Source organism: Eptesicus fuscus, chromosome 22 (assembly GCF_027574615.1).
Source record: "Eptesicus fuscus isolate TK198812 chromosome 22, DD_ASM_mEF_20220401, whole genome shotgun sequence".
Classification (NCBI taxonomy): Eukaryota; Metazoa; Chordata; class Mammalia; order Chiroptera; family Vespertilionidae; genus Eptesicus; species Eptesicus fuscus.
In genome coordinates, this window is record NC_072494.1 from 39496496 (window position 1) to 39640163 (window position 143668).

Sequence of the window (143668 nt, forward strand, 5' to 3'; positions counted from 1 at the left end):
CGGATCAGGGTGGGGGTTCCCTTGGGGCGTGGGGCGGCCTGGGCGAGGGGCCTGTGGTGGTTTGCAGGCTGGCCATGCCTCCCGGCGACCCAAGTGGTGGCCCTGGTATCTGGGACTTATTTATCTTCTACAATTGAAACTTTGTAGCCTGGAGCGGAGCCAAGCCTTCTGCTCACTCCGTGGCAGCAGCCATTTCTGTTGGGATTTATTTACCTTCTATAATTGAAACTTTGTAGCCTGGCGTGGAGGCCTAGGCTGGCCAGGGCTGCAGAAGCTTGGCTTCTTCCATCGCCGGGGGCAACTAGACTCCTGCTCTCTCCAGTTCTGTGGCGGCTGCCATTTTTTTTTTTTTTTTTTTTTTTTTTTTAATATATTTTATTGACTTTTTTACAGAGAGGAAAGGAGAGGGACAGAGAGCTAGAAACATCGATGAGAGAGAAACATCGACCAGCTGCCTCTTGCACACCCCCTACCGGGGACATGCCCGCAACCAATGTACATGCCCTTGACCGGAATCGAACCTGGGACCCTCCAGTCCGCAGACCGACGCTCTATCCACTGAGCCAAACCGGTTTCGGCGAGGCCGCCATTTTTGTTGGGATTTATTTATCTTCTATCATTGAAACTTTGTAGCATTGAGTGGAGGCCTAGGCCGGCAAGGGCAGGCGGAAAGCTTGGCTTCCTCCATTGCCAGGGAAACCCAAGCCTCCCTCCTGCTCGCTTCGTGGCCGCAGCCATCTTGGTTGGGTTTATTTGCATATTTGCTTCTGATTGGCTTGTGGGCGTGGCTTGTGGGTGTGGCTTGTGGTTGTAGCAGAGGCATGGTCAATTTGCATATTATTCTTTTATTAGACAGGAAAAGGCCCTGTCACCAAATATAGTCACATGGCGGATTAAGGCTTCAACATGTGAATTTTGGGAGGGACACAGTTCAGTCTGTAACAGAAAGGTAGTCTAGGGCTTGACAGGCATCAAGATCGATTCGTAGAAAAAACTGGGCTCTGGAGAAAGTTCAGGGAAAGTATGCAGTTGGCCCTACGGAGAAGCCGGCAGCAGGAGGAATGACTGCTGAGCGAGAATATTCTCGGAACCCAGAACCGAGGGGCGGCCAGAGCACGCTGTTCAGATTGAGCTGCGGCCCCAGAGGCTTCGCGGCCCAGAGGCCTCTTCGTGCAACAGAAGCCCCGAACCCGCAACAATGCTGCCTGGGGGTGAATTCGGGATGGGGCGGGCCTGTGGCTCTGCCGCTGCCTGGCCCGGGCCTCCTCACCGGGGCACGGCCAGTGTAAATAAGTGTGTTGGACATCTGCATTGGCACACCTGTCCTGTCTGAGGCATCTCCGCAGGGAGAAACCTGAGGGCACCATGGGGAAGAGGGACCCAGTCTGTACTCAGTCCTCCCACTCGGTTGCCTCTGCGCCCTCATGGCTGCCACAGCGGGCCAGCTGATCGCATGGAGGAGGGTTATTGCAACAGCCTCTACCTGGCCGGCCTCCAGGGCGTCTTTGCTCCAGTCCACGCCGCCTCCCGTTCTCGGAGCCCAACTCTGACCCGGTCACCCTCCGCTTACATGCTGTGAGTGGTGCCCACTGACTATCAGACTGAGGCCCGACTCCCTGGGCTGATACCCAAGGCCTGTGCAGTCTGATGTGTCACCGAGCTCCCTCCTGTCGGCTGTCCTTCAGCCTCAGTGGGTGTGAGCCCGTCTTTGATCAAACCGAGGAGCTTCCCGCCGCCACGCGGGATGCCCACACTGTTCTCCGTGTCTCAGACGTTCTCTTCCGAGGGCTGTGCCTGCTGAAGTCATGAGGTCTAATGACCCGGCATCGTTTGTGGCTTCCCTCCACGTCTGATGTCACGGGTCTCGGGCATCTGTGCTGCTCACGGTGGTAGCCGTGTTGGTACTAAAGCTTCTCCTCCCTGTTCGACGATGACGTACGTCCCTTGAGAATAGAGGTGGTGTTTGGCTTTATCCCGTCAACCACTGAAACCACTGAACAGTGTTTTGCATGCAAATGTGAGGCGAACATCTGTGGCATTAACAGATGGAACCTGTTCATCGGTTGGTTGCCTCCCGACCCGGTACATGCCCTTGACCGGGAATGGGACTCGAGACCCTTCAGGGAGCAGTCCAGGGTTCTAACCACTGACTCACACCGGCCAGGGCGATCTTTGCCATTTTGTAGAGAGACGATTAAACTAGGCGTCAAGAGGGCTGGGCTCTGGTCCAGCTCCAGCCATGGGTCTGTCTAGTCCACATGTGTGATCCTGAATCAACACTCAAACCCCCTCTCCCTGCTGCGCCCCCCCCCCCCCCCCCCGCAGCCCCGCAGCCCCGCAGCTCTGCAGAGGGACTGGAGAGGCTCCTGGGGGCATCGAGACCCCACAAGTGAAACCAAACGGCAGAGGTCCCGCTGAGCTGGCCGAGGCTGAGAGGAAGTCCATTGCCCCTCGGTCCGTGCGCGGGGCCTGCAGCGGGCCAGCTGGGGAGAGAGACGCCGTCTCACTCAGTCCCGGGGTGTGTGTGTGTGGGGGGGGGGCGGGGAGTGGGGGCTGCAGCGAGGCGCCCTGCCCGGGGCCCCTGCGTGTAAGACGCGCTCTGTCCTGAGATCGTTGCCACATGTGGAAACGCCCGATTACAACATCACGTGGTGGATGCTCAGAAGCCCACGCAGCGCAGGGGGCGGGAGGAACGGAGGGATGTTCCTCCGTGCGGCCTTGAGAAATGCTTGAGCGTTCAAGGTCAGTGGGAACCGGAGGACAGAGACAGTTCCCAACCCAAAGGGGGCCTGCGGGGAGAGCAGAGCAGCTGTCCAACCCGGGAGGCATCATCTTGCCAAGGGTCCTGTGACCAGATAACACCGGCCGGGGAGCCGATCCTGCGAGGAAGGAGCGGGAATGAGACCCAGGGGAGTGGCGGCAAGAAGAAGGGAGCCTTTCTTCACGTCTTCAAGCCCGGGCGCTGCCGCCCGCCCGAGGCCCCTGCTCCTCGTCTGAGTGAACAGATGAGGAGGTGACACGGGTAAATCTGTGAGCCACTGAGAATGAGTGAGCGCCAGGCCTGGCACACGATCGCACTTGGTCCTCGCTGCCCCGTCACCTGTCTGACTCCGAGCCCTCGCTGCCCCGTCACCTGTCTGACTCCGAGCCCTCGCTGCCCCGTCACCTGGAGAGACTTGTGCAGCAGACGCTGGGCCCTCCCCTCCGCCCTGCTCACGGACTCAGAGTCCCCAGGCTTCAACCCGAACACGAGCATTTCTTAAAACACCCCAAGAAGCAACGAGTGCTTAAAGCCACCTTTGCTGCGTTTAACTCATCTGGGGTCAGAGAAGGACGCCCAGGTTGGGTCAACTGTTGCCGGCCACCCGAGCGCACCTCATTCTGCCGAGAGGCCAGGGGCGGCCGGGCTGGGAGAGGCCCTAGCGCCCTGTGCCCGCAGCCCGTGCCCCGCAGCCCGGGCCCTGCCAACAGGCAGGAACACGTGGGGCCCCGTCTGTGCTGTGGCCTCCCTCCCAGGCGCTAGCTCTGAGCCGGGCAAACAGCGTCCAGCAGCTGAAAACAACCTTTAGCGCCCGGGGGCCCTTTATGCTGTGACTTCCGTCTGAGGCCCCCAAACCCAAGCACCTGCGGGCGGAGGCGTCCGCCGGCCACCCGACGGGTGGAGTCCGAGCTCCGTCGTGTCTGAGGCCCTCCCGGTCACCCTCGGCCTGAGGACGAGTGGCCCTTGCCAGCTGTTTCATAGTGTCTTGCTCCCCACCAGCTACTTCCTCCCCACGATTCGCCGCTTCGGTTCGCACACCGGAGTGGCCAAGTCTGTGTGGACTCGTGAGCACAGGCCCTCAGCTTCCCACTGAACATCGAGAAGACGTGTCACTGCAAATCGGACCGCGCTGCAGGGTCTCGGGTTCCAACTCTGGGCAAGGGCATGTACCCGCGTGCGGAAGGCAACCCACACTGATGTCTCCCCCCTCCCCCTCCCCCTCCCCTCTCCCCCTCCCCCTCCCCCTCCCCTCTTCCCCCTCCCCTCTCTCCCTCTCTCTTCCCCTCTCCCCTTTCCCCTTTCCCCTCTCTCCTCTCCCCTCTCCCTTTACCCTTCTCCCCCCTCCTCTCTCCCATCTCCCCTGCCCTCTCCCCTCCCTGAAAAGCAATGGGAAAAATACCCTCAGGTGAGGATTAACAAAAAAAGGGCAAAGAAAAATGCTGTTAGGACTCCAGGAACCACGTGCACAGCGAGGCTTTGGAGTCTTGATCAGCTTCCTCCACGGGTGCAGCTGAAGGTGCTGTGTCCAGCTCGGCAGGGGCCCCGGCGTTAAGCCTTTAGTGGCTGAATGGGGGAGGGCAGGTGTGGGGACAGGAGGAGTGTGGGGCCCAGGCAGTCACCCTTTCCAGCCGCACCAGCCCTTCTCTCAGGGTTGCTATTGGTGGGAGCTGCCCAGTTCGCTGGGCTTCAGCCACCCATGTGAGAAGAAGCTTTGACCTCCAAGGCCCGAGGCTCCGAGGCACAGGGCAGACCTGAGTGTGTAAGACTTTGAACAAACAGACGGAAACAGCTTGAGGTTTCGCCCAGGAACAGTGACTATCAGGCTGCTCATCTCTATTGAGACACGAGAACGCTTGACCTCTTCCCTCCTCCCCAAGCACAGGACTAGTTGTACCAGCAAGGAAGCGTCCCTGTCCCGCCCGGGAGAGATCAGTGGTTTGGGGGAGAGCGGAGGGGGCTTAGAAATAAGCATTTATAAGCTCCTCACAGGCAGCCTGAGCTCTCGGTGAAACACGGCCTCCAAGGCCTTTACGGCGATGACGGGGCCCGTTTGGGGTTTTGGAGGATTTGATGAGGTTTCTCTGTAATTACCTCCCAACGTCAGGGGCTTTGCCTTTTCCCCTTCAAGGCTCCTCGGTGCTGTGACAGTGGGAGCCGACAGGGATGCAGAGTTAAGTTTGGGTACAGACGTGGATTTGAGCTGAAAACGTCCCTGACGCTTGCGGGCTAGTCACTCGGAAGGCAGGAAGGCGACCAGAAGGTCAACGTCGGAGGGGCCTCCGCAGCTGCTTCCATGTGGAACCCACTCTGGGATGCGCTCCTCTCCCCTCACTCCCTGCTCCTCCCCTTTCCGCCCAGAGCCATCTTCCTGGCGCTTGGTCCTGACTCTGCTTTCCAGGGTTCAGCCCGACCAGTGCCCATGGCCGGCCACGGCTCCCCTTCCCCTGACACTCGGTGGGAGCGCGCAGGCCTGAGCCCTGGGTAAGAGATCACTTAAAACACTGCCTGTTTGTGTATTGTTTTCTTGGCTCTTAGCCTTCTTGCCACCGGCGGTGTGGCTGCCAGGCCCTGCCGTGACCACGTGAAATGGCCGGTCTCAGGCAGTGGGAGGCTGTCCGCCCGGCTTGTACTGTACACGAAGGGCAGAGATGGCTATCGAATCGGCACGGGGTGGCACCCAGGAGCCCAGAGCACTTCGCTGCCTCTTCTCCGTCCTTCACCCCCACGCACCGTCTGGTCCTCAGTTCCTGTCCCTCAGGAGGGCAGGGACCCTCAGCTTACCCCTGGCAGGGAGCTGGGAGGAGGGCGCACGGGGCTTCCCTGCAGGCGGTGTAACCAGCAGGGTGCTGTCTGCTCTTGCTCGGGCAGCCTGGCCTCATTCTTACTCTCCGAGGAGCAAAGCGCTGAAGCCAGGAGGGCTGGGGACGCTGGAAGGAGCCTTCCCCTTAACAACTGGAGCCAGAGCTGCAGCCGGTGGTCTCCACACGCGTCCTGTCCTCCTTGGCCCAGGACCTGGCTCCTGCCTGGGCTGTGGGAGGGAGGGATGGGTGGAAATGGAAGCTGCTTCAGGAGCGAGAATCCGACCTGGCCATGGGAATCCTTCTCTATCGGGCATCCCTGCTCTGCCCGGCCTCGAACTTTAGGGTCCGGAAACCTACTTCCTACCTCATTTCCAGTGTCTCAGGCCAGCTCTGAGGCTGGCTGCTCTGTTTCTTACCTGAGTCTTCCTTGTCCTGTCCTGTCTCCCCTAAGCCCAATGGATCCTTCAGGTCTTGGAAAAGTCTTCCTCTAGCAAGCCGTTCTGCATTCTTCCCACCCGCTCCCGACTCCTAAGGCCTGTCCTGTTCTCCCCTTTTACCTGTTCCTTTCCTAGCGGATCATTCACCGCGTGTCACTGTAAACGGAGGGTCTCCCCGACATGAGAGGCACCTGGGTCTGTCTCGTCTACAGATTTATCCTCAACGCCTAGAGCTCGCCAGGCACTTCAAATATTTGAATGAAAGTGGGCTTGTATTTTCTGAAGCATTTTAGGTCATGAATTGGACCTAATTTCTTTATGTCCTGGGACAAAGAAGAATTTGGTTTTGGAGCTCTTGTAATTAAAGCATCTGTGTCTAGTACCCACACAAATATATGCATCTGAAACTCAAGTAAAAAGGTTATCTTTGGGGAAATAGATTTGGAAAAAAAATCATTAGTAAGTCCTGGAAGGAGGCCTCCTATACCCCCAGTGTGGCCACTCACATGGTCTGGATTTGGTGCGATTAAGGAGTAAAATTATAGGGGCTGGAGGACAGGGTTCTCACTCCAATTAGGTTTTCTTTCCCACAGATTTATCCATTTATCTCTCATCACAGAAATGGCCGCCCCCTTCAGCCCCCGAGAGTGTAAGCTGTCCAAACAAGAGGGGCAGAGCTACGGCTTCTTCCTGCGGATCGAGAAGGACACGGACGGCCACCTGGTGCGGGCGGTGGAGAAAGGCAGCCCCGCAGAGCGGGCGGGGCTCCGGGACGGGGACCGAGTTCTCAGGATCAACGGCGTCTTTGTGGACCAGGAGGAACACAAGCAGGTGGGCGGGACCTCTCCCTCCCCAGTCTTTGCTGAGTATTGTTTTGGGGTCGATAGAGATTTCCTGGCTGCCACTGGCGAGGCAGGGCACCCTGGTGGCTGTGCTTTCTGCCAGCGAATCAAGTCTCTCCCTCTGAACCGAGAACTGTACACATTATTCCTAGATTTCAACAATGTCAGGTCTAAAATGCATTGCACGTTGCTTAGCACAGGAACTAATTTCATATTCATTATTTTGTTAAATCCTCATCACAACCCAAGAGGTACGTATTACCATTTCACAGATGAGAAGTGGAGGCTCAGATAACTTACGTTCATGCAGTGAACATGTGGGAGTGCCTGACCTTACCCCAACTCCGCCTGCCTCCATGCTGTCTTCATCGACCGGGAGGACCTGTTGTGCTCTAAGGTGGCATTTACCCCTGGAAAGGACCGGCCCTTTTATAAAAAATATTTTCATTAATTTCAGAGAGGAAGGGAGAGGGAGAGATAGAAACATTAATGATGAGAGAGAATCATTGACTGGCTGCCTCCTGCACACCCTCTACTAGGATCGAGCCCACAACCCCGGGCATGTGCCCTTGACCGGAATCGAACCCGGGACCCTTCAGTCCGCAGGCCGATGCTCTATTCATTGAGTCAAACTAGCTAGGGCAGGACCGGTCCTTTTAAGAGTCCCCTGGGCAGGGGCGGCCACCCTCTTGATTCCTAATCTGCACAGGGCTCTCAGGAAGGCTGAGGTGGAGACGGCTGGGCATTATCTACTGACTATTTGGGTGTCAGGGATCCGCTATCAGAACCTCCAGGGCCAGGTAATGAGCCAGCAACGCCCCTTGGTGGTTACCAGGTTACTGGTTGAAGTTGTCCTTTCTCCTAGGTGGTGGATCTGGTCCGGAAGAGTGGGAATTCAGTGACTTTTCTAGTTCTGGATGGGGATTCCTATGAGAAAGCCGTGGAAGAAAAGGTAGACTTGAAAGAGTTGGGTCAGAGTCAGACGGGGCCAAGTCTGAATGATAAGAAACTGCCCCCTGTGATGAACGGAGGCACCCAGGCCTGGACCCAGCCTCGGCTCTGCTACCTGGTGAAGGAGGGGGGCAGCTTCGGCTTTTCTCTGAAGACCGTCCAAGGTGAGCTTGAGGGTGGCGCACAAACAACCGACTTTCCAGGAAAATGATGTTGGCGATGAAGGACTTCTTTGACTTACCTTTTCAGTTGCTATGGATACCCAACAGCAGCCACACTCTCTCCCTCCTCTCCAGCCCTCCCCTGGCCTTGCGCGATTGTGCAATGAGGAATCACACTGGACAGCAGCAGGGTTCGGGGTGGCACTGGGTGCTCCTGACCTGCCGAGTTTGTTAGGCTGAGCCTTTGAGGTCAGAGGGTTAGAGCATTGATGCTTCTTTGATATTCTTTTCTAGCTTCCTTAGGGTGAGGGTGGAGGGGAAAATGGGAAATAAGCAAGAAGAAGGAGGTTCTTCATAATAGCTACTTAAAACATTTTTTTAAAATTGATTTCAGAGAGGAAGGGAGCGGGAGAGATAGAAACATCAAGGATGAGAGAGAATCTTTGATTGGCTGCCTCCTGCATGCCCCCTACTGGGGATCATGCCTGCAATGAGGGCATGTGCCCTGATCAGGTGTTGAACTTCAACCTCCTGGTTCATGGGTTCACGCTCAACCACTGAGCCACACCGGCTGGGTCATAATAGCTACTTTTGAGTAAGAATATCTCTTTTCATCTCTTGGAGTACCCAGGTTGTCACTCATTTATTCAAGAAATTCTTGTTGAGGATACTGCAAAAATCCCCACCCTCCTATGACATTTAAGTAGTACCCCCTGCTGTGGCCCAGCCTCACTGAGGTGTGCCCTTGACCCCTAGCTGAGAGGTACATAGTGATTTGAAAACCCCCAACCATCAGGAAGTCCTCGAAGTTCTGTTTCTGGAGTCTCAGAGGTGCAGGCCGGCCCGTGTCCAGTTGACAATGGTTTTATCATCATGGTTTCTGTGGGATCAAGGCTGGAACCTGTGGTTCCGCCTCTAATGCTGCTCCTCCCATGTTCTGGTCCAGGAGAGGCACTGGCCGTGCCTAACTTGGTAAGTGATGAAGGGCAAATCCTAGAAAACCTGTAGCGAGAGACACAAACCAGACAGAAGAGGCGTTTCTCAAGCTTGCCTGTTACTGGGCAGCGTGGCATTTCTCGGAAGTCCGTGGTCAGTAAAATGGTAAAAAACAGGCTCTATTCATTTGGCCCTTGGACTAGTGGGCATGGCGAGTGGTTTAGATTAGCTTCACAAAGAATATGTTTTCTTCATGACAAAGATCTAAGGAGGAACAGGAGAATGGTGTTTAGGAAGGCAGAGTTTAAGTTAGTTACTGTTATTCCTTGCAAATAATGTATTTAGTCATTATAAAGCAACTCTTTACCTCGACTGAATATCAATATCTTGAGAAAATTGACAGAATTACTTGTAGACCTCACACCACCTGCGAATCTGATGGCAGGCACGTATGCGCCCCTCCCTCCCTCCCGCGCCTCTGTCCCCTTCCGCCTGCGTCCGTGACATTAACGGGCTGCACTGGTCTGCATGGGTGGTGACAGTGCTGATTAGAGGACAGAATGGAGTGGGTGTCTTCCAATTCCCCAAATGCACAGAGAGGGGGTATGAGTCAGTGAGGCAGCACGGGTGGGGTTTGGTTCTTTCTGGTTCAAGAGGCAAGTGCCACCTGAGATTCCTTCTTTGTATTTAGTTGGGCTCAGAAATTCTGTTCGGATCAACAGAGACCAATTGAGTCATGGCTGTGGCAAGCTTTGCTAGGAGCTGTAGTTATAAAGCTAACTCGGAAGCTGAAGGCTATTGGAGTGAGCTCTAAAATGGGACCTTCTAATATTCCATTTTTGGGAGAAAACCCGTTAAGGGTTGTACTTCCTGTAACATCAGTCCTCCCCTACTCTCCTTCAGGCACAAAGGGGGTGTACATGACGGACATAACGCCGCAAGGCGTGGCTATGAAAGCGGGGGTCCTGGCCGACGATCACTTGATCGAAGTGAACGGAGAGAATGTGGAAGACGCCACTCACGAGGAAGTGGTTGAAAAGGTACTTTTCTTGCCTCCTCTTTCACTCGCTCTCCTTGGAGGTGACAGGGAGACAGGAGTGGCAGCTTCTCTGGGAGGAACGTAGCGATGGGAAGCTGCCCTTTTGTATGAAGAGCAAACAGACTCGCTGGTGGCTTGAGCAGGGTTTAGGATTTGAGAATAAGGCCTTTGCGAGATTCATGTTATTTTGAAGATAATTGGTTTAACTTTATCTTTTAAACCTTATTGTACCTGGTTGGGAGCACCCTCTGAATTTATAGTAAATTTAATGTTGACCCCATGTTACTAAACTACTTTAATACAAGCTGCAAGATAGCCAACGTGACGAGGAATATAGAGCTACAGCTGGGGCGTTCTGGAAGGCAGCTCCCCCAAATCTTAGGTCCCAGCACAGTCCTATGACACATGGAAAACAGTCCGGGGTTTTCCTTTAAGATCCTCTGGAACCTTCTCCTGGTAGAATAATCCTTCACAATCGAACTTGACTTTTTCTTCTTTTCCAAACTCCTTTTTCGGCTCTCACCTACGTTCCTCTCTGGGATGTCTGAATTCCAGCTCTTCCTGGGGTTCAGTTAGCATCTGTGAGGGAGGTCATCCTTAACAAAGGCAAAAACAACAGCTGTGGGTGTGGAGGTAGATAAACACCAGCGAGGTGGTGGGTTAACAGCTGGAACTTGTGTTTCACGCCCCACATTTTCTGTTGAACCCAGAGAGCGGGTACAGAGACTTGCCTGTTTCCCAGCGTGGTTTCTAGAGTTGAGGTTGGTCCTCACCCGTGTGTGTCGTTGCAGGTGAGGAAGTCAGGAAGCCGCGTCACGTTCCTGCTGGTGGACAAGGAAACGGACCAGCACCACAGAGAGCAGAATATCACCTTCAAGCGAGAAGCAGCCAGCTTGAAGTTACTGCCCCGCCAGCCCCGGGTTGTTGAGATGAAGAAGGGCAGCAATGGCTATGGCTTCTACCTGAGGGCAGGCCCGGAGCAGAGAGGTAAGGCAGGCGGAGAGCCGGGCACTTGGCAGAGTAATCACCAGCGCTTCATCCCAGCCTGACCCGGAGCGCCATTAGGCCTGCCGCCCCAGCACGGAGCGGGAGTGAGGAGCTGGGAAGCATAGCTAGGTCAGTTTCTTTCTTTTTAAAGAAAATTTATTGATTTCAGAGAGGAGGGAGAGGGAGAGAGAGAAACACCAATGATGAGAGAGAATCATTGATCGGCTGCCTCCTGCACGCCCCCTCCTGGGGATCGAGCCCACAACCTGGGCATGTGCCCTGGACCAGAATCGAACCCTGGACCCTTCAGTCTGCAGGCCGACGCTCTATCCACTGAGCCAAACTAGCCAGGGCACTGGGTCAGTTTCCATGTCACTTGGGGGCCTGATCCTGGGCACCGCCCCCCCTCCAGGTTTCCATAGCAGAGGATAAGGCAGAATTTTGGATCTGAGCAGTAGTATGCTGCTAAATTGGCTCTGGGGCGGGGGGAGGCCCTAATTTATGGCATTTGTTGATGTTTGTGGTATAAATACCCCTACCGTGTCTGATTTCAAGCTACCAACAGGGCACAGAGTGCAAAGCTGAGAAGTGTTTGCACAACTGGTGCTCATGAGCTGGTGAGGCAGCTGCAGCACACCGCCAGGTCTGAGGCACGGGTGTGGGTTGGGATCTCAGACTCAAACAGAAGCAGGAATCTTTCTGATTCCTTGTAACTCAATAAGTTAAGTACAAAGGTCCTACTAGGGAAGGTGAATAAATCAAAGAATGTAGGTTCAGGCCATGTAAACTGTCATACACCTGGAGTTTTACTATTTTTATATTTTACTAGAGGCCCGGTGCACGAATTTGTGCACAGGTGGGGTCCAGCTGGCCCGCAAACTCCCGGTCAAGGGGGCAATTTGCATATTAGCCTTTTATTATATAGGATGTTTACATGAATTCATCAAATATTAATTTGGTTGATATTATATAAAAACATCCCCAGGGCCTTTGAGAATATCAAGTGAATCGGATGAATTCTTCAGTTAAGGAGCCTCCTAGTTAGATGAGATAACACATACGTCCATAACTGAAGGAATTGAAGGTTGGAGCAAGCTTTTCTCACTAGAAAGGTACTGGGAGGCCTCATAGTACAGGTGCCACTTGAGCTTGGGCTTTGTAGTATGAATAGAATTTGGATAAGAAAGGCTGTCCCAGAACTTGGAGAAAAGATGGCGGCGGAGGTGAAAGGCTAATCTGTTGCCTCGCATGGCAGTTTCGGAAATACAACTGAAACATGGACTGGTGAGGGTGGCGACTGCTGCTCGCGTCTCCCCAGACCGGGCAGCTGCTCCTCTCAGTCATTACCGCAGCCGGGGCCATGGACTCGTGGGCGCTGCGGCGGCTGCTGTGGCGGCGGCCGCGGACTCGGCGAAGCGGCTCTCGGTGAAGGAAGAGACCATCTTTCTACAGGAGGGGCTCACCCGCGCCACCGACCTGGCCGAGCTGCGCACTGAGATCCTCGGGGCCCCGGACGCCGCCAACACCGATTTGGAGGATTCTTAGGAGTTCTCATCTTACATTCAAGTCCTCTAGCCATTTTGACGGAGGAGAATCAAGAAGGCGGCTAAGATAAACAAAGGAACTGCGAACTGCGCCGCGCGCAGCGGTTTCAGGGGCGCGACTGGAGGACGGAGCGTCTGCAGCCCAGAACTACAGGAGAGATGGCTGAATGGCAGATTTACAGCTAAGAGGGAAGAGGAAACCAGCGAAATCGGAGGGGACGAGGTGCGGAGGCGCGTGGGTCGGGCTGGTGGCGGGGGAAAGGGGCTTTTGTTCCAAACCTAGGGGAGATTAGCTCTCCATCACCCTGAAATCCAGCTTCTGGGGACCCGCGGGAGACCCAGATGCCTGCGGGGAGAGGCGGGACTCTTGCGGAGGTGCGCCCAGCAATCAGTGTTTGCTGTGCTAGAGCGCGGAACGAAGGGACTTAGAAACTTGGAAGGCAGAAGGAGCAGACTCGCAGCCATTGCGGCTCGCCGAGCCATGGCCTGTTGGCGCCCTGAGACCCCGCCCCACCCTGGGACCCGCCCCGCCCTGAGACCCGCCCCGCAAGTCTTGCAGGCGCACCTACGCTCCAAGCAACGGCTTATGCATGTGGGTGGCCTGCCCTCTGGCAGCGGACCAGATGAACTGCTGTTCTAGTCGGACTGCTCCAGGGCCACTCAGACAGGAGGAGGAAACTACAGTTTTTGCTGTAATCCCTGCTGAGTGCCTAAGGCAGTGGCTGATCTACGCCCCATTGGGGACCCAGAAACGAGGGCATCTGGTGGTCTGTGGGAAATGACACCAGACTTCAACCACGCGCATAAGGGACACATCCAACAGGCAGATTCAGTGAGCGCCAAAGCCTTGCTGCACCAAGACCCGGCCCATAGGAGTGTCTCCTGCACAGCAACTCTTCCTTTATAGACAAAGAGAGCCCTCCCGGTGGCACCAGCAACAATCAAGACTTAACTATACAAGGGAGGACTGGGATGGAGGCATGGGGCGGAGGCCTCGATGTTGCCTGCCACAACAACTTTGAGGCTGCGACGGGAGAGCGGAGCAGACACCACCCAAGACCACCGTAGGGCTGGCTGAGTGGATGCTCTGCAGCTAGAATAAAAGAGGGGTATGCGGGATGATGCTGATGCAGATGACCCAAGGACCACACTTTGGGAACTGCGGCTCGGGCGACGCAGTGACGACCTGGAGCGTGCTCGGCGCGGTCCCCCCAGCGGTCTCCGGCTGAGGGGGCGGCTCCACTGGCTGCCGAGCAAGGACAGACGGGCCCCTGTGAGACGTGGGGGGGGGGGGACTCCGCGCTTGCTGGCCTCCGAGTCCTTCAGGAATCTCGGTGCCCCGGGGGCGGCCGGGGGCGCATGCTCGGCGACCGGCCGCCGCTGCGGACCCAGGGGCCGGCGCGGCGACGCCGGACCAGCCCGCCGCCATGCACTGGGCGCACCGGAGCTTCGCCGAGCAGCCGCCCGACGAGTTCTGCGGCGGCCGTCCTGGAGCTCTGGCAGGATGGCCGGGGGGGTTGCTGGGGGGGGGTTGACCGGCGGGAATTGGGATCGGGAGGACGGGGCCCCGCTGGGACCCGGGTGCGGGCGGGGTTGCGCGCCTCTGGGCTTGGGAGTGGTCGCGCGCCTCCGGGTATGGGTGGGGCCTCGCGTCCCTGGGTCTGGGTGGGGCCGCGTGCCCCTGGGTCCAGGTGAGGCCGGATTCCGGGTCCGGGTGAGGCCAAGTGCCCCTGGACCCGGATGACGCTGGGTCCCGTGCCCGGGTGAGGCCAAGCGCCCCTGGGTCTGGGAGAGGCCAAGCGCCCCTGGGTCCGGGTGAGACCATGTGTCCCTGGATCCGGGGGAGGCCTCGTGCACCTAGGTCCAGGTGAGGCCACGTGCCCCTGGGCCTGGGAGAGGCCACGCACCCCTGGGTCCGGGCGAGACCATGTGTCCCTGGATCCGGGTGGGGCCTCGTGCACCTAGGCCCGGGTGGGGCCGCGTACCCCTGGGTCTGGGGGAGGCCAGGCGTCCCTGGGTCCGGGTGAGACCGTGTGTCCCTGGATCCGGGTGAGGCCTCGTGCGCCTAGGCCCGGGTGAGGACACATGCCCCTGGGGCTGAGAGAGGCCAAGCGTCCCTGGGTCCGGGTGAGACCATGTGTCCCTGGATCTGGGTGAGGCCTTGTGCACCTAGGCCCGGGTGAGGCCACGTGCCCTTGGGTCTGGGAGAGGCCAAGCGTCCCTGGGTCCGGGTGAGACCATGTGTCCCTGGATCCGGGTGAGGCCTCATGCACCTAGGCCCGGGTGAGGCCACGTGCCCCTGGGTCTGGGGGAGGCCAAGCACACCTGGGTCCGGGTGAGACCATGTGTCCCTGGATCCGGGTGAGGCCTCGTGCACCTAGGTCCAGGTGAGGCCACGTGCCCCTGGGTCTGAGAGAGGCCACGCACCCCTGGGTCCGGGCGAGACCATGTGTCCCTGGATCCGGGTGAGGCCTCGTGCACCTAGGCCCGGGTGAGGCCACGTGCCCCTGGGTCTGGGAGAGGCCAAGCGTCCCTGGGTCCGGGTGAGACCATGTGTCCCTGGATCCGGGTGAGGCCTCGTACACCTAGGCCCGGGTGAGGCCACGTGCCCCTGGGGCTGGGAGAGGCCAAGCGTCCCTGGGTCCGGGTGAGACCATGTGTCCCTGGATCCGGGTGAGGCCTCGTACACCTAGGCCTGGATGAGGCCACGTGCCCCTGGGTCTGGGAGAGCCCAAGCGTCCCTGGGTCCGGGTGAGACCATGTGTCCCTGGATCCGGGTGGGGCCTCGTGCACCTAGGCCCGGGTGAGGCCACGTGCCCCTGGGTCTGGGAGAGCCCAAGCGTCCCTGGGTCCGGGTGAGACCATGTGTCCCTAGATCTGGGTGAGGCCACGTGCCCCTTAGTCCGGGTGAAGCCGTGCCCCTGGGTCCGGCCGAGACCAAACCAGAGGGAGTCGGACCTCCGTTACCACCATTTGTCCACCATCCAGAGCTGAGGGGTCAGTGCTGACATGTACACATAAGGAACTGGTGGACATTGAAATTGGGTCTCAAAAGAACTGTTGGTCCAGAAAGAAACTCACTACAGACTGATCCATCTGCCTGTCAGCATAACTATTATTGCTCGTCTCACATTCAGTTCTCATAAGTATATATCTAGTGACACATGATCTCGCTCATCTAGGGGAAATGATGAACAACATAGACTGAGGAACAAGAACAGAACCAGAAGCAAGGAGGCATCGATCGGACTATTGGGCCTCAGAGGGAGGATAGGGGAGGGTGGGGGGAGGGGGAGAGTTCAATCAAAGGACTTGTGTGCATGCATATGAGCCTATCCAACGGTTAAGTTCAACAGGGGGTTGGGGCATGCGTCGGGAGGGGGGGGCGATGGGAATGGGGGGATGAGGACAAATATGTGACACCTTAATCAATAAAGAAATTAAAAAAAAAAAAAAAGAAAGGCTGTCCCAGAAAGACAGGAGTTGTGTGAACAAAGGAAGGAAACAAAGGCACAGTGAGACTGACATCCAGTGTGAAGCACAGTGTGATTGACATCCAGTGTGGAGCACAGTGTGATTGACAGCCAGTGTGGAGCACAGTGTGATTGACATCCAGTGTGGAGCACAGTGTGATTGACATCCAGTGTGAAGCACAGTGTGATTGACAGCCAGTGTGAAGCACAGTGTGATTGACATCCAGTGTGGAGCACAGTGTGATTGACAGCCAGTGTGGAGCACAGTGTGATTGACATCCAGTGTGGAGCACAGTGTGATTGACAGCCAGTGTGGAGCACAGTGTGATTGACATCCAGTGTGGAGCACAGTGTGATTGACATCCAGTGTGAAGCACAGTGAGACTGACATCCAGTGTGAAGCACAGTGTGATTGACATCCAGTGTGGAGCACAGTGTGATTGACATCCAGTGTGGAGCACAGTGTGATTGACATCCAGTGTGAAGCACAGTGTGATTGACATCCAGTGTGGAGCACAGTGTGATTGACATCCAGTGTGGAGCACAGTGTGATTGACATCCAGTGTGGAGCACAGTGTGATTGACATCCAGTGTGGAGCACAGTGTGATTGACATCCAGTGTGAAGCACAGTGAGACTGACATCCAGTGTGAAGCACAGTGTGACTGACATCCAGTGTGGAGCACAGTGTGATTGACAGCCAGTGTGAAGCACAGTGATTGACATCCAGTGTGAAGCACAGGGAACCAAGTTAGAAAGGTGGGTTGGAGAGAGACAATGAAGGATCTTTAATGCCCGGTGGAGGAGTTTGGACTGGATCCGATAGTCTGAGGAGTTAAACGTTTTTTGAGCAATGCCAGAGAGAAGAAAAAAATTAAGCCTACAGTGTCTTGGGGGCTTAATTACTTCTAATAATTCTGCAAGAATTGCTGAAGTTGAGGGCTTGGAGAAGATGCAGGAATTATATAAGGTTAAACTGGGATCAAAATCATCAACAAATTCCAGTGCTCATGCGGTTGCCCTGGGGAGTGACCTGGGCAGACACCGCATCCAGATGAATGTGAAGGAGAAGGCAAGGATGAGGGACAGGGAGAGCAGCTGGTCAGGCGCAGTAGCAGTTCAGGTAGAATTCAAGACAGGAACTAATTAATACGAACTCATGTAGGGGAAGTGGGACTAAAGAAAAGTGTAAGGTATTAAAGTGGCATCGAAGGACTTAGCCGTTGATCACATACGGAGAGTGGGTGCTGAGGAAGAATCAGTTGTCAGGTGTCTGACGGGACAACGGTGCTCCCGCCGACAGGTGACCAAGAGGAGGGGCTCGGGGGATAGATGGCGTTGGGAGGGATCTGCGGGATATCCAGCTGGAGATGGCTAACAGCCAGCTGGAAAGTGAAACGAAAACTTGTTAGAACTGTGTGCGGGCCAAAAAAGGGGGAGCGACATGGAGGCATCTGGCGAAGATAGTTCAGGTTAGGAAAAGGCTGCAGACACACCCTTAGCGTGCACACACAGGCAGGCAGTCACTCTGGGTTTCCTAGGGTTTGATTTCTTTGGTTTGTTCTTCACTCTTCCCTCCCCCCTTTTCATGGCTCATCGTCTACCTAAGACATATGGATACAAGTATGCCCACTGACTTTCTGGGAATTTGCTGACCCTTAATGCTTAGCATGCTCTTTTGACAAGAGTGAGTTTGAGACACTTTTAGTAAAACACGATTCTTTTCTTTAAGACCCTTTCATGGCTGATAGGCTGGGTTTGTTCCTGGAGTGAGACCTGAGCGGGGAATGAGACTGCAGGGGTGCTTACAGGCTTCTTCGGGTGCCAGGGGGAGGGACAGTAGTTGTACTCAGCAGGCCTACTCTATTTTATTAGGGCCTTGCGCTCTGGCAGGAAATCCTAGTTACTTAGGAGTCTTTCTGATAATTTATTGTTTTGGGGATGGTCAGGTCAATTCATCAAAGACATAGATTCTGGAAGTCCAGCAGAGGCGGCTGGCTTGAAGGCCAACGACCTGCTCATTGCTGTCAACGGCGAGTCTGTGGAATCCCTCAGTCATGACAGTGTGGTGGAAATGATCAGGAAGAGTGGAGACCAGACTTCACTGTTGGTAGCAGACAAAGAGACGGACAGCATATATAGACTGGTAAGTAATACAAGGTCATAGATTCCTGCATCAAGGTTGGGTCCACTCACTAATGCCCTCAAACGTTGGCTAAGTTACCTTATTTTTAGCCAATGCTGGTTGGCCCATGAATAGCTTCTGTTTCTACCACCACGGCTACTCCATTCATGAGCCCACTGTGTCTGCGTAGCTATTCATTGTCAGCTGATGAGTCTGGCTGATCTCAACTGGCTGGGTCATTGTCTCTATTTGGTGGTTTAAGTTACCACTTGGATCTTCAACCCAGAAAGTGTATAATGCCATAGTTAAGGCTGCTTTGAAGCTCAAAGTGGCAGTGATGTGAGAATGCCATGTGATTGGTAGGTAAGTTTTAAGTCCTTAGACTCAAGATTTTGAAAGAATTTGCATATAATTGCAGAATTACTCTTGGTGGTCTGAAAAAAGCTATCAACAGTAGCCTGGAAATAGGCAGATGTAGCTCTAACTCTCCCAAGGAGGGAGCAATTGGATTTTGAGCTATAGACCAGAAAGTTCCAGCCATCCCATGTAAAGCCTAGACAGGGCTATTGAACAGCTTGTAATAATGTGAAAGGCTATTATATACAAGCGCAGACTTATTTTTGAGGTGTTCTATGGGATGTAGCTTGATCACATAGGGAAGCTGTCGGGAGCTAGCTTTTGGCTTAGAAGCTGCTGGGAACAGGATAAGCCATTTCTGCAGTGGCTCCCACTTGGTAGAAAAGGTCAAGCCAGGTCACTGCCCTTGCTGTGGTACATACAGCAGATTCTAGCATTGAGTCCTTTCCAACTTCTAATCTTATGACAGAATCAGTTAACTATAATTTTAATGTTTTGGTTAAAAAAGAGAGAACTTTGATCTATAAAGATGACTGTTCCCATCTTCTTCCTCCCTCTTCTCCCCAAAGTAAGCTGCATGGGCTGGATGTTTGAGACACATCAGTGAATAAAGCAAACACCTACGTCAGTTCCTGTGACATGCGCGACACCCAAATATTTGAATGAGAATAAATACAAACTCACTGTTTTATGTTATTGTACTTTGCCGAGGATTAGCTGCTACTGTCAGATAGTTGGTTTGCTTGTTTGGGTGGTGATGTCAAAGGCATTTTTGCATGTAAGGAGTGACTGATCATTTTCCACATTTTAAAGAGGGAAAGAAATGTAGAAAATTTGCAAGTGTATCGCTGGAAGGGCTGGAGTTAGTTGAACTGGGTAACTGAAAGGTTCTCAACGAGGTGCTACTCTCGTTTGGAAAGGAAGCTGCGGCCTTGTGGTTAGTGAGACAGATGGTAACCGGAGCCTCCAGCTCTAATTTTAGCCAGGCTGCTGAACAGGGCGATTTAGGGGGGAGCACACATTGTACCCACTTTCAATTGCTTCATTTTCCACTCATCGCCTCACAAATGCCTTGGCACCTGTGGGCAGCAATTTAACTACTGATCTAGGATCTCAGCATACCCAAATCTAGCCTTTTAATTCTCTCAACTAAAACCCAGTCAGCTAAGCTCTTCTTCACCTTCTTCTTCACCTTCTTCTTCTTCTTCACCTTCTTCTTCTTTTCTTCTTCTTCTCTTCTTCTTCTTCTTCTTCTTCTTCTTCTTCTTCTTCTTCTTCTTCTTCTTCTTCTTCTTTCTTCCTTCTTCCTTCTTCCTTCTTTCTTCTTTCTTCTTCTTCTTCTTCTTCTTCTTCTTCTTCTTCTTCTTCTTCTTCTTCTTCTTCTTTTTAAAAAAAATATTTTTATTGATTTCAGAGAGGAAGGGAGAGATAGAAACATCAGTGATGAGAATCATTGATTGGCTGTCTCCTGCATGCCCTCACCCTCCATCCCCCAACTGGGGATCGAGCTTGTAACTTGAACATGTGCCCTGACTGGGAATTGAACTGTGACCTCCTGGTTCATAGGTCGATACTCAACCACTGAGCCACAACGGTTGGGCTAAGCATATCTATCTATCTATCTATCATCTATCTATCTATCTATCCTACCTAATAAAAAAGTAATATGCAAATTGACCTAACTCTGCTACACCCACAAGCCACACCCACCAGCCAATCAGGAGCAAATAAACCCAACCAAGATGGCTACAGCCACAGAGAGCAAGGTTTCCCAGGCAATGGAGGAAGCCAAGCTCTCTGCCTACCTTTGCTTGCCTAAGCCTCCACTCAAGCTACAAAGTTTCAATTATAGAGGGTGAATTAACCCCAACAGAAATGGCTGCTGGCCATGGAGTGAGCAGGAGGCTTGGCTCTGCTCCAGGCTACAAAGTTTCAATTGTAGAAGGTAAATAAATTCCAGATACCAGGGCCTCCGCTTGGGTCGCCAGGGGGCGTGGCTGGCCTGCAAACCACCACAGGCCCCTTGCTCAGGCCGCCCCACGCCCCAAGGGAACCCCCATCCTGATCCAGGACACCCTTCAGGGCAAACCAGCTGACCCCCACCCCTGCACCAGGCCTCTATCCTTTCTAATAAAAGAGTAATATGCAGATTGACCATCACTCCAACACACAATATGGCTACCCCCATGTGGTCAAAGATCTTGCCCCCATGTGGACACAAGATGGCCACCACTAAATGGCCAGCAGGGGAGGGCAGTTGGGAGGCACCAGGCCTACAAGGGAGGGCAGTTGAGAGGGACCAGGCCTGCGAGGGAGGGAAGTTGGAGGCGATCAACCCTGCAGGGGAGGGCAGTTAGGCGTGACCAGGCTGGCAGAGGAGGGAAGTTGGGGGCAAACAGGCTGGTAGGGGAGCAATTAGGCATCAATCAGGCTGGCAGTGGAGTGGTTAGGGGGTGATCAGGCTGGCAGGCAGAAGCGGTTAGGGGCAATCAGGAAGGCAGTCAGCATCCCTCTAAGGGTCCCAGATTGGAGAGGGTGCAGGCTGGGCTGAGGGACAACCCCCCTCCGTGCACAAATTTCGTGCACTGGGCCTCTAGTATATATATAATAAGTCATATGTTCCCTGTTTAATGCCTCTTCTATATTCAAGACCATCACTGCCTTCTCTGCAGGGATGTTGTGGGAGTTGAAATGGATTAGGAATATATAAAGATAGTGAGTGAGGAGCTTGGCATAACAGAAGTGTCAGCTACTAGTTATAACAATAGCTAGTAAAATAAGAGTACAATAGATCACAGTGCTGGAGAGGTAGTGGGGGAGAAACCATGTGACCGTATGATTGCTGCCTCTACCAATTCACTATTGTCTGCACTTGGATGTGATCTCGTGTCTTGTATTACTCTAAGTGTTCAAGGAGCTTTTAAGTTCTTACTGAAGGGGAAGGCCAGATGGACCCAACTTGCATGAGATAGAGAGCAAGTCGCTAATCCTCGACTGTTCAGTGCTTTGCTTACTATCACCAAGTCAGAAGAAACTAGCAGTTCTGTTAGGCTGATTTTTGGATCCTTGTACAACATTTTATTTTACGGATATGTGCATTTATTTACATGTTTATACACATTACTCCACAACCAAGCTCAATCTTCCTTTATCCCTTTCCTGGTTGGGGTAATGAGAAATTTTACAGCCTACAATCATGTATGTGGAAGAGTAGAACATGTATGACACCTTATAAACTAAATCAGCACACTTAATAGTATAATTATTTATATTTATAGTTAACGTTTTTCCCCCTTTATTTTCCACAGGCTCATTTTTCTCCATTTCTCTACTATCAAAGTCAACAACTGCCTAACGGTTCTGTCATGGAGGCTGCGGTTCCTGCACCTGTGCCTCTGGCCAGCTCTAGGCCAGATCATAAGCCCAAACTGTGCCGGCTGGTGAGAGGAGACAATGGCTACGGCTTCCACCTAAATGCAATTCGGGGTCAGCCAGGCCCATTTGTCAAAGAGGTACGGTGACCTGGTTCCCGCAGCCGTGACCACAGCCACACCAGGAGGGCGGGTTCTCCCACTCGCTGATGGCTTAGTCAACAGGGTACACTGAAGGCCTACGCTGACGTCTCACTTGGGTTCAAATAATTGCGGCCATGGTCCCAGACCCTTTAAGATAGCTTAGCACATCCTACGCTCACATCCTTTGTTTCTTAAACATCTGTTACACTCAGTTGTCTGTAGACGCTTTCAGATCAAGTGGAGCTGGCATGACTGTAGGGGACAGTCACCGTCAGCGCTGACTGGGGGTGATGCTTGCTTGCTTCTGTGCACGCAGCTAATGCCTCTGCGCGGCAGGGACTGAGGGAGAGGACTGTCCCTAGAGCTCTCACGTTGGGCAGGCAGAAGGGACCTATGATATCTGATGCCTTTAACCCAGAAGACATACAACACGATAGTCAACCACTGTACCACCACTTACTGGAGGATGGAAGCTGTAGCTTTCAGAAGCAGAAAGCATTACAGCACTGTCCTTGACTTCTGTACCTCAAGGAGAAGTAACACAGTGAGGAATAAATTCTCAAACGCCTCATCTCCTCTGAAGGGAGCTAGTCTAACACTCCCGTATCTGTCTGGACGTGAAAACCCCGACCCTCTGTTCACAGGTGCAGGAGGGCAGCCCTGCCCAGCTGGCGGGGCTAGAGGATGAGGACGTCATCGTTGAGGTGAACGGGGTGAATGTGCTGGACGAACTCTATGAGAAGGTGGTGGACAGAATCCAGAGCAGTGGGAAGAGTGTCACGCTCTTAGTCTGTGGAAAGAAGGCCTACGATTATTTCCAGGCTAAGAAAATCCCTATTGTTTCCTCCATGGCTGACCCACTGGATGTACCCCTTGATTCCAAAGAAGAAACATGGGCGGAGTCAGAGCTCGACTCACACGTGACAAAAGAACGAGTGAGTGGTGACACATTTCTTTAAAAAAATATTTTTATTGATTTCAGAGAGGAAGGGAGAGAGATAGAAATATCAATAGAGAGAATCATTGACCAACTGCCTCCTGCAGGCCCCCTGGGGACCAAGCCCACAATCCAGGTATGTGCCCTGACCGGAAATCCAACTGTAACCTCCTGGTTCAGAGGTTGATGCTCAACCACTGAGCCACACCAGCTGGGTAACACATTTCTATGGATTTACTCTCTCTGTGCCTTGGTTTCCTCCCGTATAAAACAAGGATACTTTGTAGGACTGTTACCAGGATTATATTGACTAAGACTATTAAAGTGGTTCGGATAGTGCCCTGTGCACAGTAAGCATAAAAGGAATGGTGGTGGTTAGAGACAGTGCCGCTTTTAAAGTAACTGGTAGGTATTCAAGTTTTATTACTAGGGAAGAGCAAACATTATGCTGTATGTATTTAGATTAGATAAATTCCATGGTAAATCTCAGTTTTTGTTGTCCATTTTCTTTTCATAGATGAACTTGAGGTCCAAGAGTGAACTGACCTATCCAAGTTCATAAAGGAAACATTTGGCAAAGCCAAGACTCTTAAAGTTTAATATTATTTTTCTTTCATTACATTAATGTAATTCCTCTGATTGGTAATATAAAAATACTAATTTTTAAGGAACACCCCCTGTCGTAGTCCGGTTAGGCTGCTGTAACAAAATACCGCACACTGGGTGGCTTTGTAAACAAAACATTTATTTCTCACAATTCTGGAGGCTGGGAGGCCAAGCTCAACGTGCCGGCAGATGGGTGTCCGGAGATGGGTCTCCCAGGTTGCAGACCCAGACTTCTTGTTCTGCCCTTTCATGGTGGAAGGAGCTGGGGAGCCCTGGGGCCCTCTTTTTTAAGGGCGCCAATCCCAGCTCTGCCCTCCTGACTCAACCACCCAAAGGCCCTACGCTCCTAATTCTATCACCTTGGGATAAGGATTTCACCATATGAATGTGGGGGAGATACAAATATTCGGACCAAGGCACACGTAATAGCCATTGACCACATTGTAGACTTCTTAACCAAGAAAGTATTCTCGTTGTCGTTTAAGAATTCTATAATATCTCGGCAGGCAGTCAGTTATAGAAAGGAAACTGGTTAGTTTCAGGCAGCAAGCTGCAAGCAAAGCCAATCAGGTCACCTGGCTTCTAGTGATGACCCTACCCCTGGCCTCCGGCCCCGCTCCAGCACTCAGACCCTTCCCTTCTTTCGCACAGGCCCACAGCACAGCCTCGCAGTCTTCCTCCAATTCTGAGGATACAAGGATGTGAGGAGAACAATGGCTGTGGCAGAGCTGTTTCTGGGTATTTAATGGGAGCCCTTTCCAAGGAATGAGCGGTCACCACCTGCTGTCTCTGGTGAAGAACCTTCTGGAAACCGGTCCATCACGTGCAGTTGTTTTCGCTGTCAGTTGTCTCAGGGTGGCTACTGCAGATGGCTTATTTATGGCCAACTCAGGAGAAGCTGGGGCGGGACCAGATTCTTCTCATGTGATCTCTTTCAAGCTTCAACTTAACTGTATTTCTCTGCAGGATGATATCTCTTACTTCTATGGGCTCCTTGAGACCAAAGGTGATTCATAAATCTGTAAATGTGAAGCTGCTAATTAAAGGACTTGAGCTTGCCTATTAAAATTATGCTTTTTAAAGAATGTGTGGTTACTATAATAAATGTCATTAAAAATGTCTTTTGAGTTGCTTGAACCTTCCCTGTTAGCTGATCTAACCTGAACTGTTTTTGGTAAGCATTTTATGCTTTAATTTTTGTTTTGCCTCTAGGAACCAAAAACAAAATAAAATTCAGAATAAGACCTTAGTAATAAATAGAGACTTCCTGGTAGTAAAATTAAGAATTTTCTTAAATGGCATTTCTGAGTGTTCTACAAATTTTCCAACATCTTCCTTTTACAGATGAAGAAATAGTCGTAGGAGAAAAAAGTGACTTATTCCAGTTAGCAGTTACTCATTGTTTTACCCACAGTGTGAGGGGCAGATGGGAAGAAAATACGAGCCATCATTACGTAACTGAATGTAATCACTCTTACATGATACTAAGTGAAAGGAAATCAGGAAAAATGGCACCCTTGAAATCTCTCTTGGTAGAATCTATTTCAGGTGCACCCCATCCTAGCCCCTGGAAAGAAGAGACAAGCTCTTGGTTATTTTAATGCGGAAAGGATTGGGGGAGGAGGGTGGGAAGCTAACTCGTGTGAGATCACACAAGCAAACACGGAGCTGTCCCTGAAATAAAGCTAAGCCAGACTTACAATCTCGGATTTTAATGACAGTCAATCTCAGGGAAGCCAAAACCTTCTCCACGTGAACCTCGACTTCAACAGAAACCCCACACGCTGGGCCCAGCTCCCGCAGACGCCGTTACCCGGTTCCAGTGTACTTCTCCCCGTCGCTTCATGGCTCGCTCCCACGCCCCCTCCCAACGCTGCACCAGCCTCAAACCCACAGGGACCTCTCGGCTGAGCATCAGCTTCAGGTACCTGGCTCTCGTGCTCCAGCAAGTGCGCTCACGATCACCGAATCGTCGGAGAGGAAGGCATAAGCTGCAGGTGGAATGTGCTACCACAGCATCTTGTTGGTTTAAAAACTATTAGGTCCCGGTCCCCTCCATTTTCCCTCGTTACATCTAAATGCGGACACCACTGGCCTGTTAGTCTGCACAGCCGTGAGTTCAAGGTGTCATGTGCTTCTCTGGTGCCTGCTTGTGAGCCAGGTAGAGGAACAGGATGCTGGAGAGCGCGCTGACCAGGAAGATCACGTCGAACCAGCGGTGGTAGAAGTTGAACTGCAGCTCCCCGAGGACTTCGGTGATGATGGTGCGGTACTCCAGGGGCATGCTCATTCGGATCAGCAGCACCGAGGAGACGAAGTACATGCCCTGGAAGTCAAACATGCCAATCCACACGTCACTTGGCATGTAGTGAGGGATGGGTCAAAGGGCGTGGCTGAATATTGAAGAGTATAAAACACTTCTGGTACCTTACAGGTGCGAAGATGAAGCTAGATTTTACAACTCACCATTATCTGTGCTAACAGCAGCACGATGACGTTGGAGGACTTGCTGCTGGAGATGGCGTAGAAGAACTGTCAAGAAAGGGAAGAGGTGAGTGTGCAGCACGGCTGTGTCCTGGGTCCAGAACATGAAGGAGCGTGGCTGACAGTTAATCAAAGGTGTCACTCCCATGCCTTAATCCTGTGCAGAACCATTTGTATGACTAAGGCTATAAAGAAGAGACTTGGAGTGAAAAGGTTTAGTTGGTGGTTTTAAGTACAACATTGAAACACAAAAGGATTACAATGGCTAACTTTTAAGAGGTTGTGTGATCATCTGCCTTGAACATCACTCGAAACCATTAAAACAGGTTACCCCAGGCCCTTGTCATTGTTCCTGGGCTCAGAGCGGTTTTCAAAATCGTGCTATGTGCCTGGAGACCCTCTCTCCTCCCCTTCCTCAGCCTCTTCTCTCCTTTCACTCCAACAGCTGGGTCTGAAGTCCCTACCTCTTCCCAGAGGGTTTACCTTCCAGAAAGCCTCCCGACGCTGATCAGAAAACAGCTGAGCATTCTGCTTCTCCTGCCTCCACATCCTCCTTACAGGTGACTCTCTCAGCTACTCTAACCTCAAACACCCATCTCATTCCTTCCTTCCAAGTATCTGCTGAACACCTACCATGTGCCAGGCGCTGTTTAGATGCTGCTGACATATCAGTCAACAAAACAGACCGTGGTCTCATTCTATGACCTTTGGTAAATGTAGTTATCTGATGTGATGTAAGTCATCATCAATCCAGGTATCAGTTTAACTTCTTAAAAATTCTGTTGTATGTCTTCTACTTATTATTTATTTTTTATTGTTTTTATTGATTTTTTTTTAGAGAGAAAGGGAGAGGGAGAGGGAGAGCGCATGAGCGAGCGAGAAACATTGGTTGGTTGCCTCCCCCACGCACCCTTACCAGTGATAGCCTAAAACCTGGGCATGTGCCCTGACGGAATCGAACCAGTGACTTTCGGTGCACAGGACAACACTCCAACCAACTGAACCGCGTGGGCCAGGGCTGTTGTTGTCTTTTAAATATTTGTGACTGTTGTTTAAGATTTCAGAAGACAGAAATCTTAAGTAGGTAAAAGGATCTCACGGTGCACATGTCATTAAGGAATAATTACTTTGACTCCGTGATAGAACATACCTTGGTAAGAGTGATCAGCAGTCCTCTGATGGATGTGACAATGATTATTCCAACCAGAATGAAGGAAATGTGTTGGGACCAGAACTTCACCTGCACCAAAATAGAAAGAATAAATCTGTTAAATCTCTGTTTAGAGAGATGTGAAGATTAAAAAGATGCATTCTGGCGCTGGCTGGTGTTGTTAAGTGGTTAGAGCACTGACCCATACACCAAAGGGGCGCAGATTCAATTCCTGGTCAAGGGCACATACCTGGGTAGCAGGTTTGATCCTCAGCCCAGATAGGGGCATGTGTAGGAGGCAACCAATCCACGTTTCTCTCACACCGATGCCTCTCTCTCTCTCTCTCTCTCCCCATCCCCTGCCCTCCCTTCCACTCTCTCTCTAAGAAAAAAAAAAAAAAAGCCGAAACCGGTTTGGCTCAGTGGATAGAGCGTCGGCCTGCGGACTGAGAGGTCCCAGGTTCGATTCCGGTCAAGGGCATGTACCTTGGTTGCGGGCACATTCCCAGTGGGGGGTGTGCAAGAGGCAGCTGATCGATGTTTCTCTCTCATCGATGTTTCTAACTCTCTATCCCTCTCTCTTCCTCTCTGTAAAAAATCAATAAAATATATTAAAAAAGAAAAGAAAAAAATAAAAAAAATCAATGGGAAAAATATCATCTGGTGAGCATTAGCAAAAACAAAACAAAAAGATGCCCTGATTGCTATGTGACTGTGAGAGGGAGTGTCATTAGACCCTATCGGATTAAAAATTAGGGAAGAGAGCAAGTGGCAAGGAAAACACCTCCAGGAAGAGGAAGACAGCAATGAATGGCGTCTTCATTAGCAGACGGAATCAAGACGTAGGACAGAAGAAAGCCAAGTGCAATGAAGTGATGAAAACAACATGAATAAATCAGCAGAAACACAAGCCTAATGTATAGCTTCAATGTATAGTGAAAAGCACAGACTAAAAGGAAACGAAACAGCAGCTTGATTACTTTTATGATCTGTGAATGGTAGTTCTCTGATCACCCAAAATGTTAAGGAACTTTCCTTTCTTAATAAAAGAATTAGACATTCTCGGCTGTGGTCTAGGAAATAGTTGATCTTCATCTGCATCACATGACACCTTTTTCTCCTCTTGCACTGTTTCCTAGTGAGAGGCAGCTTAGGACCCTGTGTGTGTCTCAGGGGGAGCTGCTCTCACTACCACCTACCAGGTGTCCTTCGGAATTGTGAAGTGAGTGTGCAGGTGAGTTACAGGTGGAGTGTGGATACACACCAGCAACTGAACAGCCTCGGAAAGACTGATAAGGGAATTTCTAAAAATTCAGCCCAGTCAGAAATTTAAAAGAGGAGAACACATATGCTACACCAGTGAAGCACACTTCACAGCATAATTCATGCAGTTCTTGAAGGTAAGAGACCACGCTCCTTCAAAGGAGAAAGGATACACTATTGGTCTACCAAAATGTGTGTTTTGGCCCTGGCTGGGTAGCTCAGTCGGTTAGAACATTATCCTAATGAGCCAAGGTTGCGGGTTCAACCCCTGGTCAGGGCACATACAAGCATCAACCAATGAATGCATAAATAAGTGGACACAAATCAATGCCCTCTCACCCTCCCTTCTTCACTCTCTAAAATCGATCAATACAATTGTTTAAAGCGTGCTCTAAGCTGTTCTTACGGGCTGGAGCTCAATGTGCTCTGGTTCGTTTTTATATCATCCAGCCACCAGGGGCGTGTGCAGTGAGATGGCTGCTGGGCAGCGTGCCGTCTGTGGTGAGAATCCCAGCACAGCTAAAAGGCCCTCGGGGGATAGGAACGTAACATGGTCTTATGATCAGCCAGAATCACTGGCCATCTACAGACCTGGAAAATATACTAGTCTACAAATAAAGATGTTACATTTAAATTAGGACAAGAGTGTATTCAATGACGGTGGTATTCTAAAACAGGGAGAAAGATGACAAAAAATTTGTGCACAGGTTACAGTTACCATCGTTAGCTCACAGTCCACATTAATTAATTGATCAAGATAATTTTTTTATAGTAGAAATCATCTCAGTTCTAACACAGAACACCAATTAGTATTTAATATTCCACCAGAGCACTCAAAGGCGAGCTGTGGTTTGAAGATCTCACCGAGAGACGTATGTATTTGGTGGGGAGAACTGGTGAGTCATAGCTGGCTACAGAGGAGCAGAGGCGGAACTAGAAATACCAGTAATCAGCATCCATGACAACAATAAGTCCCAGCCGTTACTTATGTCTTATGCCTTTTACAAATCTGGCATATGAACATGTCAAAATATACGCAGGAGAGTAGGAAGAACAAAAGCAGAACCAAGTCCCCATAGGAAGGAGTTAGAATCTGAACTATAATTTATAGCAGATAAAAGAGAAAGAAACAACAAACCAGGATCTTGATACAACTCTTACGTCAAATTGGATTCCCAGATAATTCACAGTGATCTCAATGCCTCTTGTGACAGGATCAGTCTTCCCTACTCGGTCAAAAACGATATTAATGGTCGCCTGCAGAGACACACAACTTTACATTAGAGCATTTCAACAATCACCTACTATTTCAAAAAGGTGATTCAAAATAATGAATTAGTCACCATAACATATCTCACTGCTGGATGTTCCTAAAAATGAAACTGGACTCTCCATCTAAATCAGATGTAAGAAATCTATTTTGGCTATCCACATAAAGACAAACAAAAGTCCCTATCTTTCTTTTCTGTAAAGAGAACAGGGGAATAGGCTATGGCATGTCCTGAATTTATCAGAGCCAGGAAGCCACACTGTGGGAGATGAAGCCAGGGTAGGAGAATAAAGGAACTCCACGGTCACTCCCTGAGTTATTTCCTGAGTGCTCTAACAGCAATCACTAAATAACAAAAAGAGAGTTACAGCTAACAAGCCAACAAAGCAAGCAAATGGAGTTATGAAAAAAGCCAATTAATCCAAAAGAAGGCAGAAAAAAAGGGAAAAGGGAAGAAAACATTGAGACAAATAAAAAACATGTAGTAGTATGGTTGTCTTAAAGCAAACCATATTAATTACCATATTAAATGTAAATGGTCAAAACCAGGGGTTGGCAAATGCTGTAATTGTAGCATGAGATAGGCCACAGATGATATGTAGACAAATAGGCTTGGCTGTGTTCCAATAAAACCTTATTTACAAAAGCAGGTGGTGGCTGGATTTCACCTGTGGGCTACAGATGGCTGACTGCTGGTCTAAACCTGCCAATTAAATGGCAGAGATGGTCAGACTGGATAAAAAAGCAAGGCCCAACTAAATGTTGCTTATAAGAAACCCACTTTAAATATAAAGTACAAATAGGTTAAAAGAAAAAAAATTGAAAAATATATATTATGCCAACACTAATAAAAATAAAGCTGGAATGTCTATTTAATATCAGCAAAGTAGATTTCATAGCAAAAAAATACTGCCAGAGATGAAAGGGGTCACTACATAATGATAAAAGGATCATTTCAGCACAGGGTTCATAATGACTCTAAAATGTGTATGTACCTAATAACAGAGCTTTAAAATACACGAAGCCAAAACTGATAGAACTATAAGAAAACATTATTTTAAAATTGGCAAAAATTTGGATATATCATCAAAGGACATGAACAGGTGGCACATCAGCACATGAGAAGTTGTTGAACATAATCAGGCATTAGGGAGTGTGAATTAAATGCCACCTCATACCTATAGAACAGCCGTTGCCCACCGGTGAGGTCCTACAGGTTGGCAACCGCTGGTTTAAGGGATAAGGAAACCTTTGGAGCAGCGGTCGCCAACTGGTGGTCCGTGAGGTCCGAAAGGCTGGCGACCGCGGCAGTACAATGTCCAAAGTTAAAAGACTGACCATCTGAGGTGCTGACGAGGATGTGGGGTAAATGAAACTCTCACACTGCAGGTGGGGATGTAATGGTTCAAGTTTGGCCGTTTCTTCAAAAGCTAAACGTACATTTGCCATATGACCCAGCTATTCCACACCTAAGTGTTTTCTCCCAAGAGAAAAGAGAGCAAATGTCCATACGCAGACTTGCACACACATGTTCACAGCAGCTTTATCTGTAATATCCCCAAACTGGAAACGAACAGATCTCCACCAGCAGGAGAGGAGGAACAAATTGTGGTCGACCTAGACCTTGGAATACGACTCAGCAATAACAAGGAATAAACTATCGATGCACACAGTAACGTGGATGGAACTTAAAATAATTCTGCTGAGTAAAAGAAGCCAGGCAGAAAAAGTGTCCATACTGTAAGACCCCATTTATAGGAAGTTCTAGAAAAGGTAAACCAGGGGATGATGACAGCAGGGCAGTGGCTGCCGGAGACGGGGTGGGGAGAGGCATCACAAAGGGGCGCCAGGAAACTTGGGCAGCGGCAGGTGGTACGTTCTCCATCTCGAGTGTGGGGACGGCTGTTGCATAGGCATACACTTGTTAAATGTACCAAACCGTACTTCAAATACGTGCACCTAGTGACTGCCAACTATAACTCAACAAAACTGTTAAAAATATGTTCCCACTTGAGAGAGGGGAGGGGGCTGAGTTAAACAGGGGAAGGACTAAGAAGGACAGACTGGCAGTTACAAAACAGCCACGAGGATGTGAAGCACAGCGCGGGGAAGACGTCACTAATGTTGCAGTAACCACGTATGGTGCCAGGTGGGGACTGGACTTCCGGGGATTACTGAGTAATTATATAAATGTGTAACTATTACGCGGTACACCAGAAACTGACATAAGACTGAGTGTCAGCTGTAACAGGAAGGAAATAGGATATGCTCCCCTAAAGGCTGCGTTCAGGAAAAAGCTTCCAGTAGCTTGGCTGATTGGACACTATCGTCACTCATCCTTTCCCGCTGAAGGAATCAAGATTTTAAAATGTCATCTGAGTCCGACTGACGTGGCTCAGTGGTTGAGTGTCGACCTATGAACCATGAGGCTATGGTTTAATTCCCGGTCAGGGCACAGGCCTGGGTTCCTGGCTCAATACCCAGTGTGGGGCGTGCAGGAGGCAGCAGATCAATGACTCTCTCTCATCATTGATGTTTATGTCTCTCTCTCTCTCTCCCCCTCCCTCCCTCTCCCTTTTCTGTCCTAAAATCAATAAAAATAAAATTTAAAAAGTCATCTGAATAGGTACAGACATCAAACTATTTTAACATTAGATCCGTTAAATCCAGAATCTTCCTCTCATCTACACTGATCAAAATGAACTAACACGATCCTCCGTGCAAATACAGTGCCAGTGGGAAGGTTACCAAACCGGAAACTCCAATCAGCCTTTTCTATAACCGCACTGGAACCCATTAATACCTGCAGGTGAGCCACAGGTAAAGACGAGTAATGCACATAAAATGCCCACACAGAATAAACATTAGGAGAGAGCCACACAAGGGTAAGATCTGTAAACACACAGGCTGAATTCATCTACAGAAGTACACTTTAGAATTTACTTTGGACTACATTTTTAGGTATACACACATTATTTAAAGGACAGGGGTTTCTGCTCTGAGCTGCAGGGAGGAGGTGAATTAGTCACATTCTCATGGGTAATATGGAAAGCAGAGTGGAAAGTAAGAAACTTTTACATTTGCTTCATACACCACTTCATAATCTAAGACCTTATTGATTTCTGACACAAGAAAAATGCAACTTCCCTTTTCAGGGTAACCTAAAAAGGAGAAGGAAAAGAGAGGCTCACATATGGGAAAGATCGCCTTCTCTGCTGACTCAGTTGGTTTAGAAATAAGGTTGGAATTTAGTTCAACGCCTCCATCAAACCCACTTTTCTTTCTGCCATTACCAGGGAAAAGTACCTGAACTCTGACAGGTGAAGATAATACACTTACCATGAAAATTTTCCAAACACAGTAAATAGAGAAAAAGTAACCCAGAAAATTAAAATATTTCCCCTTGAAAGTTTTGGAGTATTCTATTCTCTCCTGAGGGAAAACAAACACAAAACATGTCAGTCTCAGCAAAATGTAAGTTTATATACAACAAAAATGCATTACTCGTTCAGGCTAAACAAAAAACCACACATGGTAATAATAATATTAAAAAAGTAATAGTAGTGGGCAACATTTACTGAATACTACTTTCAGCCAGAAAGTGAGACAAACATCTGCCATGCATTATCTACTTTAATCTTCATAACTGAAGCTGAGAGGTTAAATAACTTGCCCAAGGCCATCCAGCTAGTGAGGAGGGCAAGTTAGGCTCAGGTCTATATATCTGTCCCCAAGGCTTCTGTTCACCTCTGTCCTCTGGGGCTACTCCTGTAAAGTGATCCTCAAAAAGGATTAAAATAGTTGGAACAACTTTAAGGAAGAGATTTCTTCCTATTTAAATTGTGTTGCATTTTAGGTATAAATAGAAGAGTTACTTCTTGTCCCTAGATCACTTCTTGTTCTGAACCGTTAAAATGGGCTGGGTCATGGCTGAAACGTGTCTTACTGCTTTGACATTGTAACTAACTTGTAAGGGAATGAAGAGCAATCAGGAGCTGCCATCCTGATCCTGGGCAGGGGTGGGGGGGTGGGGTGCCACCTTCCTCGCTGTTGAAAAGCCTCCTCTGACTACCCCACTGCTTCCTATTACTGGGAGCATCCATGAGGGGATTTGCTAGTGGGAGGAGCAGTCACGGGGAGTGCAGACTCCTAATGCTCCGTGGCTAGCAGTGAAGCTGAGTGTCCCTGCGCTGACTGGGCCGAGGACACTAAAAGGCCGGTGAGGTTTGTTCCCACGTCCATCACACTGACAAAAGCACACTTCCCTTCCCTTGCTCGGTACCTTGGTAGCATGTAGATCAGCTGTTTCCAGAAAAAGCTGCCTGCTTAGTTCTTCCAAGGCATCCACTTCCTGCTGAATAAGAGTAAGATCTGGCACAGAATGGGCATCAAGGTTTAAACCACATAGAGGTTTCAAAAGATAGACATGAAGAAAGCTTATGTTTTTGGTTTCTCCTATAGTGTGGATCCTAGGAACTGCCTAGATTTTCAATTTCCTGCTACATCAGTATTACAGAAGTCCCCCTTTTCTCCCCTGCCCTTGCTCCCCTGCACCCCGCCCCTGCTCCACCCCAGGCCTTCACCACACTGGTGTCCCTGTCCATGGGCTGTGCACATAGCATACAAGTTCTTTGGTTATTTTCTCCCCGACTCCTCCACCCCCTTCCCTCTGAGATCTGTCAGTCAGTTCCATGCATCCATGCCTCTGGATCTATTTTGCTCATCAGTTATTTTGTTCATTAGATTCCACATAGGAGTGAGATCATGTGATACTTGTCTTAGCTGATTGGCTTATTTCACTCAGCATAATACTCTCCAGGTCCCGCCATTCTGTCTCAAAGAGTAAGAGTCCATTCATTTTGTATAGCTGCATAGTATCCCATTGTGTGAATGTACCACAGCTTTTTAATCCACTCATCTACTGACGGGCACCTGGGCTGTTTCAGATCTTAGCTATTGTAAACAATGCTTCAGTAAATATAGGGGTGCCGGCATTCTTTCTGATCGGTGTTTTGGGTTTCTTAGGATATATTCCTAGAAATAGGATCACTGGGTCGATGCTCAACCCCTGAGCCACACTAGCTGAGTTAATCTTTACTAACTTTTAATACAGCCTAGGATTTATAGACCTTCTTTCGTTCTTTAGAGACACGATCTTCTATTATCCTCACAACAATCACATGAGATAGGTGTTATTATCCATTTTGCAGACGAGGAAAGTAAAGCTCAGAGTCAACTAACTTGCTGAAAGTCACGCAGCTAACAGGCGTGGATGCAAAGCCAGATCCGTCCTACTCCAGGCCTGCTCTTCCCGGGACACTATGCCCCTTTCCAGATGAGCGAGGCCGTGCTCCTCTTCTCTCGTTAGGAAAACGGGCTCAGAGAAGTTAGAGAATCCTGAGGCTTTTGTCGAGTTGACTGTCACTAAGAGCTTCATCCTCAACTTCTGCTTCCGTGGATTTTTATGTCATAAGAATAGCAAAGACGCCCTTCTGAAACAGCACTGACTTTAACCTACATCTTCCTTCCGCTGTGATTTCCCCACGGTCTCACAGGTCAGCCCTGCAGGTCCTTCCTCTGTAGTGGCCGCTATTGGCACGAGGGTAACTAGTTAACGTGTCTGCCCTCCCATGATTAGGCGTAAGCTCCTTGAGGAGGGGGCGGTATTCCTTCATCATTTCAGGAGATGTGAAATAACTGTTTCCTGATTAAATGATTTAAAGTAATCCTTTCTTTCCCTCTCCTCTCGTCACCCTACCTTTCTTTGGTCTAATTCTTACCTGCATTTGACTCCAGAAAGACATTCATCATTTATAACTATAGGCCACATCCTTTTCCTCCAGGTGAAGCAAAAGGGAATTTGTGCTTCTCCAGGCAGAGAAGCAGGATTATGCTACCTCAGTCCTGGGTCCCCAAAGTTTTGACCTAATAGCCTGAGAGTCACAAGGAGATGTGGTCCCTCAATCTGAGAGTAAGTTTAACACTGTGACCAGCAGGGCCAAGAATAATCCATCAACCCAACCTCCTTGACTTTTAAACCTAAAAGTCACTGGAGATACAGAGCTGCTTGGAATTTGTTTAGGGAACTGGCTGCGTAAGAAACGGGCCCCTCTGGCCTTAGACACAAACCATCCCCGTAGGGAGCGTTACGTGTTGTTGTCCGTGCTCAGAGCTGGGAAATGGGGCAGTGCAGCGGAAAGGGCCGAGAAAGGGAGACCACAGATCCGCTCTGTCTCTGCCACAAGCCACTGCGGGACAACTGCCTCTGGGTCTGTGTCTCATCTGTAAAACGGGAAGACTCACTTGTCAGGACCCTCAGCGCATGATGTGAGGATCATCTTGGGGGTTGGAAAGAGGACGCTGTGCCTGGCCAGCCGGACCCTGGGTGCAGTCAGCTGCCTTGGGAGAGACTATCCCAAAGCTACCTTTCCTCCTGCCCCGGGGCCGGAGTTGAGAAAGAGGATGTATGGCGCCTTTGGGTCCTAGACTCATCGGGAGGACCACTCGTTAGTGACACCTGTACGCGTCCGCTCGCTGTGCTGCACACCTGAAATACTATAATGCTGAGTGTCAAATGTAACTGGGGAAGGATCAAGCAGAAGGATGGAGGATACTCTCACTTCCTGGAGCTGAAGTGGTAATGCTCTTGATCATCCCCCAGAATCCCGATGGCTTGTTATGCACCTCCCCCTTCTGGAACATGGTTCTCCGAGTCATTGCCATCCTGAAATGAAAAACAAACAAACAAAATTCCCAAATAACAAACCATCAAACTACTCGGCAAGGAAGCATAAACCCTCACAGTCATTCCCACCCACCTTCTAGTCTCAGACCCGCCTCTCCTCCAGCTGAGGTGCTCAGGGAAGGAGGCAGCTCGGGAGTCCCTGTTTCCCCACCTTACGGCTGAGGGGAGACTACGCACCCCAGGGCGATGTGGTCTGGGTGAGGACCACAGAGTGGGGAGTAGGGAATACATGCAAGGACTGATCCGCCACTCAGAAGCTGTGAGACCTTAGAGTTTTCATTTCCTCCTCTATGGATGGTTGTGAAGATCAATGAAATAATATGTGTGAATTCATGTGGTCAACTACAAAGTGCTATACACACATTAATAATTATTACTGTTGTCATTTAAGGCCAAAATAGAATAAGAGCTAACACACCTAACTAAAGGACCAGGTACAGGCTAGGAACTCAATAAAGGTTTCTTTCCAAAAGCAGACAAAAAAAAGAAAAAACCCAGCAGTCACACAAACCTGGACTCTTCTAAACATCATCACTCTCCCTCTAACTCCAATGTCCTCCACTACTGAGTCAGTTAACAGGAAACTCACTCTGCCTTCCTCTTGTCCTCCGGGTCTATAGTGACCCCCTGCCTCAGCGGGAGCTGCTGGCATGTTCCAGCCCACCACTAAGGAAACTAGAAATGGCTCTGCGCGCCCTCTCTCCCACTGCCTCTCCCTCAATCCGGCATGGTCAGCTGAAGTCACTTTTACGTGGTGAGACAGACCTCCTTCCTTATGTGCTGGCTCCAGCTTTCCCATATTTTTAAATATGAAAATGGGGAAGCTGTTTACAGTACAGTATCAATGGGGGGGAGGCAAGGGAGGGAGGGCGCACAGAGCCATTTCTAGTTTCCTTACTCCCAGTGTTTACAGTACAGCAAACATAGATATTAAGAACAGGGTCTTTGGCCATAGCCAGTGTGGCTCAGTGGATAGAGCCTTGGCCTGCGGACTGAAGGGTCCTGGGTTCTCTGGGTTGTGGGCTCGATCCCCAGTAGGGGGCATGCAGGAGGCAGCTGATCAAGGATTCTCTTATCATTGATGTTTCTGTCTCTCTCTCCCTTCCTCTCTGAAATAGAATATATTTAAAAACAACAACAAAAACAGTCTTTGTGAGGAGAACTAAGATCATTTGTACATAAATGGGTCAAAGCCTACAGGCCTAAAATAAACCAGCATGAGTCTAATACAAGTAGCGTAGTAGAACTAAAGAAAAATTTAACGCAGAAAAAATTTTGGGAGATGAGACAGAAGTGCTGAGGAGGAAGAAGTAGTGTTGGTATTTATGCAAATGTACCAATGGGACCAAATGCCAAACGGTAGTTCTATGGGCGGCATTTTTTATTTCAAAGAGGAAGGGAGAGAGACAGAAACATCAATGACTGGGAATGGGACCGGTGGCCTTTCAGGGCATGGATGACGCTCAGCCAAAATGGCATTAACAGTAAAGAATATTAGGTGTGTTGGCCATGTTGACTTAGCTGTTCCTCAAAATGGCCTTTGCCTGGAATGGAATATAGCTCCCACTGGGCTCCTCTGCCTTTTCCCTATCACACCCCCTGTAAGCCAGCACTGCTGGGACATGTAATTAATGAGCAAGAGCGGCTCAGGCCTGGGGAGATTCTGACTTGACAAGACTCATCCCCCATCGCTTCCCCATTTTCATGGCCGGGAAAGCTGGAGCAAGTGTGTACATAGGAATAAGGTCTCTCACCCACTTAAAAGCTGACCACGCCGGCCTGAGGGGAGGCAGTGGGAGAGGGCGCACAGAGCCATTTCTACTTCCCTTGGTCCCAGTGTTTACAGCACAACACACACGGTGCCTGGCTGCGAGCGGGACTGGCTGCAGCGTCGGGGACTGACACTGCACTGGGCCCACCGCAGGCAGGGCAGGGCCACGAGAAGTGAGAGCTGGCTGCACCCTGACAAGCGTGGCCTTGTTTTAACAATTCACTTTCACTTTTATCATCTGCCTCTAAACCAATTTTCCTCTTATCAAATACGCTGCATATAAAAAAATATATATTAATATATTCAAAAAAGAAAAAGGAACAACTAACCCCTGAGATGTGGTAAAAGGAATAAAAACCAATATGAGGTACTACAGATGCGGCTGACTTTGACCTTGAACTTCTATTCACTGGCACCGCCACCACCACCAAGATCATCATCACTATTGTCTCCCTATAACGGGGCAGGTCCTGAGCAAGAACATATCTATTATTAGCCGAATGCCTTTCAAACCCACAATCTGGAGAAACAAGCTCTGGGCTGAGGTCTGGCGGGTTGTCTTAAAGTGAAGAGGCTGACAATGTTTCCTGTGGTTTAAATATGCGACCATACTGCTTTCTGGTCTCCATTTCTGGTGGGAAGTCAGCAATTGCTTTTCTTTTCTTTTTTAAATTATTAAATCCATACCTGAGGATATGTTTATTGATTTGAGAGAGAGGGGAAGAGAGAGAGAGAGAGGGAAGAAGGGAGGTAGGGAGAGAGAAACAGATGTGAGCGAGAAACATCAATTGGTTGCCTCCTGTATACACCTAACAGGGGATCGAACTCCTGTACACACCTACCAGGGGATCGAACCTGAAACCTAGTATGTGCCCTGACTAGGAACCAAACTTGCAACCTTTTTGGTGTACAAACAACTCAGCCACCCTCACCTGGCCAGGCTATTTTCCTCCCACCCTTCCTCCCTCTGTACTTTAATAAAATTTTTAAAGTTTTTTTTTTTTTTTTGCTTTGTAGAGAGAGAGAGAAACATTGATATGAGAAACATCAATTGGTTGCCCCCCGTATGCACTCCAACTTGGGGCTGAACACAATCTGGGCCTGTGCCCTGACCGGGAATGAGACCGGGAATGGGACCGGTGACCTTTCAGGGCAGGGATGACGCTCAACCAACTGAGCCACACCGGCCAGGGCATGCTTTTCTTTTTTAATTAAACGTTTTATTTTGAGAAAATTTTAGGTTCACATGTGGTAGTAAAATAATATAGAGAGATCCCATGCTTTCCCCAATGGAAACATCTTGCCAATTTAAAGTACAGTATCACAACCAGGGTGCTGACACTGACGCAGTCAAGGCACAGACCATCTCCATGACGACAAGGATCACACATGCTGCCCTGTACAGCCCACTTCCCTCCTCCCACCTCCAGCCCCTCTCTAAGCCCTGGCAACCACGACTCTGTTTTCCATTTCCATTTTGTCATTTCAAAAATGTATGTAAGTAGAATCATACAGCATGTAACCTTTGTGGATCGGCAAATCTGTGTCAAGGGTAGACCCCCTTCTGGTTTTCTTGGGCTGTCTGGTGTTTACTTTGCATATATATTTTTTAATGATGAGGCAGAGATTTGGGCAGAGTTTGTACATAGATTCTAGGATCCTATCCTTCTGCATTTCTCTTGCTTCCAAAAATTTCCTTTTAGATTTCCAGTCACTTTGAATGATTTGAACTCTATCAATCTGTATACGTGAGTGGATGCTGGGAGGGTGGGCGGGGCTGAAGAGCACCCCAGGCAAATAAGCCACACACAGGCAGTTACCTGAGACCCTTCTCAAATTTCTGCCTATATTTATTTTCCAGGGCTTTCAAATATTTGTTTTTAATAATTTTTAGTTTTTATGACTTTCTATTGAAGGAATTGCTTGAAATCTTTATATAGTGCCATTCTTAGAAATTTCCTCTATGATGGTGTTTTAAAATTTTATTTTTATTGATTTCAGAGAGGAAGGGAGAGGGAGAAAGAGACAGAAACATCATTGATCGGTTGCCTCTGGTACGCCCCACACTGGGGCTGAGCCTGCAGCCTGGGCATGTGTCCTGAACGGGAATCGAACCGTGACCTCCTGGTTCATAGGTGGACACTCAGCCACTGAGATACACTGGCTGGGCTTCTCTGCTATGTCTGACAGCAGCTGTGGCTGGAGTTGACATTCTACAGGAGAATATGTATCTTTTCCCGATCACTACACATTTTCAAAAGAGAGACTAAATTATCTAGGATAGAGGTTAAGATTTTTCTTTCATAACTTTTACATGGTATAGACCCTCGTTTCTTTTGTATGTCACAAGCTATGTGAAATACTGTGGGTAGAAAGGGGCCCTAATGACTCTTTAGTCAGCCCTGGCGTTCTACAAATGAGTAGTGCTCAAGACCACTTAACAAGTTAATAGGAATGTGATTTAGTTCAAGTTCTTTCATTATACCATGGTGTAGTTGCACAGCTATATTTTCTATCTTCTACAAACCATAATTTCAAAATTGTACTACCATTGTTTGTGAACAGAGACTACATTTCAGCTCTATCATAGGTTACCAACACAAAAGCTTTAATATCTAAGTCAACAGAAGGACAAAGCAAAACGAATCACTAATTCTCTCAAGCAGAAGAAAGCTGAAAGGCTTGATCACTATACCAGTATGGTCACACTATCTGAACTAGTTTGTTTTTATTTTTAATCCTCAGCTGAGGATATTTTTTCTATTAACTTTTAGATAGAGTGGAAGAGAGGGAGGAGGAGGAGAGAGAGGGAGGGAGGGAAGGAAGAGAGAGGGGAATGGAGAGAGAAAGAGAGAGAGAGAGAGAGAGAGAGAGAGAGAGAGAGAGAGAGAGAGAGAGAGAAACATCAACATGAGAGAGACACATCGATTGGTTGCCTCCCACTCCCACCCTGACCGGGGCTAGGGATTGAATCTGCAACCGAGGTATGTGCCCCTGACCGGGAATCGAACCCATGAGCCTTTGGTCCGTAGGTCGATGCTCTAACCACTGAGCAACCAGCCAGGGCTGAACTAGTTTTTGATGAATGTTTCCTAAATAGAGCTCATCTATTCAGTGTTCCATGTGAGAAGACAGTGTACCTTTTTCCTGTCTCCATTTTCAACCATCAGCTTTTTGTTTCTAACAGATGTTATTTTTCTTGTATGTCACCTCACTATGGACCTCTGCTGTTAAATTGGAAGGCAGTCTGTTTGTGAAAACAGTTTTTCTATATTTTGGTAACTAACAAGGCCATTGTATGAACCCCCAGGGCCCTAGTATTACCATGCTAGCTGTCTGTCTGTCTGCCCTGGGTACATAGCTGTGGTAACTAGGTCAAGTTAGGAGGCTGATTCACCTGAGAGCCACTCAAATTAATAAGACCTATCGCAGGGCCACAAACCACCCCAGATCCTTAGACAAGGTCAGTAGGGGTACATCAGAGCCAATGACTCACCATGACCAGGGATAAGGTGGCTTACAAGTACACATCCAAACTTGACAAGGGTAATGACTTTATATTCATCTCGGTATGAATAAAAGAAATATAGTAAAAGGGAGAATGTTCTTAGGAATCAAAGTAGTATTGTTTCTATATAAGTGTCTCCTAATATTGAATACTGTTGCTTTTATTATTATGTTTTTAAAATCTGCATGCATACTCATTCATGTAAAATCAACTGTATAGAATAAATAAAAACAAAACATTTAAGTAAATAAATATATACATATGTGTATCTGCTTTCAATATCCTAGTAAAGATATATAGAAATGGAGGCAATTGGTTGGTGAATCTGGGCCTCTATCATTTGAATGTCTATTGTTACCTCTTACATTAAGGCTTCTTTGACTTGACCTTGGGTCTTACTATAAAAAGGTGTTGAAGGAACATGAAATGCAAAACCACTCATGCAGTTTAAAACCTGTCACCATTGTTACATGGGCAATAATGACTTGAATAAAGACAGCGGACTAACAAGCTTCATGAAGGTACAGACTGAGTATCCTGTTCACCTCTGTATTTCTATGTATATTCAGCATTTAGTACAGTGCCTGGAATAAACTAGGCTTTCTATAATTACTAAGTGAATGAACATGTGAATGAATAAATGAAGACAAAGCATTAAAGCCAAATGATTATTCTACAGATTATTAATAAGTTCTATAGTTTTCCTTAGCTATGAATTATAACTCATTGTTCTAAGACCTTTACATGTCAGTTCATTATTATTATTTCCATTTTACAGATGAGGAAACCAAGACATAAGGAGACAGAGTACCTAGTTTAAGGTCACTGTGAGTTGTAGGCCAAGGATTCAGTTCAGACAGTCTGAGTCTAGAACTTATGCTTTTACCCAGAAATGTCACTTTGGAAAACATACATTTTAAACATGCTTTTAAAATAATAAAAACAATAACAATAGTTGAAGACCTGAAGAACTTTTTAAAGTAGTTAAGAAAAAGGAAGTTGAAAAGGTTGAAGACAGGCATGAAAAAGTTTGTAAACATTCAGGATAATAGACTTTTAAAACATCCAATGAAGAATACCTTCAAATATAAGTTATTCCAATAATTCATCTCAAGAGAACTGATCGAAAGGCAGGAAATATGACTGTACTTGAAAATTTTCTTTCACACAGGACTAGACACCGTCTTTGATCATACTTTAACTTATAATGGAAATGAGTAAGATGAAATTCCCCGTTAGCACCAATGCATAGTAAAATTTCTTGTTGAGAAATTCTACAGTTCAAGTTGTTTAATGTGCTGCTATCTTACCTTTTCTTTTTGCTGATGATCATGTCCATGGTTTGGAGCAGTCGCCGTTCCAGGGCGAGGATGTCTACGTCCGTCACATTCCTACAATAAGCACAAACTGCTAGCAATGTTTTGGGGTCCCGTCCATGGGCATAATACAAGGCAGCTGGAGAAACACATATACCTCAATTGTTACCCAGCAATTCAAGAACCTGCCTTTTTCCAGAGAAAATGAAAATGAGCAAAACTGCTTTTGTTGTCCTTTTCTATAGCTAATGCTCCCGGTCTCAGGACAATGGATGGTAATTAGTTCTCTGTTAGTCTTTCTTAGCTTTCAGCCAGTGACATTTATGACGCATGTGTGAGCACGTTTTTAACTTGGCACTGTCTGTTCCACTTTTGGGAGGAACTAATTTGTTGGGATTAGCTCACATTACTGTCCACTGTGCCTTTAAAAAGGGGTGGGGTGAGTAAGGGGTGGAGAGGGTCAAACTGAAATTGTCATTAAAATAAATAAATGTAGGACAAATAAGGGCAAGCAATATAAGTAATAAGACTTATTTAGAAAGATTCCTAGGTCAATGCCCATAGGAGAGAGGAAAAGAATAAAAAGGCAGTGTTAATAGGTCTGATATTTAAGTATTAATGATGGCGGCCTGGTATGACATTTGTGTTCAAGAAGTAGAGGGAAAAAGAAACGAGACCAAGGTCTCATTACCTGAGGAAGTAGGACATGTAAGTGTATGGGCAGTTGACAGCACCGAATCCAGAAAGAAGAGCCATGAGAGTCACACCGATCACACCCACGCGGCTGATGAGCTGTTCTATGGACAAGATCCCTAAAAACAGGCAAGCACATTAATGCCAAGTGCTAGAGATGAGGGGCGTCCCCTGCAGTGCAAAAAGGAACATCACTGGTAATGGCAACCATTACATAGAACTACCTTACAGAGGCCAGATGTTGTTACTATGTACATAATCTATGATCTACACTAATAAAAGAGAAAGATGTAAATTGACCGCACCTTCACGATGCCCACCAGCCAGTCAGGAGTATGCAAATTAACCCAACAAAGATGGTGGGTTAATATGTATACACGGGCGCCGAGCGGCCGGGGTGGGATGCTTGCATCGTCGTGACATAGGCATCCACACCGCACCGCTGCTCCAGGCCTCTGGGCAGCGTGGGAAGGCAGAAAGGCAGCTCTGGGCCGGAGTGAAGGTGGTGCTGGCAGCCAGGGGAAGGAAGGCCCGTTCTTGCACAAATCTTCGTGCGTCAGGCCTCTAGTAAATATATAAGTCTACTGATTTTCCTCTTATCTCATATGCTTCCAGAATCGTCTCTATTATTGGGTAATGTAATAATCCTACATAATAAAAGGGTAATATGTAAATTACCATCACTCCGCTACGCCCACGATTGGGCCAGCGGGAGGCGCAGGGGGAGGGACTCGGGGTGGCCGGGGTGGCCGATTGGGCCGGCGGGACGCGAGCTCAGCGTCTGCGCCATGGCTGTGCTGCGGCACAGAAGGGGCCTCTGGGGCAGTGAGCCCACGTCCTGCTGTGGACCATCAAAAGCGGGGAGTGAAAGCAGGGGAGCTGGCTGTCTGTCCGCTCCGGCACCAGGCCTTTCGGAAGCCTCCGCCACGCCAGAGGCTTTCGAAAGGCGTGGTGCACCAGCGGACAGACAGCCAGCTCCCCCATGACTGAAAGTGGGGAGCTGTGTGTCCGCTCCAGCACCAGTGGACCCCCTGCCATCAAAAGCGGGGAGCAGGCTGCTAGCAGTGTCCGCGGAGTGTGCTAGGCTTTGTGGGGCAGTGGATATGGCCTGGATGGCAGGTTAGGCCTAGGGGACCCTACACGTGCATGAACTGGGCCTCTAGTAATTTTATGATTAGCAACAATAATTGTAAATAACACTATTGACTATTTACTCGAAGTAGTATGAACTGTAACAAAGCAAAGTACTTTCAGTAAAAAATTTGGCAAATTTAAAACAAACAAACAAACAAACAGAAACTGCCCTGCCGGTGTGGCTCAGTGGCTGAGTATCAACCTGTGAACCAGGAGGTCATAGTTTGATTCCCAGTCAGGGCTCATGGTGGGGTTGCAGGTTAGATTCCCAGTGGGGAGCATGCAGGAGGCAGCCGATCAATGATTCTCTCTCATCACTGATGTTTCTATCTCCCTTCCTCTCTGAAATCAACAAAAATATATTAAAAAACAAACAAACAAACAGAAACCTAGAAGAAACAAAAAGGAAGTGTGCTGCAAGAGTATGATAGGAGGCAGCACTTTCCCACTGTTTCCCAGCTTCATCTGTGGCATGTACAGCCACCTGCGATATGTATACTTCCTCCGTTCGTCATAAGCTCTGTAGCTAGCTTATCTGTTACTCATTTTACCACCAATAAACACACAATGCATCTAAAAATGGGCTGAATTTAAGGATGAATAAGTAATTCAAAGGCAAAGACATGAATTTCAGATAATGGACTGTATTCTAATTATCAATGACTTCCTTATTTGAGAATGCTGAAAATCAACTCAGTAGTTGAAATAAATGCTACTGTTGATGTATTTGGGATAAATGAGAGAAAGCAATGCTGAAGAATAACTCAGAACATCTGGTTTCACAGGAAAAAAATAGTTTTCATTTGTTTTTCACTTTCTTTTCCAGGATAGAATCCACTTCAGCCATTTACTTCTATGGCCAAAGGTTAGAGCTGCTATTCAGAAACTCTCTTAGCTTTAGCCAAAACCAGTTTGGCTCAGTGGATAGAGCGTTGGCCTGCGGACTGAGGGGTCCCGGGTTCGATTCCGGTCAAGGGCATGTACCTTAGTTGTGGGCACATCCCCAGTGGGGGGTGTGCAAGAGGCAGCTGATCGATGTTTCTCTCTCATCGATGTTTCTAACTCTCTATCCCTCTCTCTTCCTCTCTGTAAAAGATCAATAAAATAAAATTAAAAAAACAAAAAAACCAGAAACTCTCTTAGCTTTAAAACAAAAAAATTCCAGTATTTGAGTCCCTTGTTCCTTTGTTTCCATGACACCATCTGAGAACTCTGTGGACGTCTGGCCTCTATGGCTTTCCCTGTCTTTCCCTTTCCTTCCTCCCTGAGCTGGGCTCCAGGTGTCCTTGCTTCCACTCCTCTCCCCAGGACTCGGGGAAGGGAAGCACTGATCCCGCACTTGCCCAGCCCTAAACCAGCCTAACACTCTGCCTCCCGGTGCCCGCCCCGAGCTGCCTGAAGCTGCCGGAAAGCGCACTGACACTGGTGCCAGTACAGACGTAGGGCCTCCCGTCCTAAGAGAGCGCACACTACTGAGGAACCCCTTCCTGCCCTTGGTCACATCTCTCCCCACTCCCTCAGCAGACACTAATCCATCTCCCCATCCTGTTCTCCACAGCTAATGCCCGTATTACATACGAAATGAGTGATCAGACATGCACTGCCTCTGCTCTCCTATAAATACTTACATCTGCAATCCTCCTCCCAACCTGCCCCTCAGGACAACGCGGTGTTTAAAGCGGACTCCTCTGCTTGTGCTTTTGTTCTTCTCCCTCTCCAACCCCCCAGGCCCTTGTCCACTGCTTGTCCTCTCTCCGGGATCCCTTGCTGGTTCCTTCCCTTAGGCTTCAAGTCTCTTTCCTAAGAATAAGTCTGTCCTTGGCCTTGAGTGTCCCTCTAGTCACCAATCTTCTCTCCTTTCCCCTGAAGAGCCAAGCTTCTTGGGAGAAGTTTCCACTCCCTGTCGCCCCTTCCTCACCTCCATTCATTACCCAGCTGGCCGCAATCCAGCTCCCACCCCCATCGCCCACACTGAATGAACCTGCTTTCACTGATGATGGTAATGGCAATGGAACAGGTCACATCCTGCAGCACCTCCTATGTACCTGGTACTGCTCTCAGCATTCTACTTGTATTAGTCCACTTACTGCGCCTAACAACCCGGAACGCCTAACAACCCGGAAGTAGCTATTACTGAAACCCGCACTTCAGCGATGAAATGGAGGCAGGAAGGGGTTCAGTAACGTAGTGGAGGCCACACAGCAACTGTGGCAGAGGGAGTTCAAATCCAAGAGCCTGGGCTCTTCCCTTGCCTTAACATGGTCATCCGTTTTCTTCTGGCTGCAAAATTCAATGACATTTTCCAATCCTTGTTTGATTTGATCCTTTATGATATGGTTCCTATTTAACATTATTTTCCTTTCTTGGCTTTCATATTACCATTTCCCTCAGTTTTCCCTTTTATTTCTCTAGCTCCCCCCCCCCCTTTTGGGGTCTTTTGCTCTGCAAAAGGACCAGAATTCTTTCATTTCAGTCTATACATCTTCCATGGGTGATCTCTTCCTCTAATGGCAGTTAGCTGAGGATGTCTAATTTTCTCGATTCCTGAGTTAGCTCCATGAGGACTGGTGAATCCCTATCTTTCTCCTAAGCTCCTGACTTTGTATCCACTGCCTCCTGAACATCACTTGGATGTGCATAGGTAACTCGAATTCAACATGCCCAAGCTCCAGTTAACTGCCTGCTTCTGATGACCTATCTTAGAAAAGAACACCATCAGCTACCTAGTCACCAACATTAACAATCTGTGCCTACTCTCATTCTGTCTCTCAGTCCTCCTGGAACACACCAGGTGGTTTTTACCTGGAAGCTTTACATGATGTATGATGTCTCTTGTGCCTTCTTGCTGGGCCAACCTTTGGTCTTGTCCTTTAGATCTCAGTTTAAATATAGGACTCTAACCACTTGCATTAAATTTGATATCCTTATCTTCACTATTCTCTCTCAGAGCTACTTGTTTGCTCCTTGACGACAATGATCACAATTGGCAATTATTTATGTATTTACCTCTCTACTGTTTAGTCCCTCCTGCCAGATTAGAAGTTTCAAGAAGGCAGAGGTCAAGTTTGTTTTGTTCATGGTTGTGTCTCCAGCACAGAATATAAACTAGGCACTCAGTAAACAGCTGTGGAATGTTAAATGAATGAACAAATCCTCATCCAAATTCTGTTGCTTCTGCTTTCTGTATACCCCTTGAGTTTGCATCTTCTTTACAGGAAGAGTCATGTCTGATTGATCTTTGTTTTCCTGACTGCCTGGCACATGGAAAGTATTTAACAAATATTTGTTGACTCTGGGTACATAATTATCACCCAGTAACATGAAAAATATCCAAGGGATTAATATAGGTTATCTATACTAATAAAAGCCTAGGTGGTCCTTGCACCCTACGTCGTCACAAGATGGCCACGCGCACAGCAGAGGCGGGGCCCGGTAGCTGCTCCGCGTGGTGAGGCCTGGGGGTCCCACGGCTCTGCGCAGCACTGAGGAGGCTGGTCCCAGCGTGTCCATCGCCTCGCATGGAGGAGGCGGGTCCTGGCGGAGGTTGCAGCAGGGGAGGGCAGTTGGGGGCGATCAGGCTGGCAGGGGAGGGCAGTTGGGGGCGATCAGGCTGGCAGGGGAGGGCAGTTGGGGGCGATCAGGCTGGCAGGGGAGTGGTTAGGGGGTGATCAGGCTGGCAGGCAGAAGCGGTTAGGGGCAATCAGGTAGGTGAGCAGTTAGGAGCCAGTGATCCTGGATTGTGAGAGGGATGTCCGACTACCAGTTTAGGCCTGGCAGCTGGACATCCCCCAAGGGGTCCCAGATTCGAGAGGGTGCAGGCTGGGCTGAGGGACCCCCTCTCCCCCGTGCACGAATTATGTGCACTGGGCCTCTAGTTAAATATAAAGAACTGGAAAAATGCCTCCTTTACTTTTATCTTGTTTAAGGCGATTTCCCTTTAAATATTTTTTCTGGTTTAAAGTACTGTGTAGGTACTATCTACTTATATCAGCATTTCTTTCTTTTTTATATATATATATTTTATTGATTTTTTTACAGAGAGGAAGGGAGAGGGATAGAGAGTTAGAAACATCGATGGGAGAGAAACATCGATCAGCTGCCTCCCGCACACTCCCCACTGGGTATGTGCCGGCAACCAAGGTACATCCCTTGACCGGAATCGAACCTGGGACCCTCGAGTCCGCAGGCCGACGCTCTATCCACTGAGCAAAACCGGTTAGGGCTATATCAGCATTTCTATGAAGGACCATCATCATCTTTCCTGTTTTCCAGCTAATAAATGGGGAGTCAGATAGATGAGGCAACTTGCAGACCATTCACTGTCACATGTGTCCACACAGATTCTTTCTTGCTTCACAAGCTTTCTCAGTCTCTTCCTCTTTCCCTCAGGAATGTCCACCCTCTCTAGAGCCAGGCTCCGCCTGAGGAGCACTTCACAGACAGGTTTTCACGTAGGTCGGATAGTTTTAGTGCGATTCCCACAGCAGTAAACCGCACCGGCTGTGGCACAGTCCTGGGAAAGCTCTAAGCTGTGCAGGGCTGGCTGCTCCCCAGCCACGGCCCAAACTTTTCTCCCAACTTACGTCTCTTCAGGCCAAATAAATGAGACACCCGGACATTTGGACAGAAGATAAAAATGCCTACTTACTGGAGCACAAAGGTAAGACTAAACGGAAACGATCTCCCTAGCTCCTCCTCTCAGTGTTCTTCAGGATGTTCCCACAGAGTTTAGAAAAAGGGACAGATTACGGCACAACAGGTATGGTGGTCTGCTCTTTGCCTGGGGCAAGGTCTGGCTGTGCTGGTCACACACGCTGACTGCTCACAGGGAAAAAGCTGGAGAACGGCGTCCGTCACAGCTTTGGACTGAGTGTGACCTTGTGCTATCATTGTAAGCAGCCCTGGGGTCCTTTAATGGCTCTTGTCCTTCATTTCTAATATCACAAATTTGAAACAAATTTGCCTCTCTGTGGTTTATTTGATAGTAGTGGCCTGATATTCATGCACATTAAAACGGGATTAATTAGAGGAAATATTTTAACATTGCTATTTGCCCTTTCTCTATAATAGAAGTGTCAGAGATGATAGAAAATTAGTAAAATATATATGAAAATCTTCCTCCTGTCAGAGTCTGGGGCGCGCTGTGGGACCCAGAGTCAAGTCTCCACCCACCCACGGCGCCTCAAAATCGTGTGAGACCCAGACCCAGCCGGCCCCACCCCCGTCAAGCCCTGCCAGGCCGGGGGGGGGGGCAGCCTCAGGTCCCCTGGCCCAGCGCCAGGAGGGGGGCACAACCTCAGGGCCCCCGTCCAGCCGTGTCTGGGTGGGGGGTGCAACCTAAGGTCCCCCATCAAGCCCCGCTGGGCGGGAGGTGCAGCCTCAGGTCCCCCGGTGCGGGGGTGGGGGGTACGGCCTGAGGTCCCCTGGCCTGGCACCAGGGTTGGGGGCATGGCCTAAGGTCCCCTGTCAAGCCCAACCAGGTGGGGGGCACAGGCTCAAGTTCCCTGCTCCAGCCCAGCATCACTCAGACTCAGGTCCCTGCTGATTGCTCCTTAAGGCTCGTTACAGGAACTCAGCCTCCACTGGGTGCAGCCATCTTGTGTTATGGAAACCCCGCCTCTGCTGTGGGTGCAGCCATCTTGTGTTATGGAAACCCTGCCTCTGCTGTGGGCACCACCATCTTTGTGTGACGGTCAATTTGCATATTCTCTATTATTAGCTAGGAGAGTTTATATGAGAGCTATCTTATCAGCGTCTCCCTTCTTTAAATCTTTCCCTACACTGACATGGGCACGCTTACCATATTATCACACCCTAAATTCCTATCCAGAGCGTTAGTTACTTTCCTGATAGAAAGATAAATAAGATGTAGTTTCTGACCTCAAGGAACTCATAGGTGAATGAGTTCATCTACTACCTTGGCAAGACTTAAACATTTTTTCATTCACTGATTCAATAAACAGGTAATAAACACTTATGTGCTAGGTTGCTTGCTAGGCACTAGAGATACAAAGATAAATAAGATGTAGTTTCTGACCTCAGGGAACTCATAGGTGAATGAGGAAGTCAGAAAACAAGTAATTACACATTTTATAGGTGATATAAGTACATTGAGATGGGAGCAATTAATATTCCCTAATGAAGGCCAAGGAAATCTTCTTAGAGGAACTGATGAGAGTTGACTACTGAGAAAATAAATCAGCATTTCCCAGGTAGACAGGGGGGAGGGGCTGTCCAGGCTGATAGAACAGCTCCAGAAACTTCGAGTAGTTTGGGAGGACTGGAGGGCAGACACAGAGAAAGTCAGGCCACAGAGGGTCTTGTATGCCATGTTGAGTTTGAATGTTTTTGGTAGGCTGGTGTTTAACTTTTTGGCCTTCTTTAATGTTATTTAACATTTCAAAATAGTTTATAAAATATACAGTTGTTTATGATGTTGCACATGCTTTTAAAATTTGCACATTTCCTCCTGCAGGAAAGTCTCATAACCTCTCTCTTCCAAATCCCTGGCACAGGAAACGAGGAGACATGGAAGGATGCATGGGGGAGAGGCAGATTCTAGACCTGGCTCATTCATTATGCTAACTCCTTTCTAGCATGCTCCTTATACTACAGATCCTGGAGGAAAGCCAAAAGTTCTTTCCTAGATTTCCTCGAAGGCAAGGTCTGAATGTTCCCGAGGCCGCATCAAATTCACCTGCCGTGTGAAACCTCAAATGCATTCATAACTATGTAGGAATAACAACAGCACCTGGGGCTGGAGCAGCTGGGACACAGGTTCTATGATCTGGTCCCTGATGTCAGTCCTAAGTGGCAGGTGATAACTTCAGTGGGTTTTTTCAGGTTTAGTCCTGTGGTATTTCTACGATGCTTCTCTTCACATTTCCGCTTTCCTAGAAATTCTATAAACTCCCTAAATCCCAGTAATAAATCCCTTTCTGCTTTAAACTAGTTAGATTCTGTTTTCTGCCATAAGAATCTGATAGAGCAGAAAAGTGAAGTGAATATATTATTTTAAAAATATATAATTTTATAGATTTCAGAGAGGAAGGGAGAGAGATAGAAACATCAATGATGAGAATCATTGATCGGCTGCCTCCTGCACACCCCTTACTAGGGATCAAGCCCACAACCTGGGCATGTACCCTTGACCAGAATCGAACCCGGGACCCTTCCATCCGCAGGCCAACGCTCTAACCACTGAGTGAACTGGCCAGGGCTATATATATAGTTTAAAAGCTCCAGTATGAAAGCTCTAGTATGTTTATTGCAGGTGAGCTCTCTAATTGATTTTAGACAGATCTGTATATGTATTTGTGAAGTAGTTCTGGAAGAATTTGTTAGTTAAGACATTTTTGTTTTTAGCAGAGAAATTAGGACTGTTCATGACCTGTCCCTAGATTTAAAATGAGCTTCCTTGCCCTAGCCAGTTTGGCTCAGTGGATAGAGCATTGGCCTGCGGACTGAAGGGTCCCAGGTTCGATTCCGGCCAAGGGCACATGCCTGGATTGTGGGCTGGATCCCCAGTAGGGGATGTGCAGGGGGCAGCCGATCAATGATTCTCTCTCATCATTGATGTTTCTATCTCTCTATCCCTCTTCCTTCCTCTCTAAAATCAATAAAAATATATTTAAAAATAAATAAATAAATAAATAAAATGAGCTTCCTTGTGTGAAGAGAGATACTGTTTCTTAGAAAATTTTCTATTTTCACTAGTTGTGTTTTATGTCACTGCTCTTTCTCCAAATCCATATACCCCCTGAAGAGAATCGTTAGCCTCACTTTAGCAGTGGCCACTTACCTTTTGGGTCACAGACCTTTTGGGGAATCTGGTAAAAGCTTATGGACATCCTACCTCCAAATACACATACAAATATATTCCCATAATCTACATATAGTATCAGGAGATTGAAGTTAAAGACACTTTTGTCCACTCCTTACTCCCTTGAAGTGTATTCACTACCCTAAGTTCAAAAGCTCCTATTCTGAAATGAAAAACCAGCATGTGATACCTCCTAGGATGAAGGGACAATTTGGTTCAAAACCAGAAAACTTTTAGAGACTTAATTTGCTATATTTTTCACAATCAGAAATTTAAAAAAATTATTTTTTTTTCAGTATCAGAAAATTATAATCAACTCATTCCTCTTCTCCCTTCAACACATACACACTCACCGTGTTTTGGGCTGAGGATGGGAAATGGATCTCCTAGTTTCCAGAAGAAATACATAAACGTCAGCCATAAGAGGCAGGAGAAAAGCAGTCGCTGTTTGTGCACTAAGAGGGAGGAGACAAGACTAAGGTTAAACAGATACAGGCTGAAGAGCTTGCTCTACTTAAAAGCTATGGGAGAACACTAATTCGCATTTGGCTGGCTTGTTCACTTGGCAAATGATGGATGGAACAATGTTATTTTTAGAGAAAACATCCTTATCACTTTAAGAGAAATTTGGCTGAAATTAAGCTGTGGGTTGAGTTATGGGAGCTGATCTGATAGAAACAGAAACAGAACTGTGGCAGGACAAATACCCTAATTGTTCATTCAGTATTTATTTTGTGCCAACCCTTTAAGATGCTGTGTGTGAGGTGGCCCCAAACAACAGCTCCTGAGGGTCAAACACTCACACAGGCGGATGTTGCTCACAATAAAGTAGCCGATGTAGAAAGGCACCAGGAAGACCAGGATCAGCAGAATGACGCACAGGTTCAGTTTCCAGTGGAAGTAACGGGAGCTGCAAGACACCGCAGAGCCCGTCAGGAGGAGGGAAGGGGCAGCAGCTGCCATTCTCGTTAGTCTCCCAGAGGATCTCTTGCTCTTTGAACTCAATACTGAATATACCCATCTAACTAGTCAACTAGGCTGTTACTACCTGCTCATTTATAGAGAGAAGAAAAAAAGTTCCAAAAGGTATATATAATCATCTTAACCTCTTAAAATTTCACTTATTAAAATGAGAATGTTAGTGTTCTAGTTATATTCATAGACAATGTATTGCCGGAAGCTAATTCCAGCATGTCAGCAGGGCTGAATCATCTGAAAAGGATGCATATATGATTGCTTGCTGCCAGACAGCTGAGAGCATTTCAATCTACATGTTATTGCCTCCTACTGGCCAAACACCTGAACAGCTGAAGGCAGTTCCTCCAAGTTGACAATGGATTCTGTATACCAAACTTGGCCTTTGATATGTATATCTACCTTGCCTTAGGACAAGTTGTGTTAATAAAAAGCAAGGGGTCCAGAGAGACAGGAGAACTTGGTTTCTTTAGCTAAGTTTTCTCTGGTTCCCCAAAATGCCTTCCAAAATTATGTTTCGTCTCTGGACTCTTGATTAATTTACACACAGTGCCTTCTCCAGATTCCTGAACCCTTCTAGATGCTGGATTAAGACCCCCAGCATGTATAATAATAAATATGAACATACATTATTACTGGCACAATGACTATTGTTTCACTCACCACTGGGAGTCTTATTCTAATATGAGAATTTAAAAAAATGTTAATTAGCTTTATGTGTGCTATAAAGACTCAGAAATACTTCTTCTGTACCTTGTGGTACAGAACTAAACATCTGATTTGCATGACTTCATTACTGCATCTAAATATTTTATTTAAAAATATTTTATTTTTATAATAATTTTATTCACCATTTAAAGTGTACAATTTGCCCAGCTGGTGTGGCTCAGTGGTTAAGCATAGATCATAAACCAAAAAGTCACAGTTCGATTCCTAGTCAGGGCAGATGCCCAGGTTGTGGGCTTGATCCCCAGTGTGATGTGTGTAGGAGGCAGCTGATCAATGATTCTCTCTCATCACTGATGTTTCTATTTCTCTCTCCTCCCTTCCTCTCTGAAATCAATAAAAATATATTTAAAAATAAATTCAAGAAAAAAATAAAGTGTACAATTCAATGGGTTTTAGTACATTCAGAGAGTTGTGTGAGCATCACAATTAATTTCAAGCATTTCCAACACTGCACAAGGAAATCCTATACCCACTAGCAGTCACTCACCTTCCCCGCCCTAGGAAACTTTCTGTCCACACGGATTTGCTATTCTGAACATTTACTATAAATGGAATCGTGTAATATTTGGTCTTTAGTGACTGGTTTCCTTCACTTAGCATAATTTTTGTTTGTTTGTTTGTTTTGTTGACCCTCACCCGAGGATATTCTTTCCATTGATTTTTTTTGAGAGAGTGGAAGGGAGGGAGGGAGAGAGAGGGAAACATTGATGAGACACATCAGTTGGTTGCCTTCCACTTTCATTCCGACTGGGGTCGGAGATTGAACCTGCAACCCAGGGATGTGCCCTTGACAGGGAATTGAACCTGAGACCCTTCGGTGCATAGGCCAACACTCTAACCACTGACTATACCAGCCAGGACCACTTAGCATAATTTTTCAAGGTTTATCCATACTGTGGCATCTATCAATACTTCATTTCTTTTTATGGTCGGATAATCTTCATTCCATTGTATAGATATATCACATTTTGTTTATCCATTCATTCTTTGGTGGACATTTGGGTTGTTCTTCCTTTTAGCTATTATAAACGTGATGCTATGGACATTTGTGTATAAGTTTTTGTGTGAACGTATGTTTTTATTCTTATTAAATACCTAGGAGTGGAACTGCTGGGTCATATGATAACTCTATATTTAATTTTTTAAGGACTACCACTGTTTCCCAAAGTGGCTGCACCATTTTAATTCTCCCTGTAGTGTATGAGGGTTCCAATTTCTCCATAGCTTTGTCCACACTTGTTACTGTCTTTTTTGTGTGTGTTAATCCTCATCTGAGGATACTTTTTCCATTGATTTTTTTTTTAGAGAGGAAAGGAAGAGACAGAGAGAGAAACATAGATTGGTTGCCTCCCATATACGCCCCCGACCAGCATTGGGGATTGAGCCTGCAACTGAAGTACACGCCCTTGACCAGAATTGAATCTGAGACCCTTCAGTCTGCAGGCCAATGCTCTAACCACTGAGCAACCTGGCTAGGGCATTACTGTCTTTTTTATTATAGCCACCCCGGTGGGTGTCAAGTGGTATCACAATGTAATTTCTTTCATCTGCTGTGGAGTATCTTTTCATGTGCTTATTGGCCATTTCATCTTATTTGGAGAAATGCCCATCCAGATCCTTTGTCCCTGTTTCAGTCAGTTGTGTTATTTGCCCTTTTATTACTGAGTTGTAAGAACTTTTTATATACCCTAGATAGAAGCCCCTTTTCAGACATGTGAGTCCCGTACACTGTGGACTCTTCCAGTCCAGGTCGGTTCAGGTTTACTCCTTTAGTTGTTTGGTTTTGAGTTAGGACTGTAGCAAGTGCTATCACACTGCATTCCCAGATCACAGCCGCCCAGGTCTAACTTCTCTAAGGATGAATTAATTTGTAGCATTGCAGCAAGAAACATTCCACCTTTATTTTCTTTCTTTCTTTTTTTTTTTTGAGTTTTTATTTTTTTTTTTTAAAATTTCTTCCACCTTTATTTTCAATCTTGTTTCCAGTCATTCTTTTATTTTTTAAAGAGTTTTAAATAGATTTCTAGAGAGAGAAGAAGGGAGAGGGAGAGAGAGAGAAACATTTGTGTGAGAGTGGAACATCGATGGCTGCCTCCATACTCAACACATGCCTGAGTTGCGGGCTCAATCCACAGTGGGGGCAGGGGTGTGTGTGCAGGAGACAGCCGATCCATGATTCTCTCTCATCATTGATGTTTCTATCTCTCTCTCCCTCTCCCTTCCTCTCTGAAATCAATAAAAATATATATAGAAAAAAAGAAAGAAACCCTTAACTAACTTAGAGGAATTCTGACCCTCTCAGGTAGAGATTTTTCAATCGCCAGCACAATGTGGAAAGCTGTTACTGGAATTCAGTCAGAGAACAGCTGAGAAAAAATAAAACTTCTAGGAGTGAAGCCTCAGTAGGATGAGGCTCGTAGAAACTTCTTCTCAATTAATATCTCAGTAACGGTCAGACCTTTTCCCCTGCTATTTCACATTCTTTGTCAAACCCGTTACTAGGTGGTGGAAACCCATATTTGGTGTTATTATTATAGTACTGAGACTAAACTACCCACGTGGTGGATTTCTTCAGCTATGGGATCCAAGAAAGTCATCTACTGCAAAGAAAGGCACAGAGGTCTCTTCAAGAGGAGAGCCAATTCATACCCTTACTCACCTGCTATTCAGCACTCCTAAGATTTCAAAGATGATGAGCTCAAACATGGTGCAAGAAAATGCAAAAGTCACAGAGAAGATCACCTGCACGACATACTGACGTACCTGTTAGAAGCCAAGCAGAGAGTAAGGGTCATTTTCTTGTTTGAAATACTGAATTGATCATCTTCTGGTTATGAGACAGAAAACTTATTTTGAAGAAATTCTCAAGTCATTAGAAAGAGGGCCACAAAAGTAACTTGCCTGGAGTTAAAGAAATAGATGAAAGTAGGTAATGGGAATGCAGACTGGTGCAGCCATGTGAAAAACAGTAAGGAGTTTCCTCAAAATATTATAATGCAGTGAAGGCCTAGGGGAGGGGATGGGAGCAGGGTACAGGGGGTCAATGCGGGGGGGGAGGGGCGGTGAGGGTAGGGAGACATCTGTAATACTTTCAACAGTAAAGATAAATTTTAAAAAATTAAAAATGGAACTCCTTTTTGACCCAGTGATCCCACTTCTGGGAATATATCTGAAGAAACACAAAACACTAATTGGAAAGAATATACGCACACCTTTGTTCATTGCAGCACTACTTATAATAGCCAAGATTTGGAGGCAGCCCAAGTGCCCATCAGTAGATGAGTGGATAAAAAGCTGTGGTGCATCTACACAGTGGGATAGTACTCAGCCATAAAAAGAAGGAACTCTTACTCTTTGTGACAGCATGGGTGGACCTGGAGAGCACTATGCTAAGTGAGTAAGTCAGCAGAGGAAGACAAATATATGATTTCACTTATTTGTGGAATCTAATGACCAAAATAAACCAACAAACAAAACAGAAACAGATTCATAGATACAGAGAACAACTGACAGCTGTCAGAGGGGAGAGGGGTTGGGGGGCTGGGTGAAATAGATAAAGGGATAAAGCAATAAAAAAAACCACACACACACACCCAACACCCTCACAGATACAGACAACAGTATGATGAGTACCAGAGAAAAGGGGGGTAGGGGCAGGTAGAAGAGGGTAAAGGGGGATAAATAGTGACAGAAGTAGACTGGGTGGTGAACACACAATACAATATACGATGTACTGTAGAATTGCACACTTGAAACCTATATAATTTTGTTACCTAACATAACTTCAGTAAAATATATTAAAAATAAACTAGAAGTTAAAAAGAAAAGAAAGTAGGTGTACTTCTGAATCTTGGGTCACTATTACTATCATCCTCCTGCAGAGGGAGAATTTAAAGCATAAGAAAGTGAAGTGACAGGGTCATAGTAGCACTTAGAATTCCTGATGCCACTGACAATAAAAATGGCAGATTTGTGCACAAAGGTTAGAGCTAAAAGGGTTTCTTCAATACTCTGCAGACCTTGGACCAGTTCTGGACCCTCTCCCGGGAGGTCTTAAAGTCTTGAGCAGAACAGAAACTCTAGAATCCGGGCTCTTTCAGACAACAGCCCCATCGCATTAGGGAAGTTTAATGGAGAATACCCTAGGAATGGCCTCAAAGTAGTCTGTAACCATGGAGCTTTTACTAAATGAGGAGGATTGATTAGGAAAAGTCCAGTCGAGGTTGGTATTTTTCTGAATTCAATGATTTGGGTATTAATTTAGGATGTAAGATTGATCATTAATATTGAAGGTCAGATACCCAAATGAACAGAAACATTTATGAGATGTAAGTTAAATTCTCTCCCAAAGAGTAACTGTTTGCTTTTGGTGTGCATATTGATGTCACCAAGGCATGGCATTTCTTGTTCCTGGCTTCTTGGCTATATACATGACTTGCTTAAAAAAAAAAAAAAAAAAAAAAAAGCCAACTAAGCCTAATCATAGTCTCCAAGTTAAGAATTACATAGGACTCATTTGACAAAAACTTCTATCTTGGAAGTGAACATGACCCTTTTTTTTGTTGTTGCCTTTCTCTGTCTGGTTTATTTAACATGACCTTTTTTTAATGGAGGTATTCTTTCTGCCCCATTTTAAAACAATTTAAATTCATACAATATTAGCATCATCAAAATGATCTCTTCTCACCTCGTAGTCCTTAAACAGTTGGCGCATGAAGAAAAGCCACCCAAATCCAAAGAAAAGTATCTGAAGGAGAAAGAAGACAGAAAGTCAGTATACATATCTTTCGATAAATGCCTTATATAGAGTATTTTATGATAAAAGGTCTGCTAACCAGATAGTTAATTTCAGATGTTAAAGATGAGACCTACTCATAAAAGATCTATTTACTGAAATCCTCAACATTAGTAGATATTAAAATACTCTTCAATCTTTGAAATTATCCATGTTTTAGAATGTGTTTTAAGTTAGACAAAAATTAAAGTATATGTTTTTCCTGTAATCTTTTTTGTTTTAAGTTTTCTTTAAAAAATATATTTTATTGATTTCAGAGAGGAAGGGAAAAAGAGAGAGACAGAAACATCAATGATGAGAGAGAATCATTGATTGGCTGTCTCCTGAACCATCCCCCCCTTACCCTTACTGGGGATGAGCCCAATCTGGGCATGCGCCCTGACAGGGATCGAACTGTGACCTCCTGGTTCATGGGTCAACGCTCAACCACTGAGCCACACCGGTCAGGCTTTCCTGTAATCTTAATGATAATCCTTTTATGAGCCAGAGAAGTTAGCAAATAAAACAGTCAGTGAAACTTGCTGTTTTACAGATGATCCCTGTTTACAACTATTTAAAAAAACAACAAACAACTTCGTGGGAAAGAAGTTAAGATTAAAAAAAAAAAAAAAAGTAGTAGAAAGAGTGTTATTTTTTATGTTTTCCTTCCTGGGGCCTTCTTAGCTTCTGTAGCATCCCCTCCTAATCCAGATAAAGTGGTTTCCATCTCAGTGTAAATCCAAGCGATTGCATGATACCACTCTGTCGGTTGGTTCATCAGAGGCAGTACCACATGGCAGCTCTGTTCAGTGCTCGGAAGCTGGTTTGTTTTCCACTAGTAAACAGAACCTTCGTCTCTCGTCTCTCGTCTCTCTCTCTCTCTCCCTCTCCCTCTCCCTCTCTCTCCTCTTTTCTTATATTGGTAGGAACTTTATTGGAGAATAAAATCCTTTATGCCTTCCCAATGAATTGAGGAGCAAGGGTGAACTCTTGGGCACAGTTTAACGGAGACTCCTCCTACCCACCAAAGTCCTAGTTTCAGCCACATGGAGCTGCCTTTGGCTCTCAGACACAACACTGCTTCATATCAAGACCTTTGCAGACTCTCTCCAGTCCCCTCCTACGTACCCTCCAGGTCTCCATGTACCTCTGGAAGGCCTCCTCCCAAATAAAAACAAGTTGCTTTTTTTATACGCTCCCTATTCTACCCCTATGGCCCCTATCAAAGCACTTACCATACACGTTTTCAATGTCTAATTTAAATACATACATTTTTACTAAATATCCATTTATGATTAAAAAACTCTCAACAAAACATCAAAATACCAAACTAAAAAGTTTTTGCACAGTGAAGGAAATTATCAACAAAATGAAAAGACATCATACCAATGGGATAAGATATACCCAATTAGGGGTTAATATGCAAAATATAAGGCACTTATAAAGTCTAATACCAAAAACCCCATACAATCCAATTAAAAAATGGCAAAGGACCTGAATAGACATTTACCTCAAGAGTACATACAGATGGCCAATAGACATATGAAAACATGCTCAACATCACTAATCATCAGAGAAATGCAAATTAAAACCACAATGAGATACCAGCTTACATCTATCAGAATGATTACCATCAATAAATCAAGAAACAACAGTGTTGTTGAGGATGTGGAAAAAAGGGAACCCTCATGCACATTGGTGGGATTGTAAACTGGTGCAGCCACTATGGAAAACAGTATGGAGAGTCCTCAAAAAATAAAAAAAAGAGCTGCCATACGACCCAGCAATTTCACTTCTTGGTATTTATCTGAAGAAAACAAAAACACTAATTCCATAGGATACATGTACCCCTATGTTCACTGTAGCATTACTAGTAATAGCCAAAATATGGAAGTAAACTAGTTACCTATCCTATATAATAAAAGGTTAATATGCAAATCGACCGAACTGCAGAACGATTGGTCGCTATGACATGCACTGACCACCAGGGGGCACATGCTCAATGCAGGAGCTGCCCCCTGGTGGTCAGTATGCTCCCCTTGTGGAAGTGCCACTCAGCCAGAAGCTGGGCCTACGGCTGGCAAGCACAGCAGTGGTGGTGGGAGCCTTTCCTGCTTCCGAGGCAGCACTAAGGACCCCTTTGGGTCCCAGACTGTGAGAGGGTGCAGGCCAGGATGAGGACCGCCCCCCGCCACTCAAGTGCACGAATGTCATGCACCGGGCCTCTAGTTGATAGATAAATGGATAAAGATGATCTCTCTCTCTCTCTCTCTCTCTCTCTCTATTACTCAACAATAAAAAGAATGAAATCTTGCCATTTTCAACATGGATGGACCTAAAGGGTATTATACTAAGATAAAAAAGTCAGACAGAGACAAATGCCATATGATTTCACTTACATGTGGAGTGAGGGAGCAATATGACAAGAACACACTAGAGGGCATGGAAAGAGACCAGGAAGAAGGAGAAGGAATGGTCATGATTTCACTTACATGTGGAATCTAAACAAAACAAAACAAATGAACAAACAAAAAAGAAACAGATGCATAGTTATGGCTGCCAAAGGGGAGGGAAGAGCAGGGATGGGAGACATTTTTAAAAAATCAAACACTTATTGATGATAAAGTTGTATAAGCTAAATTAAAAAGAAGAAAAAGGAAAACAAATAATGCGCCAGGCACACACTAAGTACCCAATAAATGTTGCTGTTAATATTCTTGTTACTTTTACTCAGGGACAGTGAGGCACAAAGTTTGAACAGGGAAAGGGGAAGTAAAAGAAAAACTAGGGAATTTCAGTCAACTACAAAATGACTAGAAAACCACAGAAAAAAAGACTAGAGGCAAGGGTAAATTTTTAAAAACAGATCCACGCCTAAAACAAATTAAAAATATGTAAAAATAAGTAAAAAATATGTAAAAAACAACTTAGAAATAATGTAACTATTAATGCCTGGATAAACATAAGTGGAGAGAAGATATAAAGTTGCTTCAGTGTACTGATTAACTTATCTTTCATAACATGAGTCCAAAGAATATTAAAACTGATAAGCCAACTAATAGATGTAAAAGAACACTTAAGGGTTATATAAAGATATATAAAAGTACAAAGGATATTTAAACATAGAAATACTAGAACGAAAAGCATAATCCTATATAATAAAACCCTAATATGCAAATCGACCGAACTGCGGAACGACCGGTCACTATGATGCGCACTGACCATCAGGGGGCAGATGCTCAACACAGGAGCTGCCACCTGGTGATCAGTGCACTCCCACAGGGGGAGCGCTGCTCAGCCAAAAGCTGGGCTCACGGCTGGCGAGCGCAGCGGCAGTAGCCTCTCCTGCCTCCGTGGCAGCGCTAAGGAGCAGCGAGCAGAGCAGTAAGGAGCAGCGAGCAGGCAGGCGGTAAGGAGCAAGGGGTCCCGGACTGCGAGAGGGCAAAGGCCGGGCTGAGGGACCCCCCGCTCCAGTGCATGAATTTTGTGCACCGGGCCTCTAGTAGAATATAATTAACTAAAAGCTGGTGACAGAGGGGAGGAATGACAGGGGAGGTGAAAAGAGGGGGAAGCGTGCTAACTCTTTTACTGAACATAGTAAAAAATAAGTACAGACACACACTTTTTTTTAGATATTAGATTGTAAGTTCGGTGAGGACAAGAGTTATGTTTGTCTTGTGACTCCTCAGTGCCCAGCACAATGCAGGCACATAGCAGGCTCTCCATAAATGTTTGCTAAATGCTGGTTTGTTCTTTAGGAATATTCAACGTTAATTTTTGTGTGTGTAATAATTCCCACGTGCTGTGTGAGGTCCTGGTGATAGAAAGATGAGCAAGATAGTCATTACCTTCAAGGAGCTCAAAGTATAGTGGCAGATACACTAACTCAGTAATTTTAATGTAACATCGGACATGCAGTGAGGGAAATATGCACATGGTATGGAAAAGAATATGAAAAAGGGGGACTAGACCAGTCTGTAGTGGGTTAGGACAGATTTTCCTGGAGAAGATACCTTAGCTGAAGGAGGTTTTAATTTGGGTTAAAAACCTGATATCATGTGCAAATTTGGGGATTATATGCATTTTCTCCAAAGAGAGGTTCTCAGGTATTCACCACATACTCAAAGTTTTCCATCACTCCTAAAATATTAAAAAATCACTCTGCTAAAGGATGAAAAAGGATTAGGCAGGCAAAAGCCAGATGATGGGGGCAGGAGGACAGGGCTTTCTTTCCAGAGAGCAAAGAGCATGATTAAAGACACAGAGGTAAGAAACAGTATGATACATACTGGGAACGACACGTGGTTTGGTACGGCTGGAACGCAAAGTTCAAAGAACGAAGTGGTTAAAATGAGGCGAGAGCGGCCCTGAAGGCCACCCTAAGGACCTGGGGTTGTAGTCTGTAGGTGATGAGGAGTCATTTCAGTGGAAAGCACACGGCTGGGTTGGTCTTATATGGAGCACCATGGTGGCTACACTGAAGACACATTTGAAAGAAACAACACTGTAGAAAGAGAAACCTCACAGGGGGTTGTTGCAGGTGAGAGATGATAGAGATCTGAATTAAGACACTGGTGGAGAGGAGGCAACAGGTTTAAGTAATACTTAGAAGGTAAAATCAGCAGGGAGGAATCAAGGATGAGTGAGGCGCCCAATGTATACAAAGAAGATTGGAGGAAGGAAAGGTTTGGGAATGGGGGATGGGAAGAGGAGTTCACTTTTAGAAATGCTAAGTGCCTACGGGCCATCCTGGTCAACATAAAGGACACAGTGTGAGGGCTGGGCTGAGATACACCTCAGAGTGGAAACCACCAAAGGAGTGAAACCACCAGGAAGAGTATGTCGAGGGCGGGAGCAATATGACAAGAAGGCACTAGAGGGCAGGAATGGAAAGAGACCAGGAAGAAGGAGAGGAATAACCGACAGCAGGAGGGTGTGGCATCCCAAACCAAAGGAATAGTTTAAAGACGTATTAAATGAAGCAGGACTGGAAAGTGTTCACAGGATTCGGGAACTTGGAGGTCAGTGCTGACCTTAAGGAAAGCAGACTGAAGAGTGAGATGGAGGCAGGAACCAGACTAGCAGGCCGGGATGAGGCGACAGAGACCATAAGCTCTGTTGACTAATGAGTTTGCCGACCACTGACCTAGACTCTCGATTCCAATAATTACAGGCTGTTGTTGTTTCTTGTGATTAAGCCCCTATCCCAGTGGTTGGCGAACTCATTAGTCAACAGAGCGGCAAACCGCGGCTTGCGAGCCTCATGTGGCTCGTGAGCTGCAGTTTGCCGACCACTGCCCTAGGGAGAGCCAAGGATGAGAGAAAACATCAGGTAGGAGCCTAGAGAAGAGTGCGGGATAAGAAAGTTTACAGGCCAAGAGGAAGAAAGCAGAGGAGTAAGAGGATAAACAAACAGCAGGAACTGATGGGACACGGGAGGACTGAGACAGGCCAGTGAGCAAGGACAAGCAGACTAGGGAAACAGACAGACAGTTAAACAGCAGTTTGCAGCCATTTAGTAAATCCTGTCTTCCCTAAACCAGGCACACTTATGAGTAAACTAGAGGCCCGGTGCACGAAATTTGTGCACTGGGGGAGGGGGGAGTCCCTCAGCCCAGCCTGCACCCTCTCACAGTCTGGGAGCCTTGGAGGATGTCCAACTGACAGCTTAGCCTGACTTCTGGCTGAGTGGTGCTCCCCCTGTGGGAGTGCACTGACCACCATGGGACAGCTCCTGCATTGAGCATCTGCCCCCTGGTGGTCAGTGCGCATCATGGCGACCAGTCCACTGGTCGTTTGGTCGCTTAGGCTTTTATATATATAGATGGACTGTATTTCTCCTCCCCAACCAGAGGGTAAATAGCTTACCTTACTCAGGGAGACAGCAGATATCCAATTGGTGCCACTTGCCAACCACAACCAAGGACAGATGAAGTTAAGAAAACAAACCTCATTTTGATTTATCAGCATAAATCTGGTGAACAGTCTATTGAGATCCTCCCCTAAATGCCCAGCCTTTAAAACCCCTCAAGCCAAAGGTCTAGTGCACACTCCCCCTCCCAGGAGCACGCCTGCACCTTAACTCCCCCTTCCCCCCACAGGCACGCATCTCCTAAGCCAGTGATGGGCAACCTTTGAGCTTGGTGTGTCAAACTTCGCCAAAAAACTGAGCATAACTTGGGTAGTGTGTCACTTTGAGGAAAAAACTAGCTCCAAGACTCTAGTCGCAAATGTTTCATCCTCAGGAGCAGCAAATGTTTCATCCTCGGCCTGCGGCCGCGTGTCATCAGAAATGGCTACGCGTGTCAGTGCTGACACGTGTGTCATAGGTTCGCCATCACTGTAACTAAGGGACCCCATGAGGCTTGTAACCAGGGCAGAAACGGGCAGTGGCAGTTCACCCTGGGCAAACCCCAGCCCTACCTGTTCCCCTGTCCCCAGCTTTAATGAACATCCTCCAAAATTCACCTGGGCTCGTGCTGTGAAATGTTCCCTGCACAAAGTCAAGAACCCGCACACGACCCTGTGGGCCTAGGCGGACCCGCTCAGGGCCAGGTCCCCTTTCTGGTAACGGGCTGAGTTGATGATGTTATTAATTTATCATTATTAGCAGTAGCTATCCTTTATTGATCATTTAGTATATTCCAGGAACTCTAAGTGCTTAGTGTTGTAATGCCATTAAATCAGAAAAACCGGATAAGGCAGGTTTGACTGTCCTCATTTCAGAGAAAGTTGAGGCTTACAGAAGTTAATCCATTTACAGTAAGTGTCAGAATCAGGATTCAATCTGAAGTCTGTGCGACAGATTCCAAAAGCTTGTGCTTTTAACCATTTCACCATTGGCTGCTCCAAGATTAAAGGCACAGGTGGAGAAAATGGTCTGAAATAGGTGTAGGGAGCACCTGGTTTTCTGACATGGAAGAAAAGGAGGGTGGAATGGTTGTGGATATAGATAACTGCCTAGATTAAGAGGTAGGAAGTAGAAGATCACATTTTTGACCTCACTTTTGTTGATAAAGTAGGTGGTAAGGTCATCTGCTAAGAGTATCAGAGGTGAGGATGGAAAAAAAGGACTTTGAAGAGAGTGATAAAGACTCCAGAGAAATTACGAGGGGAATGGAACAAGTAGCTAATTGAGGTCAAGAAAAACACACCACGATTCAGTGTCCATAAACTCATGGCATTGGCAAGCTGCACAACTGCATGATTTTCTACATCAGCCTTCAGGCCCTGAATTAATAATGGACAAGCTACAGCAGTGACCCAAGTGTGGAGTTTTGTATGTAGGTAAAGAAACAAGAAGGTATGAGAAAGCAGTTTCGAGATATGAATCCAGACCCAGAAGAAAAGGGGTGAGCAGATTAGGAGAAAATACCCCTAGACCACCCAGGAGACCCTTTGGCTATTATGAATTATTACGAGAGAAGACATTTAAATTGAGAGTTTAGAGGCCATGTTTATATGACTTATGAAGTCATGTCTGAAGTTGGGGGAGTTAGGCATTTAGGACTGGGAGTGGTATGATGAAGATAGAAGACAAAAAAGATAATATATAACACTAAGAGCACCCTGAAATGGATCTTTAAATAAGAAAAAGAAAGCAAGCAAAAATGATAATAAATATGAAAGGATGGGAAATGGAAGACAAAGAAAAAGAAATCTATACTTTTAATATTTCTTTGTCGGCTCCTTTCACATTGACAAAAAAGCTTAAGACTTTTACCCAACTAATAAAAAAAAAAAGGCAACTGGAGAATTAAGTCCAAGATAAATACGAATTCTGATAAAATTATAGAGAATCTAAAAAACAAGCAGAAGGAAAAAAAAAGCATTTTCAAGCAGTTTTGCAAATAAAAGGTGCACAGCTTCTTATTAAAAAAAAGAGGGTTAATATTTAAAAAATTGTACAGTCTTGACCTTGGGACTTTGGAACTGATAAGTCTTATGACTGCATAGAAGGCTCAAAACATGCACTCCTACATTGAAAATTAGTTCCAGATTAAATAAAAAAAGCCAGTTATTAAAGAACTGACTGAAAAAGACCCCTTTCTTGGATCATTTATTTACCATTTTATTCAGTTAACAAATATTTCTTAGTGTCTAATATGTGCCAGGTCCCAGGAGCAGAATGGTAGACTGCTCTGAAGGAGTTTATAATCTACTAGAGGCCCGGGGGTGTGTGTCCCTCAGCCCAGCCTGCACCCTCTCCAATCTGGGACCCCTCGAGGGATGTCCGACTGCCCGGTAGGATCGGGCCTAAACGGATAGTCGGACATCCCTCTCACAATCCAGGACTGCTGGCTCCCAACTCCTCGCCTGCCTGCCTGATTGCCCCTAACCGCTTCTGCCTGCCAGCCTGATCACCCCCTAACCACTCCCCTGCCAGTCTGATTGATGCCTAACTGCTCCCCTGCCAGCCGGTTTGCCCCTAACTGCCCTCCTCTGCAGGCCTGGTCATCCCTAACTGCCCTCCCCTGCAGGCCTGATCACCCCCAACTGCCCTCCTTTGCCGGCCTGGTAACCCCTAACTGCCCTCCCCTGCAGGCCTGATCACCCCCAAGTGTCCTCCCTTGCAGGCCTGGTCCCTTCAAACTGCCCTCCCCTGCTGGCCATCTTGTGGTGGCCATCTTGTGTCCACATGGGTGCAGGATCTTTGACCACATGGGCGCAGCCATCTTGTGTGTTGGAGTGATGGTCAATCTGCATATTACTCTTTTATTAGATAGGACAGAGGCTTGGTGCATGGATGGGGGCCAGCTGGTTTGCCCTGAAAGGTGTCCCAGATCAGGGTGGGGGTTCCCTTGGGGCGTGGGGCGGCCTGGGCAAGGGGCCTGTGGTAGTTTGCAGGCCGGCCACACCCCCCGGTGACCCAAGCAGAGGCCCTGGTATCTGGGATTTATTTATCTTCTACAATTGAAACTTGGTAGCCTGGAGCAGAGCCAAGCCTTCTGCTCGCTCCGTGGTGGCAGCCATTTCTGTTGGAATTTATTTATCTTCTATAATTGAAACTTTGTAGCCTTAAGCGGAGGCCTGGGCTGGCCAGGGTGTGTGGAAAGCTTGGCTTCCTCCATCGCCGGGGAAACCCAAGCCTCCCTCCTGCTCTCTCCGTGGCCACAGCCATCTTGGTTGGGTTAATTTGCATACTCGCTCCTGATTGGCTGATGGGCATGGCTTGTGGGTGTAGCAGAGTGATGGTTAATTTGCATATTACTCTTTTATTAGATAGGATAGCTAAGATCTGGAAACAGCCCAAGTACCCATCAGCAGATGAGGATAAAAAAGCTGTGGTACATTTACACAATGGAATATTATGTGCCTATCAAAAAGAAGGCTCTTTTATCCTTGAGGTTGCATAAATGGGTCTGGAGATTATTATGCTAAGTGGAATAAGCCAGTCAGAGAAAGACAAATATGACATAATCTCACTTATATTGGAATCTATTGAACAAAATAAACTGATGAACAAAATAGTGCAGAGACATGGATGCATGGAACAGACTGACAGATCTCAGATTGGATGGGGGTGGGGCAGACTGGAAGAGATTAACCAAATAATATATGTGTATACTGTATATGCATAGCCAATGGACACAGACAATAATGTGATGAAGGCCTGGGTTTGTGTGGGGGTTGGGTGGATGAGGGAAAAGTAGGGGAAATGGGGGGCATCTGTAATACAGTCAACAATAAAAGAAAATATTATAAACAACTATATGCTAATAAATTGGACAATCTGTATGAAACAGACAAATTCCTTGAAACATACAATGTTCCAAAACTGAATCAGGAAGAATCAGAGAATGTAGACAGTTTACAACTAGTGTAATTATAGCAGTAATTAGAAAATTTCCAACAGACAAAAGTCCTGGACCAAATGGCTTCACAGGTGAATTTAACCAAACATTCAGAGAAGCACTAACATGTTATTCTTCTCAAACTATTAAAAAAAAATTCAATAGAAGGGAAGACTCCCAAGCTCAGTTTACAAGGCAAGCATTATCCTAATTACCAAGCCAGATAAAGACACTACAAAAAAAAAAAAAAAAAATTATAGGCCAATATCCTGATAAACATAGATGTTGAAATCCTCAACAAAATGTTAACAAACCAGATCCAGCAATATATTAAAAAGATCATACACCATTATCAAGTGGAATTTCTTTGGGGGATGCAAGGTTGGTACAATATCTGCAAATCAATAAATGTTAAACATCACATAAACAAAATGAAAGATAAAAACCACATGATCATATCAATAGATGCAGAAAAAGCACTTGATAAAATCCAGCACCCACCCTATCTAATAAAAGAGTAATATGCAAATTGACCATCACTCCAACACACAAGATGGCTGCCCCCATGTGGACACAAGATGGCCACCATAAGATGGCTGGCAGGGGAGGGCAGTTGTAGGTGATCAGGCCAGCAGGGGAGGGTAGTTGGAAGGGACCAGGCCTGCAAGGGAGGGCAGTTGGGGGGGGGACCAGGCCGGCAGGGGAGGGCAATTGGGGGGGACCAGGCCTACAGGGGAGGGCAGTTGGGGGAGACCAGGTTGGCAGGGGAGGGCAGTTGGGGGGAAACAGGCCGGCAGGGAAGGGCAGTTGGGAGGGACCAGGCCGGCAGGGGAGGGCAGTTGGGTGAGACCAGGCCGGCAGGGGAGGGCAGTTGGGTGAGACCAGGCTGGCAGGGTAGGGCAGTTGGGAGGGGACCAGGCCGGCAGGGGAGGGCAGTTGGGGGCGACCAGGCCTGCACCGGAGGGCAGTTAGGGTTGACCAGGCCAGCAGGGCAGTTGGGGGCGACCAGTTCAGCAGGGGAGGGCAGTTGGGGGGGAGGCAGGCCTGCAGGGGAGGGCATTGGGGGTGAACAGGCCAGCAGGGGAGAGCAGTTAGGGGCAACTAGGCTGGCAAGGGAGGGCAGTTAGGGGTGACCGGGCCGGCAGGGCAGTTGGGGGCAACCAGGCCTGCAGGGGAGGACAGTTAGGGGCAATCGGGCTGACAGGGGAGCAGTTAGGCGTCTATCAGGCTGGCAGGCAGAAGCAGTTAGGGGCAATCAGGCAGGCAGGCAGAGTGGTTGGGAGCCAGCAGTCCTGGATTGTGAGAGGGATGTCTGACTGCCCGTTTAGGCTAAACGAGCAGTCAAACATCCCTCGAGGGGTCCCAGATTGGAGAGGGTGCAGGCTGGGCTGAGGGACACCCCCCCCCTGCACGAATTTCATGCACCGGGCCTCTAGTTTATGATAAAAACTCTCAGCATAGTGGGAATAGAGGGAACATATATGACAAACCTACAGCCAACATCATTATTTCATGGGCAAAAACTACAAGCATTTCCCTTAAGATCAGGAACAAGACAGAAATGTCCACTTTCTTCACTCTTATTCAACATAAGTACTGGAAGTACTAGCCACTGCAATCAGACAAGAGGAAGAAATAAAAGCCATCCAAATAGAAAGGAAGAAGTAAAACTGTCATTATTTGCAGATGACACAATACTGTATGTAGGGAACCCTGAAGATTCCACCAAATAAACTACCAGAACTTATAAATGAAGTCATTATAATAGCAGGGTACAAAATAAATACCCAGAAATCAGATGCATTTTTATACATCAATAATGAACTATCAGAAAGGCAAATGAAATAAACAATCCTATTTAAAATTACATCAATAAAATAAAATAAAATAAAATAAAAGCAAAGCCCTGGCCTGGTGGCTCTGTTTGTTGGATCGTCATCCCATACACCAAAAGGCTACGGGTTCGATTTTGGTCAGGGCACGTACCTACGTTGCGCTGTTGGATGTTTCTATCACACATTGATGTTTCTCTCTCTCTTAAAATCAAGAAAAACATATCCTTGGGTGAAGATTAAGACAAACAAACAAACAAACAAGCAAAAACCCTAAGAATAAATTTAACCTAGGCTGTAAGAGACTTGTACTCAGAAAATTATAAGACATTGTAAAAAGAAACTGAAGAAGATACAAATAAGTGGAAGCATATATCTTGTTCATGGGTAGGAAGAATTAACATCATTAAAATGTCCATACTACCTAAAGCAATCTATAGATTCAATGCAATGCCTATGAAAATACCAATAGTGTATTTCACAAAAGTAGAACAAATATTCCAAAAATTTATATGGAACCTCAAAAGACCCTGAATAACCATAGCAATCTTGAGAAAGAAGAACAAATTTGGAGGAATCCTATTACCTGATATTAAACTATACTACAAGGCCATAGTAATCAAAATAGCATGATACTGGCATAAAAACAAACATATAGATCAATGGAACAGAATAGAGGCAAGAACATACAATGGGGTAAAGACAGTCTATTCAATAAATGGTGTTGGGAAAATTGAACAGATATGTGCAAAAAAATGAAACTAGACCCCATCTTAAACCATACACAAGAATAAACTCAATATGGATAAAAAACTACAATGTAAGTCTTGAAGCCATAAAAATCCTAGAAGAAAACATAGGCAGTAAGATCTCAGACATTTCTGGTAGCAACATTTTTTCTTTGATACGTTGCCTCGGGCAAAGGAAACAAAAGAAAAAAAATAAACAAATGGGACTATATCCATTAAAGTTTTTGCACAGCAGAGAAAACCATCAACAAAATGAAAAGACAACCCAGTGAACGGAAGAATACATTTACCAATGATACATCTGATAAGGGGTTAATATCCAAAATTTATGAGGAACTTATAAAACTCAACACCAAAAAACAAACAATGCAATTAAAAAATGGGCAAAGGAGCTGAATAGACACTCCTCCAAAGAGGACATACAGATGGCCAACACACATATAAAAACATACTCAGCATCACTAATCATCAGAGAAATGGACATTAAAGCCACAATGAGAAATCACTCACACCTGTCAGAATGGCTATCCTCACTAAACCCACAAACAACACGTGCTCACGATGATTCAGAGAAAAGGGTACCCTCCTGCATTGTCGGTGGGAATGCTGATTGGTGCAGCCACTGTGGAAAGCAGTATGGAGTTAACCTCAAAAAATTAAAAATGAAACTGCCTTATGATTCCACTTCTGGGAATTTATCTGAAGAAGCCTGAAACATTAATTCAAAAGAATATATGCAACCCTATGTTCACTGCAGCGTTATTTACAATAGCCAAGATTTGGAAGCAGCCCGAGTGTCCATCAGTGGGTGAGTGGATAACATAAAACAGCTGTGACACATCTACACCATGGAATAGTACTCGGCTATAAAAAGGAAGTCTTACCTTTTGCTACAGCATGGAGGGACCTATACAGCACCGTGCTAAGCGAAATAAGCCAATCAGAGAAAGACAAGTGCCTTACCATCTCACTCATATGTGGAATCGAATGAACAAAATTTAAACCAACAAGCAAAATAGAAAAAAACTCATAGAGAACGAACAGGCTAACAGCTGTCAGAGGGAAGGGGGTCGTGGGGCTGGGTGAAAAAAATGAAGGGATTAAGCAAAAAAACAAAAAACAAAACAAAACAAAACCAAAAAACCAACGAAACAAACAAACCAAAAAACCCTCATAGACTCTCAGACAACAGTATGGTGATTACCAGAGGGAGAGTGGGGTGGGGTAAGGAAGAAGGGGGTACAGGGGGAATAAGTGGTGAGGGAAAGAGGCTTGACTTAGGGTGATGAATACACAATATTCAGATGATAGATTATAGAATTGTACACCTGGAACATATATGATTTTATTAACCAATGTCACCCCAATAAATTCAAGGAGAGTGTAAAAAAATAAAAGAGTAGTTTAAATGACGGGAAAACGAGGGAGGGGAAGATGTGTGAGCCTCTCCAGATAGTAAGAGCTGGCCAACAGTATTTACGGGGAGCTTGCCCTTGAGGGGGTTCAGCTGTGAACTAGCCAGGCCCCGCAAAGCGCGGCAGCGAAGCGAGGATGGATGCTGTGCTCAGGTCCAAAGAAAACCTAGCGCTTTGGAGCTCCCTCAAGAGACAGCGGCCAAGGCGTCCACTCCGGGATCCAGCGTTTGACACCGAACCAGCACAGCCCACGTGTCCCGGGAGCCGGCTCCGATTGGCCCGCCGCGCACGGCGCCGGACCCGCGCTTCCCCAATTCCTGGGTCAGGGGCGCAGTCAGAACCTTCGGGGGCCGCTCCCTTCTCTCGAGGCGCGGGCTGTGCGCGCCGAGGCCGCCCGACCCCTTCCAAAACTGGACAAGCCAGTGGGCGGAAGGGAGAGTGGGTGGAGGCTGGGTGGGGAGCGGCTGCCGCAGGCCGCCTCCCGACCACGGGGGCGGACGACCCGACGCCGCAAATCCCAAACCCTCCCCGGGCTCCGCGAACGGTCGAGGCGGCGAGAAGGCGACTCTGTGGTCGGACAAGTGAGGCCGGGGTCCCGGGCAGGAGGCGAGGCTCACCTGGGAGGTAATCATGATGCTGGAGTCTATTAGGAAACTCATGGCGATGTGCGGGGACAGCGCGTGCCTCCATTGCCCACGCCCCGAACCCGCAGCAGCTGGGGCTGCCCGCCCCTTACATCGGTGGCCTTCGCCCGGGGCGTCGGCGGGGACCGAGGCCGCTCAGCCTGACGCCATCAAGCTGCGCCCGAGCCAGCCAATCAGCGACGGCACCGACTGCTTCTCCGTCCAGGAGTGGGCGGGACGGACGCGGGTTGCCTAGGAGACGAGGGCGGGGCCAGGCAGACACCATTCTGGAGGCGGGGCTTGATTGGAGGTAGCCTGGCTGAAAGGCTTGGAGAGATAAGATAGTGTGGCCTTTCCCTAACCGATTTGGTTCAGTGGATAGAGCGTCAGCCTGTGGACTGAAGGGTCCCAGGTTCCATTTCCGTCAAGGGCATGTACCTTGGTTGCGGGCACATCCCCAATATGTGCAGGAGGCAGCTGGTCGATGTTTCTAACTCTCTATCCCTCTCCCTTCCTCTCTGTAAAAAGTCAATAAAATATATTAAAAAAAAAAAAAAAAGATACTGTGGTCTGAAAATCCAGAAGCAGAGGTAATGCAAGGTAGTATTTTCATTTGTGAGGCTGAAGGAGGTGGGGCCTGGCCTAACATCTTATTTTAAGTGGTAATTCCTTTTTGTAATGGTCACAGTGGTCATAGCTAATAGGATGAAGTTAATAATGATTATTATGAGACCATAAGCCAGGCATTGTGTTCTAAATGTTACACCTTATACTTGGTTCCACAAACAACGGCACAAATAAGGTCAGGGAAGAGTGGAAAGGCAGGTGAGATTTTTAGCAAATATAGCTAACCAAGTAAATTTCTGATGTGACAACAACAACAAAGCCCTCCATCTCCAGGAAGGGAGTGATACTGTCGTACCAGGTACCCATCAGACCGCACGTGGAGTACTGCATTCTTTGTACCACAGATGAAAAAGAATGATGTGTTAATGCACAAACGAAATATGTGCATAGATCAATATGGGTGAAAATCTCTCATGTGCCCTGACTGGGAATCGAACCGTGACCTACTGGCTCATAGGTCAACACTCAACTACTGAGCCACGCTAGCCAGGCTACAGCCTCATTCTGGATATGCTGACCTTGGTGCTCACCTGGTAGGCACTTAGGATGTCCTGTCCTGGACCTTGATTGGTTCAGCTAAGTTAGAGTTCACTTGAATCAAGTGCCTGGCTGTTCTTCAGGCCGGATTCCTGAGGAATGAAGCTTTAAATAGTTATGTATCCCTGTGCAAGCAACTTAACTCTCTGCACCTTACTTTCCTCATCTTAAAAAGAGGGATAAGTAATAGTAGCTTATTTCATAAAGTTATTACTAGGAATAAATAAGTAATATACTTAAAACCTTAAGAAAACTAAGTGCTTTCTAGTAAGTATGCAATGATTTTACCCATTATTACTATTATGAATTTCCATTCAGAGTTTTCCTTTATTATTAATCAGTTTAAATGTATATTTAAAATTTGTGGTGGCCAATTATTCACAGTGAAATAAAAAGACTGATAAAAAGAGACGTATGCGATACTTTCAACAATAAAGAATTTTTAAAAAAGGAAATAAAAAGACTGGTGATTGTATACCTCTTAAAGTTGGAAATACTCAGAGGCATTATTTAAAATATGTAACATTAAATTTTTCCCCATTTATTAAAACTCAGAGGATTCCCTACTAATATGATTCTTATACAGAGTTAATTTGATCCATATAATTTGTGAATAAAAGGGAAGAATAATAGGAAACTTAAAATTGAATATATAAATTGAAAGTCACACATAAGAGTAAAAGATGTGCATGCCCTTCTCTAAGAACTTCCTGAACTTCTCAACACTTACCTTTGGGTGTCCCGCCCTCTGGGCCTGGGCGGGGCCCGAAGCTCTCCCTGCCTCCTCACCCCTTCTTGCTCCAGGACTAACCTCTGCTCAGGACACTACCAGTGGGAACTTTTCCTCATTTTAGAGAAGCCCCCACCTTTATCACTAAGTGTGATTTACCAGATGGTCACAAAGGAGCCCCATACTGGTGTATTTTATATATATATTTTATTGATTTCAGAGAGGGAGGAAGAGGGAGAGAGAGGATCATCAATGATGAGAGAGAATCATTGATCTGCTGCCTCCTGCTTGCCCCACACTGGGGGTCAAGCCCACAACTCGGACATGTGCCCTGACTGGGAATCAAACCCTGACCTCCTGGTTCATAGATCAATGCTCAACAACTGAGCCATGCTGGCTTGGCTTTTCTGGTGTATTTTTTAAGTCTGGGATATTCATTCTTATTTTTGCTTACTCAGTTCTGTACCCATACCCAGGCACACATACTTTTTCATTTTCCCCAAAATGGGTTCAGTGCACAACATATTTTGCCATATATTTAGAAATATACCATGAGCATTTTCTCATGCTGAAGATTTTACAACATTTTTATTGACTCCGTGACATCCATCATATGATTACCGTGATTTATTTCACTTGTCTGCCTTTTCTGTTTGCTTGGTTGTTATAATAAAATAATAGTGTGGTGAAAAATTTAGTTCACAAAAAAAAACACACTTATCCAAGTCTTCAAACTTCTCTGGGGAAGGGGCAGTCATTGTGTCTATGATATAGGAAATATTAATTTAATACTCCATTACATATCCGTTAAGTCAGACTTACAAATTGCATTCAGGTCCTCTGTTTTTGTATTCTATTTATTTGTCAAGAATCGAAGGAGGCTTATTCAAGTCTCTTACTACTACTGTTTTTCTTTTCACATCTCCTTATATTTCTGAGGGCTATATATGGTCCAATTCCTACTTTTTCAACACAAAATGATTCATATGTCTTTGTTGCACGTTATATTCTATATCAATAAAATTAAATATTTTGGTTTGGTTTAATGATTCTTCTCTCTTATTTTGTGTATCTGGTTTTCATCCCCCCTCCTTTTTCTATATTGACTGTATGTTTCTTATTTTTCCCCTTAGTACTTTGGAAGGCTTACATTTTGTTTTAAAATAACACTTGCAGTTTTTCTAAGTATTAACATAGAGACTAAAATAATATCTTTGTACATTAAGAATATTGGGGCCTTCTACTTTCTCATATTTCTCCTCCCTGACTCCCTCCACCTCACGTAGTTCCCAAGTTTATGTTAGTATAACCTGGAGTTTTAAAGCTCAATTTAAAAAAATTACAATGTGGTAAGAATTATTTATGACACTTGTATTCTGTTTGTAACTATACATACTATAGTTTTGTTTGATTGATTTTATACTTAATATCTTCAGTATTCATCACCAGCTTTTTCATATTTTACCTTCTTGAATTCTGTCTTTTTTTTTTAAATAGGATCTCAATCTAATGGTTGGGTATGTGGATATGCTTATTTTTTAAAATATATGTTTTTATTGATTTTTAGAGAAAGAGGAAAGGAGAGGGATAGCTAGAAACATCTATGAGAGAAACATCATTGATCAGCTACCACCTACATACTCTCTACTGGGGATCAAGCCCACAACTGCAACCAGGGCATGTGCCCTGACTGGGAATTGAACCAGTGACCTCTTGGTTCATAGGTCGATGATCAACCACTAAGCCCACACCGGTCGGGCTTGAATTATTTTTAAAAATTATTTCTCCTTTGGGTAAATACATTTTTCTTTAAAGAACGTTTTGCAGGTATGTTGAGTTTTTGCATAGTTGAAAATGCCTTTCAATTTCCTTCACTTATGAATGAAATATGGCTTATTGTGGAGTTCTTGACTTAAACATTTAATCCTCAGTAGTCTACAGATGTTCTAGTCTTTTCTGAAATGTAATAGGTTATGGAAAAGTATGAAGCCAGCCTGATATTTTCTTCCTTTGAGGGTAACTTAGTAAACACCCTTCCTAACTCCACATTGGGAGGGATGGCTGTAATGGAGAGCCCTGAGGTTTGGGTTTCTTGTCCTTACCTCGATTCTCTTTTCCTTTAGAGCTATGACTAATCCCCTCCTCACCCAACAGTGGCCTCTGAGAGGGAGGGAAATCTCTCCTCCATAGCCTTTCAGGCCAAGTGCACAACCCTCCCCTCAAATCTCTGAATCTCAGCTGAGTCTAAGGTGTCTTAGTAATGATACTGTGCTGCATGATAGTAATTATATCACACAGAATAATATGTGATGGTAATGATAGCTAATAGTTACCAAGTGTTGACTCTGTGCTAGATACTATTCTAGGACTAACTCATGAACTCCCTAACTCCATCCCTCACCTGCTTCCATTTGGCAGATACCATTGTTCCCTTATCTTTTGGAAACATAGTGAGCGCATTGGGACTTGGGATTCCAGGCCCAAGAGAGTGAGCTTCAGAAGAGAAAGAAATTAATTCCCTCTTCTTCCCATTTAAGGCTCGCTTTCCAAATCCTTTTTTTTCTTTTTCTCATTTCAGAATCTTTCTCTTGTTCAGGATTTGACATCAGAATAGCCATTCTCTTGACAGGAATCCTCACCTCCTACTGACAGGATATGATCCTACTCTATGTTCACAACTGGGCAAGAATGTGAAAGCGTAACTGTCCCTTAGCAGCACACAAACCACGGCACGGGTTGTTTCCTTATAGTTTGAAAATGGTAGAATAATGCCTCTATACTTGCAAATAAAAGCGTAGCTAGATTTTTTTTTTTCCTGGTCCATGGTGAATTTCTTTGAATTCTTAACTCTGCCAGCTCCTTTTCCAACTCAGTTTATCATCTTATTATCATGTGTTTCATCTCCTGTTTTATAGAGTTGATGTTTTCTTTAAAAATTTTGAGAGCACAAAACAGATTTTAAACTTTTTTTTTCTAAAGTAAATACCTTTTGAAATCACACTGTTCTTTTACTTTGGTGTCCACTGGTTGTTTTCTTCTCTGAAACCTTTCATAGACGCCAGGCTGTCAGCCACCTCTTTGTTGTTATTTTCCTTGTCTGTTACTCATCCGTCCCCGTATGTGTGGGACCTAACTAGATACAGTAATTAGGTCAACAGGATTTTTAAAAAGTCAAGAAGGGTCTTTGACCACTAGATAAGTCCCTAAAATATTTATTTTATTTTATTTTTTATCAAATTTATTGGGGTGGCACTGGTTAACAAAATTATACAGGTTGCAGTTGCACAATTCCACAGCACATCATCTGTACACTGTATTGTAGGTTCACCACTCCAAGTCAAGTCTTCATCCATCACCATTTATCCCCCCTTTACCCCCTCCCTCCCCGGCAATCACCACAGTGTTGTCCATGTCCATGAATTCTTTCTTTAAAACAAACAAACTTAAGGGGAAGACAACTAGTTTGTAATTTAGGAAAGATACAGAATTGTGCCAGAGGCGAGGTTCTGGTCTAGGAGCTATTAGAATGCCCATATTTGTTATAATTTGCCATTATGTCTGCTTTAAAGATGTGACTGAGGATTTTTTGTTTTGTTACATCATATTCTGTTGGTTCAGCTCACCTACATTTATTTGATCTCATCTATTTTCTGTTAGTTTTATTAGTCTAACTCAATTTAGGAGGTGACTCATTCTTTCTTCCATCTATAGATCTGCCCAGTTGTAGAGATGACAACTGTAGCAAATGAAAAAGATAGAAAAATGCAACTGGAAAACTTGGATGAATTAGAAACACTGGTCCATAGGTCGACACTCAACCACTGAGTGACACTGGCCCGGCTGAACTTCCTTCCTCTGTATGGGAAATCTGATCCCCAGGTCTCCTGGATCTTGAGGAATATTTGTTTAATTCTGAGTTGGATGCTTCACCTGTGTGGCAGGTGACAAAGTCATGGTGAAAGCAGATAGGCCTTTTTATAATGCCCCAACAGCTACACATGGGGGTCACAGAGCCAGGCGTGAAACCTTCTAATTGAACTTTGAGTAACTCTGTCCCTCTGGGTCACAGGTCTCCCCTGACGGGGGTGTTATAACTGCTAGTAGTCAATAGCCCCTTTCCTCTGGAGGGAGGGGCACTTGTATGTCTTGCTGTCCAATACTTTAAAAAAATATATTTTATTGACTTTTTACAGAGAGGAAGGGAGAGGGATAGAGAGTTAGAAACATCAATAAGAGAGAAACATCGATCAGCTGCCTTCTGCACACCCCCTACTGGGGATGTGCTCACAACCAAGGTACACGCCCTTGACCAGGATCGAACCTGGGACCCTTCCGTCTGCAGGCCGACGCTCTATCCACTGAGCCACACCGGTTAGGGCTGTCCAATACTTTTTATTGGTAGGTCCATGTGCCCTAAAGAGTTATTATAACAAGGGAAGGACAAGGAGTAGGACTTGAAGCTGGAGCTAATGGAGCCCGGTGGATTATAATCCTGAGTCAGTCATAATTATTTGCCTCAGAGGGAGATACGGAGAGACCCAGCTGTGTAGAGAGAGTAGGGCCTCCATGGACACATAGCTGCCTGGGAATGGAAGCTGGCAGCTTAAGATGGGGCACGAAGGGATATTTTTCAGAGGATGAAAGTAATTGCCAATCTATCCCAAGAGATATCTCTCAAGGTCAAAGAGTCTCAGGTTCCTACTAATCATATGGTGTTAAGATTCTGTTTTGAGTCTTCTCTGGGAAAACTGATCTCCCGAGTGTCTATTCCACAACGGAAAACTCTCACCAGGTAACTGCAAGGCAGATGGGAGGGTCAGATGGAAAGCACCCACCTGCCTTTCTGCCCAGTCTCCCTGCTGTTGGAGGGGCCTCCCAGGAAGTGGCACCACTCAGCAGGTTCCAGGGTTGGCAGCCAAATGCTCTCTCTAGTTTGTAGACAGAAAACTGAGGTACAGAGAGGTTAAGGGATGATAATGTAGCTCCTACAGGGCAGAAATAGAAAAAACAAATCCTGGTCCCTTGATGCCTGTGTCTGTTTCTTCCAAAAGTCAACTTCCATGGTGGCAGGGTGGGTAGAGAGAGGGAAGCAGGATGCTGCTTCATCCAAGGAAATGCACTCACCCACACACATGTCGCCCAGCAGAGAGGAGACCAGCAACTGTCACCACTACAACTGCATCTACACAGCACCAGCAGTTTGCACTTGGAGCAGTTTTTTCTCTTTTGGATTAGGTCCTGGTTGAGATAGACACATTATCCTTCATCCTGGTGAGGACCAAGCCGTTCTCAGGCTCTGACTTGTTTCTTTAAATTGGCCTTCAAGAGCAAAACGGTAGGGGCAATAGTGTAGCCGGTTGGGGCCCATGATGCTCTGTCTGGTTCTCAAGCCTGGGGTTTTGCTACTTCTCTCACCAGACAGAAGAAGGTGTGGAATAGTGTCGGTTGCAAGGGGAAGATTCAAGCAGTAGCCAGAAGGTCACATCTGTGAGATAAACATCCCTGCTCTGTTCGTTGCCTGAGTAATTATTAAACAATCAGACCTTAGAATGAATTTAATCTGTAGACCCCTCTGCTTTAGAAAGGGCACCAGGAAAAGGGTACATTGTCCTGGGGGAGGAACAGTTTTGGGGGAGGCTTCACTCTGGAACGAATATCTTAAAAGGGAACCAGTGGCAACCAGAGGGCAGCACAAGGGACTTAGGACGGTGCTGGTTGTGGGGAAGATAGAAGGAAGGCAGTTTTTCTAGGGACCTTCATGGGGTCCCCTGATGGTGTCCTGTCTAGATCCCTGCCAGGTCAACTTGGTTTCTACCCACCTACCTTAGCCTCCTACTGCCTGAAGCATCACTTTGGTTTAGATGAACCATCTTGGTGACCACTGATTTGCTCCCTCTGCCCTGGGCATGGATTGGCGCTGGTACAATGGCTCCGTGTGTGAAATATGTACGTGCACCTGAGGCTTTTCCCTGACCGGACTCCATGCTTGAGGGTTATTGGTCGTGGGGATGAAGGACAGGAGGCCTTAGAGAACCCTCTTGTTCCCTTTGTCTCTACATCTCTTCCAGGGATGCAACCTGGCCTGGGACTGAATTTTGGGGCCCTGGCTGTGTGGACTCACACTTTGTAAGAGACTCTCCCTAGTGCCACTTTGATGGGCCAGTTGGTGCCGGGGAGCTGAGCCTCCTTAAGGCAGGTCCTTGGGCAGGCATCCTCTGGCTCCCAGCTGGGCTGGGCACTGCGGTTGGAAGAGGAAAGGAAAGAAAGGGCCTTCTTTGCTTCAGGGAAGAAAAGCCTCAGTTCCCAGGGAGAAGGCTTTGGGCCTCGCTTGCTTTCTCCGATGGGACTCAGAGCAGAATTCCCAACAATGTGAGGGGTATAATTGTGTCAGAACCCAGGGCTGCAGCGACTCAAAAGAAAGGACACTGAGAACTCTGGGTATCTCTTGGACTGATGATTTCTTTTCTTTCTTTTTTTAAAATATATTTTTTATTCATTTTAGAAGGAAGCGAGAGGGAGAGAGAGATAGAAACATCAATGATGAGAGAGAATCATGGATGGGCTGCCTCCTGCACACTCCACTCTGGGGATCGAGCCCGCAACCCGAGCATGTGCCCTGACCGGGAATCGAACTGTGACCTCCTGGTTCATTGGTTGACCTCAACCACTGAGTCCCGAGGGCTGGGACCTTAGACTGATGATTTCAACTGAACACTCAAAAATGGTGCAGAGGGGTTCCGAAGCCACAGAAACAAGTTGAAACCATAAAAAAAAATATGACCAACAGCACAGGAAAGCTGGGCTCCCTTGTGTATGCTGACCTTGCAGATCCGTGCCCCACCATTTGGCTTACACACGACTGGTCTGATCCACATATTAAAATTTAGTGGGCAACATTAAAAAATATTGGAAATTTCACTTACATGTTTGCGTTTCTGGCTTCTCTTGAAAAACCAGACGGCCTGGTAGCCGCCGCCTGGAAGCCACTGCCTGGACGGGCGGGCGGCTGCCCTCTGCTCCCCAGTGTTCACAGGCCTAGCTTCCGGGGCATGAGAACAGGCCCACCTCACCAACCCAGTGGCCTGCCTGTGCCCTGGAGGGGTTGCCGCTGGAACCCCTGACACAGGGTCACCTGGTGTCTGCTAGGGAAGGGCTGGGTGACAAAGTCCCACCGAGTGAGCTTGAGACAAGGCTAGTGAAAAGGTCTGAGGCAATCGCGAGTCTGATCAGAAGGCTTTCTCTGGAGAAATGGGGACCACCGCAGAGTCCCCTCGCCGTTGGGGCAGAGGGCAGGGCAGCCACGGGAGCCTGGGGACTTGGGTGGGACATGGGTTTATCTCGGGAGCCCTTACCGACGGGAAAGACAGTTCACTGTGCAGCGCGCACTGTCCGACCAGGCACGGGGGTGAGGGGAGGGGCAGAAGACTCAGCTCCTGTGGGCATTTTTCCTGGCACCTGTTTGCCTTCTTCCTTTGGCGCCACCTCATATGGTTAGATCATCTGACCGGGCCCGGCTGCTGGCTTTGCTCACCCTGCTCAGGGGCCTGGGGTCATCCCCGGCCAGCTCTGGCCCCGGGGAAGCTGCCTGCTCGGCCGGCAGCCTTTGTTTCGCCACCTTCTCGGCCGGCAGCTCTTCTTCCTCCCCCGGCCTCCCCACCCTGCGGGCCCCGTCCTCCCCCTCGGGCCCTGCCAGGGTCGCCCGCCCGTCTGTGCTCCCTCTCTCTGCGTCCTGCCTCTCCGCACCCGCAACCCGCTCGGGGTCTGCCCCTTCCTCCCCCGGCGGCTCATCCCCCTCACATCCCCCGGCTCCCACCTGCGCGTAGGAAGGCAGCGCCTCTGGGTAAGGCCCGGGCAGCGCCCCCAGGGGCCCCGCGCCCCTCCTCTCCTCCAACTGACGGAAGGGCTGGGCGGACAGCGGGCCGGGCTCCCCCAGGCCGGCCTCGGCCAGAGGGAAATAGTGCGACACGATCTTCTCTTCCTCGAGGAGCTGGTAGCCCTTGGCCTTCTGCACGGAGGACACGGCGATGGGGTGCAGGGGCGTCTCGGGCACCTCCCCCGGGGGCTGCGCCCCGGGCCGCCGGAAGGCAGAGCGGACCCGCTTCAGGCCCAGGTGGCTCATCTCCAGGATGTTGAGGACCAGGGACACGGAGGCCACGCACAGCATGAACAGGATGAAGATGGTCTTCTCCGTGGGCCGCGACACGAAGCAGTCCACCACGTTGGGGCAGGGCCAGCGGCTGCAGCGGTAGAGCGGCGGGATGCGGAAGCCGTACAGCAGGTAGTGGCCGGCCACGAAGCCCACCTCGAACAGGCTCTTGCAGACGATGTGGCCCACGTAGGTCCGCAGCAGGGTGCCCTCCAGCCGGAACCGCCGGGCGCCCCCGCCGCCGCCGCCGCCGCCGCCGCCGCCCTTCTGGCTGCCGCCGCCCTGCTCGGCGCCCGCGGGGCCCGCCTCCCGCGCCTCGCGCGCCGCGCGCTTCTCCTCCGCGCGCGCCCGGTGCACCGCGTGGCCCACGTACACGAGCGACGGCGCGGACACGAAGATGATCTGCAGCACCCACAGGCGGACGTGCGAGATGGGGAAGGCCGCGTCGTAGCACACGTTCTCGCAGCCCGGCTGCTGCGTGTTGCACACGAAGTCGGCCTGCTCGTCGCCCCACACGAGCTCGGCGGCCGTGCCCAGGATGAGGATGCGGAAGATGAAGAGCACCGTGAGCCACACGCGGCCCACGACCGTGGAGTGCTCGCTCACCTCCTCCAGGATGTTCCCCAGGAAGCTCCAGTCGCCCATCGCTCACCACCTGCAGGGGAGGAGGCAAGAGTGAGCTGCCGGGGTGCGACCCGAGTGGGTCTCTGCTAACCGGGGGCCCCCTCCTCTCGGAGCTGCTGCTGCAGCATCCCCGCGGGAACAGCATCTGTTAGAGCTTCCTCCGTGCAGAGCAGGGCCAGGGGACCGAGGGGCCTCGGAGAATCTGCTTCTAGCAGCTCCCGTGTCTGTAAGTTGGGTTTAATGCAATACCGGTTCTCATTCACTTCACAAGCCACCGGAAAGGATACATGTGCCTGGCCTGCGTGGCTCCGTGGTTGAGCGTCACGTGGAATGAACCAGGAGGTCACGGGTTCGATTCTCGGTCAGGGTACATGTGGGGGTTGCAGGCTTGATCCCCAGTAGGGGGTGTGCAGGAGGCAGCCGATCAATGATTCTCATCACTGCTGTTTCTCTCTCTCCCTCCCTTCCTCTCTGAAATCAATAAAAATATTTAAAAAAGGATAAATGTGGGTATAATTCCCTGAACTTCACCCAAAATACAGATTCATTGTGGACCACAGATAGAAATCCGAGGTTACGTGGAATTAAATCAAGATCCCAGGCAGAACCAAGGCGCAGGAGGCAGAATGCGAAGGTCCATATGCCACGAGCGGCTGGGCCCACACAGAACTTACGAAGGTAGGACATGGCCTGCAGCTGTCTTACTTTTGACTGACTCGATCTATACATTGTTCGTCTGTTAGAAGAAAACGGGTATTTACTGAGTACATTGCGATAGGCCTTCGACATGCTATTCTTTCATTTAGTCCGAGGCTCCGTGAGGGTGCGGCCCCCACCTGCTTATTCACAGCTGCAGACTCAGTGCTTGTCACAGAGCCCAGCACCGAACAGAGCGCCGGAAGGGATTGCTAACAGACTCAGTCCAACACAGGAGGAGACTGAGGCGCAGAGCGGTTACACAGAAGTCTAGGAGTCTTCTCCAGGACAGCCCGGGAACGCACCGCCTGGGATGAGAGTGGCACAGTTCTCTGACTCCCGTATTCCACATTTATGTATCCTTTCTTCCAGGATGAAACCTGGAGACCCTTCTTAACAGCTTTACAAATCGAGAACAATATCTTACAACTAGAGGCCCAGTACACGAATTTGTGCATGGGTCGGGGGGGGGGGGTCCGGCCAGCCCTGCCCCTGATGGGGGGGGGGGGTGCAATCGGGGGCAGGGCTGGCCGGTGGGAGGGGCCATGGGCAGTTGGCTGGCTGGTCTGCCCCCTGGTCTAACTCCCGGTTGAGGGGATAATTTGCATGTTAGCCTTTTATTATATAGGATTGTTATTACTACTCGGTTAAAGCTGAGGAACGGAGGGAGTGCTTTGTAAGGAGTCATGCTCTGGAGTACAGAAGGCCCGAGAGGACAGTTAGTGTCCCGCAGAATGAAAGGCGTTAGGGTCTGGAACGTGGCGATTTAACAGAGCTAAAAACTGACCCGTAACAACAAAAACACCACCATTAAATACGATAGTGTACAATGCCCTAGCAACAGCAACCACTCATGTGCACGGGGTTGAAGTGACAGCGGTGATGTGTGCACACTGGGTCATTCACCCCGGGCAGCCCTGGTGTGCACGCCGGTGGCCTCTGCAGGACGTCGACAAAACTCGCACCGGCATCTCGGACAGACGCCCCTCCAGCGTGGCCGTCTCCGGAGTGGCGGCATTTGCTCATCACTGCCCTTCCCCAGGGCAGGAGCCTCGCTGAGACATGCTGCGCTGGGCTTCTCCCAGCCTGGCCGCCCTACAGGATCAGAAGTCACCTGGGGCCCAAGCAACATGCCCACGACTTTCAAGGACAGTAAAATTGTTCAACACCTGAGTGAGGGCTGAAAGTGGCATCTAAGTGAGGCGGATTTTCAACTTGAGGAGAGGACAAACCAAATGGCATCTTAAAGCCTCCTTCCAACCTGTGCTTCGGAGCCTGGCCAACCAGCACGTGGTTGCCAACACTGACTGCAGGCGTGAGCGATGCCCAACTTAGGCTCTCAGGGCACACACATCAGCCATCTGCGGCTTGTTGGGGAGCAGAGGGCTTTGCTCTTCTTGGAGCCCCAGCCACCCCCATTAGGTGAGGGCTGCAGCAGCAGCGTCTTCCCTCCCGGAGGGCGAGAGCAGCTGTGCTCCCGGGCACGACGGGCGCTGGGAAGAGCTCCTGGTGGGAGCGGGGAAGTGAGAGCGAGGGGGTCCTCTCCTCGGCACCAGCAGTTCCGAATCTCAGTTGATGTGTCTAGTTGTGCTTCTGCTGCTAACACTCCTCAGAGTTAAACCCAGTGCTGGCCCTGTGAACAGTGGCAGCCATTCACATCCTTATCCAAAAAAACCTCCACAAAAAAACAAAACAAAACCAAAACAAAACAAAACAAAACAAAACAAGTGGGAAACATCGCAACCAGGTAAGCAGCCCCAGTATAAATCCTATTGGTGGTAGAGCAAAAATAAAGAAATAAATATATACATAAATTAATTAAATAAATAAAACCAGAGTTTCTCACCAAATAATTCATTCTAACATTCATGTTAAAACTACCACTGCATTTTACTCCTATAAGAGCGTGTCTGGCATCGATGTACTCTACTAGTGAGTCTAGCATTTATCCCCATTGATACATCAACTCAGTTTTGAAATCTCACTTATGTTGCACCATATGAGTCCTGTGGGATTTCTGTGTCTATTTCACTCACGTGCCCACGTGAACGTAAGCAGCAAGCACATGCTCTCGGGACTGTAGGTGAACAGTCTCGTTTTCCCCCTTTGGGATCAAAGCTGCGGGAGGGCAGGTACCATGTTGCCTTCGTCTTCCGTGAACCATCATGACACAGAACCGAGACCATCACAGAGTGGGAGCTCCACAGACAGCCGTGGCGGGACCAGCAGTAATGACCCGGAATCCGGAATTCTCAGTCCCTGAGCGCATGGCATATTCCTAGGGAACGCAAGCCCCCGTTGCTGCAGGTAGCAGTGGGGGATGGCAAACAAAGAGCAACGGACAATAAATTGATCCCAAAGTTGCTGTTTGGAGACAGCGTTTTGGATAAGATCAAACATGAGCGTCATGACACATGTTCAAGACACATGAAGACCCTCCTGACCACCCAACTGGTAATTTCTAAACTCAAGCCAGACAAGCTGCCTCTTCCACGCCCCTCCCTGCGATGCTAGGATTATTTGAGTGTGTTTTTGTTTTTAAAATCTAGTTACAACATGTAAAAAGGAAGGAGAGGAACTATAACTTGGGACGGAATCTTTTCAGTTCCATGTCGTTGAGACAGGCCCAGTGTGCTGTTAAGGAGGGAAGCCTCGGAGGGGCTCAGGGCACGTGCCTCAGGGTGCTGATGTCTGACAGCACAGATTATACGTGAAGGAAGTCAGAGCGAGCAGCTCCACTGGAGCCGAGGGAACGCTGAAAGAGTATTTCTCTTTTCTTCAAAGATGCAATTCTCTGTTTTCGTTTGCTTGTGAACATATAGTGAACAGATGACAGATGGAAACGGAACCGAGGAATTCAGGCTTCCCGCCCCAGGCCACCCACCAGAGCATCCCGCCAGGGATCCTGGTTTTCTGTAACGATTAAAAGAACCCCTCAGGGTTGGGTAGCCCTTATCTAGTTATGAATTATATACTTTCACATATCGTATTTCAGTCCTCATAACATCCTGTGAACCAGGTCAGTGATTCCCAGACCTGGATTGCACAGACTAGTACAATAACAACAACAAAATAGGGTGGCCAGCATAGGGCGGCCAACTTCTCATTTTGCCGAGCAAGGACGTAAAAATGAGAAACGTATTAAATCACTAACTGTGACTACAGTCTGTTTTCACCATCGCTTCATAAAAGAACTTTAATACCACAAAACTAGAAATAATATAATTTCAGAATGAAAGACAGGCCTTTAAATCAAACACATTTAACGAGGTGGAAAGTTTACGACGCTGCTTGCTACCCTGTTCTCACCTTTCTGCCATAGGCTGCTGAAAAATGCACTGGGACCAGCACTGACGGATGCTTGAGAACTAGTGAACTAGGCATTAGTCGCTCCCATTACCAGGTAGGGAGACAGACGAGGAGGTAAAAGTCTCCCACGCTGGCTTAGCTGGTGAGGGCAGATGTGTGTGGGGGGGGTGTGTGTGTGTGGGCCATAGCTTTCCAGCGATAAGCCCAGGGCAATTTCCAGTCCAGCCCAGATGTCTCCTGGCTTTGAAGAGGCAGACCAACACCTCCACATCCGTATTAACAAGTTCCCCAAAGGGTTAGGTGGCCACTTACCATGCCGGCTGGTAAGGGACTGTGGCTGTGCCTCCATTCATGTTTCTAGAGCATTCTCTTAGCCAGTACCTCCTGTGAGAGACAACGGAACCTACCCCCAGGCAGAGTTTTGCAGTCCTTAGCCAGACCCCTTCCTGTGATCCGTGAAGCACCCTAGCACTTAAATGCTGAGCACGAATCCCCCCTCCCCCGGCACTCGGTAGTGATTACCGGCACTGCCATTGCAGAGGCTGAGTGAGAAAGTGCAAAACTGTTTCATACACATCAAATACTCGCCCCTGGATTCCTGGGGGCCTGTTCATTCGTTCTGCAAACTGGAAAGATCTTAACCCGTCAAACTGTAGTTAGATTTCGGACATCTCTGAGCCCCCCTCACCCCCATTCCTACATTCCTTTCCTTTCCGCACCTCTGCCAATTCTTCCACACCAGAGGGTTTTCGGAATTGAACTCTCAGTGCAGCCATCCCAACCCAAGACCCCACCTTGGTGGCAATCTTTTCCCTTTGGAGAAGCCAGGAATGGCCCTTCCATTAGGCTGGGAAATCAGTGGGGGGAGGGGGGGGAGGAGAGGGGGGTAAGAAGGCTACAAACTAGTATCACCCAAAGCAAACTTGCCAATGAGAGGAGGGTCCCCCGGAGAAATGCGTGCCCTCCTTCTCCCTTGGCGCCCAGCAGCAAATGGCAACTTGGGCCGCGCTCCTTTGGCGCCTAAAAGCCTACCTCCCACTCCTCTCCCCACCCCTATGCGCTGCACGACTGAGCAGATGTGACTGGATTGGCCCTGATGGGTAGGTTTTACTGTCTAGCAAGGTTTTAAGCTCCCAGCCAGACAGCTTTTATGAAGGGAGGCATGGTTGGAAGACAATAGGAGCGAGAGAATGGGAGAGCTATGTTGGCGCTGAGGGGGAGGAGGGCGGGAAAGCTGACATGGGAAAGCTTAGAGGGGCTTCTGTAGCCTCCAGAAGTTTCTTTTTTTAAAAAAAATATATACATATTTTTATTGATTTCAGAGAGGAAGGGAGAGGGAGAGAGAGAAATATCAATGATGAGAGAGAATCATTGATCAGCTGCCTCCTGCACACCCCGCACTGGGAATCGAGCCTGCAACCCGGGCATGGGCCTGACTAGCAATCGAACAGTGACCTCCTGGTTCATGGGTCGACGCTCAATCACTGAGCCACGCTGGCCGGGCGTGCTCCCAAAATTTCTTTTAGGGGCAGGCAGACCCTCTATAACAGGGTCCTCTGGCTTCTTTCCCTCCAGGGGCACGAGTCCGGGGTATTTTCTCAGCGTCTCACATCAGCTTGAGAGTCTGAGGGACGGAGGGATGGTGAGGGGTCACCTGTGCGCACCCCTCTGCTCTGAGCCAGACTGTGTCAGAGCAGCCCAGAGAGGCTGTGTTTTCCAAGGACGACATTTCACCCTCCACTGGTGGTTTGCTCTCGTGTCTCAGAACTTTCCGTCCGGCAGTCTCCCTGTTTGCAAAGGAGCCCTGATACTCCAAAGAATTCTGGCAGCGTTTGTCAGGTGATGACATTTCCCCCCTTGTTTCGCTCACAAATACTTAAATTAAAAAAAAAAATAGCTTTAGGAAGGAAGGGAGAGAGAGAGGGAGAGAGAGAGCGAGCGCCTCCTGCCTCCTGTATGGGAACCTGCCACCTTTGGGGATGATGCTCCAATCCACTGAGCCACACCCACCAGGACTCCAATGCCTTTGAGAAGCTGCAGAATCAGGAGGATTCTTCACCATCAGGTATCAGTTCTAGACTTTAGCGCCTCCGTCTGTGAAATGGGGGTATGAGGTTTTGCTCACCAAGAGATTCCTGGATGACGCAGCGGTGTGATTTCATGAGGAAGGATGCTCTCTGCCTCTCGAGGCCACTCCCTCCCCACTGTCTGGGACTGACAATTAGAGAGCTATGAAAAAATGGTTGTTTTGACACGTGTTATGAACCCAGAATTGGAACATTTTATTCTATAAGTTTATTTGTGGAAACCATGGAGAAAGGTAGTTGAAACTGGGACTGGGTAAGGAATCTGCAATGCGTGATTACTAAATTGAAGGCAACTTCGAGGGTTAACACAAGAAAAACCCAAGTGCTTGGCCCGCCCCTACCCGGTTTCCTGTTCTTTCTGGTGTCGTGGGCAGATCCATGTTGATGGTGGCAGTTTGGAGGAGGACGGCGCCCATGCTGTGTGAGTGTCAGATTTTATTTTTATTAAAATGCTCAGTAGCCCACAGCCTTATTTACTTTAGAATTCGGATTTCTTTTGAACGTTCAGTTGGAGGGCCCACACTGACTGGGACAGCGCCCTCTAGGGAGCCCCTAAAAACAGCTGTTGAAGGCTGTCCCAGGACCCATGAGGTAGGAAGTCCGAGGAGAGAGGGAAGAAATGCCACCATCCATGAAGAAAATGTCAGTTCCCCAAGCCGTGCCTTCCCTGAGACATCCCAGGACCTGCAACGCTCCTCTTCAAAATGAACTTCTCCCACCCAGGGCTGCCGGCCCGGCGTGCCTACCATTGTGGGCGGCCCCATGTCCTGACTCCAATGTGTGAGGGATGGGGGAGGGCACACGTTGGAGCCTGGAAGAACAGGGAATGTCAACAGAGCTCTGAACCAATGAGAGTGTCTCAGGCCTGGCTGAATCCCGCTTTCCAACTTTGCTTCTTTACTCTGCTGACACCGAAGACACTCGACTAATAATGCCCAAAGGATTCCATTTGTACTGTCAGTCCTTCTGCTTGCAGCCAGGAGTCCTTGAAAATATAAACACTTAATTCCATACCTCTTGAGGAATGTTTTTATTTTTTAAATAAATAAAGTATATATATATATATATATATATATATATATATACTTTATATATATATCCTCAGATATATATATCTATATCTATATCTATATATATATATATATATATATATCTGAGGAAGGGAGAGGGAGAAAGAGATAGAAATATCAATGATGAGAGAGAATCATGGATGGGCTGCCTCCTGCACATCCCACACTAGGGATCGAGCCTGCAACCCGGGCATGCGCCCTGACCGGGAACTGAACTGTGACCTCCTGGCTCATAGGTCAATGCTCAACTACTGAGTCACGCTGGCCAGGCGGGAAATGTAATTTTTGTCTCTTGTTTATCCAATTATGGTTTCTTTGCTTGCACCTTTTTAAAACCCCAACAACACCAACCCATGAGATACTACCCAGCATTCCATGTGCAGCTTGCCCTTCCCGCCCACCACAGGCTTTTGCTAAGACTGTGCTGGCACTGTGCTGGGAACAGAGATGGACAAGGCACAGGCCCGGGGTGGTGCCTGGCACATGGAGTGTGCAGAGGCCTCTTGTATGTGTGCTCAAGGGGAGGGGGATGGTGGGGAGTCTGGTCTCCCAGCCCGAACCCCCTGACCTGGCTTAGCACGGGGCCTCCATCTCCTAGGAAACTGAACTGGGAGCGTTAACAGCAGGCTCTGGCCTGAGGTTGCCTCAGCATCACCACCAGCCCGCTGCCCGCTGCCCGCTGCCCGCTGCCCGGCGGTGCCTGAGTGACTATGTCTCTGCCTCAGTCTTCTCTTGTGAGAAGTGGGGATCCGTGCCTGCCTCAGAGAGTTTAGAGATTGAATAAAAGGAGGTGCGGGACCCTGAGCTCAGTGCGCGGCCTGCAGCGAGCACTTCATGAAGAGTCGGCGTTGCCATTGTGGGGAGGAAGGTTTGGTGCTGTCGGAGGAAGTGCCAGGGTTCTCGGCTGCGCCAGCCTAAGGGCCAACGCCTGCTTCTTCCTGTTGTGCCACCTGGACAGGCCCAGGAGGTGCGCGGCCCCTCTGGCCCTCTCCCTGGCCTAGGGGGTTGTGAGCCAGATTCCTATTCACAGGCTTGGCCGAGGTTCAAGGGCTCCCGTGCCCCGAGGGCAGAGGGCGGTGGAGGGGATGCACCCGTCAGAGGATTTCCCGCACAGACGCGCTGTCAGGACAGGCGGCTCTATTGAAAGGAGCAGCTCATGCGTGACCAGTTGAGCCTATTCTATAGAGCATCTCTCCCCCCCTCCCCCCTGCACTTCCCGGGCTTCTCCTGCTACAGAGTTATCTTTCCCATCTGCTTAGGCAGGAGGGCACAGTCCCCATCCTGTGCTGAGCACACACCCAGGCAGGACCAGGCAGGGCTGCTCTGGCTCCTGGCTGAGCCCCACCCCCACCCCCCCCCCCCCACCCCCGGCCCTGCACCCCCGCTCCCCGCCGAAAGCTTGGGTTGTCCTCAGCTGTCCCATCACCTTGAAGAGAGAAGCACAGGCTGCAGAAGCTGCCATTGGCCGGTGGTAAGACTACGGTGCCTGGGGCTGTGCGGAGAGAACATTCCAGAAGCTGGGTAGGGAAAGAGGCTGCTGCAGCCTAAAATCCACGGGCGGGAGCAGCGGCTGAGGTCCAGGTCAGTGGCCTCCCACGGTGACTCCCAGACCCGCGGCATCAGTGGGGGGTCTGGTCTCCCAGCCGGATCCCCCTGACCTGGCTTGGCCCTGGGCCTCCATCCCGCAGGGAAGGAACATGGAAGCGTTACCCCGGGCTCTGGCCTGAGGGTGTCAGCATCACCGGAGAACTTGTTAGGAACGCAGGCTCTCCAGCCCCACCCAGACCTCCTGGATCAGACCCTGGGGACGGGTCCAGCAAACTGGGGACAGGCCCTCCAGGTGATTCCGACATTTTATTTTATCTTATCTATTTAATTTTCAAAAACATATTTTTATTGATTTTAGAGAGGAAGAGAGAGATAGAAACATCAATGATGAGAGAGAATCATTGATCAGCTGCCTCCTGCATGCCCCCGACTGGGGACCGGGCTCACAACCCAGGTATGTGTCCTTGACTGGAATCGAACCCGGGACCTTTCAATCTGCAAGCTGATGCTCTACCCACTGAGCTAGACCAGCTAGGGCACCTGCTATCATGTTAGAAATGCCGCCAGAGGTGGCCCCAGCCACTGAACTTCCCTTCCTGCTCCTGCGCCCAGAACTCTGTGGTACAGCCCTCCCTCCCCCACAGCCCACTGCACTTCCCCACACTCCGCCACCAAGACGGGCCCTTTACACATATTTTTGGGTCCGTTAGAAACAACAATAACAAACAACCAGCCTTGTGGACTTCCCTGCAGTCTCTCAGCTGCCCTATTAGCCCGCCCTGCATATGGAATAATATAAACCCGAGGGGAGAAAAGAACGCGTACGCACATGATGGGTGAGTTGAGATGAAGGGGAGACTCGGTGCGGTTAAGCAACTTGCTCCCAGGCCAACAAGGGAAGGGTCAGGGCAGACCGGGACCAGCTGCGCTTGACTCCAAAGCCCATGTTTGCTTTGGCCGCCCACGTCGTCTCCTTTAATCACGAGAGTCACTGCCAGCTGGGCTGTCAGAGCTCCGGGGCCCTTTGTGCTCATCAGTTAACATTTGGGGTGTTACAGATTTCCTGGTTCTGAAAAACCAACACAGCTGCAAATATTTTCTAAATAGACTAATTTACTTTGCACATATCCATATGTAACTTTTACACTACAAATGTACCGCATGGATACTTGCACAATGAAAAAGAAAATCAAGCAATATAGGAGCTTGTGGGGTAAAAAGTAACAACCTCTCCTTACCCACTTCTTTCTGTTTTAGCATCACTGTAACTGTGCTTAGCAGTTTGGGGTGTATCCTCTCGGATCCTTTATCTATGTGCGTGCGCGCGCACACACACACACACACACACACACACACATATATATATATAAATGTAAATGAGATTAATGCATTCTATATTATTGTGTGACTTGCTTTTTTCACTTAATATATCTTGGTGATCTTTGCAATACATACAGATCAACCTCGTCCTTTTAATGTCTGCAACAGTATTCCATAATAAGGACATCTTATACATTTGTTCAATCTGTTTTCTTTTGAAGGACATTTAGGTTGCTTTGGATTGTTCAAAAGATAGGTAAAATATAAAAGTTGGTAGGTTCTACCAATTACCCTCAAAACAGACTGTTCCAGACTCTACTCTTGATAAAGCTTGTGAGAGGGCACTTTATGATATTCTGCACTAGAGGCCCGATGCACGAAATTCGTGCAAGAGTAGGCCTTCCTTCCCCATAGCTCCCAGTACTGGCTTCCCTCTGGCACCCGGGACCCAGGCTTCCCTCACAGCCTGGCTTCCGGAAGGTCAACCGGAAGGTCATCCGGAAGGATGTCCGGTCTAATTAGCATATTATACTTCTATTATTATAGATTCTTACCATCACTGGCTATTGTCCATCTTTACATTTTTTTGACAATGGAATGGGCAGAAAATATTGTTACTGTTTAACTTTTTAATTTAATTTATTGGGTGACATTGATTAATGAAATTATGTAGGTTTCAGGTGTATGATCCTATAACACATCGTCTTTATATTGTATTGTGTGTTCACTCCCCCAAGTCAAGTCTCCTTCCACTACCATTTACCGTTGTCTATGAGGTTTTTAAAGAAATGTCTTAATTATGTCACTTTAATTTACATTTTTCCCTATTACTAGAGAGATAAAATGGTTCTCATATGTTTACTAGCCATTTACTTTCTTTTTCTCATATTCTTTGCTCATTTTTGGTGGGTTGTTTGCTTTACCCATATTGATTTGTAAGCTCTTTTTAAGTAGACTATTGCTATTATTCCCCTGTCACATGTTATAAAAATTTTCGAACTATCACTTGTAACTTTGCTTTTAGTATGTTTCGCTGTACAGGAGATTTAAATTTTTATGTAATCAAATCTGCCATTAAAAATGTATGGTGTCTTTACTTTGTGCCTGGCATAAAAAGTCCTCTAGGTTTTGTTAAAATTCAGGAAACCTCTACGTCAGAAAAAAAAATTGCCAGAGTAGAAACTGTTTCAATTTAGTAGCATTTAAGCCTAAATTCTTGAAAACCTGAATTGTCAGAGCAATATGCGTACTGCCTGGTCTCCTCCTAGTTTTTAGCCTCTTTTTTCTATGGATCTTCTTATTTTAATAATAAGGGAATTCTATAAATTTTATTCCTCAATTGATGAGTTTGGCAACAGATTTCACCATCACCACCCTTTTCAAGGGCCTATTCTGCTGGCCATTCCTGGGGATCATCTGTGTTCTTTTGTTTGCTGGAGGCTGTTTTGTTTTGCCTCCTTATGGTTCCAGATGCCTAACTTGTACTTATATTCAGATACTAGAGGCCCGGTGCACAAAAATTCATGCACTTGGAGGGGGGGGGGTGTCCCTCAGTCTGGCCTGCACCCTCTCACAATCGGGACCCCTCGGGTAGGGTCCCTAGGCCTGGCCTGAGATCAGGGCCTATCGGGCTTTCCTTCCCTGGGCTGCAGGCAGCTGGCCCCACTGCCGCCGCTGCCACTGCTTGCCATCTGTGCAGTGCTGCCCCCGCTCCCCTGCCACCGTTGGCCTCCCTCTTCAGGGGACAGGCTGGGGTGCAATGGCTTGGCTGGCCTGGGCCTCCCTCTTTCTTTGCTGGGGGCCGGGGCCAGCCCTGCGAGGGGCCATCTGCCTACCTGATCGCCCCTAACTGCTCGCCTACCTACCTGATCACCCTTAACCGCTGGTCTGCCTACCTGATCACCCCTAACCACTCTGCCTGCCTGCCTGCCTGATTGCCCCTATCCACTTGCATGGGGGCGGGGCCGGCCCTGCGAGGGGCCATCTGCCAACCTGATCACCCCTAACCCCTCTGCCTGCCTGCCTGATTGCCCCTTACTGCTTGCTTGGGGGCAGGGCCAGCACTGACTTCCAGTTGGTCAGCCTCCAGTCAGTACTGGTCATTATGACCCAGGGTTTTTATATATTACTAGAGGCCTGGTGCATGAAATTCATGCACAGGGGTGTGTGTCCCTCAGCCCAGCCTGCACCCTCTCCAATATGGGACCCCTCGAGGGATGTCCAACTGCCCGTTTAGGCCCGATCCCAGTAGGGCTGGAGTAACAGGTGCAGGGCCCTCTGCACTCTGAAGCTCGCCTGTTACTCCAGCCCTACTGGGATTGGGCCTAAACGGGCAGTTGGACATCCCTCTCACAATCCAGGACTGCTGGCTCCCAATTGCTCGCCTGCCTGCCTTCCTGATTGCCCCTAATGGCTTCTGCCTGCTAGCCTGATCACCCACTAACCACTCCCCTGCCAGCCTGATTGCCCCTAACTGCCCTCCCCTGCAGGCCTGGTCACCCCTAACTGTCCTCCACTGCAGGCCTGGTCACCCCTAACTGCCCTCCCCTGCAGGCCTGGTCCCCCCCAACTGCCCTTCCCTGCAGGCCCAGTCACCCCCAACTTCCCTCCTCTGCTGGCTTAGTCACCCCTAACTGCCCTCCCCTGCAGGCCTGGTCCCTCCCAACTGCCCTTCCCTGTTGGCCATCTTGTGTCCACATGGGGGCAGGATCTTTGACCACATGGGGGCAGCCATCTTGTGTGTTGGAGTGATGGTCAATTTGCATATTGCTCTTTTATTAGATAGGATGTGTGGGTGGAGGAAGAGAGAGCAAAAAGGTTATTTGTTTTTTCTTTACAGGCATTTTTTTTCTACCCTTTTATGGGGAGGAGATCTTTTCTTTTGTCTTTTTTTTTCTGATACACACACACACACACACACACACACACACAAAAATAGCTTGTGGTCTGGGCCAGTTGCCCTGAATTCCAAAAAAGCCTCTTTCTTTATCTTTTACCACTTGGTGGTTTATTTTTTTAACCTAAAGAAGGGGTTTACATTTGACCACATTCGTCATTCAGAACATGGTTCTAGCAGCAGGAAAACTTCATTGTCCATGGCTTTCGCTAGCTGGTCTCTCAGTCACCAAGGCCTTCAGGTTCTCCACCTGGGAAGCAGGGGTACGCCAATCGCATGTAAACCATCTAGCATTGGGTCCTAGTCCAAAGGAGACTCAGAACAAGTATTGTTTCCTGTCCAGCACCAGCTTCCTGACCTGTCACAAGGCTGAACAAAGAGTCATCCCTCGCCGAGTTGTTTGAGAGTTAAATAAGAGAATACAGAGTTTTACAAATAATTGTGACTCAGGTTATTCCCAAGCAGCAGCTTGGTTCCTTTTGGGGTCATGCTGCCTTTGTACCACTAGATGGCGACATCAGCACAGACAGCTGGCTCGGATGGGTCCCTCTGAAACCCGAGTGGGGGAAGGCCATCCCCACTTCATTTTCTTTCCTCTGAATGCAGTAAATAGCAACAATGACCGCAGATGTGACAAAGAAGCTTTCATTTTTGCTGCAAATCACTCATCACTACCAGAGCGTTTCTTAGGCGATCGAATTGCCCTGAGGAATGGTGGGAGGTGGGGTCTGCAGCTGGAGCTGTCTTTCTGCAACAAAAACTTGACCACACCCTTCCCAGACTTAAAACCCTTCGGAAGCTTGCCTCTACATCAGAGATATTGTTCAATGTTTTTATTTCAAGTTCAACTTACTCTGGAACTGCGCATATGAAACAAGTCACTGAGGTCGAGGGGATAGGCCCCTGGCCTGCCCCTCAGGCACCACAGCCGACCCCAGTGAAACAGGCTCCTGAACCGCTGCAGGGTGAACCCCGGAGCCTTTGACATTGCACGCAGGGCCCCCTGCGCTCTGAAGCTCGCCCGTTACTCCAGCCCACCTCTGGCCACTCAGAGCTTCTCACTGGACCCTCGGCATCTGCAGTCCGCTGAGGTCCCCACGCACATTGCCCTGATGCTTGCCTCCATGCCTTTGCCCATGCAGTTCCGTCGACTTGGATCCTCCCTCCCCGCACTCCAAGAAATCATCCATTAAATCTCCTTTTAGGCTATACTTTCTCCAGAATTGTTCTCTGACCCTAGAGAGGAAGTGGGGGAGGAGGGAGAGAAATGTCAGTGTGACAGAGAAACATCAATCGGTTGCCTCCCATATGCGCCCTGACCAAGGCATCAAATCTGCACCCTGGATATGTGCCCTGACTGGGACTCCGACCTGACACCTTTTGGTGTATGCGACGATGCTCCAACCACGTGAGCTACACTGGCCAGGGCTAGGTGTTTTTTTTTTAATTTTAATAAATCTTTATTGTTCAGATTATTACAATTGTTTCTCCTCCCCCCCCCCATAGCTCCCCTCCACCCGGTTCCCACTCCACCCTCTGCCCTTACCTCCCCCACGCACTGTCCTCATCCATAGGTGTACGATTTTTGTCCAGTCTCTTCCCGTACCCCCAACACCCTTTTCCCCCTGAGAATTATCAATCCACTCCCATTCTATGCCCCTGATTCTATTATATTCACCAGTTTATTCTGTTCCTTATGTTTTTAATTCACTTGGTTTTTAGATTCACTTGTGGATAGATATGTATTTGTTGTTCATAATTTTTATCTTTACTTTTTTCTTCTTCTTCCTATTCTTAAAGAATACCTTTCAGCATTTCATATAATACTGGTTTGGTGGTGATGAACTTCTTTAGCTTTTTCTTATCTGTGAAGCTCTTTATCTGCCCTTCAATTCTGAATGATAACTTTGCTGGGTAGAGTAATCTTGGTTGTAGGTTCTTGCTATTCATCACTTTGAATATTTCTTGCCACTCCCTTCTGGCCTGCATAGTTTCTGTTGAGAAATCAGCTGACAATCATATGGGTGCTCCCTTGTAGGTAACTAACTGTTTTTCTCTTGCTGCTTTTAATATTCTCTCTTTGTCTTTTGCTCTTGGCATTTTAATTATGATGTGTCTTGGTGTGGTCCTCTTTGGATTCCTTTTGTTTGGGGTTCTGTGCACTTCTTGGACTTGTAAGTCTATTTCTTTCACCAGGTGGGGGAAGTTTTCTGTCACTATTTCTTCAAATAGGTTTTCAGTATCTTGCTCTCTCTCTTCTTCTGGCACCCCCATAATTCTGATATTGGTACACTTGAAGTTGTCCTAGAGGCTTCTTACACTATCTTCAACTTTTTGGATTCTTTTTCTTTTTGCTTTCCCGGTTGGGTGTTTTTTGCTTCTTTGTATTTCAAATCTTTGACTTGATTCTTGCATTCCTCTAGTCTGCTGTTGGGTCTCTGAATAATATTTTTTATTTCAGTCAGTGTATGCTTAATTTCTAGTTGGTCCTTTTTCATATCCCAGAGGGTCTCATTAAATTTATCGGCCTTTTCTAGGAAATTCTTGAAAAACCTTATAACTGTGGTTTTGAACTCTATATCCAGTTGTTTGTTCTCCGCCATTTCTTTCGTTTGTGATCTATTTCCTTGTATCTTCATTTTCGCTGCTTCCCTGAGTTGGTAGGGTGGCTTTGTGTGCTAGGTGTCCTATATGGTTCAATGGGTCAGCCTCCCAGTTACCTGAGGTGGACACTCTTGGTGCACCCCTTTGTGGACTGTGTGTACAGCCTTGTTGTAGTTAAGTCTTGATGGTTGTTGGTGTCACTGGGAGGAATTGACCTCCAGGCCAATTGTCTGTGAGGACCCGCTGTGTCTATAAAGGAAGAATTGCTGTGCTGGAGACACACTTATTGGGCAGGACTTGTTCCAGTGGGGCTTTGGCGCTCACTGAGTCTGCCTCCTGAACGTGTCCCTTATGAGAGTAGTTGAAATCTGGTGTCGTCTCACACAGACCACTAGATACACTAGCTTCTGGATCTCCAATTGGGTGCAGGTCAGCTACTGTCTGAGGCCACCCAGAAGGAGCTACAGCAAGAACTACAGTTTTCTCCTCTTTGCTTGGGGTTCAGAGGTTTTGGAGCTGTCTGACCGGAGCTGCAGTTAGTTTGGTTAAACTCGTACAGGGCAGGCCATTTATATGCAAAAGCCGCTGCATGGAGCTTGGGTGTGTTTGTAGATTGTGCAGGGCGGGGTCTCAGGGCGTCACTAGGCTAGGGCGTGGCAAACAGTGATGGCTGCCCGTCAGCCTTCTCTGCCTTTCTGCGTTTCCAAGTCCCCACGTCCCACACTCCAGCGCAGTAAACAATGATTGCTGGGCACACCTCTGCAAGAAAGTCACCCTCACTCTTTCCGACCCAATGGCTGACAGTCCAGCTTCTCCCCATAGGAGTTTGGGTCCCCCGAGTCTCCCCAGAAACTGGATTTCAGAGTAATCGGGAGCTTGTCTCCCTTCGGGTTGAAAAAAAAGCAACGCGCCCAGTCGCCCCCCACCAGCCCGATTCGCGCGCCTCCGTACCTCAACTTTCCAGCGCTTGTGCTCTTTTCTCTTTCCTTCTAGTTGTAGAACTTCCACTCAGCCAGCTTTCCCGTGGTTCTGGGTGATAGACGTTTTGTCTTTTAGTTGTAGTTTTGAAATTGTTGTGCAAGGCAGCAGTTTAGGTGTTTACCTTTGCCGCCATCTTGGTTTCTCCCAGGGCTAGGTTTTTTAAATGGCTCCTTTATATGTCTGTGTCCTCCACTAATTTATGTGCTTTCTGAGTACAGGAAGTGCGTCACACTCATATCTATTTTAGGAAGGCTGCGTAAAGGAAAGATCTCAATGGGTTTTTGGTGAGTGAATAAACGAATGAGTGATGAATAGAGGGAAGGACATTCCAGGTAGGTGAGATGGCAAGACTGTAGATACAGACATGGCAAAGGGACAGGAGGGCTTCAGAGGATGGGTGGTTTGAATCTGGGAGTGAGGAGAGTCCTTCTCAGGCCCCAGCTGAGCCACCCCCAGGAGACGAGGGTAAGCCCTCTCTTCCCAAAGGCCCAGGGCCAGGCCTCCCAAAAGGTCAGCAGGGGGAGGGGCATTATACTTTCTTCGCCATCTGGCAGCTGTGAGAGGACCCCAGCAATGGCTGCCTCTAAGAAACCTTTAGATTGTGATGTCAGGGGCCTGGGATTGAGGGTCTAGAGCTGCTCAGGTGCATCTAAAACAAGGGCACATACAACCTCACGTTTTCCCGTGTTTCTTCCTCCTCAGGGGCAGGAAGATGCCTGAGAATGTCCGCTGCCTTTTCCTGAGAAGGGCCGGAGAGGGTCCCTTGGGTTTAAGGAAGGTGACCTTGCCCAGATGGGCAGACATGGGGAGCAGCCCCCACGGCTCCGGGAGGGAAGAGCTGCAGGAAAGCGGGCAGGGAAGTGGGAAACGCTGCAGGTTCACTGGGATTTCAGACACGGGGATCAGCCCTGAGCCAGCGCTAAGTGTGGGAACCAAGAGAGCCGACCCAAACTCCATCACGCATCAGTCTCCGGCCCTGCAGGGCACAAGGCTTTCAAAACACGGGGAGATGCGCTTTCCCCCCAAAATGTCAATGGGATTGCCACACTCCTGCCCAGGCACTGCCTAAGCAGCGGGCCCACTCTGCCAGGACGGTCCAGGTCTTTCCCGTGAGAATGGCACCCAGTTCCAGTCACCTGGCCCTGGAGCGGGAGTCCTTCCTTGCAAACTCCTGTGAATTTATAAAGAACCGAAAAGTCTCTCTTGAAGGTCCTTGGCCAATTCCTGCCCGTCCCACCCTCCAGGGTGACCCTGGGACGAGGCTGCCCGGCTCCTGAAGACTTGCCACCCGAGGGCGCTGTGCTCCCCAGGTCCCATGGCTTCTGAGGGGCCTGGGGTTTCCTTTAACGTCGGTGTTTCTGACCTGACTTGCCAAGGGCAGGCCCTGGAGACAGCAGGCCCCTCTTCTCGAGACAGTTCAGCCAAATGGGTGACGTCAGATCACACTCCCGCAGGCAGGAAGGGGCCCTGGACACGTAAGGGGTGGGAGATGCAGAGGGCAGATTTCTAAACCTCTGACCTTTCCACAAGCACAGGGCTTTAGCTGCGCCCCTGAGACCCACTGAGGCGTGTAGCTGCTCCCCAAACGTGTAGAAAGGACATCCTGGCAACAAGCCCCATTTTACCTTACACCCGAGAGCTGGCAGGAGACCCGGAGGAGGGAATTCTACAGGGCGGGGCCGGGGGGGGGGGGGCGGCAGGCACCGCTCATGGCCACGCGCTCCCTCTCACCGTCCATGGGAGCCTCCCCCGAGGGCAGAGGAGGCTCTGCGCCTGCCCCTGGGAGAGAAACCACTGGAGTTTAAAAAAAATCGCTTCTTCCTTCATTTGCCTTTGGAGCGGGCCCCCAGGCGTCCAGACAATGCCTCTCCAGGCAGCCTGGCACGGATGCCATGAAAGGCAAGTGGAATCCGTATCTATGGAAACAGGCTGCTCCTCTGGCCGCTGTCCTGCTGCTGCTGGGTTGGCTGGGATGGGTCTGGACGCTGGGCTCCACGCTGATGTCGTGGCTGCTTCAGCCGTGCCCGGACCACCCTTCCGTGTCCACTGTCCTCTTCGCAGAGGCAGAGGAGGCGCCGGGAGGAGGGCGACCAGGGGTGGTGTCAGAGCCTCAGGTGGTCCCAGAGATGCTGCACAGAAGGAATACTGTCCATCTGCCCAGGGCTCCAGGGAGAGCACACAGCACAGGCCCGGGGACAGCGCTGACCTGGGCCCCCGGAGCTCGGTGCCCCCGTCCTGGCTTCCGAGCTCGAGGCCCAGAAGTGTACCCAGTCAACAAAACCCCTCCCCTGCCTCCCCCACCTGCCCCGGGCTTGGCTCGGATGCTCTGGGCCTTTCTTTTCTTTGCCTGAAAAGGTAACTCAGGATTCCTTAGGGGAAGGTATGTGATGGTGTTTGACTTGAGAAGTCTTTATTTCTTTATTTGGCTGTAAGACAAGTGAGAGTCGGTCTGCTTCAACGAGGCAGAATGGAGCAAATGGAAATGAGGTGATCAGAGCTCTCTCTTCTCCCCCAGCCCGGACCTGCTGACCTCCAAACCACACGTGTTCTTGCAGGGGTAGGGCTGGGGGAGCGGGGTGGTGTGTGGAGATCTCACCATCCTGATGAGCATAAGTCGCTGAACAGTCGAGTTTCTAAGGAAGCCATTTCCACTCCCACCGTGTGCCTCCCCAAGGGGAGTCCTGGAGGCTTCCAGACCTTGGAGATTGGCCTTGCATCACTAGGGGGCGGTGCTGTCTCTCTCTTGCTCCACGCTCGGTTTTAGGAAATCTTCAGAGGCTGTGAGCAAGGAAAGAGGCCACGTCCAGATCTGCAATCGTTGAGGGCACGCTTGGAATCAGGCCGGAACAGACGGGCCTGGTCTAAACGGTAGGGGCTGACAGTATAGGAAATGCCAAGGGGCGAGACCTGGGTCTGAATTTGGGGGGCTGTTTGTCATATGACCACATTTCCTGGGGGGGTCTTTTGGTGACCTCCCTCTTACTGTTCAATGATTGTTACACGGATTGAGCTGGATACCTTGGAGGGTGTCCCCCATTCTCCTCTTCTTTTTTCCTACGCACTGCCCCCCTTTCATCACTTAAATAATGATCCTGTCCCTCACGCGCCCCCAGCCCCAGACTGCCAAACCTGAGTCTCAAGATCCCCCCTCTCTCTCTCCCTCCCTCTCCCTGCTCCTGGCTCTGCCTGTCTCTTCTGGCCCCGCACAATTACACTGAGTGTAATTACCAGGGCAATATGTGACCGTGAAAGGGCAGAAGTAAATTGCAGAGAATGTGGGTTCCACGGTGGCAGAGCAGAGGGTAAACTTCAGCAGACGGCAGACCCTGACCTCGGAGAGAGAGAAACATTCTGGGGCCATGTTGGTCAAGTGGCCGAGAGTCCACCCTAAGAGTTACGGCTGAGGTTGTGTGCACTTAGCACATCCGTTTGCTATGGAAGCTGTTACTGGAGGCAGGCTTGGTGGGGCTCCCGGGGCCATGGCAGCTGGCTGTGAGGAGGCCTCCTCTGCTGTGAGCTGCCCACCCTTGAGCTCGCCCGTCAAAGGCCCGTTCGCTGGTCAAAAGTCACAGCCTGCATGGACAGACTCCACGCAGACTCCAACCAGGCTCCCACGCATCCTCCCCTTGGCCTGGCTACAAACCCATCAGCGTGGAGACTCCAAGGAATTTCTCTCCTCACCAGGTCCAGCAAGCATACTTCCCCGTCCTTCTAAAGGAGAAGGTTTTTTTTTGTTTTTTTTTTTAATATATTTTATTGATTTTTTTACAGAGAGGAAGAGAGAGGGATAGAGAGTTAGAAACATCGATGAGAGAGAAACATCGATCAGCCGCCTCCTGCACACTCCCTACTGGGGATGTGCCCGCAACCAAGGTACATGCCCTTGACCGGAATCAAACCTGGGACCCTTGAGTCTGCAGGCCGACGCTCTATCCACTGAGCCAAACCGGTTTCGGCAGGATAAGGGTTCTTGCAGGGAAGCCTCTGTAGTGAGTGTTTATTGCAGGCTTTACTCAGTGTGGCATAGTATTTTCTTTGCTCTCAGACTCTGTAATTAGACAGCCTGGCTCTGAACCTATTGCTTACTAATATTTGGCAAGTTAACCCTTTAAAAATTATTATTATTTTTATTGTTGAGAATATTATAGAAGTCCCCCGTTTTCCCCTCTTTGACCCCCTCTATCTGGCTCCTGCCCCACCCCAGGCCTTCCCCACCCTATTGTCTGTGTCCATGAGTTCTTTGGTTATCTCTTCTCGCTCCACCCCGCTTCCTTCCCTCTGAGATCTGTGAGTCTGTTCCATGCTTCTCTGTCTCTGGATATACTTGTTCATCAGTTTATTTTATTCATTGGATTCCACATATAATTGAGATCATGTGATATTTGTCTTTTTCTGACTGTCTTATTTCGCTTAGCATAATAATCTCCAAGTCCACCCATGCTGTCTCAAAGGGTAAGAGATCCTTTTTTACAGCTGCATAGTATTCCATTGTGTAAATATACTAGTTTTTTTATCCACTCATCTGCTGATGGGCACTTGGGCTGTTTCCAGAGCTTAGCTATTTTAAATAATGCTACAAAGTGAACATGGGGATACATATAGTCTTTAAAATTTTATTTTTTATTTATTTTCTTTTATTTCAAATATATTTTTATTGATTTCAGAGAGGGAAGGAGAGGGAGAGAGATAGAAACAGCAATGATGAGAATCATTGATCGGCTGCCTCCTGCATGCCCCCTACTGGGGATCAAGCCCACAACCCGGGCATGTGCCCTTGACCGGAATCGGACCCGGACCCTTCAGTCCGCAGGCTGATGCTCTATCCACTGAGCCAAACCAGCCAGGGCCATATCTTCTTTTGAACTAGTGTTTTGGGTTTCTTCTAATAAATTCTCAGAAGTGGAATCACTGGGTCACAGGCAACTTCAGTTCAAAATTTTTGAAGTAACTCCATACTGCTTTCCACAGAGGCTGCACCAATCTGCATTCTCACCAACAGTGTACAAGGGTTCCCTTTTCTCCACATTCTCGCCAAAACTTGTTTGTGTATTTATTGATGATAGCCATTCTGACAGGTGTGAGGTGATATCTCATTATGTTTTTAATTTAATCTGATAATTAGCGACATTGATCATCTTTCCACATGTCTATTGGCCATCTATATGTCCTCTTTGGAGAAGTGTTCCACAGACTTTGGGTTGTTGTATTCTCATTTTCATTTCTTTCAAGGTATTCTTTATTTCTTCCTTGATCTCATTGTTAACCTGTTCATTGTTTAGTAACATCTTATTTAGCATCCATGTCTTTATTTAAAAATATATTTCATTGATTTTTTACAGAGAGGAAGGGAGAGGGAGAGAGAGTCAGAAACATTGATGAGAGAGAAACATCAATCAGCTGCCTCCTGCACACCCTCCTACTGGGGATGTGCCCGCAACCAAGGTACATGTCCTTGATCGGAATTGAACCTGGGACCCTTCAGTCCACAGGCCGAAGCTCTATCCACTGAGCTCTATCCACGGTTAGGGCAACATCCATGTCTTTATGTGTTTTTCAGTTTTCTTCTTGTGATTGATTTCAAGTTTCATGGTGCTATGCTTGGTATAATTTCAATCTTCTTAAACTTATTGGGACCTGTTTTATGTCCTAAAATGTGTTCTATCCTAGAAAATACTCCATGTGCTCTTGAAAGGAATGCATACTCTGCTGCTTTGGGGGAAGTGCTCTGAAGATACCAATTAAACCCATCTGATCTAATGTGATTTAAGGCCACCATATTTGTGTAAATTTTTTGTCTGGATGATTTATCCATTGATGTCCATGGGGTGTTAAAGTTCCCTACTCTAACTGCATTACTGTCAATCTATGCTTTTATACCCATCAAGATTTGCTTTACATATTTTCGTGCTCCTATGTTGGGTGCATAAATGTTTACAAGGGTTATATCCTCTTTTTGGACCGATCCCTTTTTCATTATGTAGTGTGCTTATTTGTCTCTTACTATAGCCTTGGTTTTATAGTCTGTATTGTCAGATATAAATATGGCTACCCCAGCTTTTTCTTCCTTTCCATTTGATGCAATATTTTTTTCCCATCCCTTTACATTTATTCTATGTGTGTCTTTCATTCTGGGGTGGGTCTCTTGAGGACAGCATATACATGGATCTTGTTTTCTTATCCATTCAGCTACCCTATGTCTTTTGATTGGAGCATTTACATCCAGCACAGCCGGTATGGCTCAGTGGTTGAACTTCGACCTATGAACCAGGAGGTCATGGTTCAATTCCTGGTCAAGAAATATAGAGTGCTAAATATCCTATATAATAAAAGCCTAATATGCAAATTCTCCCCTTGGGCCGTCATTTGACCGGGAGTTAGACTGCTCTCTAATGACGTGCGCTGACCACCAGGAGGTGGTGCGGAACATGGTGGGCGTTGTTGACACTGCGCTGGCAGTGGGAGGCAGTGGAGGCACTGCCGGCCCGATGGGTCCAGATGAGAGCAGGACTGCGGCGGGATGGTGGAGCAGGTGAGTGGGCAGTGCCAGGCCAAGGCGGGTGTGAGCAGGGCCAATTGCCCCGCCGATTGCCCTGCAGATGGTGACAGTGGGGGGCAGGGCTGCTGCCCAGCTCCCAGGTGCTGAGGGAGCCAGGTGGGGGGCCCGGCCCGGATCAATCACCTTGTAGGCAGGATGGTGGAGCAGGTAAGGGATTGGTACCAGGCCACAGGGGGGTGCCAGGTAGGGCTACGGGGCTGTGAGGCTGGGGGCACGAGCTGGGGTCCGATCCCCACAGGCCACCCCGAGGGATCCCACCCATGCACGAATTTGTGCTCTGGGCCTCTAGTGTGTATAATAAAGAGTTGGCTTTCCCAAAGGGTTAGAATATGAGAGACCTTTGAAAACTGTGTAGTGCCAACTAAAAGATGAAGTAATCCCCTACTCCGTACTTTGTCTGGATTCATGGTTAGTCTCTGGATGGCACAGGTTGCTTCTGCCTAAAGCCCAGGCCACTGTTTCTGCCAGAACTTTCTCCCTAAAGGAGGCCAACTTCCTTCTTTAAACTCTACATGATGAATGAGCGGAAATAGGCCGAGAAATGGTTCTGTCAGTTCCTGGAGCAGAGATATTAGTTTAGCTCCATTAATCCATCATCCATTTTGGTTGGAAATCTGACAAAACATAAGAAAGCACAGCAACTTCTTGATCAAAACGCTAAGCAGAAAGGTCTGCTACTGTCTGTCACTCATGCTATTAGGGACTGACACAATGTAGTTCTCATTAACCAATTATATCCTAAGGGTTAGACATGTGTGGATGTGAGCACCAATGTTATTATGAGAAATGAAAACATTATATACCTAACATTGAATAGTGTTTTTTTCCTAATAGTTGCACTTATTAAATACACATTATATGCCTTACACCTTTACATACATCATTTCATTTGCTCATCATGTAAGCCCTAGAAAGTAGCACTTTTATTCCCATTGTAAAGGGGAATAGAAGTTAGATATGTTAATTTACTTGTCCAAGGTCACAGTGCTAAGAAGTTACAGAATCGGGATTGATAGTCAGGCCCCCTGAACTTGAGAGCTTGTGTTTTTTTCCATTATGTGGTACTGGCCCTTTGGAGAATGCGGAGATAGAGATATTAGCTAGAGTCCAAGGTTCTGGTAACATTCGTTTTCTCCTCTTGGTAAAGAAGCAAGGAGGGGAGCGGAGGAAAGAGTCTACAACGGAGCTTTACACTGGGGTCAGTGGGAGTGGATCTTACGTCATTTTAGGTTCAGCATGTTTTACTGGGTGGGAACGAAAGGTAGGACACAAGATGTCTGCTTTGAGATGGGGCGGAAGGTCCTGTAGGTTCACGCACCCATTCAAGTGAGAGATCCAATAGAATCAGTCAGGAGAGGGCCTGGGTGAAAGACACGGAGACACATAACTGGCAAATACAAAAGAGATAAAAGGGGCCAAGACCCAGAGGATTACCGAAAAGGGGGCCAGAGCTCACTGCCAAGCTGGGGTTATTTCTGTCCAGAGAGATGCCGACGTTCTCCCCTGGCCCTTCCTCCTTCATCTTGGAAACGTGGGCCCTGGGGGTCACTCAGGCTCACGCCACTCCCTTCACGACTCCCTGTGCCATCAGATCCATCCTTTTAAGGAAGGCGGCCCTAGCTGATATGTCTCACGGTTTATGCATAACCCAGTTCCTTTCATGTTTTGTGGTGCACATTTTTGCTTGTGAGTTGCATTTTTGAAACCCCATTGTAACTACTTCTGGGAGTGGGAGATTCCTTTATAACCAGACCAGTTGGTTGCTCTTTGGCTGCCCGCTAAAGTGGATCGGAAGATGAGGCAGTAGAAGACCTGGGCAGAGAGGGCAAGGTAAGAACGTTGAGAAGATTCGTGTCTGGGGATTTTTAGTCTCCAATCCTCCTTCATCTCATTCTGTCCGTCAGCAAGGAACCTTGGACAGCCTTCTCCGAGCCTTCTCCAGCTGCCTCATAACATGTTAAACTTCCAATGGTATGATTTTCCATGTTCCCATTTCTTCTTTTCTTAGAGGGAAAAAAAAAAGCTATGGTACCAAAGGGATCTTTTTTCTCCCTTATGTTAGTTTTAAGTTTAATGGTTTTCATAACTCTTTAAAAGGTTCTTTTCCCCCCACTAGCACAGTGAAATAAAGTTTGCGTTTATAGTTGCTTAGAAGTTAATTAGCTTAGTTTAAGAATGGACTTAATGTAGCAAACTTGAACTTAACAACTGAAATAGCCACCACAATAATGATGACACTGAGTATAATCAATGAAATAATTAATCTAGCTTAATTATTGATAGGAACACTTCTGGTTGTTAGAATTTCCAGGCAAGAGCATGATTCTAGAAATTCCTGGTTAGTAGCACCCCTTTGTTGACCCAATTCAAGTAGGTAAGTCCAGGAGAAATGGAGGATGCTGGGTTTCCATCTCTGCTCCCAAAGGCAAGTTTGCTACTATTTCCCTAATTTCTCCCCATCCTGCCTTTCACATTTCCTCTCTTTCCCCGCTCCCCCAAATAAGGCATTTAGACTGCTCCATTTGAGAATGGGGGTTGGATGGAGGATAGGAGCCAATCACCAATTGTCTGAATTCTAATTAATTGTCATTGCAGGAGTTTTATTAAATAGGTGCTCAAAAAGTGTTTGTTGAATGAATGAATAACTAATTTGTCTCAAGAAGTCAAGAAGCCCTGGCTGATGTGGCTCAGTTGGTTGAGTGTCATTCCATACACCAAGAGGTCACTGGTTCAATTCTCAGTCAGGTTACATGCCCACAAGCTCAATGGGAGCTCAATCCCCAATAGGGGCCATGCAGGAGGCAGCTGATCAATGTTTTTCTCTCACATCCATGTTTCTCTCTCACTCTCTCTCCCTCTCCCTTCCTCTCTAAAAAAATTAAGAAAAATATATTAAAAATAATATGCAATGGAGTAAAGACATTCTATTCAATAAATGGTGTTGGTAAAATTGTACAGATATATGCAAAAAAAAGGAAACCACATCCTTACACCATATAAAAGAATAAACTCAAAATGGACTAAAGACATAAATGTAAGGTCCGAAATCATAAAACTCCTAGAAGAAAACATAGGCAGTAAACTCTCTGACATGGCTCATAGTAATATTCTTCTGATATAGCTCCTCAGGCAGGAAAACAAATTAAAAAAAAAATTAAAAAATAGGACCACATCAAACTAAAAAGTTTTTGCACAGCAAAGGAAACCATCAACAAAACAAAAAGACAACCTACTGATTGGGAGAAGATATTCACCAATGATATATCTGATAAGAAGTTAATATCCAAAATTTATAAAGAACTCATTCAACTTAACCCTTAAAAAAGCAAACACTCCAATTAAAAAATGGGCATAGGACTTGAACAAACATTTCTCCAAAGAGAATATACAGATTGCCATAGATGTATGAAAAGATACTCAATATCACTAATCATCAGAGATATGCAAATTAAAAACCACACCTGTCAGATTGGCTATCCACTAAATGCACAAACAACAGGTATTGGTGGGATGTGGAGAAAAGGGAATCCTCATGCACTGTTGGTGGGAATCCAAACTGGTGCAGCCACTATGGAAAGCAGTATGGAAGTTCAAAAAAAAAAAAAAAAAAAAAAAGAATAACATTACAACTCAGCAATTCCCATTCTGGGTATTTATATGAAGAAATCCAAAACACTAATTTTAAAAGATATATGCACCCCTGTGTTCATTAGAGCATTATTTGTACTAGCCAAGATATGGAAGCTTCCTAAGTGCCCATCAATAGACAATTGGGTAAAGAAGATGTGGTACAGTCCTGGCCTGGTGGCTCAGTTGGTTGGAGCATCGTCTCATATACCAAAATGCTGTGTATTTGAATCCTGGTCAGGGCACATACCTAGGCTGCAGATTCAATCCCCAGTCAGGGTGTGTACCAGAGGCAACCAATCAATGTTTCTCTCTCACATCAATGTGAATATCTCTTTCTCTTCCTCTCTCTCTCTCTCTCTCTCTCTCTCTTTCTCTCTCTCACAAAATCAATATACATATCCTTGGGTGAGGATTAAAAAAAAAAAAGATGTGATACATATATACAATGGAATATTATTTGGCCATAAAAAGAATGAAATCTTACCATTTACAACAACTTGTCTGGACTTAGAGGAGTATGCTAAGTGAAAGAAGTCAGTCAGAGAAAGACAAATACCATATGATTTTGCTTATATATGGAATATAACAAACAAACAAAGTAAACAAATAAAACAGAAACGAACTCATAGATACAGAAAGCAAAATGATGATTGCCCGATAAGAGGGGAGTAGGAGGGTTGGGTGGAAAAGGTGATGGCATTAAGAAGTACAAATTGGTAGTTATAAAATAGTCATGGGGATGCAAATTACAGCACATGGAATTTGGTCAATAATACTGTAATAACTATGTATGGTGCCAGGTAAGACTAGACTTATCGGGGGAATCACTTCGTAAATTATATGAATGTCTAACCACCATGCTGTACACCTGAAACAAATACAAAATAATAATGAGTGTCAACTGTAATTGACAAATTTAAAAATATATATAACTTGTCTCACTTAACATCACCAAGCAGTGACTTGAACTTCCTAGAAAGCCAGACAACAAAATATATAAATAACCACAAAAAGGATCAACATTTGATCCCAATAAATCTTAGGTAGCTATAGTATAGACTAGCCAATGATATACTAATGACATACTAACAAGTCTAGATTTAAAAAACTAAAAGAGCTGCATGGGAAATACCCCACACTAGCCTAAATTCCTTAGTCAAAATGGTGCCTAATTCTAGCTTAAAGGATTTCGTTTTGGATGAAAATGAAGGTGCTGTGTTGTAAGTCAGCACAGGACTGGATAATTGCCGCTGAAACAAAGGAAGTGTACCAGAGCATCCAACATAGCAGGAGCAGAAAATAAAGGATGATGGAGGAGACATCTGATCTTTACTTTTAAAATATATGTCATTAGATTCTGTGACCACTAAACTCATCAAATTATGTTCGCAAAGATTGTACAGCCATTTGTATATAGTGTGTTGGAGAAAGCCTATTCAAATGCATAGGGATGGAGTCATCATAACAGACCAACGTAAGACAAACGAATCCAGCGATCATGAAAGGTAGTAGTAATGGTTAAAGGGTAAAGCCATCTGTGCCTTAGGAAGAGGAGCCAGCACAAATGTGATGGTTGGGGAATGTTTCCAGTGATCACCTTGGTGACTATAGTTGTTATGCGTCCATTAGGCAAGTAGCTTGAGGAACTGAAATTGCTTTACATGGTATTATCAATTTATACAATATCCCTTTAGAATCATCCACATATTTATCATTTCTGTTGCCTCTTTTCTTTTTTGCATCTTCAGCCTGTCACTGGGATGATTTCCTTTTTTTCCCCTGAAGAACCAACTTTTTCTCCTAAGATCAGAAAAAGTGCTCTCGCTAATATTGTATGGAAGGTCCCAGCTAATAAAATATGGCAAGCAAAAGAAATAGACTGCACACCCGGCTGGTGTGGCTCAGTGGTTGAGTGTCCACCCATGAACCAGGAGGTCACGATTCAATTCCCTGTCAGGGTACATGCCTGGGTTGTGGGCTTGATCCCCAATAGGGGGCGTGCAAAAGGCAGCTGATCAATGATTCTCTCTCTCATCATTGATGTTTCTATCTCTCTCGCCCTCTCCCTTTCTCTCTCTGGAATCAATTGAAAAAGAAAAGAAATAAACAGCACAAAGTTTAAAAAAGAGGCAAAACTGCCTTTATTTTTAGATGGTCTGATTGTGTATGTAGAAAATTCTAAGGAATCTGAAAAAATACCCTGCTGGAATTAATAAGATCATTTAGAAAATCATGGAGTATGGAGTCAGTATACAAATATCAGTTGTGTTTGTATACATTAGCAGTAAAAAATTGGAGAATAAAATGTAAAAATATTATAATGGTATCAAAAACATCCAACACTTAGGAATAAATTTAATACAAGTGCAAAATGTCTGCACTGAAAAGTATAAAACGTTGTTGGGAGAAATTAAAGGAAGCAAATGAAGAACTATATCATGTTCATGGGTTTGAAGAATCAATATTGGTAAGGCGCCCATTCTCTGCTATTCGATCTATAGATTTAGTGCCATTTCAATAAAATCCTAGATGGTTTTAAAAATATATAAATTGACATGTTGATTATAAAATTTGTGTAGAATGCAAAGGACTAAAATAGTCAAAATAATCTGGAAAAAAGACCAAATATGGAGAATTATTCACTTATCTGAGTAAGTGAAGACTTTATAACTATAGTAATTAAGTCAGTGCGTATTGACGTGAGCACAGAGCCCAGAAAGAGACCAGTTTCACAAATTATCCAGTCAGCTCAGCACAGGAAAGGACACACTTTCCCCAAATGGTGCTAGAGCAACTGGATAAACGTATTTCAAAGTGAACCTTACCCTTAGTCCCATATTACAACATTAACTTGAGATGGATCACAGACCTAAAAGCACAAGTTAATACTATTTGGGTGACCTTGAGGTAGAAAATATTTCTTAGAGAGGTCACAAACAGCATGAATCAAAAAGAAAAAAAAAAGTTAATAAATTGGGTTTATCAAAATTCAAAACTTCTGCTCATTAAGAGACATTAAGATGAAAAGGCCAGCCACAGTTTAAGGAAAAAAGAAATTTGGATTTCTTCATATAAATACCCAGAAGGGGAATTGCTGAGTTGTAAGATATATATATATATCTTACAAAACAATCATAGAAAGATAATCCAGCAAATAGAATAGGCAAAAGCCTTGAATAGATATTTCACGGAAGAAAATACATGAATGGCTAAAGTGTACATGAAAACGTGTTGATCATCATTGGTCACTGGGAAGATGTGAACTAACACCACAGCCACCTGACACCGCATGCCCCCCCAGATGGCTGACATTGAAAAGGAGTGGCAACACTGAATGCTAGCAAGGGTGGGAGCAGCTGAAACTCACACCTCGGTGGTGCGGGGGTCACATGGGGCACCCCGTTGCAGCAGTGCTGGGAAGTTTATAAAAAGCGAAAATACACCTGCTCTGCAAACCCCCGCCATTTAACTCGCAGGTATCACCCCAAGAGAAATAAAAACACATTGGCAAAAAGGCGCGCGCAAGAACGTTCCTAGCAGGCGTATTCATAAAAGGCAAGACCCATAAACCACCCAAGCAGGTGAACCACAGAATGAATAAGCAAATGGTGTGGCTCCGCTGCAGCTCCGGTGGCCGCTGCCGCCGCAGGCGACAGGGCGGGGACAGGGCGGGCGATGCCTGAGGGCCAGGCGCGCCCAGCGGTTCCCGGGAGCTGGCGCGTGGTCAGCGCAGCTGCCACAGCAGGGGCGGAGCTTGGCGGTGCCTCTCCTCCTGGTCAGCCCCCCCCTCAGCCCCCCCCCCACCCCCCCCCCCCCCCCCCCCAGTTAGCCAGTCCCCCGGCTGTAGGAGGAGGTCCTGGAGACTGCTCAATGCTCAGAGCTGTCATCATGCTGGGCGGGCGGATGCAGGGAAATGCCATCCTTCTCCAGCTTCCTTGGATGACGCTGTACGGACACCCGCTCCGCTGGGAAGGATGGAGGGGAGATGGTGGTTAGTCACACGGTTCGCAATGTGGGACGTCGGTGGGCAACCTCGTCATGCTTCCTGGACGCTCCTACACGGACACAGTTTGTAAGAGTTGTGGGCAGTGCAGACAGAGAAAGGGCTCCGAGCGAGAGAGCCCCATACCCTGTGAGCCCATGAGGACCCAGGAACCGCTGCATTGCTGGTTCTTGCTAATAAACAGCGTCAAAGAACGCATGACTGTCGCAGAGATCGCCAGGTTTGAAACGCACCTCTGTTGCAGGCGTGCGGGGCTCTGGCCGGGAGGGAGTCTGCCGAGGGTCTGAATGGATGACCTCGCGATTTAAGATTGGAGGAGTTGCCCACCTCTGCTCAGAGGCTTTGGATAAAGGAAGCGCTGGGCCTTCCCTGAAAGCGGCAGACATTAACTGTTCAGACACAGTTAGAGTGAATGGACTTAAACTTGTTCTACAAGAAGAAACATTAAGAACATTTATTTGAAAGCAAAGCTGAAGTTTCACCTTCAAATTGCTTTCTCATTAATTTCGTCCAAAGCAAAGTTAGGGCTGTGATTGGCATTTTCCTCATAACGAACCCTCTCAGGACAGCGTGTAGCCTGATGTCAGGCTGACAAGCATTTAGGCGTGCGAGTCTCCACGACATGCAAGCAGAGTCAGAGTGCCCGCCCTCCTGGCTCCAGGGACACAGATGGGCAGGTGTTGCAGCTTGAGGCCAGGTCCTTCTACCTTGTGCCTCCATAAGACCTTGCAGCCATCGGCCTGAGGCCTGAGGGAGGGGACAGGCACTGCAGGAAAGTGTCTCCTGACATGCCTCGCTCTGCCCAGGGGTGCTCTTTCTTCTGGCACTTCAAGGGACAGCTCAGGTCTCCCCTGCACTCCCCTCTCCCCACCCTCCGAAGACAGCCTGGCTTCAGAACTAACCCACGTTTCTGGGAATTAGCTCCCTCCCGGCCCTGAGGCTAGTCACAGCTCCTTCCATAACTGCACGCTTGGTCCCGTTTCTCCTGCATTAGTCCCTTAATTGTTTGCTACCTTCTGAAACAAGGTATTGAGCTCCTACTGTGCGCATGCTGTTACGGCCAATGCTGGAATGCAGCTGTGACCATGAAGATGGTCAAGGTGGAGCTCCCATTCTAACAAGAAGAACCTTCCTTATTGGATTTTCAATGTCTTTCACGTGGCTCCATCATGACCACCTACACCCGCATTCAGTGCTCTCCCCGCTGAAAAAGAAAGGAACTGTGGCACGTCCACACAACGGGTTCTGTTCAGCAGCAAAAAGGAACAAACTGCACATGCGCACAACATAATGGATTGCAAAAGCATTATCCTAAGTTGAAGAAGCCAGGCACAAAGGGCTATGACTATATGACTCCATCTATATGAAATACCAGGAAAGGCAGAATTATAGTGATGGGAATCAGATCTGTGGTTGCCAAGGGGCAGGGAATGGGGTGGGGGAGGGGATTAACGCTCAAGAGGCTGGAGGGACTTCGGGGGCGATAGAAATGTTCTCTATCTTGATGGCAGTGGTGATTGTGTACCCTGAGGGGTGAACTTTATGGTATGTAAATTGCACCTCACTGAAGATGCTTAAAAACACAACCTCATGAGGATGGGCATTATTTTTCCTATATTACAGGTGGGGAAATTGAGATCAGAGAGGTGATATTAACTTGCCTAAGTTCATACAGCAAGTAAGAGGCAAAGACAGAGTTTGAACCTTCATATGTTTTTTGAAAACTCTTTATTGTTGAAAGTATTACATATGTCCCCTTTCCCCCCATCAACCCCCTCTAGCTGCCTCCCCCCAACCTTCATATGTTTTTGATGCAAAAAGCCATGTTCTTTCTGTTACACAAAGAGCTTAAAAGTGATGTGTGTGTATTTAGGTATACACGCAGGCCCCATCTGCTTCTTCAACTGGTGTGGGAGCTCGTCGAAGGCAAGGCTTTCCTCCATACGCCTTCCCCAGGTCTGGCTTACAGAATGCTCTGGAGCAGGGTAGACCTGAGCTGGCCACCACTGTGTGCAGGGACTTAGAACGGGTTACAGGTGGGCCTGAGGTCCTGAGCCCCCACCCTCGGAGCATCTGGAGTTCCTGGAGCTCAGCTGGTCTCCCGTGTTCATCCCGGGGTCTGTACAAGCATCACCACCTCCTATTCTGTGAGTAAGATGAGGAAGCACGGACTGACATAGCAAGTGCTGTTGGAATTCAGTGTGAGAGAGGGGACTCCGCTGGATGCTCTGGGTCAAGGACCATGGGAAGAGCCTGCTACAAGAGAGACAGGGAAGGGGGTAGTGGAAGGGGAAGGATGCAGGACGGACTGGAGTGAGATGAGATTGCCACATGTTTGGGGCAGTGCGCCGAGCCCCCAGCTGGAGCTGGGTTGGTGGGGCTGTGTCTGAGAGGGAGACGGATGCTTTTCCGGTGCGGGCCTGGCACTGGGGCTAATGGGGCTGGAGTGAGCCCCGCAGGACAGAGCCCCCTGTCCAGACCTCCCACAGCGTTCACTGTATGTTTGTAGGAGAGGGTAGGGAAGGAAGAGTGTTTAAGAATAACATGCTGTTCCTGGGCTTTGCGGCTGAGGGTCCTGCTGGATGTCGGGAAGGGTCGGCCTCCAGTGAGGTCTGGCTTCCCTTTCACAGGCATTTGTTCCCAGCCCCTGGCCGTCTCCCCTGGTATGTGGGGGGCGAGGGGGGGGGCATCCGTGGGGACAGTTCCTGTTTCCCTGCCTTCGCAGGCCCTAGCCTTCCTGAACGTGATATGATTGTTTCTCTGGGCACAGAGCAAAGATGCCAGTGGAGAACGGAAGTGTCTCATGCCTCCGCAATTTTTTAAAAGCAAAAAAGAAAAGGCTATTTAACTTGGGAAACCTGGCCCCGGAGCCCTGTCTTCCTGGTGTGGGAGAGGGGACACTGTACAGGGCCCATCAGTCAGCCCGAGGCCAGATACCCAACGTGGGAGCCCCCTGACTCCCACCCACCAGCTAAGCAGCGACAGTTATCCTAAGTTCCTTCTTGCTCTCAAACTGCCCTCTTTATGCTGTTCCCCCCTGGGGATCTCGGGACTTGGAAGGAGAGGGCTTTAGCCTCTGCCTCCCCTCTCTCCACATCCTCATCCCCTTTTAACATTCATTCACTGATTCATTCACTTGCTCACCAAATATTTCTCGAGTCTCTACTATGCGTGTGCTGTGCTAAATATTGAAAATACAGCATCGCTTCAAGGAGACCCCATCCTGTGCCTCGTGCGCTTAGAGACTGATGGAAAAGACGCTCCAGAGTGTGCAGGTACCGCTGTACCAGGCACGGAAAGACAGAAAATGCGGAAGAAGAGACATGGCAGCACTGAGGAGCGTAGGTTAAATGCCACTATCCCGGCAGAGTCTTTCTGGCCAGATCTGGAGTAGATGGATTCTGGAGTCCTGGTTCCCCCCTAACCCCCGGGGGACATAGCTCTTTCCCTTCCCCCTGGGACACCCCCGCTGGTATCACGTCCGCTGCTGCGTGCAAACCAGCAGACCGAGTTCCTTGAGAGTGGAATGGTCTTGGCCAGCTTCGAGTCTGCATCTCTTCTGGCCCTAGCACAGCTTCCGAGGCACAGTGAGCTGTCAGGCATTTGTTGAATTGCAAACAATCGTGAAGCCTGAGCTCAGGTTCTGTGCGGACTGAAGGCTGTTAGGGGAAGCCACAGGGGAAAGAAACCCCGTGGCTCTCAAGTAGCCTGCGTGGTGACGCGGGGAAGCAGCTGCCTTGCTGTGAGGTCAGCGGTTGGTGGGCAGCTGGAGAGTCTGCAGGACTGTGGGCTGTTGGGGACCAGAGCCCCTGATACCTGATCTCCGTCCAGGCGCGCCGGAAGACCAGAGGCAGGGTGTCTTATCTGATGGTTCCATTTAAAGAAACTCATTCTGGCCTCAGTAAAACCCATGAGCTAGACATCGAAGGGGCGGAAACAGCTTTATTTTACCTATAAACTTTGCTAGCCTTGAATACTCTGAAAATGCTATATAATGTGGCTTTAATATGCCCATTTTATTTATTAAAAATTTTAATCCCACTCGAAGATATGTTTATTGATTGTTAGAGAGGGGAAGGGAGAGAGAGAAACATCTATGTGAGATAGAAACATTGATCGGTTGCCTCCCATATGTGCCCTGACGGGGAATCAAATCCATCACCGTTTGGTGTACCAGACGATGCTCCAACCAACGGAGACACCTGTCCGGGGCATATGCCCGTTTTAAAGATGAAAAGATTCGGAGGGGAAAAGTAACTAAATGGAGCTTAGTAAATACTGATTCAAATTCAAGTGTGAGTGTAAAACCTGCTCTCCATTGTAGCCACTCAATCCTGCCATTATTTATTGAGCGTCTAATATGCACAAATCTCTGTGTTAGAGTATTAAAGATGTAAAAAGGTATAAGGCATGGGTCTTATATTTCAAGAGGCTATCATCTAGAGTTGAGTTTGGGTAGGTGAGTTAGTTGGTGCAAGATAACTGAGATAAATTCAAGACAATGAGCAGTCCTATACAGACACGCACGTTTGTCTGTGAAAATATAGCAAACAAAGGATTAGTGATTGCTACTGGGAAGACAGGGGAACGTTCCTCAGAGGAGGGAGACATTAAAGAAAAGGCAGGATTCTGAGTTTAAGGAGGAAATCTTATGTTTCTTCCTAGCCCTACCCATTGTTTAGTCCTGGGCAAACTACGCACTATTGGCATTCTTAGGCGTGGCAAGGATTGGAATACAGCTATATTTGGCAATATACATGGACTCAGACTTAATGAACCCTAAATCGGGATATACTGCATTTGTAACCAAAAGGACAATTCAGAACAAATGTTTATCTAACGTATTGGACTCACTAAAGCTAACTTCCTAAGCGATTAAATGGCACCCAAGTGCTCTGTGAACAGCAAAAGGCTGTTCATGTGTGATAGGCCAACAAGTCAGTCACACAGCACTCCTGCTTCTTCGTTGATGCTGCTGTGCAGTTCATTTTTGAACCTAAATAGAGGACTTGGTATCTATGTTATCTTTCTTCTTCTTATCCTGGGGCAATCATTTCAAATTCTGTCAATCTTTTTTTTTTTTTAAAAATAATATTTTTATTGATTTCAGAGAGGAGGGAGAAGGAGAGAGAGATAGAAACATCAGTGATGGAGAATCATTGATTGGCTGCCTCCTGCACTCCGCTCCTGGGGATCGAGCCCACAACCCAGGCATGTGCCCTTGACCGGACTCGAACCAGGAACCCTTCAGTCCACAGGCCGACGCTCTAGGGATGACTGTCAGTCTTTATATTTCCTACTCTTAGCTTCATTTGTGCTGAACACTGATAAACATATTCCTGTGTTTTCATCCAATTTATTGTTAAGTTGTTGCATAAAATAGGCTGAGGCCAGCGGCAGAGGCAGGCAGCAGAGGATCTGAGGTGTCTGGGCACAGCTGTCTCCTACAGCACCTGGCAGTGCTTGGCATGGACACCTCCCGGAAGCCCAGGGACACAAATTGGTGACCAACTCAGCTCCTTCCACTCGGAATGGCCCAGGCAAACCTGAACAGCCGCTCTCAAGTGTTGTATAAAGACTCTGCACCAATAGCAGCCACATCTCTGAGTATTGGACCTGCTCTCCCATTGATGATCTCATGAATAATCACATGAATCTCATGAAGGAGGCGTGTAGATGTTGCCATACTGATTTTCAGAGAACGCTGATGAAGTGAAGGCTGTCAGAAATGAAGTAAGTTCTTGAGGCTCCTGCAGCAGTAAGTAGGAGAGCTGGGTCTCAAATATTCTGATTCCCAGTCCTGGGATTTTGGCATTTGCCTAATAACAATCACCATTTGCATTGAAACTTAAAGCAGTTATTTTTCTTACCGTCACTGGCCACACTTGTGCAGACTGGCCAGCTGCATCTGCCCACTGGACTCTATGATCCCTGAGGGCAGGGACCATGCGGTCCTAGTTACAGCTGTGTCTTCTCTGTCTACATGGCGGCCAGCACAGTGTATGTGCCCAATGAGTGTGTGTGGAATAAATAACGGATTAAACAAAGCTACTATATACAGTGTAATTGTCAATAATAATTCTTATTTTAATTAGCAGGGCTAGGGGTTAACCTTCCTACCTTCCTAAGCACTGAGTAAATACAGCAATATGGCTATCCACTTTCTCTTCATAAAGAACTCAAGACACCTGCTCACCGCACTGTTTATTCTCACACGCACTTTGACACTAGGCAGCGGCTAGTGTGCTATTCTCATGTCACCCACAAGAGCAGAGAGATTCTTTATCTCTCCCGAGGGCGCGCAGACGTGCACAGGAGCAGCTGTTAGTGGATTTTGTTTCTTTATATTCAGTCCATCGCTGAGACTGCTAAATCCGACTGAAGTACCGGAGCCCCACGCTGCTTCTCAAGGGCCAACAAGGCTCCCAGAGCGAATTCCTGGAAATGGCTGCATAATTGTGCAAAAACAGCTGGCTACCTCCCAGCAGAACTGGCTGCAACCAGTTTAGTCACTTACTGAGAGAAGGCAGTAAATCTTATGCAAACATCAGCGACATTCCTCATCTATACTAATAATAGAGGAATATGCAAATTGTCCAGGACGCTGTCACAGTAACTACCAAACAGCAGGCTGTGTGGGGCGACCCGCTGGGGGGCATTTGGGGGTGACCAGGCCAGCAAGGGGGAGCAGTTGGGGGTGACCAGGTTGGTGCGGGGGGGGGGGGCAGTTGGGGGCAACCAGGCCAGCAGGGGGGGCAGTTAGGGGTGATCAGACAGGTAAGCAGGTGAGCAGTTAGGAGCCAGCGGTCCCAGATTGTGAGAGGGATGTCTGACTGCCAGTTTAGGCCCAATCCCCAAGGGCCTGGGATTGGAGAGGGTGCAGGCTGGGCTGAGGGGACCCCCCTCCGTGCACAAATTTTATGCACTGGGCCTCTAGTATTATAATAGCAAGTAAACGTATTTCTGAGGAGACTCCGGCCAGGCTTGGTTGGTTTAGGAGGATTCAGGGGCAGACAGAGATCTGCAGTCTGAGGAATGAGCCAGGCCTGGGTATTGGATTTGTGAATCCGTAACAGATGGAGCACGTGCTTTGCAAGTGGCAAGAATGATTCGCCAGTGAAGTTAAAGCAGACATGTGGACAGAGGAAACCTTGAACCCCGCTCAGGCACCTGCTGCTGTTCTGAGGATAGCATCTCCTCTCCGCAGCCTGAGGTTGGCTGAAAACGATCGCTCTCCATTCCCACAGGTGGGAGGGGACCTGCAAGGCAGAGGTGGAGGTAGCCTGCCCAGGGGGAGTCAGGCCATAGCAAGAGTACATTTTCAAATGGCCTTTTAGGAGGGAACAAGGACAAGCTGGGTATTAGGAGAGCAGCTGGCTCTTTTTTTTTTTCCTTCAAAACAAGTCCATTAAAACAATAGACCAGTCATCCCTTAAGAGCTTATGAGCTCCATTTAAGCCAGGAAAACTCTCCTGCAGTCCTTTTCTCAGAACTTGTTGTCTGCTTCCAAGGAGTCTTTACATAGATCACACACACACACACACACACACACACACACAAACACACACACACTCTCTCACACACACACACACACAAACATACACACACACTCTCACACACACAAACACACTCTCACACACACACACAAACACACTCACACTCTCTCACACACACACTCACTCACACACACACACTCTCACACTCACATACACAAACATACACACACACTCACACACACACAAACACACACACATTCACACACACACACACACACACACACACACACTCTCACACTCACACACCTCCCACCCCTCCCTCTGTCCTCTCTCCCCTGAGTGCAGGCTAAGTAGAGCAAGTGGTCAAGTTAGCGAGCCATATCTCTGGCATCCTCTCACAATCCTGTCCTCCACTTGGCATTCCCCGAGCCTGTCTCCACTTCACCTCGCCCCACCAGGGTCTCTTTCCCACACACACTTGGAAAGTTGTCAAATAATTTAAGCCAAGGTGTTTGCTGATAACAAAGGTGCTGTGGCTGATAAGGAAAGTGTTAGCTGATAGGCTCAACATCTCAGAAATATTGGCATTTGCATAAGGGCCTACAATAGGGAAAGGCTGTCTTTGGGCCTCCAAGAAAGGAGTAACTTGTTGGAATGGCTTTGGGGGATTGAAGTTTGGGAGGAGAGCTCCCAGGCTAAGTCTCAGACCATGCTAGTGTTGTAGAAGTTCCGCACCCATCTGCACAGACCCTTTATTTTAATTTTTTCTATTTTTTTCCTTTTTGTCGAATTTATTGGGGTGACACTGGTTAACAAAATTATACTGGTTTCAGGTGCACAATTCCACAGCACATCATCTGTGCACTGTACTGTGTGCTCACCACCCCAAGTCAGGACTCCATCTGCCTGTCACCATTTGTCCCCCCTGTGCCCTAGTCCACACCCCCCATTCCCCCTCCAATCACCACACTGTTGTCCATGTCCCTGAGTTTTTTCTCTCTCTTTTTCACTATTTCTCCACTCCCCTCATCCAGCCCCTACCTCCGACAGCTGTCAGCCTGCTCTCTATCTAGGAGTCTGTCTCTATTTTGCTTGGTAGTTCAATTTGTTCATTAGATTCCACACATGAGTGAAATCATATGGTACTTGTCTTTCTCTGACTGGCTTATTTCACTTAGCGTAGTGCTTTCCAGGTCCATCCATTCTGTTGCAAAGGGTAACATTTCTGTTTTTTATGGCCAAGTAGTATTCCATTGTGTTAATGCACCACAACTTTTTCATCCGCCCATCTACTGATGAACAGTCAAGCTGCTTCCAAATCTTGGCCATTGTAAATAATGCTTCAATGAATGTAGGGGTGCATATATTCTTTTGAATTAGTGTTTTAGGTTTCCTCAGATAAGTTCCCAAAAGTGGAATCCCTGCATCATAAGGCAGTTCCATTTTTAATGTTTTGAGGTAACTCTATACTGCTTTTCACAGTGGCTTCCTTAATCTGCCTTCTCACCAACAGTGCATGAGGGTCCTCTTTTCTCTGAATCCTCAACACTTGCTGTTTGTGTATTTATTGATGATAGCCATAGTGACAGGTGTGAGGTGACATCTCATTGTGGTTTTAATTTGCATTTTTCTGATGATTAGTGACATAGTGCATCTTTTCGTATGTCTGTTGGCCATCTGTATGTCCTCTTTGGAGAAGTGTTTATCCAGGTCCTTTGCCCATTTTTTAAGTTGGATTATTTGTTGTTGGTTTTTGTGTGTGTGTGTGAGTTTTATAAGTACTTTATAAACTTTGGATATCAACCCCTTATTGAATGTATTGGTGAATATGTTCTCCCATTCAGTGGGTTGTCTTTTCATTTTGTTGATGGTTTGCTTTGCTGTGCAAAAACTTTTTGGCTTGATAGAGTTCCACTTGTTTATTTTTTTCTTTTGCTTCCCTGGCCTGAGGAGACACATCAGAAAAAATACTGATACAAGAAATGTCCAAGATTTTACTGCTTGTGTTTTCTTCTAGGATTTTTATGATTTTGAGTTTATTCTTGTGTATGAAGTTAGAAGGTGGAACCACAAAAGAGCCCTAATAGCAACAGTGATCTTGATAAAGGAGAACAAAGTTGGAGGAATCACACTACCTGATATGAAACTATACTACAAAGTCACAGTAATCAAAACAGCATGGTACTGGCATTAAAACAGACATAGATCAATGGAACAGAACAGAAAGCCCAGAAATAAACCCACGCCTTGATAGTTGATTACTCTTTGACAAAGGAGTCAAAGACATACAATGGGGTAATGACAGTCTATTCAATAAATGGTGTCGGGGAATTAGACAGATATGTGCAAAAAATAAAACTAGACCACCTTCTTGCACATACCTTTTAGGTAAGATGAGCACACTCATCAGTGAGTGATGATCTTTTTCCTAAACATTTAAAATTTACCTTAACATTTTAATAGGAACTATATATTTATTATTAAAAACTAAGCACTTAAAAATATGAGCAATTTCATTAGATACCTAATCACATATTTTTTTTTTACTCAAAATAACTAGGATGTGTTTTTGCTATTCTGCACTATGGATGCAGAGCTGAGAGAGATTAAACAGCTTGTTCAAGGCCTCTAGTTAGTAGGTTGAAGAGCTAAGTTAGAGCTAGTTCTGCTTGACTCCCCACACCCTGTCTTGTCTACACTGCGCCCCTGCACAGTCAGGAGGACGCGTCTGTTTGTCTATTTCTGAGGGACACTAGGAGACAGGACTCTCTTCATCACCCCCTCGGTGGGCCGAAGGTGAGTCATTCGGCCTATGAGCGAAGTCCTTTCCTCTGAGCGCTAGAGAGCAGGCTCTGCCACTTGCTGGCTGTGACTTCAGATAATCACACACCTTCTGTGCCCGGCAGCTCCCCCTGTAATGTGGGAATGGGAGCCTGCCTGTCTCTCTGGGTCGCTGTACGGGAAGGTGCCCTGTAACCTGCTACACACGCCTGAGGTGTCATTGCTGTTAGCGGCCCCCACGGCTTCTTCGCCGGCTTCTGGTCCTCCATGGGCCAGTCTCATTAACGACAGAGCCCCTTGTAAGGCTCGTCCTCACAGATGTTTAATTACCTGGTTTCCACTTGACCCTAACCACCCACTTTCTCCCTAACCACCCACTTTCTCCCTAACCACCCACTTTCTCCAGCTTTCCCGTCCTTTCCCCTCGGGGCTGTCTTTCCATTAGACCAGTGGTTCTCAACCTTTTTAATGCTGCGACCCTTTAATACAGTTCCTCATGTCGTGGTGACCCCCAACCATAAAATTATTTTCGTTGTTACTTCATAACTGTAATTTTCACGACCCACAGGTTGAGAACCGCTGCTGTAGAGCCTAAGACCATCGGAAAACACAGATATTTACATTACGATTCATAACAGTAGCAAAATTACAGTTATGAAGTAGCAACGGAAATAATTTTATGGTTGGGGGTCACCACAACATGAGGAACTGTATTAAAGGGTCGCGGCATTAGAAGGGTTGAGAACCACTGCTTTAGACGCTGCTGGTGAGTCAGGGCACAGGCATTTTTCAGCTGCTGGTGACCTGGGAAGGAGCCAGGTTGGAATAGGTGGTGTCAATGGTCAGATCCATCTCAGCGTTAGGTGGCCTTCAATCCAGCGTCTAACTCTGCACGTGGGATGAAGAGCATGGAAGCACACTCTCCTCAAATGAGCAGCCCCCCCTTCTTCTACGTTTATTTTTTAAAATATATTTTTTATTGATTTCAGAGAGGAAGGGAGAGGGGGAGAGAGAGAAACATCAATGATGAGAATCATCAATCGGCTGCCTCCTGCATGCACCCACACTGGGGATCAAGCCCGCAACCAGGGCATGTGCCCTTGACTAGAATCGAACCTGGGACCCTTCAGCCCGCAGGCCGACACTCTATCCACTGAGCCAAACCAGCTAGGGCAACTTTCTTCTAAGTTTAAAGAAGCTCTTAAGCCCCTCCTCTTCCCTGGGAGCAGCAATGTGCCTGTCCTCGGTTAGGCACTGTGGGGATGTCAAGACGAATGAGACACGGTCCCTGACCAGTAGGGCTACTGGGGACAAAAGACCTCTGGACAACAGGGATCTGAGTCTCAGGTAAGGAGAGGGATTAATCCCCACCAGGCTTCTTCCCACCCCTAGAAAGAGCCAGTGTCAATCCGCATGCTCCCTCCTGCACCAAGAAAAAAGGCAGTCTCAAAGCAGCGCTTCAAGGGTTTCATCTGCAACCTGCAATGTCTACTGAGAACCCGTGAGCCTGACAGCATCAAGCTCCGGACTTGCCCCTTGCTGCCTTCCTCCCTCACTAACGGGGAACTCTCACACGCAGCAGCCTCCTTGTGCTGCTAGTCTGAGTTCATCAAGAGCAGAGGTTTTCCAAGCGATGGCTTCATTCACAGAGCCCTATGGAATGTAAAGTACTTTCTTTTTCCATTTACAGACAGCTGAGTGTCAGGAATTTTTCTCCCACAAAGCCCTGCTAGCCGCCCTTTCTGTCCCCCTGGCTTCTCACCTTTAGATCCCTCCGCCCCACAAGGGCAGTATCGTATGGCTGCAGGCACGCCCAGGGAGGTGCAATGTAATCTCACCCCGTTTCTTCAAGGGCATTGCTTTTCTGGAGCACATTTTTGGGAGAGCACAAATGTTTTAGGTCTGACCACCGGCATTCCTTGTCCTGCTGGTGGCCAGCCCCTCTGTTAATGCACCCCCTCTCCTCCCTCAGCAGTCTCTTTGTAAACCTGTTTTGTTATCTCTGGTTGCACCAGTAAGCCTTCCCTCACTGTCATGATTCCTCAAGCCCAGGTACCCCCAATCACCAGGTATTTAGAGACCATTGCGCTGGGCATGGAGGTGGCTCTCTTGGGCATGTCCAGGTGCAGAGTCGGTCCTTGTCTATCATAGAACATCCCATGCTCTCCAAATGCCCTTAAATAAACCAAGTCCTTGAACGGCTTGTGAGGTTGCGTTTGTTTCTGGTGCAAGCACTTTCAGGAACTAAGAGGACACTTTTTAGAGTATGTTAAGCTTACATAAAAACACACCTGTAAATCCAAGTTATTCTTCTTGTTGTTCTTAATACTCACCCAAGGATATTTTCCCATTGGTTTTTAGAGAGTGGAAGGGAGAGAGAGAGACACAGAGAGAAACATCGATGTGACTAGGGCGGAGATGGAGCCTGCAACTGAGATATGTGCCCTTGATTGGAATGGAATCTGGGGCCCTTCAGTCCAAGGGCCGATGCTCTATCCACTGAGCCAAACTGGCTAGGGCTAAGTTATTCTCTATGTCCTTATCACCACTACTATTGCTCAGACTCCCCTGGTTTTAGCAGATTATAACAGAAAGTCAGCATTGCTCTAGTGTACTGGATAGCACTAATCATAAAAGATAAACTACTATATGATGCCATGTTTTAAAGTTCAAAAACTAACGTGTTATGCTAGATGTCAGGATAGTGGTTACCTTGGAAGGTAGTGATTGACACAAGATGGGGGCCATCTAGGGTGCTGATAATATTTCTTGAACAAGTTCAAGAATATTCACTTTGTGAGAGTTCATAGTGCTATACATTTGTGATTTGTGCACTTTTCTGTATGTGTGTTATCTATAATAATAAAAGGATAATATGCTAATTAGACCGGACTTCCTTTCATACGTCATTCTGGATGACCCAGGGCTGGAGGGAAGCCACCTGGTCCTGGAGCGAAGCCAGTGCCGGCAGCCGAGGGAAGGAAGGACTACTCTTGCACGAATTTTCGTGCACTGGGCCTCTAGTATTCTAACAAAAAGTTAAAAAACGTGGTTGGTCAAGGTTCTGGCTGCTGTGTTTGGGTTAATACAGTTCCAAATTACCTACGTCGATAACTTTTGAAGATGGTGAGTTCCTTCCAACCCCCCAGATGACCGTAGAAGAGGCAGACCACGGCAGACGCTCAGTAAAGTACATGGAAAAGCTTAAGGAGCTCTAGGAATCACACTGGGCATTCCCCATGCTCTTGGATGCTTTACTTCTGAATCCTAAACTAAGCGGGGAGGGTGAGAGAGACAACTCTCCCATCAGGAAAGCCCCCTGGCGTGGGGGCAGGCTACGTGGCTCAGGCTCAGCCAATGGATGCTTTGGTCCTGATTTGAATCTTTGGGGCACTTGAGAATGTTTAAGGGAGCAGAGGCAGAGATTCAGGTGCCTAGCGATGATTCCGTGTAGAGTGTCCAGTAGAAGCGAGAGTCCATCGGCAGGGGAGCCCACCACAGCTTTCCAGACGGGCTGTTCTTGTTGCGGACTCTAAATGAGTTTTCTCCACTACTTACCCTTTCTGGGGTCTGTCTGACTTTTGAGTTTCCCCGGAGCTCCCAGGACAGTACCCGACACCCTTTCTAAATCCTTTTTTTTCTAATCAAGGTCATCAGAGTATGTTTCTGTTATTTGCATTCAAGAACCTTGACTAGTACAACTCCCCTCCTGCACTGCTGCCCCTACCACTTACTGTCTGCCAAAGAGATTTCCAATTCTGCTTGCAATTCTTTACCAAAAATTTATCACATGTCCTCTAATTCACTCACTAGAGATTAGTTGGGGTTACCTATGCTTGTTTTAAAAATGCAGGGCAATTCAGCACTCATACCTCGATGTGAATTCTCCAATTGCTTTTTCCTTTATCTCTACCTGCGATCAGTGCTTTAAGAAACTGGGATCAAGGAGAGAGGGGCTCAGGAGGAGTTCATTGTGAAGCCTGTGGCATTCCAGGTAGGCCAGGAATGAGATGGGGTACCAAGGTGGGGATCCTTGGGCGGACAGAGGGGCTCATGCGGTCACAGGGTTCATATGGGGTAGGGAAACGAGGGTATTATCAAATAGGGAGGGATCAGAGAATGGCTCAGAGAAGCAAAGATAAACTTCACAATTTACCTTCAGGCTGGTCTTCGGTATTTAAGCATTGTTGCTTTGTGTTAGGGGAGGTCATTGGGAGCTCTGGCCTGTTAGACTTCTGGGAGTGATTACAGGTGACTTATCCTGTCATTGCAACGCCCAGCTTATGCTCAGACATCATCAGGAGAAGTGCGGGTTCAGGTCCACCTGCCAGGCTGATCCTTATAGGACAACAGGGGCTCACGCAGAACCAGGAACGCCAGACGAGGCTCATTTCCTTTGTTGCTGGGTGATCAGCCCGGTGGGTTTCAGCAGGACAGAGCCCTGTGAGCCCGGTACAGTTAAGTGCGTTTGTAATTGGTTGAACGATCACAGGCAAAGACTGATGGTTCATGAATCTGTGTCAGCTTTAAGGGAGGCCTCTAGTCATTTGCTGCAAGGTCTCAGTCAACATTTTTAGTAACGACTTAGCTGGGTTTACAGAACAAACTGATCAAAAGTGCTCAGAGGATTGGATGACAAGATCAGGATTTAGGAAGCTCTCAGCAGGCTAACGCGATGTCCCAGATAGATATAACAAGGAGGGACTTAACAGGCATAAACGGGGAAGCCTCCCACTTAGTCCTAAAAGGCCAACTGTGTGTGTGCAGAGGTGAGTTGGCATGATGAGCACCACTGAGGGAGACTTACTCTGAAGCAGGGGCACGATGTACCCGAGGGAGCAAGAGCCCCGTCGGCTCCCTGCTCCACGGGCAACACCTGGGGAGGGTGGCTCGTGCTGGGCACTGTCCTTGCAGAGCAACCGGGACCCAGGGGAACATGTCCAGAGGTGGGAGCCAGGCCAGGAGGAGCCTGAAGCCATTCTGTAGGGGAGAAGACGGATGAAGGATGTCTAACCCACAAAGGAGAGTTCTTAACGATCTGCAGGCAGGTCAAGTGGAAGATGAGAGAGGCGTGTTAGGTGGCCTCAAAGGGGAAAACTAACAACCGTGGGTGGAAGTTGCCTCCTCCACCTAAACTATGACCCTTAGGAAACCTTTCCAACCACGAAGGAAGCAGGGACGCTTAGCTGTGAGACCACGGGCTTAGGAGCTTGGCCTTGGTTGGAGTCTCAGATATGCCGCTGATTAACGATGCATTTGGGCAAGCTTAGTTCTCACTCTTATTTCATGAAGAGTAACTGAGGTAATACAGCGCCTAGCTTGTGGGCCGCTACACGTAGGGTCCTCACTGGAGAAACTGTTAGTCCTCTCTGGAGAGCTGGAGAACTAAAACGGAGCTCAGCCGGGAGCCCAGCTGAAGAGGAGCTGCAGCTCAGGAAACAATTCAGGGGCCCAGGAGTCAGCCCCCTGTCCCTCATCTAAGTCAGAGTATCGGGCCCATTCCTACACTCAGCATTGATTGAACGTCTACTCTTTGCTAGACACCAGGAGCTGAATCAGGTGCTAGAGATTGACACATTAAGATCCTGATCTCAAACATGCAGGTTCGGGGAGAGAGTGGTCAGAACAAAGTACCAAATTAAGGTGGGAGTTAAGAACTGGGGAGGCAAGGGCAAGAGGTAAGGCTGCTTAAATCGAGAGTAACAACAGCAGTCACCATTTATGGGCACTTGCCATGATTCGGGCCTTTGGACATATTATTTTGCTAAATGTTCACCCAAGAGTAGGTGTTTTGTACCCATTTTACTACTGTTCAGAGTCACACAGCTAGACTCTAAGGCCTGTGCTGTAACCACCACGCAACAGCCCCGGGTGGGTCTGGGAAATGGGGCAGGGCTCAGAATGAAGGGAGAATGGCTCATGAAAGGGCTGGGGTATGGTAGGTAGAAAGGCCAGAGCTGACTTCTCTATTCAGATTGCTGCCTGATGTCTATTTATCCAATGGAAATTTTATCTCCCCGAGAGTTTATTCTGATAAGGAGGGTAAGACCTCGGGCACTGGTAGAAGTGGAAGAGGAGGGTAGCCAGAGACAGTGAGAAAAAGATGGAGGGGAAAAAAGAGTTTGAGGCACATTTTGCTAAACTGGTATTTTTTTCAAGAGCTGTCCCTTGGATAGATAAGGCTTGCCCAGTAATTAGAAAGAATTTAAGACTTGAACCAGCTCAGTAACTAAGCTTTATAAATCTTTCAGATGGACGCCATTGCGCTTCTCTGTCTAGTCAAGCTGATGCCATTCCACCTGACAAAGAGGAAGCAGCGACAGGGAATTCTCTGTCGATTTGGGGATTAGCCCCGTGAAGGATGGCGATGACCAAAGGGAACTGACTACACAGGGCGCCCAGCCTGGACTTCAATGCCAAATTTATTAGGTAATTACGTCTTTCATTGAATGAATATCATCTAGTTGAGTTGTTTATTGGAAGGCACAGTCCTTGCCCTCAAGCAGTTTATCTCTGAGGTGGAAGAAAGGGTGGGGGAGTAGCCAGTCTTTTTGCCTTCGCTAAAGAATGTAAGAAGTGAGACAAAAATAAGCCATAGCATTAAACTGCCAAGGCAAAATAATAAAGCAATTTGACTTATTGCTCAACCTTACGTCTGTTTATGTTTCTATTTTTGGAGAACGTTTCCCTTCACTCCCATTACTTGAACACTGATCGTTTTCCAGGCATCTCAGCTCAGTAACACTCAGAGTGTATGTCACAAGATCCGTGGGTCTGAGGAAGTGGCCGCACACACGGCCAAGGACCAAAATGTCCCAGGCTGCTTGGCAAAGCAAGGCCAACCCATGGCCAGCAAAGGAGACATAACATTCATTGTTGGCAACCAACTCCCACAATCCTTAGTGATTAGCAAATGAAGAAGGTGTGTCTGTGATGGCTATGCTGGCTCGTACAGTCCCAATGTCAATCAAGGTCTTTTTTTTTTCTTCTGATTTTTCTTTCTTTTGATGTAATTTCATTCTTCAAAAAAGATAGTTCTTTGAATATACTAGTACAACGGAACGTGAGTTAATTATTTTGGCTTGGCTTTGAAAGACTTTTCATGTAAGTAAGTTAGTACATATGAAGGAGGGGGGCAGGGGAAGAAAAACACCAATCATCTATATTCTGAGGTTGTGCATTCCAATTTTTGTTTTTTGAAAAATTTGAGACAGTTTGGAATAAAAAAAATATTTTTTTCACCTGTAAGAAGCAGCTTCTTGTCAGAAAAGGCGTTGAAGCCAGGCTAGGAGAAGTCAGCAGTGTAATCTACAAGTCTGGGCAAGGTGGCTCCCCGAAGTTTTGAGGTTACAGTCAGTTGAGAGAAGTTGGGGAGGGAACTAATATCCATGGAGCACCTCCCTTGTGCGTGGTTCTGGCCAAGCGCTTCCCACACAACCTCATTGAATTTTCATAACTGCTCTCCAAGGTGAGCATTGTTAACCCAATCTCTACATATAAAAGGCTAATATTCGAAGTGTCCCTCTGACCATCCGACTGGTTGCTATGATGCGCACTGACCATGAGGGGGCAGATGCTCAATGCAGGAGCTGCCGTGACACGCACCGGCCATTTACAAAGAAATGGCACTGCGCACTTGGCGCCGACAAAGCAACACTCAGCTTCCCCAAAGTGGGACACAGGCCCCACCACCACCCCAGAGCGACAGCCCACCAAATCGCAGCCAATGCTACTGAAACCCCATGGCGCAAAATGTGGCCCACAGCTCAGCCCAGCCTAGAAATGGTAATGATGTCACATAGCAATGCCCAGCTTCCTCTCCCTAGCAACTAGTCTCCTCTGAGTTTCTTTAGCCCAGGAACACAACTTCCTTTATAGCCAGGTGCAACATTTTATACTTTAACCAAAGGTCTGTGAAGTGTTTTCATGTGCCTCATCTCATTTGATTCTCACAGAAGTCTTGAAGTAGGTAGATAGGAGACTCAGTAGAATCCTATTTTCTTTTCATTAGCCAGAAAATGGAGATTTAGAAAGCTTAGAAACTTGACCCAACTGAAAAGAAGTAAGAAATGGTGGACCTTGAAAATGACTTCAGGTTTTCTCACTGCGCAGAATATAGTCAAACACTGCTGCAGTTAAATATTTTACCCTTTGTTCTCCCTGCGTGATCCACAATAATAATCTGCTTCATGTTGATATTTACTGCTGTGTTGCTGACAATTACCTGAAAGAGAAGTTGGGGTGCTTCACTGGGCTGGAAAAAGTTTAGCTAAATCAGAAAGCAGGTCTAATTAAGCAAGTTTATCTGTCTATATAAAGCTCTTGCTGGTGCCAATCGCATGCATGTGTTTCCATCTGTCATTGTCGATTGTGAATTTGGTTGACACTTCTATTATAGAGAAAGGGCAAATAGTGATATTAAAATATTTCTTCTAATGAATTTCCTTTTCATGTGCACAAATCCGTGCACCAGGCCTCTAGTTTGTAGATAAACACCCTGAAGCCCACCACTAGTGCCCCTTAAAAAGACTAAGCAATTCTTTAAGTTCTCTTTTTACAAGATGTGCCTATAAAGAAACATTTTCCTAGCAGATGAAAAAAGCAAGGGAAAGATTTGTTTGCTTAGAAGAGAGAAGACCCCCTTCTTGGCTCTGCTCATGTCAGAGCTCCCACTTTTCCTCCAGTAAATCGACAGGTGATTAGTCACTTGGCTCAGTAACAGCTTAGGAGATGATCTTATATTTGTACCTTCTTCACAGCAGAAAGCGAGCTTCGAGTCTCCTCCAGGGCTCCCATATCTTGCGTGTGAGTCATTTGAGATAACTCTCTGGACCTAGCACGATAAATCTTTCCTGAAAGCCTCTGCTTGACTCGAGAGAAACTAAATAAAAGCTTTCATTGTGCCATTGTGTTATTATCTACCCCATTTCAAAGGGATCCCAAGTGGAGGATACAATATATTGTTTTAATTACAAAGGAATAATAGCCTAAAGTAAAGGAATTTTACCAAGAAGAAATGAGTCTCACAAAATGAACAATAAAAGCTTACTGAGATTGTTATTATTGATTTCATTCAGGACCAGACCTCAGCAAGTTTGGGACAGAGGCCAACTTGTACTTGAACACCATTCTCCTGTGCCCCATACCTTTTCTTCTTCTCTGGGCACCATTTCTTTCTTCCTTTTATATAACCCTCAGTCCTTTTTATTAAGAGTAAACCCTGGGTTAAATGTATTTATACAAAGTAATAGGGATGTAATGTGTTACTTCTCCCAGAGGTATTTACATTTTATTTATTTAGTTAGTTTTAAAAATTCTCACCCAAAGATATTTCTTTCCACTGATTTCTAGAAGGGGGGAGGAAGAGAGAGAGAAACATCAATGTGAGAGAGACACATCAATTGGTTGCCTCCCACACATGTGCCCATCAGGCCTGGGGAACCTGCAACCTAGGTAAGCACCCTTGACTAGGAATCAAACCCTCCATCCTTTGGTCTGTGGGCCAATGCTCTAACCACTGAGCAACCTACCAGGGCATATTTACATTTTAAAACTTTGCCCAGAAAGGGCAATACTGAATGCAAAGGAACAAGTTTCCAGCGGTGGAATTGTGGGCCGTATGGAAGGGAGAATTTCAAGAGAGACTTTCAGAGACAAGGAAACCAAGGGGAAACGAGGAGAAACGATGGGATCTTCTTTCTTATTTTCATTACACAGGATAATGGCCCAAAATAAGGCGGTGAGTAGGATGAAATTCTTTTTCTGATTTCCTCATACCATATACTATTATATGGAGGTAGCTGTTGACCTTGCTTCTACATGGAGATAGCTCTGGTTTTATTTACAGCTTTTACTAGTACAGAGGGATATTTTGTTTACTGCTTTCTAAATCAAAATGAGTCATTTGAGAAGTGGTTTAGCTCAACTCAAGTCAATTCAGCTGGTGGGAGTGTGTGGCGATACAAAGGAGTGAAATATGGTCCTTCCCTCCAAGGAGATTCTAATCGCCCTGGGAGACGGGAGGATTCTCCTCCATGGTACAGTGGAATAAACAGTGTATTCCTGAGGGCCACCTGAAACTTCAAAACAATCTTCCATCAGGAATTCCAAGATGGCAGCAGAGTAGCTGGAGGTTCCAAGCGCTCACTCCCAACACTGTACAGGACTTGCGGCCAAACTGCAGAACAAGTGGCTTGAAACACCTGTTGAAGTGTAGCTGCTCTGAAATATTGAGAGCAGGGAACAGGGAGGAAAGTCAGGAGGAGAGGCAGAGAGGGTGAGCCAACTCGTGCAGGTGCACAGCTGGGAGGCCAGAGGAATAAGCGGCAGTGAAACCCTCACTTCATGGGAGTGTGGGGTCTCAGCCCCACACAGGGATCCCCAATCCGGAGAATAGAGAAGTGAAGGGGAGCCCGTGTAGCATTGGGCGGTGGGAATTAGTGGGGATTCGGTAAACCTGGGAGAATCAGACCGCACCATCCCAGGCAAAAAATGATTTCTTTGTTACCACGCCAGCCTGGGCCATCTCCTCTGACCTGTGATTGGGGGAAAGGCCACATAGAAAAGCTCGGGGCTGGCGAAGGGGTCTGATTGGTACACACAGCAGTGACTCTGGGGGGGGGCCTCTATTCTCTGGAAGAACTTTGGGCAGAGAGCTGGACAAGGGCTGGATTATGTGGCTGGGAAAAGATGATCGGCCTTGCCCACATTCAGTGACTAGGCAGTGCCCCTCCCCCACCAGAGGAACTGCTGTGTCTGCCCCATCCGGCTGTGATCCACGGCGAGGGAAACAACACTGGGTTAGAATTCCGTGCCCATACTAGTTACTATTCAGCCTGATGGCATGGTGGAGTCAGACCTTTGGCTTGGTCTGAGCCTGGGCAGAGACCCCCTCACCTAGTGAGGGCCAGCTGTGAGGAAACATTGGAGTGCCAAGTGAGTTTTGTTCTTGATCCCCTCCTACCTGGTGGCAGCAAGGGGGTGCCAGGGAGTGAGGCAGAGCTGAGGTACTGCAGCTGTGCCTCCTGGGTGGGCTCTCTCCGGGAGACAGATGGTGTGTGCTGGACCCTGTGGCTGCATTGCAGGAAGCAGATCTGAGCTACTCAGTGGGTTCAATGGACACAGCCCTGGGAAGGAGAGGAAGTGTCTGCTCCACTCCCCTCCCCCCTTGCCGCCCACCTACAGGTTATAGGCACCACCTCAATGTGAGTCTGTTTAAACCACTCCAGCAAGGTCCTGGGTACCCCTGCAGAATGCAGTTCCAGGGGTAAGGGAAGCTCAGAGACGGGACATTCAAGGTGCCATAGCCAAGGCAGACCCAGCCTCTGGGCTCTGGGGGCCCCACCCATCAGACTACTTGGGGCTCAGTCCTGATGAGCATCAGACACATTGCTGAGGGCCTGGCAGGAACAGCAACCGACATGAGCTTGCACCAGAGATGCCGGGATGGGCACACCAAGAGGCCAGCTTCGGACAGCATCAGTGCCAAATCCAGTGAGCTCCACAAATACCAGATCCAACGGGTGAGTGCAGTAGACATCAAAATCTGTGGAGGTGAACTCCACTTCCGTTTCTTTTATATTTCATGTTTTACTTCTCTTTTTTCTCCCAAATCTCTCATTTCTCTCTTTTCTTATTCTATTTTTTCTTTCTCCATTTTTAATTCTTTTTTGTTTATGTTTTCCTCTTCATATTCTATATTTTATTCATTATTATTACATTTAAAAATTATTTCACTTATTTTTTTCCTTTTATTTTTTCTTTTCTTGTCCTTTTCTTTCATATTCTCTTTTTTCATTTCTTTTTTTTCTTTTCTAATTCTTTTGGTCTCTTGTCTTTTAGTATTCTTCCGTTGTTATTGTTTTTGTTGAGCTTGGTGGGTATTTTTGGTGTTGTTTTCAGTTTGGTTTTGTTTTGTATTGTTTTGTTCTGTCAGCACCTCTATAACAGTTGGCATGAGGTGGTCGGGGTTGAGCCTCAAGTCAGCCAGCCCAAAGGCTGCTCCCACTCACAAGCAGGACAACAGAAATCAAGACCCAATTACAAGAGCAGGGCCCACATAACCCACAAAAGGGACATTCCTAGAGAACCCAGCTCAGAAGATCAAGGAGACCACACTACTAGGTCCCACAAGACACCCACTACATTAGGCCACCCCACCAAGATGGAATTATAGTAGTTATAACCAATACATAGGAACAAACACAAAGAAACAGCAAAATGAAAAAACAAAGAAACAGGCCCCAAATGAAAGAACAGGAGGAATCTCCAGAAAGAGAACTAAGTAAGATGCAGGCAAGCAATTAATCAGAAACAGGATAAAAAGTAATAGTTTTAAGAATGCTCAATAGCATGAAAAAGAAATAGAAACCATAAAAAACAACCAGTCAAAAATGAACACTAACATATCTGAAATAAAGAATATATTGGAAGGAATAAACGATAGCTTAGAGGAAGCAGAGGATCAAATCAGCAAATTTGAAGACAAAATAGAAAAATCACTCAATCAGAGAAAAAATAATTTAAAAGCATGAGGATAGTTTAAGGGAAGTTTGAAACAAGATGAAAAGTAACAAGATATGCATCACAGGGGTATTAGAGGAAAAAGAAAGTGAACAATGGTTAAGGGACCTCTTTGAAGAAATAATGACAGATAACTTCCCTAATGAAGGAAAAAGGCACACAAATTCAGAAAGCACAGAGAGTCCCATTCAAATTGAACACAAAGAGACCAACACCAAGAGATATCATAATTAAATGGCAAAGGTTAAAGACAAATAGAGAATATTAAATGCAGTGAGTGAGCAAAAGAGAGATAGTCAATTACCTACAAGGGTGTACCAATAAGGCTGTCAGCTGATTTCTTAACAAAAACCTTACAGGCCAGAAGGGAATGGCAATGAAAAACAAGGATCTACAACCAAGACTATTCTAACTAGCAAGGCTATCATTTAAAATTGAAGGTGAAATAAAGTTTCCAAGACGAAACAAAACACTAAAGAAGTAGTATATTACCATCAAACCGGCATTGTAAGAAATGTTAAAGGAAATGCTTTAAAAAAAATAAAATATATATATATGAGTGTATATGAACATAGGCGCAAAGAATGAAAATGGCAATCAATAAATACCTATCAATAATAACTTTAAGTGTAAATGGACTAAATGCTCCAATCAAAAGATGTAGGGTAGCTGAATGGATAAGCAAGCATGACTCATATATATGCTGTCCACACGAGACCCACCTCAGAACAAAAGACTCACACCAGGTGAACGTGAAGGGATAGAAAAAAAATACCATGTAAATGAAAATGAGAAACAAGCCAGGGTAGCAATACCTACATCTGACAAAATAGACTTCAAAACAAAGGTCTTAACAAGAGACTAAGAAGGTCACTACATAATATTAAAGGGATTGATCCAAGAGGATATAATCCTGGTAAACATGCATGCACCCAATATAGGAGCACCTAAATATATATAAAACACTCTTGGAGGATTTTAAGGGAGAGATTGACAGCAATACAGTCATATTTTAATACCCCACAGACATCACTAGGTATATCTTCCAGACAAAAAATCAACAAGGAAATAGTGAACTTAAATGAAACACTAGACCAGATGAATTTCATTGATATTTACAGAACATTTTGTTACAAAGCAGCAGAATATAAATATCCTTAAGTGCATATGAACCATTTTTAAAGATAGACCACATATTAGGACACAAAAGAAGTTTAACAAATTAAAAAAGATTAAAATCGAATGGAACCAATTACTAATGGTAATGACTTAATCAGTCATGCCTTGTGAAGAGTGGGGTTCAGAGAGCTTCATGTTGGTGAACACATGAACAGTGGGCGGGCCTGGGAGCATGGAAGCCCTGGCCTCTTTCCACATACCTTGCCCTAAAACACAAACTGAGGCATATTTAAATTTTTAAGAGCTTATTTGAACAAACATCGATTTGAATTGGGCAGCAGCAAACCAGACGTGGTCAGGAGCACACCATCATCAGGAGATAGGAGCAAGGTCTTTACAGAGAAGACTCAGAAGCAAAGCAAGGGCATTGATTGGCTATAGCTTGATGGCTATCACTCCAGGTAGATAGTGCCAGAATTGCGTTAAATTGTAGGATACCCAACTGGTGTCACAGAATTTCTTGGTGTGGGAAACCCCTTACCCCCCACATTTGGTGACCAGAAGTGCCAGAAGTAAAGTTCTGAGAATCGAAGAGTATTTCCTCACACACATGGGAAGTTAAAGGGTCCCCTAAAAGGGAGAGTGACCGTATCCACTCTCTCTGTACTTTTTGTTGTTAATCCTCATCTGAGAGAGAGTGAAAGGGAGGGGAAGAGACAGAAAAACATTGATGTGAGAGAGACCCATTGATTGGTTGCCTCCTGCACATGTCCTGACCCAGGCTGGGATGGAGCCTGTAACCAAGGTACACACCCTTGTCTGGAATAGAGCCCACAACCCTTCAGCCCGTGGGCCACGCCCTATCCACGGAGCTGAGCTGGCTAGGGCTCTCTCTCTGTCCTTTGATTCAGGTTGCAGTTCCTTTGCAGTCTTTCTGGACCACTGTGGGTTACACTCTAATTGGACTATCTCTGGGTATCAGGCCCTCTTTTACCCCTGAATGCTGATTTCTCTTCCCCATTTACTCAACACTCCCAGCTGTAGCTGCCTTTGTTCCCTTGCCCAGTTCAAGCAGGTCAGAACCCTAGGCCCCTGTTCACTTAGGAAGGGAAGTTAGGCCCTGGGACCCTAAGTAGCAAGAGCAGCAGCAGCAGCCACTGTTCTCTGAGGCTACTTAGATCCATGGATGGGGACTGAGTGATTGGTGAGCCCCTGGAGAGCCCTGAGATTCTAAAATAACTGTGATACCATCCAGTTTCTCCATGAGGTACTGTGGACGGCAGGAAATCCTCCCACATCACCCTGGAGGGTAAAGCAGAGAATAGTTATTTATATACGGCCAAGATTTCCAGCTATTTAGCTCCCAAGATGTTAAGCAATCATAAGTAATTTTTAAAAAAAGAAATTCTTAAGTGTAGAGGATGTGTAGAGCTTTGTACAAAGGCAGAATTAACAGCGAGGGCAAGTCAGAACTATGCATCTGAGGCAGCCACCTGAATCAATTGAGGTCATCAATCTCATAGAAATGGGGTTTTTGCCACACAGCTGGGATGTTTGCTATTAGTTTAGAGCTGAGTCTCTCAAAATATGATTCCTAGCCCACTTGCATCAGAATCGTCTAGGGGGCTAGTTAAAAATGTAGATTCCTGGGTTCCGACCAAGTTAGGATGTTTTCAGCTGCAAATAAGAGAAAACACAGTTGGTTAATTTAGAGGCCCAATAGCTTCTTCAAACACCTCTGTTCCATCTCTCCTCCTCTACGTCAGCCGTGTCCTCAGGTTAGTTCCACTCATGGTTGGAAGGTGGCTTCCAAGTGCAGCCACAAGGGTGCGCAGTAGAAGGAATGACTCTAAGTGAGCGAAGAGCCCTGTTCTCGCATCCTCCCTGCCAGGGCTGGCTTCATGGCCATGCCACCTGGTGCAGTCACTTAGGCCTTGTGCTCAGAAGGGCCTTGTACTGGCTTCAGTGCTTGTTTAAGACTGTCCCCATCTTGGAATTCTTAGTAATTTTACCTTTGAACTTGCTTTGTAAGTGAGGTCTGATGGAGCAATGGCACACGGGCAGAGGATATATGTGTCTCTGCCCTTCCTTGACATTCTGTCCTCATAAAACATTTGCAATGTCCCATGAGCACAAGTGGGTGGGAGCTCAGAATGCATCAAAACCCAAAGCTAGACCAAGATAAGAATGCTGGGGAAGCCGTCGGCTTCAATAGTGTTGGTAGAATATACGCACACCAAGAAGTAAAATGAAACAGCTGAGTTTTGTACAGCCTTTCCACTGTTCTGGTAAGAACAAAGTACGTGTATGAGCTACATAATAGGAATTGTGTGATTTGGGTGATTCTGCATATGAGTTAAATGCTCTTATACTTGCATTTAAAACCAGTAGCACACAATCCTATATAATAAAAGGCTAATATGCAAATCGACCAAATGGCAGAATGACCTGTCACTATGACATGCACTGACCACCAGGGGGCAGACGCTCAATGCAGGAGCTTCCCCCTGGTGGTCAGTGTGTTCCCACAGGGGGAGCGCCGCTCAGCCAGAAGCCGAGCTCATGGCTGGTGAGCGCAGCGGTGGTGGCAGGAGCCTCTCCTGCCCCCACCACAGGTGGGCAGTAAGGAAAGAGGGGTCCCAGACTGTGAGAGCCCTGGACTGCGAGAGGGATGTCTGACTGCTGGCTTAGGCCTGATCCCCCCACTGGCAGGCGGACATCCCCCGAGGGGTCCTGGACTGCAAGAGGGTGCAGGCCGGACTGAGGGAATGCCCCCAATTCCCCCCACCCCCAGTGCACGGATCTCATGCACTGGGCCTCTAGTATAAAGATAAACAATAAAATTCATGCTAGTAATTTAAAATTTTGTTTTTTCTTTACTTAGGATGACAGCAAAACAAAACAAAACATAACAAAAAGCTATGACAAGGTTAGAGAGAGGCCACAGAAGACAGGAAAAAGCTTTATATTTTAGTACCTTTAGTGACAGTTCTTTCTTACTTTTTGAACAAGGGGCTCTGTATTTTCATTTTTGCACTGGGCCTCACAAATTCCATAGCCAAACCTGCTCCCAGCAAACTTTCCATGTTTCCTTGACCATAATTATTACCAGAATGGGTTTACTATGATTAGAATGGAGAATGAAGCAATTTGCTGTGAGGATGAGGAGGATTATCAGAACAAAATCAGGATTCTATTAGGAAGGAGGAAAGGAAATGCATGATTGTTGGGTGGTGCACTGGACTGAATATCTCCCCCTCAAATTCATATGTTGAAACCCTAATTCCAATGTGATGGTATTTAAAGGTCTTTGGGAGGTAATTGGGCCACAAGGCTGGAGTCCTCATGAATGGGATTCGTGCCCTTCTCAGAAGAAACCTGAGAGCCAGCTACTTCTCTGTCTGCCACTTGAGGTACAAGGACAAATCAGCTGTCTGCAACCCGGAAGAGGCCTCCCACCTGAGCATGCTGGCACCACCATCGACCTTCCAGCCTCCAGAACTGTGAGGGATAAGTTCCTGCTGTTGAAAAGCCACCCAGCTCATGGCATTTTGTTACAGAAGCTCAAATTGACTAAGACAGACGGGTACCCAACAGTGTATGCTTTACCTGTGTGTCTGTGATGTTAACAAGCACTTCAGGAAATTCTAAAAAAGGTGAGAACTTTTCCACATTGTGTTTCGGGAGAAAGAACTAAATGGTAGATGGTGCTTCCTTAGCACCCTTCAATCAGGTTTTTCTTTGAGTTTTAAACATCTTTGGGACTAACTGAACACACTTTGAAAAATACTCCTCCCCTAGAGGTTAGGATTATCAAGACTAACAATACAGTAGGTGGGTTTCTGCCTCCTAGACTCTACATCTAAAGTTGAGGTAAGTGATTAATCCTATATAATAAAAGGCTAATATGAAAATTGTCCCCTTGACTGGGAGTTTGACCAGGAGTTCGACCTGGAGGCAGGGCTGGCCAGCCAACTGCCCGTGTCCCCTCCCCCTGGCTGGCCCAGCCTGATCGGCCACAACCGGGGTGGGCTGGCCAGACCCCACCGGTGCACGAATTTGTGTACCAGGCCTCTAGTAGAGAATAATAGAGGCCTATTTATCACAATGTGGGCCAACCTACTAGGTTTTTTGCCAGATGTGGAGAGCTGAGCCTCACTTCATTTAGTGTGTGTTTCTGCGAGGGTTTATCTTCTATGAAAATATAGTTCTGTTAGAATAGCTGAAAATTTTACTTAACATGCCAGTCAACTGCTCTCGCCTCTTTAATTCTACATGTTTTCAGGAGTTTTAAAATCCCGATTGCCCTCCCTTCGTGATCATTGAACCATGGCCTCTTCACTTCTAATAAAAAGCTTCCCAAAACCAACGGCGAACATAGTTTCAGGTCTGATTATGAACTTCATGGGAAAGGATCTCGAGTCCGACTTTGCTACTGCACAGATAAGGCAGCTGAAGCCACAGCAGGAAATGATTTAAACAGGGTCACGCTGCAAGTTCGGAGCAGAATTCAGATTAGAGTTCAGGTGCCTCATGTACTTTTTGGCTCTTCTTCAAACTCTTTCTTCCTGCAGCCTCAGTGCTGAATGGCGCAGAACCAACTCAGAAAACAACAATGAGAACAATGTGACTTGGTTGGATTTCCTTAGCTTGTTTCTCTTTCTCCTTGACAATGTTCTCAACCTTGTTCTCAACCGTTCTCTTTTTTGTCTCCTTTTCCCATTCATCCTCCGAAGTTTCCCCACCTCTTATCCTGCCATTGAATTCCTAGTAAGAAGGAAACCGTCTATCCCTTGATAGACTTGGGGGTGGAAGGCTAGATCCCGAGGCTGGCAGGAAACAAGAACACCATAGAGATGCTAAACTGC

General features: G+C 47.2%; 3 protein-coding genes across 5 annotated transcripts; 1 reads left to right on the forward strand and 2 right to left on the reverse strand.

Moving 5' to 3' along the window:
* The first annotated feature begins 6620 nt into the window (after positions 1 to 6620).
* PDZK1 (PDZ domain containing 1) lies at positions 6621 to 24572 on the forward strand. 2 transcript variants are annotated; one of them, XM_008153184.3, is made up of 8 exons: positions 6621 to 6830; positions 7707 to 7956; positions 9793 to 9929; positions 10720 to 10915; positions 17881 to 18077; positions 21722 to 21925; positions 22573 to 22863; positions 24123 to 24572. In XM_008153184.3, exons 1-8 carry the CDS (start codon positions 6621 to 6623, stop codon positions 24174 to 24176), a joined length of 1539 nt encoding a protein of 512 aa, XP_008151406.2. In that variant the 3' UTR covers positions 24177 to 24572. The 2 variants fall into 2 exon arrangements, with proteins under 2 accessions (XP_008151406.2, XP_054567474.1); XM_054711499.1 differs by lacking the exons at positions 9793 to 9929; positions 10720 to 10915.
* A 593-nt stretch (positions 24573 to 25165) lies between these two features.
* Positions 25166 to 73674, reverse strand: GPR89A (G protein-coupled receptor 89A). Of its 2 annotated transcripts, XM_054711500.1 has the most exons (14): positions 73513 to 73673; positions 59019 to 59078; positions 56991 to 57094; positions 53431 to 53537; positions 52981 to 53082; positions 43670 to 43790; positions 42973 to 43053; positions 36253 to 36362; positions 33921 to 34009; positions 32978 to 33070; positions 29530 to 29625; positions 27106 to 27195; positions 25938 to 26003; positions 25166 to 25797 (listed from the first exon to the last, which is right to left on the reverse strand). In XM_054711500.1, the coding sequence occupies exons 1-14, from the start codon at positions 73552 to 73554 to the stop codon at positions 25591 to 25593; spliced, it is 1368 nt and encodes a 455-aa protein (XP_054567475.1). In that variant the 5' UTR covers positions 73555 to 73673; the 3' UTR covers positions 25166 to 25590. The 2 variants fall into 2 exon arrangements, with proteins under 2 accessions (XP_054567475.1, XP_054567476.1); XM_054711501.1 differs by lacking the exon at positions 32978 to 33070 and having other exon boundaries at positions 73513 to 73674.
* Positions 73675 to 82690: 9016 nt separating this feature from the next.
* GJA8 (gap junction protein alpha 8) lies at positions 82691 to 84203 on the reverse strand. Its single transcript, XM_028127732.2, has one exon. It carries the CDS (start codon positions 84201 to 84203, stop codon positions 82896 to 82898), a length of 1308 nt encoding a protein of 435 aa, XP_027983533.2. The 3' UTR covers positions 82691 to 82895.
* Between the last annotated feature and the right edge of the window lie 59465 nt (positions 84204 to 143668).

Coding starts and splice junctions, on each gene's coding strand:
- PDZK1 (XM_008153184.3), top strand. CDS start 6,621: ATGGCCGCCCCCTTCAGCCCCCGAGAGTGTAAGCTGTCCAAACAAGAG. Junction 9,930..10,719: donor ACGAGGAAGTGGTTGAAAAG/GTACTTTTCTTG, acceptor GTGTCGTTGCAG/GTGAGGAAGTCAGGAAGCCG. Junction 18,078..21,721: donor CGGACAGCATATATAGACTG/GTAAGTAATACA, acceptor TATTTTCCACAG/GCTCATTTTTCTCCATTTCT.
- GJA8 (XM_028127732.2), bottom strand. CDS start 84,203: ATGGGCGACTGGAGCTTCCTGGGGAACATCCTGGAGGAGGTGAGCGAG.
- GPR89A (XM_054711500.1), bottom strand. CDS start 73,554: ATGAGTTTCCTAATAGACTCCAGCATCATGATTACCTCCCAG. Junction 29,626..32,977: donor GTGTTTGGAAAATTTTCATG/GTAAGTGTATTA, acceptor GTGTCTCTGCAG/GCGACCATTAATATCGTTTT. Junction 27,196..29,529: donor ATCTGGGAATCCAATTTGAC/GTAAGAGTTGTA, acceptor ATTTTGGTGCAG/GTGAAGTTCTGGTCCCAACA.